The sequence below is a fragment of the Lithobates pipiens genome, unplaced genomic scaffold, assembly GCF_037356315.1.
Source record: "Lithobates pipiens isolate NorthernLeopardFrog02 unplaced genomic scaffold, aLitPip1_a1.2 Scaffold_51, whole genome shotgun sequence".
NCBI classification, from domain to species: domain Eukaryota; kingdom Metazoa; phylum Chordata; class Amphibia; order Anura; family Ranidae; genus Lithobates; species Lithobates pipiens.
The window spans coordinates 200,171-321,210 of NW_027507874.1; the positions used below are offsets into that span (position 1 = coordinate 200,171).

General features: G+C 46.4%; 5 protein-coding genes and 1 long non-coding RNA gene across 9 annotated transcripts in view; 5 read left to right on the plus strand and 1 right to left on the minus strand.

The window, feature by feature from the left end:
* Window positions 1-4,072: 4,072 nt before the first annotated feature.
* Window positions 4,073-16,165, plus strand: LOC143957054 (uncharacterized). Of its 3 annotated transcripts, none has more exons than XM_077467189.1 (9): window positions 4,073-4,144; window positions 6,240-6,351; window positions 7,642-7,797; window positions 7,884-7,995; window positions 8,139-8,243; window positions 8,346-8,449; window positions 9,842-9,962; window positions 11,929-12,027; window positions 13,419-16,165. In XM_077467189.1, exons 2-9 carry the CDS (start codon window positions 6,277-6,279, stop codon window positions 14,282-14,284), a joined length of 1,638 nt encoding a protein of 545 aa, XP_077323315.1. In that variant the 5' UTR covers window positions 4,073-4,144; window positions 6,240-6,276; the 3' UTR covers window positions 14,285-16,165. The 3 variants fall into 3 exon arrangements, with proteins under 3 accessions (XP_077323315.1, XP_077323317.1, XP_077323318.1); XM_077467191.1 differs by having other exon boundaries at window positions 9,842-9,914; XM_077467192.1 differs by having other exon boundaries at window positions 4,119-4,144; window positions 7,686-7,797.
* Window positions 14,350-28,925, plus strand: LOC143957060 (diacylglycerol O-acyltransferase 1-like). 2 transcript variants are annotated; one of them, XM_077467198.1, is made up of 7 exons: window positions 14,350-14,491; window positions 21,694-21,735; window positions 22,647-22,759; window positions 22,858-22,923; window positions 23,549-23,636; window positions 24,875-24,937; window positions 28,148-28,925. In XM_077467198.1, exons 2-7 carry the CDS (start codon window positions 21,697-21,699, stop codon window positions 28,292-28,294), a joined length of 516 nt encoding a protein of 171 aa, XP_077323324.1. In that variant the 5' UTR covers window positions 14,350-14,491; window positions 21,694-21,696; the 3' UTR covers window positions 28,295-28,925. The 2 variants fall into 2 exon arrangements, with proteins under 2 accessions (XP_077323324.1, XP_077323325.1); XM_077467199.1 differs by lacking the exon at window positions 14,350-14,491 and having other exon boundaries at window positions 21,563-21,735.
* A 109-nt stretch (window positions 28,926-29,034) lies between these two features.
* Window positions 29,035-33,805, plus strand: LOC143957067 (uncharacterized). The gene is made up of 2 exons (XR_013270051.1): window positions 29,035-29,598; window positions 32,805-33,805. It is a non-coding gene; the product is annotated as an uncharacterized LOC143957067 (long non-coding RNA).
* A 1,403-nt stretch (window positions 33,806-35,208) lies between these two features.
* On the minus strand, window positions 35,209-47,786 carry LOC143957064 (cilia- and flagella-associated protein 20-like). Its single transcript, XM_077467204.1, has 5 exons — window positions 47,748-47,786; window positions 47,277-47,387; window positions 46,547-46,736; window positions 35,874-35,984; window positions 35,209-35,355 (listed from the first exon to the last, which is right to left on the minus strand). The coding sequence occupies exons 2-5, from the start codon at window positions 47,318-47,320 to the stop codon at window positions 35,350-35,352; spliced, it is 351 nt and encodes a 116-aa protein (XP_077323330.1). The 5' UTR covers window positions 47,321-47,387; window positions 47,748-47,786; the 3' UTR covers window positions 35,209-35,349.
* A 5,228-nt stretch (window positions 47,787-53,014) lies between these two features.
* LOC143957186 (uncharacterized) lies at window positions 53,015-103,789 on the plus strand. The gene is made up of 16 exons (XM_077467335.1): window positions 53,015-53,145; window positions 54,631-54,785; window positions 62,977-63,126; window positions 63,213-63,336; window positions 63,459-63,556; window positions 68,955-69,075; window positions 72,820-72,921; window positions 77,274-77,977; window positions 95,699-95,776; window positions 97,566-97,718; window positions 97,805-97,928; window positions 98,082-98,186; window positions 98,287-98,384; window positions 98,657-98,777; window positions 99,143-99,235; window positions 102,550-103,789. The coding sequence occupies exons 2-16, from the start codon at window positions 54,675-54,677 to the stop codon at window positions 103,386-103,388; spliced, it is 3,021 nt and encodes a 1,006-aa protein (XP_077323461.1). The 5' UTR covers window positions 53,015-53,145; window positions 54,631-54,674; the 3' UTR covers window positions 103,389-103,789.
* A 12,117-nt stretch (window positions 103,790-115,906) lies between these two features.
* Window positions 115,907-121,040, plus strand: part of LOC143957055 (uncharacterized) — a 12,566-nt gene continuing 7,432 nt past the window's right edge. Inside the window, 1 exon segment of the mRNA XM_077467193.1 lies at window positions 115,907-116,042. The gene's annotated coding sequence lies outside the window, so the exon portion shown is untranslated.

A 121,040-nucleotide genomic window follows, 5' to 3' on the forward strand; every position in this document is an offset into this window, starting at 1 on the left:
TTGCCCAGATATGTTGAGATGGGTCTATGCATGAGGTGGTGGTGGTAATGCTGATGCATGGGTTTTGATTAGAGTGCCATGTGCAGGCACTAAGTGAGAGTGGGGAGAAGTTACAATTGTGAGAGAGGGGATAGAGGCATAGTGATGAGAGTAGGAGAGTGTAGGCATTGGGGGGGGGGAGAGGCCTGCAGGTGCGGAATTGCAAATGCAGGGTGGGGTGGGTGTTTGGGGTTAGTTGGGGAGAGAGAATATCTGCATACACATTGGTGTTGGGGGTGAAAGTTTGGCGGTAAGAGCAGAGGGAGGGCTGTAGGCATTGGGTGAGAGTGGGGGGCTGATGTATTAGAGAGAAAAGGTGGAGGTGGCATGCAGGTGGACAGGTACAGTGGTGAGAAAGGAGTGTAGTGTGTAGTGCAAGCGTGTAGTTAGGATTGGAGGTAAGTGCGCACAGGTGAGGTGGTTACTGGCAGACCACAGATAAAGTGGTGGAAGGGAGATGGGTAGGGAGAGAAATTGGGCTGCAGGTGTGGTCGGTGGGGGAAAGAAGGTGGTGTGCAGGCTTGGTGAGTGGTGGAAGAAAGTGGTCTTCAGACATAGTGGGTGGTGAGAGAAGGTGGGCTGCATATGTGGTAAGAGAATGTGGCCTGCAGGCATGGTGGCTAAGGAAAGAAGGTGGTGTGCAGGTGTGGTGGGCTGATGGTGAGAGGAGGTGAGAGGAGGTGATCTCCAGACATGGTTGATGAGCAAAGGTGGGCTACAGACGTGGGTGGTGAAAAAAGGTGGGCTGCAGGAAAGGTGGATGGTAAAAGAAGGTGGGCTGAAGGCATGGTGGCTAGGGAAAGAAGGTGGTAAGCAGGTGTGGTGGGTGGTGAGAGAAGGTGGCTGCAGATGTGGTGGGTGGTGAGAGAAGGTGGCTGCAGGCATGATGGCTAGGGAAAGAAGATAGTGTGGTGGGTGGGTAAAAAAGGTGGTGTTCAGGCATTAGGGTCAGGAGAGAAGGTGGTGTGCAGGCATGGTGGGTGGGGAAAGAAAGTGGTGGGTGGGGACAGAGAAGGTGGTGTGCAGGCATGGTGGGTGGGGAAAGAAAGTGGTGGGTGGGGAAAGAGAAGGTGGTGTGCAGGCATGGTTTGTGGGAAAATAAGTTGGTGTGGAGGGTGGTGAGAGAAGATTATTGGTGGGGAAAGAAGGTGTTGTGTAGGCATGGTGGGTTGTGAGAGAATGTGAGAATGTGTTCTGCAGGCATGGTGGGTGGTGAGAGAAGGTGGGCTGCAGGCATGGTGGGTGGGGAAAGAATGTTGTTTGCAGGGGTGGTGAGAAAAGGTGGTGTGCAGGCATAGTGGATGGTGAGAGAGGGTGGGATGCAGGTATGTATGAAGGGTGGTGAGTGGGTACTGAGAGAAGGGGGTGCTGTCAGGGTGGGTGCAGAGGGAAGTGGGGCTGCCTGTGCAGTGAGTGCTGAGAGAAAGGAGGGCTTCAAGCATGGTGGGTGCTGAGAGATGGGGGAAGAGGTTCAGATGTGATAAGTGGAGGAGAGTGCAGAAGCAGTAGGAGATGAGAGAAGGGACAGCGGGCACAGTTGGGTGGTGTGAGAATGGGGAGTGTAAGCAGGTGGGTGGTGAGAATAGTGGGGTTCAGGTGTGGTGGGTGGTGAAAAAAGGGTGGGTGTAGGTGAAGCAAAAGGTGAGAGAAGGTGGGTGCAGAAGCAGTGGTTGGTAAACAAAAAAATGCTGCTGCAAGAGGTGGTGAGAAAGAGGGGACTACAGGTTTGGTTGGTGGTGAGAGAGGGGGAGGGTGTAAGTGGCGAGAGAAAGAGGGTGCAGTGGGAGCTGAGAGAAGGGGATGGCAGGTGCAGTGGTTTCCTAAGACCCCATTCACATGCAAAGCTCAGGGAGAAAAAAAATCAATGCATCACTATAGTGATGGTCCACATCTCCTCTCCTAAACGCCTGAAGCCAAACCCCTGAAGCTCAAAAAAGTCACAAATTAAATTCCAACAATCTTTTCTGGACAAGCTACTTGCGGAATATAGACACTGTATCACAGACATTTACCACCCTCTCAACAGGAAATATACCAAACCCATACACAACACCTCAATCAAATCCTGGATAACAGATTTACCGGGTCAAGCCAACATAGATAACATCATAACCGACTACAGGATCACCAGAAACATTATACCAAACAAATCCTGGAGAGAAACTGAATTCAAGTTGATGCACAGGGCCTACTACCCATTTTCATCAAAGCACCCCTCCACCACAGAAGCTTCCTGCCCATGGTGCTCACTCCACAAACCATCTCTACTCCACCGCCTCTGGCTCTATCCACTGATCGACACCTACTAGTCCACAATCCTTAAGTTCATACAAAAAGTGACTAATTTATTTCCTGAGAAAGACCCTATGCTTCTTTTGTTCGGATACCCATCAACAAAAAACGTATCCCAAGCTCCCTCCAATTTAATACCCCAAGAAAACCTTCAATGGACCCTCCTAACGCTACTCATAGCCTGCAGGAACATCTTCAACCATTGGATCTCTCCCACACCTCTGACCATATCCGAAATGATAAGAACTCTCAAAACCCTGCTATTTTAAGAAAAATTGGATGCCATGCTCCACAAAAAATGGCCCAATATCAAATTTAAAAAAAGATGGTCATCCTTTATCAATTGCTGTCTGACACCTTCAGAAAAAACCTACTTAAATTCACCTCCCTTCTCATTTACCGAAAATGGACTCATTTAAACCACTAAACCACCACATGACCTACAACCAAACCTATCCATCTCTCAAGACCCACCTCACAAAGATATCTCTACCTGATCCTGCTCAGACACCTCCAATGCACATAAGATCACAATTTTGCCAGTACAGCTAACAGGTTTACATGTGTTTTATTAATGTTATTAATTTTGCTACTCTTTTCAGGGTTTGGACTGGGGCCACCGAAGGGGAACAGTCTCCAGCTGTCCCTTTTCGATTTCCCCTCGCTCCACAAATTCCACAAATTATCCGTATCCCTTCTTCTTCTACCTGCTCCTAGGTCCCCCCCTTCTCCTCTAAACTTTTTTTCACCCCCCCCCCCCTTTTTCAGTAGTAAGGGTTGCTAGTAATCATTACCAAGACTGTATACCTTCTTTCACAACAATGTATGTAACCTACTCCTTGTCAAAATCTAATGAACTATATTTGAAGGGAAATAAAGGTCACAAAATTACTTTTGTAGTTCAATTTGGGCAGATTTGTGTGTTCTGGGGCATTTTGAATCTCATAGAATGGCATTGGTGCAAACAAAATGCACAATACATATGTTTTGTTGTGCATTTATAGGAGATGTTAAGGATCTGTTCACACAGCAACAAATTATGTCACAGATGATACTGTTCTCTAATACAAACATATCTGAAGCTCACACACTGAAAAACTAGCAAAACATGCGCAAAAACAGGCATACAAATGTTCAGAAAAACGCACAATAAAGCAGCCTAACTGCAGAGTCAGCGAGTAGTGTGAGGATGTGGTTGTAGGAGTGATGGGATTAAGAGAAGGAGGTGCAGCCATGTTTGCAGGGTGTAATATAATAATATTTAATATTGTAATTAATAATATATAAGATGTAATATAATAACATGAACTAAAGGTTATGATTATTATCTAGGGAGTGTAACTTCCTTCCCTACTTCCGGTGTTTGCGTTCCACGGCTGCAGAACTGCTTCCTGATTACCATGGAAACATCAAGCCAAGTGAGAGGACAAAATACTTGAGGTCGGACAGTGACAGAGAGCCATTCAATCTCGCGTGGACAGTAACCCCTCCCTCTTTTCGTATAGTAAAATAAAAATGTCCTCATTATAGGAGAGCAGCAGCCATTTTGTTGTAGAGCGTCAAGTCTTTCATGTATCTGTCCTGCTCGCTAATAATTTCAGCAAAATAAAACGAATATTGAGTAAATAAGATGTAGAGCTATCTCCTGCTGTTACTCAGTAACTAAAAGTAGAAATAAATTACCTCTAGCAGTTGTTCTCTGGTTGAACCTAGAGGCCATTTTATTGTAGCCCAAAGGAGGGGATTGGAGTGGAGGCCCAGTAAGGGCAAAAGCTTCCAGATGAGGTTGCAGAGTGTGTCTACTAAAGAGGAGGTAATAATGTCTTCTTATTATGGAATGACTGAAATAGACAAGGTGGATCCAGCACTTTCTGAGCACTGGATGAGGGAAGGTGGTCATGTGACTATGTGAGTCAGGTCACATGTCTTGTATGCTGCATACAGGGGGCAACAATGGTGCATTTACATGCTGTCAGATGTAAAAATATGAGATTCTTCTGACAGGGTTAATTCATATTTACCAAAAAACTGCACATGCGGGTAAGAGGAACCTGTAAATAATAACAAACTGCAGCTTTGACTAAAGTTTCTTAAGGCCCTTGCTATAGGTATAGGCCTTTTATTTACCTCCTGAAGCCTGGCTGAAAAACTTCCTGAGGACATGCCATCCTGCCATGTTGCTAATACACTGCCAGCAATTACCGTTCATACCCACCACCACAGGAGCAAGTCTTCAAATCCTTTTACATGTGTGGTCTACTGTTTCCTCCGACTCAAAATCTCTGACCTCAGAGTTACTGCAACAGGGGAGGGAGAGCATATGCGAGGGGGATTGAATCCGTTGGGAGTGTCTTAACATCCTAGCAATAAAGCAGGAAGGGATGATGTCATCTCTGAAATTTTTCACGCCAGGCTTCAGCAAATGGCCTACATCTATAGAGATGGCTATATTTAATTTTGGCCAAAGCTACACAGTTTATTTTTATCTATAGACACCCATTACTTCCAGAGGGCAGTTTTTTTTAAAAGGTGAACTAGCCCTTTAAGAGGTGTGGTTTATAGAGATGGATCCCTTTGTATATGCTGAAATGCAGATTTTTATTTTATTTTTTTATTCTGCCTTTATTTTACTGAACGCTAGAATTTTGTGTGCATATATGTTTCTGCTATTTATTGTTTTTGTGCACAAAGCTCTCTAGAATCTGGTGGTCCATCTCTCTAGAATCTGGTGGTCCATACTTCTCTAGAATCTGGTAGGCCACCTCTCTCTATAATATGGTGGTCCATACTTCTCTAGAATCCGGTGGCCCACCTCTCTCTAGAATCTGGTGGCCCATACCTCTCTAGAATCTGGTGGCCCACCTCTCTCTAGAATCCGGTGGCCCACCTCTCTCTAGAATCCGGTGGCCCACCTCTCTCTAGAATCTGGTGGCCCATACCTCTCTAGAATCCGGTGGCCCATACCTCTCTAGAATCCGGTGGCCCATACCTCTCTAGAATCTGGTGGCCCATACCTCTCTAGAATCTGGTGGCCCATACCTCTCTAGAATCCGGTGGCCCATACCTCTCTAGAATCCGGTGGCCCATACCTCTCTAGAATCCGCTGGCCCATACCTCTCTAGAATCTGGTGGCCCATACCTCTCTAGAATATGGTGGCCTATACCTCTCCAGATACTGGTGGCCCATCCCATACCTCTCCAATATCTGGTGGCCCATACCTCTCTGGAATCTGGTGTCCCATACCGCTCTAGACTCTGGTGACCCATCCCTCTCTAGAATCAGGTGGCCCATTCCTCACTAGAATCTGGTGTTTTTTGTACCCATATTTCTTTTGACTGTGGTGTTTTTGTGCCGCAGTTGAATCTGGTGTTTTTGTGCCCATACCTCTCTGAAAGCTTGTATTCTTGTGCCCATATTTCTCTGGAATCTGGTATTTTGTGGTTTCATATCTCTCTGGAACATGGTGTTTTTTGTGCTAATACCTCTGGAATCTGATAATGTTGTGCCCATACCTCTCTGGAATCTGGTCATTCTCTACTTATGCGTCTTTGGGATCTAGTGTTCTTGTGCCCATGCCTTTCTGGAATCTGGTGTTTTTGTGCCCATGCCTTTCTGGAGTCTGGTGTTTTTGTGCCCATACCTGTCTGGAGTCTGGTGTTCTTGTCCTAATTGCTCTCTGGAATCTGGTATTCTTGTGGCTTTATTTCCCTGGAACCTGGTGCTTTTGTGTTTCTATCTCTTTAGAATCTCGTATTTTTGTGTCCATACCTCTCTGGGATCTAGTGTTTTTTTGTGCCCAAACCTCCCTCCACTATCTCTGTTACCCTTGCATTTCATGAATTCCTCACTACTCCTTGCGCTGTTGCATTTTTTTTTTTATTCACATGTTTTTTCTTTTATATTACAGGTGATTTTTAAAGACCAAATAGATCACCTGACCAAGAATGGAAAAGGAATGTGGCCTGACTGAGAGGGTATTAAAACTCACCTTGGAGATCATCTGCCTGCTTACTGGAGAGGTGAGGAGGATTTTGGGAGGTCACATGACATCACTCTTTTCTCTATTAATAAAACACAGACCTGACTGGAGAGGTGAGGAGGATTCTGAGAGGTCACATGACATCATTCTTATCTATATTAATGTAGCGCTGGCTCCTGACGAGCAGGCACTATTGTTTTTGTAAAGTTAAGTTGCCTGAAGCCACAGTTGGGCTTCCGGATTATTTCTCTAAATTTCTGGTTTCAGTACCAGTCCAGCTGGGTTGCACTGGGTTCTCCTTCGCTGTCACCGCCGGCAAGAGTAAGAACACAGTCTAGTTGGACGCATTGAATGCCACTTATTTCTTGGAACCAGCCCAGTGGGAGTGTTTTCCTGCTGTGCATTCTGAGGGGTGGTATTTAAGGTACCGACGCCATGTTGGCGGGAGATTAGTTTCTGCCGTTTGGTTCTGGTGGTCCTCCGGACCCAGCTCCCTGGACCTCCTGGCTTGGGGTGCGGAACAATGCATCCTGTGTCTGGCCCGAGGTGACGCAACTGAAGGGATAGGCCCAAGTGAATTTCAGGGCCTACTGATCCAAGGATGCTCAAGGGAGGTCACATGACATCACTCTTATCTCTATTAATAAAACACAGACCTGATTGAAGAGGGAATTCATTCTTGTAACTTCATGCTACAATACACTATTTTCTTTCTCTTCCTCAGGACCCTATTTTGGTTCTATTTGTGATATAACATTTTTATAGCTTGGTTACTCTAACTGCTTAGTAAGAAAACACACCTTAAAGAGGAAGTAAACCCTGATGGGTTTACTTCTTCTTTGATTCCCTGCAAAGGTAAAGCATAATGGACTACTATGCATCGCATAGTAGCCCATTATGTGTCACTTACCTGACACAGGAGCCAGCGAAGTCACCGCTGTCCCCTTGTGTACAGAGCCTCCAGCTTCTTGGTGGGTCTTGCTGCTCCGGCGCTGTCATTCAACAGAGCCACGATGACGTCACTCCCGCGCATGCGCATGGGAGCTGCCACTAGTGGCATATCGCTGCTGACAGCGGCGCGCTCAGTGCGCCCACGCGCCTGTCTTTTGGCAAATATCTCCTAAACCGTGTAGGTTTAGGAGATATTTCTTGGACCTAGAGGTAAGCCTTAATCTAGGCTTACCTGTAGATCAAAGTGGTTTGTAAGGGTTTACAACCACTTTAATAGAGAGAGGAAACTATTTGTAAAGTTATTCATTTTAATTCACTGAGAATGTTTTATCTAGCCTCGGTTGGTGATATAAATTGATGTCTTTTATTTGAAATGTAGAATTATATAGCATTCAAGTTATCTGATGGCTTGTTCACACCCAGCTTGCTGAATCCCCAAAGCCCCATTATAGAGCCTTTATCACACTTCTTGAAAAAGAAAAAAAAGAGGATTGAAGAAGTCATCAGAGAGATCATTGAGCTGCTGATGGGAGAGGTGAGTGGTGCTGGGAATTCTGGGACATTATCCAGTAACAGACAAGGGATGTGTCTGGATGGTGACGGTATCATTGTGTGTGTCAGGTTCCTATAAGGTGTCAGGAGGACACTGTGCATTTCTCCATGACAGAGTGGGAGTATATAGAAGGACACAGGGATTCTATGATGGAGAACCAACAGCCCCTCCCATCACCGGGTAAGAGGAGACTTTCATTTCTTCTAAAGGTGAAAAGAGTATTGAGGATCCACCTAGATACACACATCCTCTGATATAAAGACATAGAAACAATCAGATCAGTATGGATGCCAATAACCTATTCGCTTGTTTTTGGATTGTAGGAGGAAACCAGACTGCTTGGAGGAAATGTGCACCAAGATGGGAAAAGCATACAAATTTTATGCAGGAAGTGTCCATGGTGGGACTCCAGGCCTCAGCATTTCAAGGCAAGAGTGATTATTACTTGAAACATTGCCCCTCTGCACATCACCTCTGACATAAAGACATAGAAACAATATATTCAGTCAGTGTGTGTGTGTTTCCTACAGATAGATCAAGTAATGGGAACTCACTAGAGAGACGTTCCCGTTCCCATCCTCTGTATTCATGGGACTCCACGCAGGAACATCAGGAGATCCCTAAGGAAGACCAGGTATAAATAAAAAGCAAATAATTCTATTTGAACTACTGTGCTTTTGGCACAGCCATCTTTATTGTGTGAGTTGGTTTCCCCCCAGATCTGACAGATCACCTTTACTCTTTGGGGGTAATTTACTAAGATGAATGCGCTGCGCCGGTTCATACCTTAATTTGTGCGCCAGATAAATTTATTAATTGAGCGTATGAACCGGCGCACGCATAAGCACAACAGATAATATGCTGGCGCACGTGATAATAATATGCCATTGATAATAGCGCACGCAGTATCATTAACAGTCCATTCACACAGAGGCAACAGGACTTCTAGTGTGACTTTGGGAGGCAACTTGAACATGACTTGATATGAATCACAGCGCGATTTTGGAGTGACTTACAACATGACTTGGGGCAACATGTGGCCTGGTACGGTTCAGGAGGGGGGAGGGCGCTCTCTGGCCCCCCCCTCTTTTCCTGCGGCCTACCAGGTTGCGTGCTAGGATAAGGGTCTGGTATGGATTTTGAGGAGGACCCCCACCCCACATTTTTTTTCTTTTTTGACGCAGGGTTCCCCTTAAAATCCATGCTAGACCTGAAGGGTCTGGTATAGATTTTGAGGGGGACTTCGATAGCATTTTTTTTTTTTGGCGTGGGGTTCCCTTTAGTATCCATACCAGACCTGAAGGGCCTGGTATGGAATTCCAGGGGACCCCACGCATTTTTTTTTCCTCTTAATGCCCTGTGTGCAAATAGCCTTAAAAAAACCCATAAAAGTGAACCAGCTCAAAGAAAAAAAAAAGTTAAGTTGAGAGGTGTGCCTGTTCAACTTATGCAAATGCATCTACGTGGCTTGACTCTTACTAAGATTTTGCCGGCGCAGTGAACCAAAGCACTTGAATGTGCGCAAATGCCGCTTGAGCATGCGCAGTGCATAAATTGACCTTGCGCAGTTCCAAGTGTATTTGCAGTCGCAGTGGGCTTGTTCAGAGAAAGTTACTTTTCCATTCTATTTTGGGCATATATGTTACTTGGACAGTTATAACTATACTTCCTCACATCACCCCCATAATATTGGCACTTCCACCTTTTAATTCTGAGTTGAATAATGCATGCGCCAGGTCTATAGTGCACAGATCGCCGCTTCCCGTGCATCGGAATGTTAATAGTAAATGGGGAATTGCGCTTGTTACAGGACAAAATGATTTGTGAATACGAAAACAGCCATTGGGCATCAGCGTGCGCCGTAACTCATGGCGCAAACAGTTTGTAAATCAGCCCCTTTATCTCGCAGAACAGGGATGATGATAAGCAATGCACTATCTGCAGAATTTGATGATTTTGTGATCACTATAGAATCAAAATTGCTATTAGGATAAGACTTTAACGTATTATTCTTACTCTTGTTTAGGTGATGCTGAATGCAGACCAGACAGATTATATAACAGATGGTACAGAGGAAGAGGATGAGACATATGTGAGAGGTGATGAGCCATGTAAGGAGGAGGAAATTCCTCCAGAGATCAGCACAGGTGTGTGAGAAACACTAAAGCCTAGTACACATCATTAGAAAATCAGACAAACGATAGTCCAATTTTTACTTGAACCATGCTGAAAGCGAGAATGCTATTATTAGTATGAAAATTCCTGCGTAGAATCAGAAGTGATGTAATCTGCATGTGACCCTTTATTTGCAAATAAATTACCGTATTTATCGGCGTATAACACGCACCTTTTCCCCCTAAAAATAGGGGGCAAATCACAGGTGCGTGTTATACGCCGATAGTGTACCTCGAAGAGGGAAGGAGGGGGACAAGCACCTGATTTCCTGCACTGCATTGATGAGAGATGGTGAGGCTTCAGATGGGCATTGATCAGGATGCAGATGGGCACCGATCAGGCTGCATTGAATCAGGCTGCATTGAGGCTGCAGATGGGCACTAATCAGGCTGCATTGAGGCTGCAGATGGGCACTAATCAGGCTGCATTGGGGCTGCAGATGGGCACTAATCAGGCTGCATTGAAGCTGCAGATGGGCACTAATCAGGCTGCATTGAAGCTGCAGATGGGCACTAATCAGGCTGCATTGAGGCTGCAGATTGGCACTAATCAGGCTGCATTGAGGCTGCAGATTGGCACTAATCAGGCTGCATTGAGGCTGCAGATTGGCACTAATCAGGCTGCATTGAGGCTGTAGATGGGCACTGGCCATTATTTTGCTTCAAAGTGTTTTTTCTTAAACTTCTCTCTTAAATTGAAGGTGCGTGTTATATGCCTGTGCGTGTTATACACCGATAAATACAGTAAAATCAAATTATATAGCCATTTGTATCCCATAAAAAAGAAGGAGATTTATCATGGTAACGATAATAATATTAATAATAATATTTCGTTATTTTAAAAATACTAAAACAATACCGAAAACTATTTATTTTTGTTGTCATCTTCTTCCAGGTCGTAAATTATTTTCAAACATGCGCAGTCTTTCTCATTTGATTCTGTACTGTACTAATTTAAACAAAACTCATTGCAGTGCATACTAGCCCATTATTAGAAATAGCTCTCTACAGAGCTTCCTGTTCATTTATAAACTATAACATTACAAAGTTTACTATGCTTCAGTTATGAATGAACACAGTGAGTGATTTTGCCGATTACTCACTGTGTTCATTCGGAAAAGGAAGCATCAGATAAATGACATATTTACTGGCCTCTACCCTGCTCTCCATCCTGAAAAGATCCCCCACAGCAGCCAGCAGAAGAGGAGAACACACAGGGTGGATCGGGCAGCAAAAGGAAGAGTAATCTGGATAGGAGGGGTTGCAGAATTTACTGGAACTGATCCCCTTTCCTTCTGCAGCTGCGTAAAGATGACGAGAGGGAGGGGAGGAGAGGTGACTTTGGGCGGCTACAGTAGGAAAGGGGATTGGCACCAGTAAATGCCACCACTGCTCCTGTCCAGGTTCTGGGGATTGGCAAGGAAGGGACATGATCTACCCATCACCTGCCCTTGATTGACGGGTTGCTGACCCCTAATGTAAACAGTCGACATTGGCTCTCAAAAGCAGTACACTAATGAACAGAACATCAAACAATTGCTCCGCATATGGATATTTTCATCCGATTTTCTGATAATGTGTACTAGGCTTTAATCCAGGGAAGAGTCTCCTTGTTCAGTCGCTACAACAATCTCTTCTTCTCCTCCCTCCTCTGTTAGTAGACAGTAATGGGGAGACAGTATGTGCCCAGTGGGGGAGTCAGGAGCCATCAGCCTCTATTCGACTCTCCAATATAATTAAAAAAAGGGAAAAACTTCACTTAAGTATAGAAAGCATACATAGCTGACCCATACCAGATAGATCAGAAAACCAGAGAATCAGCAGAGCTGAGGGTCACTACTGACTGGGGCCTGAGCTGAGCTGGGGGTTACCACACACACGATCTGGGGTCTCTCATACATCTCAGTATAGGGAGCTTCACTCTCATTTCTATTCACAGACACCGCATGTCCTCAGACAGAAGTCAAAGATGAAGAAGATGTGGAAGTAATACAGATTAAGATTGAAGAACAGGAAGTCCTTCCCGAGATCAGCAAAGGTGAGTAACTAATAAACAATAAATGCAGATAACGTTCTCAAGTTTTTGAACTGTGTAACATGATGGTCAGTAAGTCCCTCTTCATCCTTAAAGCAGTTATTTACCAGTTCCCACCTGGCCTATAGATAAATGATGGTCAGGCAGGAGATTCAATGTCCCGGGTGGAGGTCATATGGTATCCTCTCGTGAACGTGCCTTGTGTGCGCCCCACGGGCCATCTACATACAGTCTACCTAGAATCTCCCACTCCTCCAGACTGGTATCTGCCTATCAAGGCATTTTGAAATGTACATAACTCCTCCCAAGAGTCAGCCCACTTCTTGCATTGGGGGTGAAGGCTTACAAAAAGAGTATAGAAGCAGGGTGATGTGATGTTTTTAGGACGCTATGCACAGCACCCTATCAGCCCCTCCCAGCAGCCATGACATACTTGTATTGCATAGAGAGCTATAGAGATCCAGTGATTTTTTTTTTTTTTTCATTAGATGTATTTATATAGCACTGATGATTTTACATAAATATTGAACATTTACATTAGTCCCTGTCCTCAAGGAGCTTACAATCTAAGGTCCCTAATTTACATTCATACATACACATGCTAGGGCCAATTTAGACAGGAGCCAATTAACCTACCAGCAAGCCTTTGGAGTGTGGGAGGAAACTGGAGTACCCAGAGGAAACCCACCCAGGCACAAAGAGAACATGCAAACTCCAGGCAGGTAGTGCCATGATTGGGATTCAAATCGATGATCCTAGTGCTGTCAGGCAGAAGTGCTTCCTTCCACTGTGACCTTCATAACCTTGTATGCTCCAAGCCCGAGGTGTGTGTTTCCCCATTGGAACTCAGGAAAAGGGGTGCTGGCATCAGATTTCACTCATCCAGAAGTGTAGGTATTGAAGGTGTAAGATGCTGCTCCCCCAGCCTGATACATGTAGGTGTATGTGACGGCTTCAGCTAATGCAACTCCACAGGCCATGCCCTCTGATGCATTTTGCCCCACCCACCTCCTTATGTTAATCACGTACGTGTGTTTATCTTTCTTCTGCCACGGCTGATGATGCATAAATGCTCTAGTCCTGCAATTGTCTCCCACCAATATGACGGTGGGACGAAACGTGTCAGTGAGCGTGGGCTGTGGTGCAGCGTTAACTGAGGCCGTCATATACACCTACATGTATCGGGCTGGGTGAGCGGCATCCTACACTTTCTATACCGACACTTAGCCACTGTGATGTCATCGCTGGATCAAAAATAAGGTATGCAATGAAAACAGGTTCTGTATGACCAATATTTAGTGACCATATACTTGTTACTGGCCAGTTTACTTCTTACATTGCAGAAGGCCAACACAATGAGAATAAGCTATAAAAATGTTCCATTGTTTCCACAGATGGAGAAATGGAAGAAAAAGATATCACATCAGATTCTTCAGAAAACATTACTCCAGATCTTAATTCGGTGCTTCCAAGTGCCAACTGTTCCTTGAATCCATCTCCCCAAATAGGGAATTTGCTCGGTCTCTCCCCTCCTGCCACCGATCATACAGCTTGTAGAGTGGGTAAAAGGTTCCTATGCACAATGTGTGGGAAATCTTTTACCCGGAGAGCCAGTGTTATTCAACATCAGAAGAAGCATACAGGGGAAAAGCCATATTCATGTTCCGAATGTGGGAAATGCTTTGACAGGAAAAGGAATCTCATGACACATCATCGAATCCACTCCGGGGAGAAGCCGTTTTCATGTTCCGAATGCGGGAGGCTTTTTGCCTGGAGAGCCAGCCTCGTTGAACACCAGAGAACTCACACGGGTGAGAAGCCGTATCCATGTCTAGAGTGCGGGAAATGTTTTACTCAGAAAACCCATCTTACCAAACATCAAAGGACTCACACCGGGGAGAAGCCGTATTCTTGTTCGGAGTGTGGGAAACGTTTTACAGAGAAGGCCTATGTTATCGTACATGAGAGAACTCATACGGGCGTCAAGCCGTATTCCTGTACAGAGTGCGGAAAATGTTTCAACCAGAGAAGCCACTTTTTCACGCATCAGAGGGCACATACGGGGGAGAAGCCGTATTCATGTGCGGAGTGCGGGGAATGTTTTAGTGAAAGAGCCCAGCTAGCCACACATCGAATTATTCACACTGATGTCCACCCGTATTCTTGTCCCGTTTGTGAAAAATGCTACAGCAGTAAATCAAATCTGGTTCGGCATCAGCAGGTCCATACGAACATGGAAACTTCTGCATGTTCTGAATAAGGGAATCATTTCTTCAGAGAGACATAATGATGTCACATGTCTGGGTTGAACTAGATGGACTTGTGTGTTTTTCAGCCATATAAACTATGTCCTGTTACTTTAGGTTGTTAGTATTGTTGTCGCTGTGTCAGTATTCTTCCCCTTCTTCTTTCTAGATCCATTTTTTTCTCTGTTTGAATTTGGATCCATGCAGGAAAAAGCAAAAGGGTTAGTTCAAAGCTGAACTTCAGGCACCAAAGCTTTTTATTAAATATACTGTATAACTCAATAGTTACAAAGGATATAAATCCACTTTGTGTGCACTAAATATCTGAAAACCCAGATATTACCTTGTAAAAGTAGCAGTAACATTGTTATTGTGCTCCACATAGCCTGAGCAGAGCGGAGCCCAGCAGATTCACCCACTACACTGCTACCCTGACCAAGGAAAGAGAGCATCAGTAATTGGTCTATATTAGACCCCATTAATATGGGGCGAGTACTTGCGTGCCCCATGCAGGACCTTGTTTTGCCAGCAGGGGGAAGCACAAGTGTTCCGTGCATCCCCATGCTGGCAGTCCCATCAATGTCTTTTGGGACACTTGACTGCACAGACACTAGAGATGTGCACGACGGAAACATTTATTTTGTTTAGGATTCATTCATTGTTAATAATTTCATTTTGTCATATTCATTTAGAATGATTAATTTTCAGAATTAGTTTGATCTATTTGAATTCATTTTATATATTTGTTATTTTCAAATCTATTTGAATTTCGGAAGACAGCTAAATTCGTTTTATTTTATTCTGTTCTTTTTCTATTCTATTCTTTTTATTTTCTGTTCTATTCTTTTCCTTTATATTCTATTTTGATCCATTATTTTATTTTCTATTCTGTTCTATTCCTTTATCTTCTATTCTACTACTATTTTTTTCAGTTTTATTCTGTTCTCTTCTATCAAGCAGTCTAAGGCCACACACACACACACACACACACACACACACACACACACACACACACACACACACACTTACACACACTTTTTGTCTTCAGATTTACCAAAACCATATAATATGAGGTCAAACCTTAAGAGTTTCAATTTGTATGCAATCAGGCAGGCCCTTCCACGACATGGTTTTGGTAAATTTGAAGACAAAAATCTGCAGAAAATCTAATAGTGTGTATGGGGTCTAAGAAATCTAAAGGCACAAATCTACAGAAAATTGTATAGTGTTTATCCAGCTTTAGTAGGATTCATAATCTCAGTTCACCTTTATACCTTACTGTATTTATTGCAATATGTTTCAAATTCATTTTCAAATTCAGATAATTCATTTTGTTAGATTTATTTTGGATTTGTTTAAATTTTTTTACAATTGTAATTCAGAAATTCGGATACATCCGAATCTCCAAATAGCAAAAATGTTGTCCAAATTTCGGTTCGTAGCAAAACGAGTCACACATGTCTAAGCCCTTGTACACACGGTCGGTAGGGATGAGCTGAACACCCCCCGGTTCGGTTCGCACCAGAACTTTCGAACGGACCCCAAATTCGAACGAACTTTAGAACCCCATTGAAGTCTATGGGACTCGAACGTTCGAAATTAAAAGTGCTAATTTTAACGGCTAATATGCAAGATACTGTCCTAAAAAGGGTTTGGGGACCTGGCTCCTGCCCCAGGGGACATGGGTCAATGCCTAAAATGTTTTTAAAAATGGCCGTTTTGGCGGGAGCACTGATTTTAATGATGATTAAAGTGAAAAAAAAAGTGAAATATTCCTTTAAATATGGTGCCTGGGGGGTGTCTGTAGTATGCTTGTGAAGTGCCACGTGTTTCCCGTGTTTAGAACAGTCCCTGCACAAAATGACATTAAACGGAAATAACACCATTTAAAACTGCTTGCGGTTTTAATGTTATATCTGGTTCCTGCAATATGGTTGAAAATCATTGAGAAAAATGGCATGGGTAGCCCTCCCTGCCCATTACCAGCCTATTTGGGTCTTGTACGCATATTAAGGGGAACCCTGTACCCATATTAAAAAAAGGAAATGCGTGTGGCCCCCAGGCCCTATATACTCAGAACAGCAGTATACAGGCGGTGCAAACAAGACAGGGACTGTGTAGGTTTGTTGTGTTAAGTTGAATCTGTTTGTAATTTTCAACTGGTACATTTTTAAAGTGTAGCTCCAGTCAAAAAAACGATTTTTAAGCTTTTTGGAAAACATAGGGAAGGGTTATCACCCCTGTATAATTTGTTTTGTCGTCCATCTTTTTTCATCTCACTTGCTGTTGTCTCCCTCCGTTTGCAAGTAGGAGATGTTTGTAAATTGGATGTTTGAAAGTAGGGGCCTACCCTATATGCGCTGCAGAAATGGCGGAACAAGGTGTTGGTTTTGCCACAACATTGTAAGCCCTCAAAGTGACTCTTGGTGGGCGCTGGAGCGCCCTGCTGTGAACGATTATATCAAGAATTGTAATTACATGACATTGTTGAACAGTGGTAGAAAAATTGACCTTTGGTGGTTGTGGTGCTGGTGCCACAACACTATAAGTCCTCACCGTTACTCTGGGTGGGCACAGGAAGGGGCCCTCCTGTGAAATATTATATCAAGAATTGTAATTACATGTCCCTGTTAAACAGGGGCAGAAAAATTTGGCCTTAGGCACTGGTGCTGGTGCCACCACACTGGAACCTCTGCCATATACTCTAGTTTTATTGCAGGAATTAGCCCTGCTGCAAAGCATTGCATCAAAAATTGTAATTAAACGCCCCTGTTAAACAGGGGCAGAAAAATTGGGCCTTAGGCACTGGTGCTGGTGCCACCACACTGCAACCTCTCCCATATACTCTACTTTTATTGCAGGAATTAGCCCTGCTGCAAAGCATTGCATCAGAAATTGTACTTAAACGCCCCTGTTAAACAGAGGCAGAAAAATTGGGCCTTAGGCACTGGTGCTGGTGCCACCACACTGCAACCTCTCCCATATACTCTTGTTTGATTGCAGGAATTAGCCCTGCTGCAAAGCATTGCATCAAAAATGTTACTTAAACGCCCCTGTTTAACAGGGGCAGAAAAATTGGGCTGATAGCATCACCCAGAACCAGAAATGTTCTTCCAACATCTCAGCGGAGGAGGAAGAGGATAGACAATCAACATAACAGGACAGTCACTCAGCATCAGCATAGGCAGTCTTGAAGGGATGTGATATTTCAAAAAAAATTATTCTGTTACATCAGCTTCAGGTGCTTGGTAGCTGTGGGTGATCCAAGACTGATTCATCTTGAAGGTCAGTCGATCAACTGATTCGGTGGACAGGCGCACCCTGTGATCGGTAACAAAGCCACCAGCAGCACTGAAGGTGCGTTCCGAAAGAACGCTGGATGCAGGACAGGCCAGTAGCTCAATTGCATACTGTGCAAGCTCTGGCCAGTGATCCATCCTCAAGACCCAGTAAGCCAGAGGATTTTCAGGTGGGAAAGGTATCCAAGTCTGACCTTGCCCCTAGGTATTCCTGCACCATGTAACTCAGATGCTGGCGATGGGTGCTGGAACCGATCATACCTTGGGGCTGCGGACTAAAAAATTGTCTGAAAGCATCAGTCAGACGGCCACCTTCTCCACCGCTCCTTCTGACCGATGCCTCAGCAACATGTTGTCCAGGACCAGGAGTTTGTAACCTCCCAGTCTCTGGGAACGCATTGCACAGACCTTTCTGCAAGGCCTCCCGAAGATGTCTCATCCTCTGCTCCCTCTGCGATTGCAAGATAAGGTCGGCAACCTTACCATTCTACCGTGGATCAAGGAGAGTGGCCAGCCAGTAATGGTCCCTCTCCTTGATCCGAAGAATACGAGGATCCTTCCGCAGGATCAGGGAGGCCATGCAGCGTAGGTTAGCTGAGGCATTCGGTCCGGAGTCCTCTGGGTCACTAAGGACAACATGATCCGCAGCTACCTCCTCCCAGCCACGTACAAGTCCACGTGTTTCTTGGGACTGTAAATCATCCCTACAAGACTGCTGCTGCTGCTGCTGATGCTGAGTGCCAGCCTCCACCTCCATGCTGACACAATCATCCTCTTCCTCCTCCTCATCCTCTTCCTGTGTGATGGGTGGCACAGCAGGAACACTGTCTGGATAAAGGGGGCCTTGAGAGGCAAGGAAGTCCTCCTCTTCCTGCCTCTGTTCTGCCTCAAGTGCCCTGTCCATTATTCCACGCAGCGTATGCTCCAAGAGGTGGACAAGAGGTACAGTGTCACTGATGCATGCACTGTCACTGCTCACCATCCTTGTGGCCTCCTCAAACGGTGACAGGACAGTGCATGCATCCCTGATCATGCCCCACTGGCGTGGTGAGAAAAAACCGAGCTCCCCTGACCCTGTCCTGGTGCCGTAGTCGCACAGGTACTCATTGATGGCCCTCTGCTGCGTGTGCAGCCGCTGCAGCATGGCCAATGTTGAGTTCCATCTGGTGGGCATGTCACATATAAGGCGGTTCTTGGGCAGGTTCAACTCCTTTTGGAGCTCAGCCAGCCGAGCACAGGCATTAAATGATCGGCGGAAATGCACACAGACTTTCCTGGCCTGCTTCAGGACATCCTGTAAGCCCGGGTACCTGCCCAAGAACCGCTGCACCACCAGGTTAAGGACGTGAGCTACACAGGGCACATGGGTCAGTTGTCCCTGTCGGAGGGCGGAGAGGAGGTTGGTGCCATTGTCACAAACCACCATTCCTGGCTTAAGCTGGCGTGGCGTCAACCACCTCTCGGCCTGCCCCTGCAGAGCTGACAAAACATCCGCCCCAGTGTGGCTCCTGTCCCCCAAACAAACCAGCGCAAGCACGGCATGGCATCGTTTTGCCTGCGTACTTGCGTTACCCCTGGAACGCCTACGAAGCACCGCTGGTTCTGAGGACAGAGCACTGGAAGAGGCCATGGAGATAGAAGAAGAGGAGGGGGTGGAGGAGAGAGGTGTGTCACAACCAATAGTAGCATTTTGGAGGCGTGGTGGCGGAACAACCTCCAACACTACTGCACCTTGTCCTGCATCCTTCCCAGCTGCCAGAAGAGTGACCCAATGGGCCGTGAAAGACAGGTAACGTCCCTGTCCATGCCTGCTGGACCATGAGTCAGCGGTAATATGCACCTTACCGCTGACCGCCCTGTCCAGCGAGGCAAGGACATTGCCTTCCACATGCCGGTAGAGAGCCGGAATCGCTTTCCGTGAGAAAAAGTGGCGTTTGGGGACCTGCCACTGAGGAACCGCACTTTGTACAAACTCACGGAAGGGGGCCGAGTCTACCAACTGAAAAGGCAGCAGTTGAAGTGCTAGCAATTTAGCCAAGCTAGCATTCAACCGCTGGGCATGTGGATGGCTGGGAGTGAACTTCTTCCGCCGGTCCAGCAGTTAGGGCAGGGACATTTGCCTGCTATAATCGGACGTGGGTGTACCGCTAGCAGAGTTCCCGGAAGCACTTGGCTGTGACACACCTAATTCTACACCTTTATTCCTCTCAGAGCAGGTTTCAGAGAGGACTGAAGGTCTAGTGGGGTTGGAGATGCCAGCTGATGAGGAGCAAGGAGAGGTCCGCTTTGTTCTTTGGTGTGGGTCTTTGAGGTACGCTTGCCAACGAGCTGCATGGCAGGTCAACATATGTCTGGTCAAGCATGTGGTGCCCAAGCGGCTGATGTTTTGGCCACGTGAGATACGCTTGAGACATATGTTGCAAATAGCAGCGGTGCGATCTGATGCACTCGTCTCAAAAAAGGCCCACACCAAAGAACTTTTAGAATAACGCGCAGAGGCAGCGCTCTGCACAGGCGGAGCTCTGCGGTGTGATTCAGTTGGTGTGCTGCCCCTAAGCTGGCCCCCGGAGGGCATCCTGCCTCGTTGGACATGTGCCTCCTCCTCCTCCTCCTCCCTCCTTCCAGGCACCCACGTGGAGTCAGTGCCCTCATCATCCCCTCCCTCTTCATCGCTGTAGCAAACCTGGCAGTATGCTGCAGCTTGTGGAACATGACTGCCAGATTGCTGTCCTTCTTGAGCATCCCCTCTGTCTGTGCTCACGCTACTGCCTTCCTCTAGCTGAGTGTCATCATCAGAGCCCACAAAACACTGGGCATCCTCCTGGAGCATGTACCCAACACTGTGCTCAAAGAGTTCAGGAGACTCCTCAGGAGGACGTGGTGGGTCTAGGGAAGGAGTCACTGATGATGACATTGAGAGGAGGGAAGACGATGCGTTGGCAGCTGCTTTGCTAGTACCCTGAGACTGGGTGAGAGAGGATGAGGAGGATGAAGAGGGCTTGGTCATCCACTCTACCAAGTCGTTGGCATGTTGCGGTTCAACATGTCCAGCTGCCGAAAAGAAGGACAAGCGTGTCCCATGGCCACGTGCTGATGACAATGCACCGCGTCCACGACCAGCCCTGTTGTCTCTAGACACAGAGCCTGCTTGCCCTCTTTTATCGGCTCGCGCCTGTCTGCCTCTCCTTGCTGGCCTTCCAGACATGGTAATGGCCTGAAGGGAGTTGGGTAAAAAAGCAGTTGGGTAGTGTATATTGTGCTAGAGGCACACAACACCCACTAACTCCTGCAGATGCCTTTATTATAGAACACCAGAGATAAAGGGGTATATACAGATGTATACTGTGCTGTGCTGGAGGCACACACAACTTCCAATAACTCCTGCAGATGGCAAGTGGTCTCAAATAGAGAAGAGCTATGTAGGTGGATATAGCGGTATGTACTGGGTACAGAGCATGCAGACAGCACGCACTATCTCCTAACACTACTGACTGCAAGCTCTATTATAAAAGATAGATCACTAGCTATATAGGTGAGGTGAATATAGCGGTGTATACTGCGGTCAGGGCACGCAGACAACAACCACTACACAACAGCAAGATCGAAAATTGGCCGAAAACAATCGGTGTGTACTGTGTTGAAGGTACACAGAACACCCACTGCTTCAGACGCCAACACACTACACAAGGCCGCCGCGCTGGCGGCCTTATATAGTGTGGGGCGTGCACTACACAGCCTGAGCTATGATTGGCCACAGGCATCATGCCTGTGGCCAATCATGGCTCTCCTCGCTGCTGGCGCTGCGATTGGCCAAGCATGCGGGGTCACAGTGCATGCTTAGCCAATCATGAGCCAGCAATGCACTGCGCCATCGCAGTGCATTGTGGGCCGTGAGCGCCACACGAATTTGGCGCGAACGGACCAAAATGTTCGGACTTCGCCGAACGGACGAACAGCCAATGTTCGAGTCGAACATACGTCGAACACGAAGCTCATCCCTACTGACCACTATGAAGGTTGGATCGTGCCATTAATCTTCTTGCCCTTCAGATAGGGAGGGTTGTTTAACAGGGTGATGGCTTCTTGTCTTGGATACCAAGATCATTTCTATCTTTGTTTTTCAGTGGATGGTCCCAACAATCCAAAACTCCATGAAGCCGTTCCGGGTGAGTAGTTGTAAATAAGGGGCTCAGTGTGTTCATGTGCCCAGTATCCCTAAAAAGATTGTTCTACAGAGGTAAATTCTGACATCAACCAATATTTATCAATCTTTCTTGGGGGGCGGGCAGATTGAGTAGTAGTTGGTCTCATGATCATGGTAGATCTAGTAGTAGCTAGTCTCATGGTCACGGTAGATCTAGTAGTAGCTGGTCTCATGGTCACGGTATATCTAGTAGTAATTGATCTCATGGTATATCTAGTAGTAGTTGGTCTCATGGTAGCTCTAGTAGTTTTTGGTCTCGTGGTCATGGTAGATCTAGTAGTAGTTGTAGTTGTGGGTCTCATGGTAAATCTAGTAGTAGTTGGTGTCATGGTCTTGGTAGATCTAAAAGTTGTTGGTGTCATGGTAGATCTAGTAGTAGTTGGCTTCATGGTCATTGTAGATCTAGTAGTTGGTCTCATGGTCATTGTAGATCTAGTAGTTGGTTCTGGACTTGTTCTGTGGGCCCAGAATACTCTGGCCCTAATTTTAATGATGTAGGAACTTGGTGTACGATAGGACCAGCAACCAGGGGTCTAAGTCATTTTATTCCGACAAGAGGAACCATGGTTTAGCTATGAGATCTTCAGGAGGACGACCTCCACACTTTGACAAGAACCTGTTTAGCAGCAGTGAACAGAAATGTTAAGAGGCCAAGTTGTGGGTTTTAGGATTTATTGGGGTGCCTGTACCCAGAAGTGTCAAGACCATTTGTTATCTGTTGGTCCAATAATTTTATTGGCTTTCCGCCAAATGTGAACCTGAGCTGGAGGCTCCTGGTCTCTTTTCTCCATAATTTCTGTGCTCAGTTTTGATCTCTTCCTCTGGCAGGATATGGATTACTCGCGGTTCATTCTTCTCCTGATTTCTTTTTAGGTCCCCAATCACCTTATCTGGCTCATCTTCTTCTACTGGTTCTTCCACTCTTCCATGAACTTTGTGGCGGAGTTGATGCGTTTTGGAGACCGGGAATTCTACAGGGATTGGTGGTGAGTTGGGGAGTGAGGTTCAGCTGATTCGCTTACTTATTGGCCATGACATTGTTTGGTAAGTTCACCTCCATTCTATGTGTCTTTCTCCTTCCCAGGAACTCTGAGACGGTGACCTACCTCTGGCAAAACTGGAACATCCCAGTACACAAATGGTGCAGCAGGTAAGAGGGATCTCTGGGGGATTAGTGAAGGAGATGGGATGGGTGGAGCAAAACGGACAGGCGGGTGAAGGAGAAAGGTGGATAATGGAGAGGTATGGGAGAAGAACGGACGAAGGAGAGGGACAAGTGGATGCGAGGGTTATGGGTGAAGGAGTAGGATGGGTGAAGGAGAGTTACAAGTGAATGCGAAGGGACAGTGAAGGAGGAGGGAGGAGAATGACAGGACAAGTAAATGAAGGAGAACGGATGGGTGAAAGAGGGATACAAGTGAAGGAGGATGGGATGGGTCAAGGAGAGGTACAAGTGAATGCAAAGGGGCGGTGAAGGTAAGGTACGGGTGAAGGAGAAGGCAGGTAAGGGGCAGGGGCAGGGAATGGGTAAAATAGATGGGTACATGAAGGACTAGGGACAGGTGAAGGGGGCAGATGAAGAATAAGAGTAAAGAGGGGGGGATTTCAGCTGCCTCTTAGCTGTTGAACACTCGCTCATTGGGTTGTGTGGAGATGGAGGTGGTGCAGCTGGGATTATTGTGAAAGATATGGGAATATAAAGCAGGCTGTTGAGGGCGGGGGTGGTGATAACTGAACCGGGAGTCACTGGAACAATGACTGTTTTTGTGTCTCAGGCATTTCTACAAGCCAATGATGAGGCGCGGGGTCTCCAAGTGGGCCGCTCAGACTGCTGTCTTCTTCGGCTCTGCTTTCTTCCATGAGGTGAGTGTGAGAAGTACTGACCCTATATCAGGAGTTGTGGCCCCTCCCAGGAAAGTAGGATTGTGGGGGATGTTCCGGCTGTACATCGGACAGGTTTGTGGAATTCAGTGGATTTTCAACCACGGTCATTTCCATTGGTGGATGTGGGGAGGAAATCATTTAAAACCATTCCATCCAAAATGGAATTTTTCAAACATTTCCAACCCAATTTTTATCATTTACGAAAAGGAACCCAAGAAATATCTGTGGTTGACCATATTAGTTTGTGGCCAATATGATTGTATGTGCTGCTGCCAGCAGTTAAATATTGGAGGTGGGAGATGGGGCTCTAAAGAAAGGAATATGACAATCTGTATCCTAAAGTGGACCTTTCAGCCATTTTAAATACTTGAAGCTAAAAGCCCTCGCTTCTAGAAGGCACCATAAGATGTCTGTAACCTCCTAACATGTAAGGTCTCTGCTCAAGCTCCGGGAAGTCCATCCGATGCTTCCTGCGATGGGTACTGGCTGGGCAGGAGTCCGTCTAACTTCTCACATACTGTGGATATGCATAGAGAAAGTTCACCACACACCTAGCAAAGCTATTAGTAAACAGGTGAAAGTAACCTCAGCCAGCTTCATCTAAAGCCACGCTTCAATGCGTTTCACCCCCATGATTAAGCTCCATGGGCGGGGTGAAATGCGTTGGCTGCTTGCCGTTTGATGAAGCTGGCTAAGTCTGCATTCACCGGTTTACTAATGGCTTTGCTGGGTGTGCAGTGACCTATCTCTATGCATATCTACAATAAAATGTCTGCTGTTACCTGTATTAGGCAGCAAAACCTCCTTCTATGCACCTCCTGATTTGTTTGTTTACTGCTAGGAACTTGCCTTCTGGGCTAAACCTGGCCAACCCACATGCCCCCGGAGAGTACACTTAGTGAACACAGAATAGGGAGCACAGAGGTGGGTGAGCACAATGTTCAGGGACGTGAAGCCTAGTAACAGTGAAATGAAATCAGGGGAATAGCAGCATCTAGGACCAAGTCTGACGTGTTTACAGGGATTTTAGGTTCTGACAAAAAAAATCTTTCAGAAATCCTAATTTCTCCGTTTTCATTGAACATTGTTGACGCAGTGGCAGAAAAACTTTCCAAAAATGTGGCATTGGCACAGTGGCCATGTTTAGTAATGTCCGGGGCCCTTGTAAATGTGAAAGGAGATGATAAGGGTGACATCACTGTGTCTTCTCTCTGCAGTATCTGGTCAGCGTTCCTCTGAAGATGTTTCGGCTCTGGGCCTTCATGGGGATGATGTCACAGGTATGTATGATTCTTATTGGTGGGTTTTTCTCCTCCTCAGGGGTTGTGATTTCACAGGTTTGTATAATTCTTTTTCAGGCAGATTGTGATGTCACAGATTTGTATAGTTGTTGGTGGGTTTTCTTCCTCCTCCGAGGTTGTGATTTTACAGTTTGAATGTTTATTTGTGTGGTTTGTTTTGATTGGTCCTTTTTGGTGGGTTCTGATATCAGAGGTTTGTTGTATTGATGTTTGTTTGGTTCTTATCGGTAGGTTTTCTCTTCCTCGGGGGTTGTGATGCTAAAGATTAGATGATTCTTATTTGGGAGGTTTGTGTAGATGGGTTTTTTCCTCCTCGGGGGTTGTGATGTGCCAAGTTTTGTATTCTTGTTGGTTTTTTTCCTCCTCGGGGGTTGTGATGTGCCAAGTTTTGTATTCTTGTTGGATTTTCTCCTCGGGGGTTGTGATGTGCCAAGTTTTGTATTCTTGTTGGGTTTTTTTTCCTCCTCGGGGGTTGTGATGTGCCAAGTTTTGTATTCTTGTTGGGTTTTCTCCTTGGGGGTTGTGATGTGCCAAGTTTTGTATTCTTGTTGGGTTTTTTCCTCCTCGGGGGTTGTGATGTGCCAAGTTTTGTATTCTTGTTGGGTTTTTTCCTCCTCGGGGGTTGTGATGTGCCAAGTTTTGTATTCTTGTTGGGGTTTTTTTCCTCCTCGGGGGTTGTGATGTGCCAAGTTTTGTATTCTTGTTGGGTTTTTTCCTCCTCGGGGGTTGTGATGTGCCAAGTTTTGTATTCTTGTTGGGTTTTTTCCTCCTCGGGGGTTGTGATGTGCCAAGTTTTGTATTCTTGTTGGGTTTTTTTTCCTCCTCTGGGGTTGTGATGTGCCAAGTTTTGTATTCTTGTTGGATTTTCTCCTCGGGGGTTGTGGTGTGCCAAGTTTTGTATTCTTGTTGGGGTTTTTTTCCTCCTCGGGGGTTGTGATGTGCCAAGTTTTGTATTCTTGTTGGGTTTTCTCCTCGGGGGTGTGCTTCACAGGTTTGTATGATTCTTACCGATGGGTTTTCTACGCCTCTGGGGTTGTGATGTTACAGTTTGGATGGTTCTTGTGTGGTTTGTATTGGTGGGTTTCCTCTACCTTTAGGGGTTGTGATGTCACAAGTTTGTATAATTCTTTTGTTGGATTTTTCTCTTCCCCAAAGATTGTGATGTCACAGAATTGTATATTTATTTTTGTTGGGTATTTCTATGCCTCTGGGGTTATGATGTTGCAGTTTGGATGGTTCTTATTTGTGGGTTTTCTCCTCCTTGGGGGTTGTGATATTGGAGGATTGTATGATTCTGATTGATGGGTTGTTTCTCCTCATGAGGGGTTGTTATATCACATGTTTATATGATTCTTATTGGTAGTTTTTGTTTTCTCCTCCTAAGAGCCGGTTCACACAGGGGCAACAAACGTAACTTCCAGCGTGACTTTGGGAGACAACTTGGACACGACTTGAGTATGAACTTGAATTACAGCGCGACTTGGGGCAACTTACAACGCGACTTGAAGTTGCCTCCAGGACAGGGGACTTTGCCAGTGGCCAATCACATAATAATCAGCTCTGTGGGGGGGGGGGGGGGGGGGGGGAGGGGTTTGCCTATAAAACGATTTTTACTTCCCGGAAAGTTGCTTGTTAAGACAGGGAATTCGACTTGGAGGCGTCTTCCATTGAAATCAATGGGTACCAGTTGGATTGAAGTCGTACAGGAATCTTTTCTGAAGTCGGAGCGACTTCAGTGGTGTGCATGAAGGCGGCTCCATTCACTTCCATTGATTTTCTCAACCATGCGACTTGAAGTCGGATCCCAGGTGGCCCCTGTGTGAACCGGCTCTCAGTGGTTATGATGAAGTTAGTAGTATTTTTATTGGTGAGTTTTCACCTCAGGGTTTTGTGTTTGATTCTTATTGGTGGGTTTTTGTTTTCCTCAGGTGTTGTGATGTCCCAAGTTTGTTGTATTTTAATTGATGAGTTTTCTCCTTGGCTGTTGTGCTTCATGGGCTTCCATGATTCTTATTGGTAGGTTTTCTCCTCAGGGGCCGTGATGCTCCAGGTTTGTATAATTTGTGTTGGGTTTTCACTTCTTCAGAGGTTGTGTTGCCACGTGTTTGTATGCTTATTGGTGGGTTTTCTCCTCCTCAGGGGTTGTGATGCTAAAGTTTAGATTTGAGAGGTTTTTATTGTGGGTTTTCTCCTCCTCAGTTGTTGTGATGTCCCAAGTTTGTAAGATTATTTTTGGTGGATTTTTCACTTTCTCAAAGATTGTGATGTCAGATTTGTATAGTTGTTGTTGGTAGGTTTTGTCCTCCTCAGGGGTTGTGATGTCACAGGTTTGAATGCGTCTTTTTATTCGATTTTTCTCCTCCGCAAAGACTGTGATGTCACAGATTTCATAGCTTTTATTGGTGGGTTTTCTCCTCCTGGGTTTGTGATGTCCCAAGTTTGTAGTATTCTTGTCGAGTTTTCGCCTTGTGGGTTGTGCTTCACATGTTTATATGATTCTTTTTAGTTTTTTTTTTTTTGTTTTTCTGTTTTGTTTTTCTCTCCTCCTCAGTGGTTATGATGTTAGTCTAGATCAGGAATGTGCAATTAGCGGACCTCCTGCAAAACTACAAGTCCCATCAGGCCTCTGCCTCTGGGTATCATGCTTGTGGCTGTCAGTCTTGCTATGCCTCATGGGACTTGTAGTTCTGCAACAGCTGGAGGTTTCCGCTAATTGCATATCCCTGATCTAGATGGTTCTCATTTCAGAGGTTTGTAGAGATGGATTTTGTCTTCCTTGGGGGTTGTGATGTCCCAAGTTTGTAGTATTCCTATTGGTGTCTTCTCCTCAGGGGTTGTTTTTTTTTTTTTTTTTTATTGGTTTGTATGATTCTTATTGGTGGGTTTTCTCCTTCTCAGGGGTTGTGTCACAGGATTGTATGATTCTTTTTGGATTGTTCTCTTCAACGATTGTGATGTCACATATTTGTATAGTTATTATTGGTAGGTTTTCTCCTCCCTCAGCAGTTGTGATGTCACAGGTTTGTATGATTCTTATTGGGGTTTTCGCCTCTTCTTCAGGGGTTGTGATGTCACATGTCTGTTGGATTATTATTGGTGGCTTTTCTCCTTCTCGGGGATTGCGTTGTCAAAGGTTTGTACAATTCTTATTTGTGTAATTATTTTATATATTTTTTTTGCTTCCTGCAGATTCCTCTGGCCTGGTTTGTGGGACGATTTCTCAGAGGGAATTATGGGAATGCGGCCGTATGGATCTCCCTGATTATTGGGCAGCCGATCGCAATTCTCATGTATGTACATGATTACTACATCCTGAACCATGAGAAGGGTCCGTGATTCCATTACTGCCCCCCTGCAGATATGTTCTCATTTTTAACCTTGGTGGAGGAGCAAATCTCTGAGCCACGTGCCTTTCCCGAAGCCTCGAATTCCCAACCAATCAAGTCATACTTCTGATTACCAGCACTATGGTGGGAATGTTATGAAGGATAGACACTTGTATGAACTCCACTCTGGTCTCTACAACCAGGAGGACACCATCTGTCCAGACTTGCTCTGCGGCAGCCTGAAATCAAGGCCTAACCTGTACTTTTCCAGATCCATCTCCTGCTTGATGCTCCGCTCCTCCAACACTAGTTCTAATTCTGTCGAGATGTGCCTTCCGTCCAAGACTTGGTCCCACCTCCGTCCAGGAGCCAGTTGGTTCCCCAGAGACTTCCTACATCCGTCCAAGTTTCAGTCTACTCCTCCTCTAGGCTGAGAGATCATCATTTAAAGACCTTGGGGCTTTCATAACGAAATATTCATTGGAGGGCCCCGCCAACTTCTGCACTCTCTGCTTTTTTTTTTTTTTTGATTGTTTTTTTTTTTTTAAAGATTTTCTGCTTGTTTAATTTCACCAAAGATGTCAATCACCTATTAAATCTGAATCTGTCCGCTCTGTTCACACCGGGCCTCCCACACTCCATCACCAGCCTCGTTCGGTCCGACCTTTTATCTGATCAACACTTGACGGGTCTCGCACGCGGTGCTGTCCACAATGCAATAATTATTTGCCCTGTAGTGCTGATTTTTAAACCTGTGTGAGCGGGTGTGCAGTGACCTATCTCTATGCATATCTACAATAAAATGTCTGCTGTTACCTGTATTAGGCAGCAAAACCTCCTTCTATGCACCTCCTGATTTGTTTGTTTACTGCTAGGAACTTGCCTTCTGGGCTAAACCTGGCCAACCCACATGCCCCCGGAGAGTACACTTAGTGAACACAGAATAGGGAGCACAGAGGTGGGTGAGCACAATGTTCAGGGACGTGAAGCCTAGTAACAGTGAAATGAAATCAGGGGAATAGCAGCATCTAGGACCAAGTCTGACGTGTTTACAGGGATTTTAGGTTCTGACAAAAAAAATCTTTCAGAAATCCTAATTTCTCCGTTTTCATTGAACATTGTTGACGCAGTGGCAGAAAAACTTTCCAAAAATGTGGCATTGGCACAGTGGCCATGTTTAGTAATGTCCGGGGCCCTTGTAAATGTGAAAGGAGATGATAAGGGTGACATCACTGTGTCTTCTCTCTGCAGTATCTGGTCAGCGTTCCTCTGAAGATGTTTCGGCTCTGGGCCTTCATGGGGATGATGTCACAGGTATGTATGATTCTTATTGGTGGGTTTTTCTCCTCCTCAGGGGTTGTGATTTCACAGGTTTGTATAATTCTTTTTCAGGCAGATTGTGATGTCACAGATTTGTATAGTTGTTGGTGGGTTTTCTTCCTCCTCCGAGGTTGTGATTTTACAGTTTGAATGTTTATTTGTGTGGTTTGTTTTGATTGGTCCTTTTTGGTGGGTTCTGATATCAGAGGTTTGTTGTATTGATGTTTGTTTGGTTCTTATCGGTAGGTTTTCTCTTCCTCGGGGGTTGTGATGCTAAAGATTAGATGATTCTTATTTGGGAGGTTTGTGTAGATGGGTTTTTTCCTCCTCGGGGGTTGTGATGTGCCAAGTTTTGTATTCTTGTTGGTTTTTTTCCTCCTCGGGGGTTGTGATGTGCCAAGTTTTGTATTCTTGTTGGATTTTCTCCTCGGGGGTTGTGATGTGCCAAGTTTTGTATTCTTGTTGGGTTTTTTTTCCTCCTCGGGGGTTGTGATGTGCCAAGTTTTGTATTCTTGTTGGGTTTTCTCCTTGGGGGTTGTGATGTGCCAAGTTTTGTATTCTTGTTGGGTTTTTTCCTCCTCGGGGGTTGTGATGTGCCAAGTTTTGTATTCTTGTTGGGTTTTTTCCTCCTCGGGGGTTGTGATGTGCCAAGTTTTGTATTCTTGTTGGGGTTTTTTTCCTCCTCGGGGGTTGTGATGTGCCAAGTTTTGTATTCTTGTTGGGTTTTTTCCTCCTCGGGGGTTGTGATGTGCCAAGTTTTGTATTCTTGTTGGGTTTTTTCCTCCTCGGGGGTTGTGATGTGCCAAGTTTTGTATTCTTGTTGGGTTTTTTTTCCTCCTCTGGGGTTGTGATGTGCCAAGTTTTGTATTCTTGTTGGATTTTCTCCTCGGGGGTTGTGGTGTGCCAAGTTTTGTATTCTTGTTGGGGTTTTTTTCCTCCTCGGGGGTTGTGATGTGCCAAGTTTTGTATTCTTGTTGGGTTTTCTCCTCGGGGGTGTGCTTCACAGGTTTGTATGATTCTTACCGATGGGTTTTCTACGCCTCTGGGGTTGTGATGTTACAGTTTGGATGGTTCTTGTGTGGTTTGTATTGGTGGGTTTCCTCTACCTTTAGGGGTTGTGATGTCACAAGTTTGTATAATTCTTTTGTTGGATTTTTCTCTTCCCCAAAGATTGTGATGTCACAGAATTGTATATTTATTTTTGTTGGGTATTTCTATGCCTCTGGGGTTATGATGTTGCAGTTTGGATGGTTCTTATTTGTGGGTTTTCTCCTCCTTGGGGGTTGTGATATTGGAGGATTGTATGATTCTGATTGATGGGTTGTTTCTCCTCATGAGGGGTTGTTATATCACATGTTTATATGATTCTTATTGGTAGTTTTTGTTTTCTCCTCCTAAGAGCCGGTTCACACAGGGGCAACAAACGTAACTTCCAGCGTGACTTTGGGAGACAACTTGGACACGACTTGAGTATGAACTTGAATTACAGCGCGACTTGGGGCAACTTACAACGCGACTTGAAGTTGCCTCCAGGACAGGGGACTTTGCCAGTGGCCAATCACATAATAATCAGCTCTGTGGGGGGGGGGGGGGGGGGAGGGGTTTGCCTATAAAACGATTTTTACTTCCCGGAAAGTTGCTTGTTAAGACAGGGAATTCGACTTGGAGGCGTCTTCCATTGAAATCAATGGGTACCAGTTGGATTGAAGTCGTACAGGAATCTTTTCTGAAGTCGGAGCGACTTCAGTGGTGTGCATGAAGGCGGCTCCATTCACTTCCATTGATTTTCTCAACCATGCGACTTGAAGTCGGATCCCAGGTGGCCCCTGTGTGAACCGGCTCTCAGTGGTTATGATGAAGTTAGTAGTATTTTTATTGGTGAGTTTTCACCTCAGGGTTTTGTGTTTGATTCTTATTGGTGGGTTTTTGTTTTCCTCAGGTGTTGTGATGTCCCAAGTTTGTTGTATTTTAATTGATGAGTTTTCTCCTTGGCTGTTGTGCTTCATGGGCTTCCATGATTCTTATTGGTAGGTTTTCTCCTCAGGGGCCGTGATGCTCCAGGTTTGTATAATTTGTGTTGGGTTTTCACTTCTTCAGAGGTTGTGTTGCCACGTGTTTGTATGCTTATTGGTGGGTTTTCTCCTCCTCAGGGGTTGTGATGCTAAAGTTTAGATTTGAGAGGTTTTTATTGTGGGTTTTCTCCTCCTCAGTTGTTGTGATGTCCCAAGTTTGTAAGATTATTTTTGGTGGATTTTTCACTTTCTCAAAGATTGTGATGTCAGATTTGTATAGTTGTTGTTGGTAGGTTTTGTCCTCCTCAGGGGTTGTGATGTCACAGGTTTGAATGCGTCTTTTTATTCGATTTTTCTCCTCCGCAAAGACTGTGATGTCACAGATTTCATAGCTTTTATTGGTGGGTTTTCTCCTCCTGGGTTTGTGATGTCCCAAGTTTGTAGTATTCTTGTCGAGTTTTCGCCTTGTGGGTTGTGCTTCACATGTTTATATGATTCTTTTTAGTTTTTTTTTTTTTGTTTTTCTGTTTTGTTTTTCTCTCCTCCTCAGTGGTTATGATGTTAGTCTAGATCAGGAATGTGCAATTAGCGGACCTCCTGCAAAACTACAAGTCCCATCAGGCCTCTGCCTCTGGGTATCATGCTTGTGGCTGTCAGTCTTGCTATGCCTCATGGGACTTGTAGTTCTGCAACAGCTGGAGGTTTCCGCTAATTGCATATCCCTGATCTAGATGGTTCTCATTTCAGAGGTTTGTAGAGATGGATTTTGTCTTCCTTGGGGGTTGTGATGTCCCAAGTTTGTAGTATTCCTATTGGTGTCTTCTCCTCAGGGGTTGTTTTTTTTTTTTTTTTTTATTGGTTTGTATGATTCTTATTGGTGGGTTTTCTCCTTCTCAGGGGTTGTGTCACAGGATTGTATGATTCTTTTTGGATTGTTCTCTTCAACGATTGTGATGTCACATATTTGTATAGTTATTATTGGTAGGTTTTCTCCTCCCTCAGCAGTTGTGATGTCACAGGTTTGTATGATTCTTATTGGGGTTTTCGCCTCTTCTTCAGGGGTTGTGATGTCACATGTCTGTTGGATTATTATTGGTGGCTTTTCTCCTTCTCGGGGATTGCGTTGTCAAAGGTTTGTACAATTCTTATTTGTGTAATTATTTTATATATTTTTTTTGCTTCCTGCAGATTCCTCTGGCCTGGTTTGTGGGACGATTTCTCAGAGGGAATTATGGGAATGCGGCCGTATGGATCTCCCTGATTATTGGGCAGCCGATCGCAATTCTCATGTATGTACATGATTACTACATCCTGAACCATGAGAAGGGTCCGTGATTCCATTACTGCCCCCCTGCAGATATGTTCTCATTTTTAACCTTGGTGGAGGAGCAAATCTCTGAGCCACGTGCCTTTCCCGAAGCCTCGAATTCCCAACCAATCAAGTCATACTTCTGATTACCAGCACTATGGTGGGAATGTTATGAAGGATAGACACTTGTATGAACTCCACTCTGGTCTCTACAACCAGGAGGACACCATCTGTCCAGACTTGCTCTGCGGCAGCCTGAAATCAAGGCCTAACCTGTACTTTTCCAGATCCATCTCCTGCTTGATGCTCCGCTCCTCCAACACTAGTTCTAATTCTGTCGAGATGTGCCTTCCGTCCAAGACTTGGTCCCACCTCCGTCCAGGAGCCAGTTGGTTCCCCAGAGACTTCCTACATCCGTCCAAGTTTCAGTCTACTCCTCCTCTAGGCTGAGAGATCATCATTTAAAGACCTTGGGGCTTTCATAACGAAATATTCATTGGAGGGCCCCGCCAACTTCTGCACTCTCTGCTTTTTTTTTTTTTTTGATTGTTTTTTTTTTTTTAAAGATTTTCTGCTTGTTTAATTTCACCAAAGATGTCAATCACCTATTAAATCTGAATCTGTCCGCTCTGTTCACACCGGGCCTCCCACACTCCATCACCAGCCTCGTTCGGTCCGACCTTTTATCTGATCAACACTTGACGGGTCTCGCACGCGGTGCTGTCCACAATGCAATAATTATTTGCCCTGTAGTGCTGATTTTTAAACCTGTGTGAGCGTTTGTCTTGTTTCGTGTGTGTGGAGCCACGTCTGATTTGTCGGCTCCAGGTTGGTACACATTTTTGGAAAATAATGATTAAAGTTGTTTTTTTGTTTTGAATGTCTGGTGTGTACGAGTTCCTGTATGAAGAAGGCGAGCTCCTGCTAAAGGTTCCGCCTAGAGCGGTGCTCGCACCCTCCATGCCTTGTCTCCTCAGCGATTGTGTTATAATACATGGGACGTTGGAGGACACCAACCTTAATTTATGGGTGTTAGGGCCTTGCCAGTTCTGTACAAAAAAAATCCACCAGAAACATTGGAGGAGATTTACTAAAATACGAGAGTGCAAAATCTGCATAGTAACCAATCGGCTTCCAGGTTTTATAGTCAAAGCTTTATTGAACAAACTGAAGTTAGAAGCCGATTGGCTGAACCAGATTTCGCACTCTCCGGGTTTGTAAATCTCCCCCTTAGTGTGGAGTAGATGCAGCATTTACTATGGCAGAAACTAGAGTGCGGATCACCAGCTGCCAGTTGGTGGAGACGGTAAACGTTCCTGCCGGTCAGTCATTAAACTTTCTATAATCTGTTTATGAAATTGGAGGTTATTCTGAGCTGCGGCACCGCTGCCAATTTACCTATCTGAATATTTAGCATAAGAATCGCTGTCACATATCACATGGCACCAGAATAAATCCTTACCTATGTGCACCAAAACACCCGCCCCAGATATGACTTACCACTGAACACCTCAAGTAGTTTATGTCCCTGCCCCTCCCACCATGGGGAGATTTTCCCTGCAGTAGTTTATGTCTCTGCCCCTCCCACCATGGGGAGATTTTCCCTGCAGTAGTTTATGTCTCTGCCCCTCCCACCATGGGGAGATTTTTCCTGCAGTAGTTTGTGTCTCTGCCCCTCCCACAGCCTCACTCTCACAGCAACATGGGGAGGTAATGCAGTGTGTGTGTGTGTGTGTGTGTGTGTGTGTGTGTGTGTGTGTTTACAACTCTTCTTATTGCCCTGAACAGTCCTCACCCCTCTGATGGGTAATACTGGAGAACACTTCCCACCAGACACACACGGGAAGGGGGACGCCTACCACACAGAAAGCCAGGAGCTGGACCTTAACTCTTATCAGGACCTGAGTCCAGCAGGATATATTCTACATCCCGGGACTAGCGCCCCCATATGGTGGGAGGGACTGTGGCAATGTTGCAGTATATGGACCCCCTGGTGAGTGCACAATGAGAAGGATGTTGGCTCCTCCTTTAGGAAGTGATAGATCAGGAGAAACATTCTGTAGGAGTCAGATACTCAGTGTGGTCAGCCAAAGCTTCAGCATGACAGCCAGGGAACCGGCGTTCTCAGGAGAAGAGACCACCAATGGCAGCCTCTCCTCCCTGGACTGAGTCCCTTTACACCTGGAAATACATCAGCCATCACTGGAGGTCCTTCGAGGCCACACAGACCTCCGCCCATCATACACATCCAATCAGTGCAGAGACAGAAAAAACGGACACACACAGAGGCAAGAGAATATTTATTGCAAAAACAAAGAGAACCTGTCAGTGACTGCGGCCAGAATTCTTAATAACATAACAGTAGCTGCAGAAAGGTAACTTCACCGTATAAAACTATCCCAGGAAGAGAGGCTGCCGGAGCGATCATTGCTGGAAAACACACAACACATTTTGTCAGAGAGCGAGACAGGACACAGGTTGTCAGAAACGGGGAAGAGAGGGAGACACAGGTTGTCAGGGAGCAATCCTGCAGATGAATGAGACAGAAGCATAGGGAGATGGGTAATGAATACAGGAAGTGGTGGGTTCTGGGGACAGAGGGAATGATGGGTAACAATACAGGAAGTGGGGGGGGGGACACAGAGGGAATAAGTAACAATGCAGGAAGTGGGGGACAGAGGGAATGACGGGTAACAATACAGGAAGTGGGAGGGGGGACACAGAGGGAATAAGTAACAATGCAGGAAGTGGGGGACAGAGGGAATGATGGGTAACAATACAGGAAGTGGGGGGGGGGGACACAGAGGGAATAAGTAACAATGCAGGAAGTGGGGGACAGAGGGAATGATGGGTAACAATACAGGAAGTGGAGGGGACACAGAAGGAATGATGGGTAGTAACACAGGAAGTGGGGGGAGGAGGGCACAGGGAAAGGTCAGGACACTCACCTTGTTCTTGGTCTGTACTGGGAGGTAAAGTTTGAACTCTGCTGGGAGCTCGTCCTCGGAATACAGGCGATCGGAGAAGTATACTCTTCTAATCCGGCAATTGGCATGTATCTGAGGAGGGAAACATTTGATCCTTTAAATCCTTTTCCTTGAGGGACACAAATGTAATGACTATTGGGTTATATTGTGGTCTATGGGAAGATTGACCATCGGGCACCATGTACAGCAGGGATATGCAATTAGCGGACCTCCAGCTGTTGCAGAACTACAAGTCCCATGGGGCATAGCAAGACTGACAGCCAGAGGTATGATGGGACTTGTAGTTTTGCAACAGCTGGAGGTCCGCTAGATGCAGACCCCTGATGTACAGGCTTCTCCTCATACATTGAGGGACACAGGAATCCAGATACTGTTGGGAAGTCAAGAAACAGTCCAACTGAGGGGCAGACAACAAAGCAACAACCGATATCAGACCGAAGAAACAGAGCCGGGGGATTATCTGCAGCTGAACAACCACCTTAAAGGACAAACACCAGAATCAGACACCTACCTGAGGATCAATCTGATGCTGAAGACAAAGATAGAAAGAGTCATCCCCACCTTGGGGGCTCCATGTAGAAGGGAAGCACCAAATCCTGGACCAAGCGTTGAGCTAACCAGAACCCACCAGAACCAGATGGAACAACCAATCACAGGTAGGGAAGAAAAGGCTCACAACCTGATGAGAACAATGAGTGGGGTCATGGCCTGTGAGGTAACAGGTCCTGAGAAGGAACCGCAGGAAAAACAGGTCCTGACTAGTAGGAACCGGCAGTCTAAGTAGGAAGGGGACTCCTGGGATCGAGAGACAAGATCTGTGTGTCTATAGAGCTTGTCTGGCCAGACAACTGACCTCACTAAGCGAGACTTACCAAGGAAAGTCCAAGCTACAACGCAACAGTCTACAAGTATTGTGAAGGGACAGCAGAGAACTTAGGATTCAATACCACAAAGTCCTCGAGACTGAAGGGGTAGGAGGCAGGGAAGCACTGCTGGGGGGCATGGGAGCACCACCACACGGCTGAACAGGAGATGGACGTTAGACCCCTAACCCAAGAACGAGGAGATGGGAACAACCAGAAAGAGCTGAGGATGCAGCCTATACATCGGGGGTGCCCAACCTTCTGAGGAGAGAGGGCCACTTTATCGACTTAGTAACCGGTCGTGGGCCACAAGGAGCGTAAAGTGGGGGATGGCAGGTCTCTGCATACGTAGAGCAGACACGGATGCAACCCGCTCTACCCCAAGGGCCCTCCGATCCCCCCAGACAGAAGGGGACAGATTGCCTTCTATTTTTTTTTTTTTTTTTTTAAAGGAGATCTGGTTTGGGCAGCACAGTGGTGTAGTGGTTAGCACTCTCGCCCAGCAGTAAGAAGGGTCGCTGGTTCAAATCCCGACCACAACACTACCTGCCTGGAGTTTGCATGTTCTCCCTGTTCCTGTGTGGGTTTCCTCTGGCTACTCCGGTTTCCTCCCACACTCCAAAGACATGCAGGTAGGTTAATTGGCTTCCGTCCAAAATTGTCCCTAGTATATCACTGGGGGCCTTGGATTGTGGCTCCTTTAGGGTAGGGACCAATGTGAGTGTGCAATGTACAGCGATAGGGACAATTGTAGACACTCAGGATGAACAGGATGGACTGGTGTCTTTATTCAACCTTACTATGTAACTATGGTTGCAGATAGGCGGGTGTAGCAGACAACTCCGTTTACATCTGCCGCTCTATAGAGGTGAATGGAGAGTCCGTCTGAGTCCACCTGAAAAAACAGACAGGCGGACCCGATCGGACCGATCGTGTGAAAGGGGTCTGAGGCTGCTTCACACTGATGCACAGCGGTTTACCTGACCTCAATCTTCACTTCTTCCTCAGGATTCCTGGTACTGCTGGTGGGTACTGGTACTGCTGGCTGGTAAGGATGGTGGGTACTGGTACTTCTGGCTGGTACTGACACTGGTGGTTGCTGTCCCAGATTGCGGGTTGCTTTGTCCCGACCCGCCATCCCCAAGCATAATTGTGAGAGAAGCATGCAGCTAGAGTAGAGAGCAGAGCCTCAGGAGAAGTACTGACGGTATCACTCCGCCTGTGAAGGAGGCGGCACTATACAGGAAGCATCGGCTCCGCTTCCTCTAGCGGCCGTTCTGTTCTTCGCACTAATGCTTGGAGATGGCGGGTCGGGAACCCGCAATCTGGGCATGCTGACCCGCCATCTTACAGCAAGACATGGCAGACCAGCGGTTGGGCACCCCTGCTATACATCCTCACCGATACACAAGAGGCGCCTATGACGGAAACTGTAGCACAAACCTTCCTATCCCTGACTTCAAGCCATCGGTCTACAAACGTTCCCGATCACTCAAGATCCAGTGAAGCTTCAGCACCCATCGGGCATAGAACAGAAATGTTACATTCATCTGAAGAAAAAACAAGGCAAAGCACCCCCAGGGGACTGCAAATCAGCCCAGGAAAGAGAACCCCATCTCCTGGAGGACAGGTCCCCCAAAGTCCTTGAGGCCTTCCCTGTACCTTGTAAAAGAAATCCAGACTCAAGCGTTCTGCCCATGGACAATCCAGACACACGGGGCCCTCCAACGAACACCCAGATGTGTGACCCTCCTCCGTGACCAGAAGTTACCAGCTGGGAGGAACCAGCTCCCTGGGAATGTCCCTTAAAGGGATGAGTGTGGTGAGACAGAAGTCGGGATACTTCTACTGACATAGAATGAGCTCCCATTACTTCTTGGCAGTACCTAGATGGTGTTCAGTGTGAGCCACGATCACTACAGATCAGCATTCGATCATGGAGAAGAAGCGTTCTGGGGGAGCAGAAAGCAACCTGAGATAATGGATTCCCCAACCACAAAGACCATCTGGATATGAGAAGAATCCTTACCATCCCCCGATTGAGAGGCTGAATAATCACAGCAGGAAATACTCAGTCCATAGAGGCAGACATGTTGGACCACTTAGGAAGTAGACCTGAAGTGGGCCGATAGATGGGGAAAAAAAAGGGAGAGGTCTCTGGAGGTAAGGGATACCCCGGCCGAGGAGAGAGGCCGTTTCTTGTCCTATGATGAGGGACCCCGGGAGGTAGACAGGCTGTGGACTTGCCCCACGAGGGAGGGTGTTTGTTACCATCTACAGAAACCTGACAGAGCAGATCTGGGCATTGCCAGGTGGGTTCCAGGACCCTCAAAGTTGTGTTCAGTCCTCACAGTGGAATAGAGAATGCAGTGACAGCAGGCCGGTGATCCTCTGGAGGCCGGTGATCCTCTGGAGGCCGGGCAGTAACCATTGTATTAGTAAGAGGCAGAAGTCTCTTGTAATTGTGAGGTAATGAGGCTGTAGGGACCAGAGTCAGAAGCAGCGCCTGCAGCCGGTGGTCTGATGAAGGACTGACTATGCAGAAGGCGAGGAAGGGAATTTAGAGCCTCTGTGGTCGGAATCTGCAGGGAATTGGGGGAATTTGTCCTGAAGGTCTGGTCTGTGTGAGTGCAGAAGAAGCCCCAATGATAGAGGAGACATGGCCCCCTTCCATGAGGTAGACCTAATAATCGGTCCTCAGAGGGTACAGAGTGACCCCCCCCCCCCCCCCCGGAAACCATTAGTGAGTTGGTGTCCCCATAGAGCAGGACTGTCCCCTGGATGGAGGCGAAGTGACAAGGCTCTCAGCCAATCACAAACCAAGGTATCTGAGGGTGAGCAGGCCCCTGTAGGTGGCAGTATGATGGACAGAAAATTGAAGCTCCACGTGGTGCGTTTGCAGTACGGGATGACGTGTCCTCTACACACTAGTGGGAAGGAGCTCAGAGTGCACACGGCACTCCGCCCAGCAGGTGGCACAAGCGCTCAGTCTTTCAGGGTCATCCCTTTTAGCGGGTAATCTGAGTGATGGAAAACGCTCACTCCCGATGTTCAGCCCCGACCTCCTCATCAGAGACAAGCGGTGAGGCAATGCCACGGCTCTGGACCCAGAGAGCCCTCCATGGGCAACCTTTCCCCGTACACCAAGGTGTGGAAAGCATCAGAAATGCAGAGCCCGGGGCCCGCAGGTCACTCAGACTATCCCCGCACATCCAGTCCTGGGGGGGCAGGTATGACACTCCAGAGTCTGAGAAGAGGAATCCCGACTGAAGACAAAGAATCCAAACATTTCATGGAAGTAAAAGAGCAGGAAAAGCTGGAGAGATTCTCCTCCTCAGACTTCCATCCTCCTGGGACACCAGCAAAACACTGAGGCATGCTGGGTGGAGGAGGGGATTTCAGCGTCTAATCCTCCTGTAGAGAGCAGAATAACCCGACCGTATCTGAATCCCTGTGTCCCCAAATGGATAAGAGACAGAAATGAATGACCGTGTTCCACGGGCATGAGAGTGGTCCGCGTGCATGGGCCGCCACCCAGAGTGTGCGCGCGTGCATGGGCCGCCACCCAGAGTGTGCGCGCGTGCATGGGCCGCCACCGAAACGGTGCACGTGGGCCGCCACCCAGAGTGTGCGCGCGTGCATGGGCCGCCACCCAGAGTGTGCGCGCGTGCATGGGCCGCCACCCAGAGTGTGCGCGCGTGCATGGGCCGCCACCGAAACGGTGCACGTGGGCCGCCACCCAGAGTGTGCGTGTCTGGTGAATTATGTGGGTGTAAATGTGAGATGTACAGGAGGGGGGGGACATTCCATGTTAGTGTGCAAAGATTTCCCAGTGCTGAATACACAAACTACTTCATGCAGGGACAGTATTCTGGATGCACACACACACCCGGGAGGACAGTATTCCGGACGCACATACACAACCGGGGAGGACAGTAATCCGGACGCACATACACAACCGGGGAGGACAGTATTCTGGACGCACACACACACCCGGGGAGGACAGTATTCCGGACGCACACACACACCCGGGGAGGACAGTATTCCGGACGCGCGCGCACGCGCACACACACACACACACACACACACACACACACACACACACACACACACACCCGGGGAGGACTGTATTCCGGACGCACACACACACCCGGGGAGGACTGTATTCCGGGCGCACATACACAACCGGGGAGGACAGTACTCTGGACGCACACACCCGGGAGGACAGTATTCCGGACGCGCACACCCCCCCCCCCCCCCGGGAGGACAGTATTCCGGACACACACACCCCCCCGGGAGGACAGTATTCCGGACACACCACACACCCGGGGAGGACTGTATTCCGGGCGCGCGCGCGCGCACACACACACACACACACACACACACACACACACACACACACACAACCAGGGAGGACAGTACTCTGGACGCACGCACACACACACACCCGGGAGAGGACAGTATCCGGACGCGTACACACACACACACACACACACACACACACACACACACACACACACACCCGGGGAGGACAGTATTCCGGACGCACACACACACCCGGGGAGGACAGTATTCCAGACGCACACACACACCCGGGGGAGGACAGTATTCCGGACGCACACACACACCCGGGGAAGGACAGTATTCCGAACGCACATACACACCAAGGGGGGGGGCGACAATATTGTGGACGCACATACACACCTAGGAGGACAGTGTTCCAGACGCACATACACACACCCGGGGAGGACAGTATTCCGGACGCACATACACACACCCGGGGAGGACAGTATTCCGGACGCACATACACAACCGGGAGGACAGTATTCCGGACGCACACACTCAGGAGGACAGTATTCCAGACGCACATACACAACCGGGGAGGACAGTACTCTGGACGCACACACCCGGGACGCGCGCGCGCGCGCGCGCACACACACACACACACACACACACACACACCCCCGATGAGGACAGTATTCCAGACGCACACACACACCCGGGAGAGGACAGTATTCCGGACACACACACACCCGGGGGAGGACAGTACTCCGGACGCGCACACACACCCGGGGGAGGACAGTATTCCGGACGCGCACACACACCCGGGGGAGGACAGTATTCCGGACGCACACACACACCCGGGGGAGGACAGTATTCCGGACGCACACACACACCCGGGGGAGGACAGTATTCTGGACGCACACACACACCCGGGGGAGGACAGTATTCTGGACGCGCACACACACACACACACACACACACACACACACACACACACACACACCCGGGAGAGGACAGTATTCCGGACACACACACACCCGGGGGAGGACAGTACTCCGGACGCACACACACACCCGGGGGAGGACAGTATTCTGGACGCACACACACCCCCGGGGGGAGGACAGTATTCCGGACACACACACACACACCCGGGGGAGGACAGAATTCTGGACACACACACACACACCCCCCGGGGAGGACAGTATTCCGGACGCACACACACCTGGGGAGGCCTGTATTCCGGACACACATACACAACCAGGGAGGACAGTACTCTGGACGCACGCACACACACACACCCGGGAGAGGACAGTATTCCGGACGCGTACACACACACACACACACACCCGGGGGAGGACAGTATTCCGGACGCACACACACACCCGGGGGAGGACAGTATTCCGGACGCACACACACACCCGGGGGAGGACAGTATTCCGGACGCACACACACACCCGGGGAAGGACAGTATTCCGAACGCACATACACACCAGGGGGGGGGGGGGGGGGGGAACGACAGTATTGTGGACGCACATACACACCTAGGAGGACAGTGTTCCAGACGCACATACACACACCCGGGGAGGACAGTATTCCGGACGCACATACACACACCCGGGGAGGACAGTATTCCGGACGCACATACACAACCCGGGGAGGACAGTATTCCGGACGCACACACTCAGGAGGACAGTATTCCAGACGCACATACACAACCGGGGAGGACAGTACTCTGGACGCACACCCGGGACGCGCGCACGCGCGCACGCACACACACACACACACACACACACACACACACACACACACACACACACACCCGGTGAGGACAGTATTCCAGACGCACACACACCCGGGGAGGACAGTATTCCGGACGCACGCACACACACACACACACACACCCGGGAGAGGACAGTATTCCGGACACACACACACCCGGGGGAGGACAGTACTCCGGACGCACACACACACCCGGGGGAGGACAGTACTCCGGACGCACACACACACCCGGGGGAGGACAGTACTCCGGACGCACACACACACCCGGGGGAGGACAGTATTCCGGACGCACACACACACCCGGGGGAGGACAGTATTCCGGACGCACACACACACCCGGGGGAGGACAGTATTCCGGACGCACACACACCCCCGGGGGAGGACAGTATTCCGGACACACACACACCCCCGGGGGGAGGACAGTATTCCGGACACACACACACACCCCCGGGGGAGGACAGTATTTCTGGACACACACACACACACACACACCCCGGGGAGGACAGTATTCCGGACGCACACACACCTGGGGAGGACTGTATTCCGGACGCACACACACACCCGGGGAGGACTGTATTCCGGACGCACACACACACACCCGGGGAGGACTGTATTCCGGACGCACACACACACACCCGGGGAGGACTGTATTCCGGACGCACACACACACACCCGGGGAGGACTGTATTCCGGACGCACATACACACCCGGGGAGGACTGTATTCCGGACGCACATACACAACCAGGGGAGGACAGTATTCCAGACGCACACACACACCCGGGGGAGGACAGTATTCTGGACACACACACACACACCCGGGGGAGGACAGTATTCCGGACGCACACACACACCCGGGGGAGGACAGTATTCCGGACGCACACACACACCCGGGGGAGGACAGTATTCCGGACGCACACACACCCCCGGGGGGAGGACAGTATTCCGGACGCACACACACCCCCGGGGGGAGGACAGTATTCCGGACACACACACACACACACACACACCCCCGGGGGAGGACAGTATTCTGGACACACACACACACACACACACACACACCCCGGGGAGGACAGTATTCCGGACGCACACACACCTGGGGAGGACTGTATTCCGGACGCACACACACACCCGGGGAGGACTGTATTCCGGACGCACACACACACCCGGGGAGGACTGTATTCCGGACGCACACACACACCCGGGGAGGACTGTATTCCGGACGCACACACACACACCCGGGGAGGACTGTATTCCGGACGCACATACACACCCGGGGAGGACTGTATTCCGGACGCACATACACACCCGGGGAGGACTGTATTCCGGACGCACATACACAACCAGGGGAGGACAGTATTCCAGACGCACACACACACCCGGGGGGAGGACAGTATTCCGGACGCACACACACACACACCCGGGGAGGACAGTATTCTGGACACACACACACACACACACACACACACACACACACACCCCCGGGGAGGACAGTATTCCGGACGCACACACACACCCGGGGAGGACTGTATTCCGGACGCACACACACACCCGGGGAGGACTGTATTCCGGACGCACACACACACCCGGGGAGGACTGTATTCCGGACACACACACACACACACACCCGGGGGAGGACAGTATTCTGGACGCACACACACACACACACACCTGGGGGAGGACAGTATTCCGGACGTGCGCACACACACACACCCGGGGAGGACAGTATTCCGGACGTGCGCACACACCTAGGAGGACAGTGTTCCAGACGCACATACACACACCCGGGAGGACTGTATTCCGGACGCACACACACACCCGGGGAGGACTGTATTCCGGACGCACACACACACCCGGGGAGGACTGTATTCCGGACACACACACACACACACACACACACACACACACGGGAGGACAGTATTCTGGACGCACACACACACACACACCTGGGGGAGGACAGTAATTCCGGACGTGCGCACACACACACACCCGGGGAGGACAGTATTCCGGACGTGCGCACACACCTAGGAGGACAGTGTTCCAGACGCACATACACACACCCGGGGAGGACTGTATTCGGATGCACACACACACACACACACACACACCCGGGGAGGACAGTATTCCGGACGCACACACACACCCGGGGAGGACAGTATTCCGGACGCACACACACACCCGGGGAGGACAGTATTCCGGACGCACACACACACACCCGGGGAGGACAGTATTCCAGATGCACACACACACCCGGGGAGGACAGTATTCCGGACGCACATACACACACCTGGGAGGACAGTATTCCAGACGCACATACACACACCTGGGAGGACAGTATTCCGGACGCACATACACACACCCCGGGGAGGACAGTATTCCGGACGCACACACACCTGGGGAGGCTGTATTCCGGACGCACACACCTGGGGAGGACTGTATTCCGGACGCACACACACACCCGGGGAGGACTGTATTCCGGACGCACACACACACCCGGGGAGGACTGTATTCCGGATGCACACACACACCCGGGGAGGACTGTATTCCGGACACACATACACAACCCAGGGGAGGACAGTATTTGGACGCGCGCGCGCACACACACACACACACACACACACACACACACACACACACACACCCCGGTGAGGACAGTATTCCAGACGCACACACACACCCGGGGGAGGACAGTATTCTGGACACACACACACACACCCCCGGGGAGGACAGTATTCCGGACGCACACACACACCCGGGGAGGACTGTATTCCGGACGCACACACACACCCGGGGAGGACTGTATTCCGGACGCACACACACACCCGGGGAGGACTGTATTCCGGACACACACACACACACACACACACACCCGGGGGAGGACAGTATTCTGGACACACACACACACACACCCTGGGGGAGGACAGTATTCCGGACGTGCGCACACACACACACCCGGGGAGGACAGTATTCCGGACGTGCGCACACACACACACCGGGGAGGACAGTGTTCCAGACGCACATACACACACCCGGGGAGGACTGTATTCCGGACGCACACACACACCCGGGGAGGACTGTATTCCGGACGCACACACACACCCGGGGAGGACTGTATTCCGACACACACCCGGGGAGGACTGTATTCCGGACACACACACACACACACACACACCCGGGGGAGGACAGTATTCTGGACGCACACACACACACCTGGGGGAGGACAGTATTCCGGACGTGCGCACACACACACACCCGGGGAGGACAGTATTCCGGACGTGCGCACACACCTAGGAGGACAGTGTTCCAGACGCACATACACACACCCGGGGAGGACAGTATTCCGGATGCACACACACACCCGGGGAGGACAGTATTCCGGACGCGCACACACACCCGGGGAGGACAGTATTCCGGACGCACACACACACCCGGGGAGGACAGTATTCCGGACGCACATACACACCCGGGGAGGACAGTATTCCGGACGCACATACACACACCCGGGGAGGACAGTATTCCGGACGCACATACACACACCTGGGGAGGACAGTATTCCGGACGCACACACACACCCGGGGAGGACAGTATTCCGGATGCACACACACACCCGGGGAGGACAGTATTCCAGATGCACACACACACCTGGGGAGGACAGTATTCCGGACGCACATACACACACCCAGGGAGGACAGTATTGCGGACGCACATACCTGTACACGCAGGGTCTCGATATAATTGGTGCCGTACGCCCGGCGGGTGAAGTCGGAGAGGTTGAATTGGATTTGGTTCCAGCCATCATCCAGTCTCATTGGCATCGTACAGATGAACGGCTTCACCCGCGTTGTGCTCTGATAATTACTCGCCCGGAACCTTCTCCGCACGTTCTTATCATCCAAAACCTGGAGGGGAGAGACACCCAACACGGGTCACCAGGTCTGCTTCACCCCTCAGGGGGAGGGGCATACTCCGGGTCTTACAGTTCTCTCCCGTCACCCTGCAGTAGGAGGGGCATACTCCAGGTCTTATAGTTCTCTCCCGTGTCACCCCTCAATGGGAGGGGCATACTCCGGGTCTTATAGTTCTCTCCCGTGTCACCCCTCAGTGGGAGGGGCATACTCCGGGTCTTATAGTTCTCTCCTGTCACCCTGCAGTAGGAGGGGCATACTCCGGGTCTTATAGTTTCTCTCCTGTCACCCTGCAGTAGGAGGGGCATACTCCGGGTCTTATAGTTCTCTCCTGTCACCCTGCAGTAGGAGGGGCATACTCCGGGTCTTATAGTTCTCTCCTGTCACCCTGCAGTAGGAGGGGCATACTCCGGGTCTTATAGTCATCTCCCGTGTCACCCTGCAGTGGGAGGGGCATACTCCGGGTCTTATAGTTTTCTCCTGTCACCCCGCAGTGGGAGGGGCATAAATGATTGTAAAGGTGGGAATCTCACCTTGCACCTCGAATGAAAAATATTTTTTCACATTTTTGATTATCATGACCAGGAAGGGGAGTTTGATCCCGAGTGTCTTCTTGGGGTCAGCCGGACACGTAATGTACGTAGTACTGAAAGAAGACAGAGGAGACACGGTGTCAGTCCAATATCACCCGCCAGCTACCGCCCGCCCGCAATACCCGCCAGCTACAGCCCGCCCGCAATACCCGCCAGCTACCGCCCCCCACCAACTAACGCCCCCCCCCCACCATCACCAGCTAGCCACCATTCCGCAGGCTACCGCCTCCCCCTTCATCAGCCAGCTACCACCACCCCCCCCCCCCCCGCCAGCTACCGCCCCCCCACCTGTTACCAGCCAGATACTGCAGCCCCCCCCCCCTCCTTCACCATCACCAGCCAGCTACCGGCCCCACCCTCCTGCCATGGTGTGTGCGGCTCCACCTACAGACATGTTGTGGTATGACACTCACGCGACGTTTGTTCCCTCCACATCCAGGACCAGGACTGGATGTCATGTCTGTAATCCTCTTTATGTGGCCATCCGTACCTGTACAGAGAAAGGTGGCAGATAAAGGTGGGGGGTCTGATAACAGAAGGGGGCCCTCACCCACACCCGGAGGACAAATGTTCCCACCAATACCTCTTTGCTCGGGTGAGATAATCTGATATTTATGAAATATTCTAATAGAATAATGTGTACATATATAAGGGGGGAGGGCTAGAAAAGACTAAGAGACACGGCTCAGTCCACGCCTCACCGTGACCGAGGATCCGCGTTCCACAAGGTGTGTGCCGGGGGGGGGGGGGGGGGGGGGGGGGGAGGAGCTGCCGTGTGACCACAAGGTGTGTGCAAGATTGAGAGATCATCATCAGCATTCAGACTTTATAAAGAATGCAACAAAAAGTGTAAGGGTGAGATAAGGACAGCTAAGATAGAACATGAAAGACACATAGCGGTGGAGAGCAAAAAAATCCCAAGAAATTCTTTAAATATATAAACAGTAAAAAGGAGGACAGTCCATATTGGAATGGAACGGTTCCCCAGATGATGTCATTCTTGTGACGAAACGTGCATTGGAAGGAGTTTGACATGCTGACGTCACCGCGTACGGGAGTCATAGCGCACGGGCGTCCACACATAGCAATCGATGCTCCTGTGATCTTGCAAGTTATATATAAATCGGGAGTTTCCTGGTATATGAGAGTCTGCTACACATTTCCTCCATACATGTTGGAGTCTGGATTCCCGGAAATATCTGGTTTGGGATGGAGCCCCCGTGGTTGACATCTATTGGCTGCCTACTGTGATGTGCTTTTTGGGGTTATAAGCAGGTAAGGCTTCAATCCCTCCTCAGGGGTGGCACGTGGTGGTGGACTTCACGTGGTGGACGGTGTGCGTTCCTCCTGAGAAGAGAATTCCGTACCACATTCGGTGGACACGGATCTTCCACCAAACACTTTGCTCTCAGTTATTTTTTGCACTTCACAGATTTGTTTATTTAATATTCATTATTTGTCACATTTATCAGTTTATGGTGCGAAGAATATTTATTTCTACCGCAATCAGTTTTATACATTGTCATTTATTATCAATCTATCTATTTGTACTTTCCATGTATTTATTACCAGCGCAGCCACCTTCTTCTCTCTGTTCTTTGGATAACATTTCTAGAAGCTGCTTTTTACTAACATTTTGCACTTTTTTGTATATTCCATTTACTGCTTTATGCTGATATGTCTATACAATGTAACACCGACATATAATCACACACGACAACTACTATATTCCCCCCACTGACACCAATGATGGGGCACCATTCCTCCCACTGACACCAATGATGGGGCACCATTCCTCCCACTGACACCAATGATGGGGCACCATTCCTCCCACTGACATCAATGATGGGGGCACTATTCCTCCCACTGACATCAATGATGGAGCACTATTCCCCCCCCCCCCACTGACACTAATGATGGAGCACTATTCCCCCCCCCCCCACTGACACTAATGATGGAGCACTATTCCCCCCCCCACTGACACCAATGATGGGGCACTATTCCCCCCCCCCACTGACACCAATGATGGGGCACTATTCCCCCCCCCCACTGACACCAATGATGGGGCACTATTCCCCCCTCCCACTGACACCAATGATGGGGCACTATTCCTCCCACTGACACCAATGATGGGTCACCATTCCTCCCACTGACACCAATGACGGGGCACTATTCCTCCCACTGACACCAATGACGGAGCACTATTCCTTCCACTGACACCAATGACGGGGCACTATTCCTCCCACTGACACCAATGACGGGGCACTATTCCTCCCACTGACACCAATGACGGGGCACTATTCCTCCCACTGACACCAATGACGGGGCATTATTCCTCCCACTGACACCAATGACGGGGCACTATTCCTCCCACTGACACCAATGACGGGGCACTATTCCCCCACTGACACCAATGACGGGGCACTATTCCCCCCACTGACACCAATGACGGGGCACTATTCCTCCCACTGACACCAATGACGGGGCACCATTCCTCCCACTGACACCAATGATGGGGCACCATTCCCCCCCACTGACACCAATGATGGGGCACTATTCCCCCCCCCCCACTGACACCAATGATGGGGCACTATCCCCCCCCCCCACTGACACCAATGATGGGGCACTATTCCTCCCACTGACACCAATGATGGGGCACTATTCCTCCCACTGACATCAATGATGGGGCACTATTCCTCCCACTGACATCAATGATGGGGCACTATTCCCCCCCCACTGACATCAATGATGGGGCACTATTCCCCCCCCCCCACTGACACCAATGATGGGGCACTATTCCTCCCACTGACACCAATGGGGCACTATTCCTCCCACTGACACTAATGATGGAGCACTATTCCCCCCCCCACTGACACCAATGATGGGGCACTATCCCCCCCCCCCACTGACACCAATGATGGGGCACTATTCCCCCCCCCCCCACTGACACCAATGATGGGGCACTATTCCCCCCCCCCCCCCCACTGACACCAATGATGGGGCACTATTCCCCCCCCCCCCCACTGACACCAATGATGGGGCACTATTCCCCCCCCCACTGACACCAATGATGGGGCACTATTCCCCCCCCCACTGACACCAATGATGGGGCACTATTCCCCCCCCACTGACACCAATGATGGGGCACTATTCCTCCCACTGACACCAATGATGGGGCACCATTCCTCCCACTGACACCAATGATGGGGCACCATTCCTCCTACTGACACCAATGATGGGTCACCATTCCTCCCACTGACACCAATGACGGGGCACTATTCCTCCCACTGACACCAATGATGGGTCACCATTCCTCCCACTGACACCAATGACGGGGCACTATTCCTCCCACTGACACCAATGACGGGGCACTATTCCTCCCACTGACACCAATGACGGGGCACTATTCCTCCCACTGACACCAATGACGGGGCACTATTCCTCCCACTGACACCAATGACGGGGCACTATTCCTCCCACTGACACCAATGACACCAATGACGGGGCACTATTCCTCCCACTGACACCAATGACGGGGCACTATTCCTCCCACTGACACCAATGACGGGGCACTATTCCTCCCACTGACACCAATGACGGGGCACTATTCCTCCCACTGACACCAATGACGGGGCACTATTCCTCCCACTGACACCAATGACGGGGCACTATTCCTCCCACTGACACCAATGACGGGGCACTATTCCTCCCACTGACACCAATGATGGGGCACTATTCCCCCCACTGACACCAATGACGGGGCACTATTCCCCCCACTGACACCAATGACGGGGCACTATTCCCCCCACTGACACCAATGACGGGGCACTATTCCCCCCACTGACACCAATGACGGGGCACTATTCCCCCCACTGACACCAATGACGGGGCACTATTCCCCCCCACTGACACCAATGATGGGGCACTAGTCCTCCCACTGACACCAATGATGGGGCATTATAAAGAATGTTGCGGGGGGGATATTTAGCTGGAGGGCCCCTTGTTTGAGACCTCTGGTCTATGGGAACGTTTGAACATTCTTCCAGAAGCACATTTGTGAGGTCAGGCACTGATGTTGGATGAGAAGGCCTGGCTCACAGTCTCCACTCCAATTCATCCCATCGGGTTGAGGTCAGGACTCTGTGCAGACCAGTCAAGTTCCTCCACCCCAAACTCTCTCATCCATGTTTTTATGGACCTTGTTTTGTGCTCTGGTCCAAATCATTTAGTGGAGTGGGGGATTATGGTGTGGGGGGGGGGGGGAGGGGGGATTATGGTGTGGGGTTGTTTTTCAGAGGTTGGGCTTGGCCCCTTAGTTCCAGTGAAGGGAACTCTTAAGGCGTCAGCATACCAAGACATTTTGGACAATTTCATGCTCCCAAGTTTGTGGGAACAGTTTGGGGACGGCCTCTTCCTGTTCCAACATGACTGCCCACCAGAGTACAAAGCAAGGTCCATAAAGACATGGATGAGCGAGTTTGGAGTGGAGGTACTTGACTGTCCTGCACAGAGTCCTGACCTCAACCCCATAGAACACCTTTGGGATGAATTAGAGCAGAGACTGTGAGCCAGGCCTTCTTGTCCAACATCAGTGCCTGAAATTCGGACAACAGATCGTATTTTTCTGCGCACTATTTGTATATCCGACCTGAAGAGTTACTGAAGTTGTGAAAATTCTCATACAACAGAATAAAATTGAAGGTCATGTGAGGTCATTTCGGGTGACAACTCTACTGAGAGGAGTATACAGGTGGTGTATATAGATAGGAGTATACAGGAGGTGTATATAGAGAGGAGTATACAAGAGGAGTATACAGGTGGTGTATATAGAGAGGAGTATACAGGAGGTGTATATAGAGAGGAGTATACAAGAGGAGTATACAGGTGGTGTATATAGAGAGGAGTATACAGGTGGTGTATATAGAGAGGAGTATACAGGTGGTGTATATAGAGAGGAGTATACAGGTGGTGTATATAGAGAGGAGTATACAGGTGGTGTATATAGAGAGGAGTATACAGGTGGTGTATATAGAGAGGAGTATACAGGAGGTGTATATAGAGCAGAGTATACAGGAGGTATATATAGAGAGGAGTATATATAGAGAAGAGTATATAGATGCGGTATATAGATGTATACAATCACCTTCTTGTCCCATATCTGTAGAGGTTTGCTCCCTATACTGTACAGTATGGACAGGAAGCCGGACTGGAAGGTGTTCTTGAACATGGCTCTCCTCTCTCAGGCTCTCCTCTCCGCTCGCCTCTCTTCTCTCCCTGTTGTCACCACAAGTCCCTAGGCCGCGGTTGCCGGGGTGACGCCTCTTCGCGCCTCGTGCGTCGTCTTGGCAGCAAGCCCCGCCCCTTTCAAGCTTGTGTTTACAGGTTCACAGCTCTGTCTCCTGAAGACATGCGCAGTACGCAATTTCTGGCGGCAACGTCACTTCCGCACCATTCTGTGATAGGCAGCAAAATATGACACTACACCGCTTCCTGGTTTCCTTAGCAACGCGTTTGTGCGCACAGGTCGGCGTGAAATGATACTGGCGGCGGCCATTTTCTCGTAGCTCAGAGACAGCCTTCTTGGATCAGGCAGCTGACTGCGTGAACATTTTAGTTTGCAGCGCACCAGATATTTATTATTCGATAAAATAAATGTATAAATCCGATACAAATGTACATATTGGGAGTTTATACTGACGTGCTTAGCACAGGAGGAGTCATTTTGCTGTACCCCGGAAGAGGAGGGGGGAGGGATTTCTGTAATCAAAGCAGCTTCCTGATATGAGGCTGGAGAGACCCATTGAGAAGGAGGTGATAATATCTTGTTATTATGGGAAGAAATGGGGACTAGTGGATGGGTCATGTGATGTTGGGGTTCAGGTCACGTGTCCTCTATAATCAGGTGTCAGCAGGGTGTACACCTGTGGGGGGATTAGGCTCCTCTGCTGTATTGGGGTCTCTATAGAGATAAATATTGTTGTAGAAGGGATTTATAGGCGTTCTTCCCCTGCTGATAAATAGCGGATTATTGTACACACGCTGCGTATAGCGCAGAAGCACGCAGAGCTCAGTCACTCAGTACAGATCTTCTCGGTAAAAGCCTCCCAGCCTCATCACCATTTTAGAGTCATGGACCCCTTTACATGAAAGCATCACTCTGAATTTTAATGGTCGTTCGCTTATTGTTTGCGATTTGCTGAGTTTTTGTCACACTGGCCTATCGTCTCCTGTCTCGGGACACACTCCCTCCCTCCTTAGAAGTCTAAGGGGCTGTAAAGTTCAGGCGTGGCCAGGACAGTGAAGACTTGCTGAGCTGGATGAAAACAAACAGCAGAACCGTGTCCAGCAGATGGAGGTGTGTGTTAGGGCAGGGGTAAGCATGATTAAAGCTTTTGCGGCCATACTTCTCTTCTGGGTCACAGGAGTACATTTACATTTGTACTTCTGTAACCCAAAGTCTGCTTATAGCAGCTATTGCCTGCTGTCAGCTGACATCACAGAGGTGCTCCAGGCTCTGGAAGGATCCCGACCATAGTGTCAGAATCCACTAAGATGCCTGATTGACAGCGTGCTCTGCCTCTCAGCCTGCAGCCGATTGCTGAAGCCAGTTATGCCCACCCCTCACCAGCCTCTCTCCAGTGAGCGTTGCAGGAGCAGAGTGGTGACCAGGGACTGACAGTCACCGCTCTCTACTCAGAGCTGTCTAAGAACTGAGCAATCAGTGGTCATGTGATCACTCAGTTCTCAGGCTTAGAGCTGACGGGGGACCAATGCAGCATTACACCCATGCTGCATCATAGAGGTGAGTATGTATTTGATTTTTGGAAAACCCCAAACTTCTCCTTTGCTACTTCTCTCTCCCACTGCCTGTACTGTTGAATTCTGCTACGTTGAAGATCTAAGCCTGGTAAAAGTGCTTTAGCATCCATCTCACTTCCAAGAGGGTAGGCTCCCTCACTCTTTGCTGTGTTCTGTGGTTCTATCTGCTAGCCCTTACCTTTAGTGACATAAAGCAGTGGTTCCCGGCCACCAGGCTATGGCAGGTACTGGGCCACAACCTTCCTCCTGCCAGGCTTTGGCTTCCTGTCTGCTCTGACAGCTGCAATCTAGCTGTTGGAGTAGACAGGGGCTGTGGCTTGACAGAAGGGTGTTGTCCTGCCTTTCAGCAGCTCCTGGAGTGGCGGTGGAATCTGTGGGGTATTTCTGGCCATGAGGTACATCTTCTACAATGAAGACCTGTCAAATTACTTATAAAACAAATGCCTTCTTGTATTTGTTCTAATTTCTGATTTGTAGTGCTTGGGGGAGCGAACGAGCCTTAACTGAAGGCAAAACCGTCCATGAGGAAACATCTGAAAATAGATCACCTAAGTATGGAGAAGGAGTGGAGTCACATGACTGAGAGGATATTAAATCTCACCCTGGAGATCATCTATCTGCTGACTGGAGAGGTGAGGAGGATTCTGGGAGGTCACATGACATCACTCATCTCTAATAATAAGACACAGACCTGATCAGAGAGGTGAAGAGGATTCTGGGAAGTCAGATGACATCTCTCTTATCTATTAATAAAACAGCTGACCAGGGAGGTGAGGGTTCTGTGAGGTCACATGACATCACTCTTATCTCTAAAAATAAAATACAGACCTGACGGGAGAGATGAGGAGGAAATTACATCACTTTTCTATATTATTAAAACACAAAACTGACCTTAGAGGTGAGGAGGATTCTGGGAGTTTACATGACATCGCTCTTATATCTAAAAATAAAACACGGACCCGACCAGAGAGGTGAGGAGGATTATGGGATTCCATGTGACATCACTCTTATCTCTATTAATAAAACAGACCATACCAGAGAGGGGAGGAGGATTCTGGGATTCCACGTGACATCACTCTTATCTCTATTAATAAAACAGACCTGACCAGAGAGGTGAGGAGGATTCTGGGATTCCACATGACATCATTCTTATCTCTATTAATAAAACAGACCTGAACAGGAGAAGTGAGGAGGATTCTGAGAGTCACATAACGTCACTCTTTTCTCTATTAACCACTTAAATACAGGGCATTTTCACCCCCTTCCTGTCCAGGCCAATTTTCAGTTTTCAGCGCTGTAACATTTTGAATCACAATTGCACGGTCATACAACACTTTACACATTTTCTTATCGTACATCCCGAGACACAGAGCTATAGTAGTTACTATGTGGGTTATAGTGAAAGTGCAAGTGTCCCTCGCGCTACTGTGAGTATAGTAAATGACAAACTATGCTAGAAACAATTGAGGTAAAAAAAAATCCAACATATAAAACCCATATATGTTGGATTTTTTTTTTACCTCAATTGTTTCTAGCATAGTTTGTTGCACAAGATCACTTTATATACTATGTGGGTTATAGGCCACCTTCAGGTGATGAACACTGGCACACCCTAAGACAAGAAGTCCACTGCCTATATAACTCCTCCCATTACTGGGAGTACCTCAGGTTTTTCGCCAGTGTCTAAGGTGTTGGTGACGAGTGAAGATGTGCTGTGCTGAGCTCCACTGGAGCAATCCTTGCTGGGGCTAGCTATGCATCCGGATCCATTCAAAGTGTCTTTTAGGTCGAATTGAATGGTACCATTCAGAAGAAACAAGGTTTTGCCTGTAAACACTTCTCTTTTTATAGAGCTGGACCCTGGGATCCAGTTTTACTGACAGAGGTGCTACTACAGGTCCAGGATTGTGGGTCCCCAGAGGGGCCCTGCCTCAGGAAGTTTTGTTAACGGAACCCACCTTGAAGGGTAAAGATTGGGTCTGTTGGTTTTACCACAGAAAACCCTGCGGCGGGAATGGTAAGTGGAATTTTCTAAGACATTTTTTTCATTTTCTTATGAATGTCTCCTTTATATTTGTAAATGTTGTCATGCCTAGGTGTCACCACTGGGGGCTGTATGGAGCACATACATTGTGATCTTTCTCAAAAGATCACAATGTGTCTGGAGCAGCAGGCTTCCTTTCTCTCCAGCCAGCAGCAGACCTCCAGCAAGTCGGGGGGTGGGGGGTTTCCTCCTCACCAGACATCCATCGTATGCTCCATCTGACAAACTTTTTCGGTTTTCATCGGACAAATGTTGGCTGTGCGAACAAACTTTTTGACAACATAAGTCCGATGGAGCAAAGTCTAATCGTGTGTACAGAAAACCGTCAGACGTTACAAACACGCATGATCAAAACCAATGCAAAAGATCAGACAATACAGAAGTTGACAAAAGGTGGCAGTAAAGAGCAGAACACCACGTAATTTGGTGAAAGTTGGCTGAAAAAGTCAGATCGTGTGTATGCACAATAAATTCAGGGCCAACGCCCTTTGTACAAAAGTCCACGAGAAAGTTTGTATAAAATCCGATCGTGTGTATGAGGCTTTAGAGTGATCCCGGAGGATCAGAGGCTCGCGCGGGAAAGCTCTTTTTTTAAAAAGAGAGGGGGGGTGAAGTTGACGGAGGGGGCAGGGCTTAGCATGGCATTGGCATCCTCCAACGTCCAGCGCGGGAATGTGTGTTTTAAAATCAACATTATTGCTGCTGCAAGCTGACGGAGGGACACGAGCAAGAGGGGCATGAAAGTGGTTTGGTGACGGGCATTCTTTTTGACACATTTACTATTGCATCAGGCTGAGCATTAATAGCGGCAGGGCTGGACTATTGCTCAAGCAGTGGATGTGTTCCTTCTGGTTAGTACCTCTGCTTGTGCATCAGGCTATGGTTGGAAAGGGGGGTAAAAACACCTTAAAAAGGCTCTAGAAATACTTCTACAGCCACTAGGAAGCCTAGAACCATCTCAAAAAAGATGGCATCCTCCCCTGAGAGTAATATGGCTAGTCAGAGTGAGCCATCAGTGACATCGGGTGTTGCAGCTGCTCTTAACACTGCAGCCCCTGTATATATTACTGAAGAGGTTTTCTTCCTCAACCATTTTAGGCTTGGAACAAAAAATGTATGCCTTAATCGCATCCCAGAGTGGGACTAAGCGTGACATTTCCCCGTCCATTACCCAGGACCCTCAAACTGAGAAACGGGGCGAGAGATGACGCTTTTCTCTAAGGGGACCAGAAAGAGGCTGATGACTCCTCTTCTGAATTGTCTAATATGGAAGGATTGGGTTCACAAGAAAGGTTGTTGGTACAACCTCTCACTGAATTGTTCCGCTCCACATTTTTGCTGCCAGTAGCGGAGTCAGTCGATGAGCCCACTTCTTCTTTGGGTTCGCTAAAGCCTCCCCAACCTATTCATGCTTTTCCTATCCATTCATTACTAAAAAAGCTTATGTATTCTGAGTGGGAGCACCCAGATAAATAGTTTTTTCCTCCAAAAAAGTTTTCAACACTTTATCCTATGGAGGAAGAGTTTAATAAGAAATGGGGGATTCCAGCATTTGACGCTGCTATATCCTCTGTGAACAAAAACTTGACTTGTCCGGTAGACAATGCTAAAATGCTGAAGGATCCAATAGATAAGAAGTTGGAATTCCTATTTAAAAACAATATTTCTCTGGCAGGTTCAGTGGTTCAGCCTTCGCTGGCAGCGATCGGGGGTATGTCAGTCCTTAAAAGACCAGTTTAAAGAGGTGATCAATATTATTCCTGATCAGCAGGCCCAAGATTTGACCGGGATATCAGAGGCGTTATGTTTTACAGTAGACATTCCAGGCCTCATGGGTCATGCTCGGGCTGGTACATGTGCGTAGAGTTCTATGGTTGAAAAATTGGTCAGCCGAAGCACCATGCAAAAAGCTCTTCGCTAGTTTTCCATTTCATGGTAAACGGTTGTTTGGAGACTATCTGGATGAATACATCCAAAAAATTTCTAATGGAAAAGTTCCCTTTTACCAGTTAAGAAGTTTAAGCGTTTTTCTTTTAAACAAGCTTCTTCTCCAGTGCCAGGAGCATCTGCCTCCAGGCAGTCACGACGGCTTCCACCGTCAAATTCAAGAGGTAAACCTCAGGGTCAACCCCAGGGTCAAGAGGTCCTAGGGGAGGAAACCCACTAAACAAAATACTAAAACCTCCTTATGAAGGGGCGCCCCCGCTCGCTCGAGTGGGGGAAGACTTCTGCAGGAACAGTGTCGAGACAAATGGGTGGCTTCCTCAATATCTCTAGGTTACAGACTAGTTTCCCGTCTCCTTGTTTTCTCAGAAAAAAAGAAGTCTCTCTTTCTGGGTTTCGATCAGCTCTTGTCTCAAAAAGTGATATTGGTGGTCCTCATGGAAGAGCGAGTGTTAGGGTTTTATTCAAACCTTTTTAGGGTACCAAAATCAAACGGGGATGTCAGACCCATTTTAGATCTCAAAGATCTAAATTGGTTTTTGAATATCCGCTCTTTTTGCATGGAGTCAATCCGATCAGTGGTCTCCATTCTACAAGGTGGAGAACTGCTAGCGTCAATCGACATCAAGGATGCTTATCTACATGTACCTATTTTCCCCGCTCACCAGAAATATCTATGCTTCGAGATAGAAAATCTTCATTTTCAGTTTGTAGCTTTGCCTTTCGGCCTAGCTACTGCACCTCAAGTGTTTACAAAGGTTCTGGCTCCCCCTTTAGCCAGATTAAGGGCTCAGGGTATAATGATTCTAGCTTATTTAGATGACCTACTTTTGATCGATCAGTCGGTAGCCCGCTTAAACCAGAGTTTGGTCACCACAGTCAGCTACCTGGAATAACTAGGTTGGATTCTCAACCTAGAGAAATCCTCCTTAAAACCATCAAGGAAATTGCAGTACTTGAGCCTAATCATAGTTACAGCTCAGAAGAGGATGTTCTTGGCCCAGGCAAAGATCAGTTCCATAAGGGAACTAATTCACGTGGTAAAAGCAAAGAAGAATCCTTCTGTTCAATGCATGGGAAAGATGGTAGCTTCATTCGAGGCTGTTCCTTATGTGCAGTTTTATTCAAGACTGCTGCAAAACAGTATCCTGTCAACTTGTAACAAGAAGGTCCAACCTCTAGACTTCCCAATGCGTTTATCCCCCAAAGTGCGTCAAAGCCTCGGTTGATATCCAAGAATCTTCAGAAAGGAAAGTCCTTCCTACCAGTTACCTGGAAGGTGGTGATAACAGGTGCCAGCCTTCTGGGCTGGGGAGCAGTCCTGGAAGAAGCATCTGTCCAAGAAAAATGGTCCAAAACAGAAATGACCTTGCCCATCAATATTCTAGAGATTCTGGCAGCACGCCTGGCCTTGAAGGCCTGGACGCTCAGATTATAGAATTGTCCTGTCAGGATCCAATCCAACAATGCCACAACAGTGGCCTATATCAATCACCAAGGGGGCACGATAAATCGTGCGGATCAGACAGAGGTGAATCATATTCTATCCTGGGCAGAAGACAACATTCCTTGCCTATCGGCAGTCTTCATTCCAGGAATAGAGAATTGTCAGGCATACTACTTGAGTCGCCAACAGTTGTTCCAAGGAGAATGGTCTCTTCACTCCAACAACTTTCTGTCAATATTTTAAAGATGGGGAATTTCGGACATGAATCTGTTTGCGTCCAGGTTCAACAAGAAGATCAACAACTTTCTGTCAAGGACAAAGGATCCGCTGGCATGCAGAACAGATGCCTTGGTTTTTCTGTGGGATCAGTTTTCACTGATCTATGCGTTCCCTCCTGTTCTGCTGCTTCTGCGCCTTCTTCGCAGGATCAAGCAGAAAGGGAAGGAGGTGATTCTTGTGGCCCAGTCGATCTTGGTATGCGGAGATCATAAAGATGGTGGTAGGGGACCCATGGATCCTACCACCGTGGCCAGACCTTCTCTTATAAGGTCTGGTATTCCATCCTACCTTACAAACGCAAAATTTTATGGTTTGGCTATTGAGACCCACATTCTGAAAGTTTCTACTTTGGTTAATGCTAGGAAGCCAGCCTCCAGAGTCATATATATAGAGTCTGGAAGGCATATGTCTCCTGGTGTGAATCCAGGAATTGGCACCCCAGAAAATGTGTCATAGGTAGGATCCTTGAATTTTAAACATGGAATTAGAAATGAAGCTGGCCTTGAGTACTATCAAATGCCAGGTATCGGCCTTATCAGTGTTTTTTCAATGACCACTTGCTTCACACTCTGGTTTGTAGCTTTATTCAGGTGGTAACGCGGATTAATCCTCCGGTTAGGTCCCCCCTGAACCCCTGGGACTTGAATTTAGTCCTGTCGGCATTATAGAAACAGACTTTTGAGCCGATACGAGATATTCCCTTGGACCCTTTGACAAGGAAATTCATTTTTTGGTTCCCATATCTTCTGCAAGAAGGGTATCGGAGTTGGCTGCTCTTTCTTGTAACGAGCCATATTTGATTATTCATAAGGATAAGGTTGTATTGCATCCTCATCCTAATTTTATTACCGAAGGTAGTGTCAGGTTTTCATTTAAACCAGGATATTATTCTGCCTTCATTTTTTCCAGAACCTCGTTTTGCGGAAGAAAGGTCACTACATTCTCTTGATGTGGTGAGAGCAGTCAAGGTCTATTTGAAGGTGACCGTTCAGATTGGTAAAACTGATGTTTTGTTTCTGTTGCCAGAAGGTCTTTAAAGAGGACAGGCAGTGTCAAAATCGACTATTTCTAAATTGATTTGTAAAGTGATTGTTCAAGCTTATGGTTTACAGAGGAAAATTCCACCTTTCATATTAATGTGCACTCCACCAGGGCTGTTAGAACTTCCTGGGCAGTGCATCACCAGGCTTCCATGGCTCAAATCTGTAAGGCCGCAACTTGGTCTCCAGTCCATACATTTACCAGGTTCTATGAAATAGATGTAAAAGGTCATGGGGATATTGCCTTTGGGCACACTGTACTGCAGGCAGCAGTACAAGTCCTCTAGTCTCTTGGTGCCCTACTTTTGTTGTGTGTCTCTCTCCCTTCAGTTGGCATTGCTATGGGACATCCCACATAGTAACTACTATGGCTCTGTGTCCCATGATGTACAATAAGAAAATAGGATTTTTAAAACCACTTACCTGTAAAATCCTTTTCTTTGAAGTACATCACAGGACACAGAGGTCTTGGTATACACATTTATTGCTTTGCTACAAAACTGAGGTACTCCCAGTAGTGGGAGGGGTTATATAAGGAGTGGACTTCTTGTCTTAGGGTGTGTCAGTGTCCATCACCTGAAGGTGGCCTATAACCACTATGGCTCTGTGTTCCGTGATGTACTTAAAAAAAAAAAAAAAAAAAAGGATTTTACAGGTAAGCTGTTGTAAAACTCCTATTTTTTCCCCCACAAATAGAGCTTTCTTTTGGTGGTATTTGATCATCTGTACGGTTTTTATTTTTTGCGCTATAAACAAAAGAAGAGCGTCAAGTAAAAAAAAAAAAAACACAATATTTTATACTTTTTGCTATAATAAATATCCCAAATAAAAAAAAATGTTTTCCTCAGTTTAGGCCGATATGTAGTCTTCTACTTATTGTTGGTAAAAAAATAAAAATAAAAATTGCAATAAGCGTATTTTGATTGGTTTGCGCAAAAGTTATAGCGCGTACAAAATAGAGGATAGATTTATGGCATTTTTATTGTTATTTTTTTTCTACTACTAATGGCGGCGATCAGCGATTGTTATCGTGACTGTGACATTGTTATTGCTATGAATATGCACTGATTACTGTATAAATGTCTCTGGCAGGGAAGGAGTTAACACTAGGGGGTGATCATGGGGATAAAAGTGTTACCTAGGGAGTGATTCTAACTGTAGTGGGAGGGTCTGACTAGGGGAGGAGACCGATCTGTGTTAGTATGAACACACGATCGGTCTCCTCTCTCCTGACAGGACGTGGATCTGTGTGTTTACACACAGATCCACAGTCCTGCTCTGTAATGAGCGATCACAAGTGCCCGGCAAACATCGCGGCCGCCGGGCATGAGCATTGGCTCCTCAGTGAAGCAGCGGGCATGCGCCCCCCTATACCGCCAGGAAGCCGAGGACATCATATGATGCCCGCCCAGGATGGGAGATCCCATCTACGGACATCATATGACAATATGCGGGTAAGGAAGTGGTTAATAAAACAGACCTGACCGGAGAGGTGAGGAGGATTCAGGGAGGTCACATGACATCACTCCTATCTCTATTAATAAAACACAGACCTGACCGGAGAGGTGTGGAGGATTCTGGGAGGTCACATAACATCAGCCATTTCTAAGAATAAGACACTAAGATGGGAGAGGAAAGTGGGATTCTGGGAGGTCACATGACAATACTCTTATTGCTATTCATAAATCAGAGCTGACCGGAGAGGTGAGGAGGATTCTGGGAGGTCACATAATATCAGCCATTTCTAATAATAAGACACTAAGATGGGAGAGGTGAGTGGGATTCTGGGAGGTCACATGACAATACTCTTATCGCTATTCATGAATCAGAGCTGACCGGAGAGGTGAGGAGGATTCTGGGAGTTTACATAAAATCCCTCTTATCTCTAAAAATAAAACAGACTTGAGAGGGGAGGTCACATGACATCACTTTTATCTCAGTTAAAATAAAACAGACTAGTCTAAAGCACTGATATATATATATATGGTAATGGCATATATTATAATGAATGACTATTTAAAACACTGCTTGGGTGGTGCCATAACTTTGTATTTTGGTCTTAAATTTAGAATTATATAGCTTTCAAGTTATGTAAAGGGTTGGTGGCATCCAACATGATGAAGACCCAAAACCTTGTAGATCCTCCATTTAACTCCCTAAAAATGAGCAAGAAGGTTCAAGAAGTCACCAGTGAGATCATTGAGCTGCTGACAGGAGAGGTGAGCGGTGCCGGGAATTCTGGGACATTATCCAGTAACAGACAAGGGATGTGTCTGGATGGTGACGGTATCATTGTGTGTGTCAGGTTCCTATAAGGTGTCAGGATGTCACAGGTTGTATCTCCATGGAGGAGTGGGAGTATATAGAAGGACACAAGGATCTCTACAAGGACGCCGTGATGGAGAACCAGCCACCCCTCACATCACCGGGTAAGAGGAGACTTTAATTTCTTGTAAATGAGAAAAGTATTGAGGATCAACCTAGATACACACATCCTCTGATATAAAGACATATAAACAATGTATTCAGTCAGTGTGTGTGTTTCCTACAGATGGATCCAGTAACAGAAATACCCCAGAGAGATGTCCCCGTCCTCTGTATTCCCGAGATTCAATACAGGAACATCACAAGAACCTCCAGAAATATCAGGTAGATGGAATCGAAAAACAAAATTTTCAGGCACACCTAAAGTGACAAGTAAACATAGGCATGCATGGGTGTGCTGGATGTGCCTGGACACACCCTAATCACTAAATGCGCCAGTGCCATCCAGTGTTTTCCTTCAGAGTACAAAAGTGTGCGGGCCACATGGGCACCACTGGAAGGAGGACCTACTGTGACTGTACCCTGTCATGCAGTACATACCATGACTAATCCATTGTATTTTACCAGCAGTTCTGGATCATCATCATTTCCTCATCTGCTTTGCTGGCCGGGGGGTTGCCTGTGAGCCTGGGGTGGGGGCATTGTACTGTCGATTCAGTGCCCAGTATAGTGTTCTGTATAAACAGGACGGAGGAGGCTGAATCTGCTCCACCTCCCATCCTATCCCAGCTATGTCTGCCCTGCCCCACGCTTCCCTCCCCCTTCCCACTTGCACACACTGCTGTGAAAAGGGCTTGTAATGAAGGTGGCCGATATGAATATAGAGGACACAGCAACTGTAGATCCTGGCTGCCTGAGCCCAGGGGAGACCAATCTGGGGCCATGATTGTGAGTAGCAGGCATATTGAACACCTCTTCTTTTTCTCTCAACCTCCCCCCCCTTCACACCCCTGTCTCACTTCTCTCTCACTTTCTCTCTCTCTCCCCTCTGTCTCTCTCACCTGCCCTGTTTCTCTTGCCCCCTCTCTCTCGCCCCCCCCCCCTCTCTCCTACACCCTCACCTTCTCTCTCACTCAACCCCCTTGTGTCTTTTTCTCACTCCCGTCTCTCTCTCTCTCTCACACCCATCTCTCTCACCCACTCTCTCCTACAAATTCTCTCCCTAACCCCACCCTTCCTCTCTCTCATCCCCATCTCTCTCCTACCCCCTCTCTCACCCTCAACCCCTCTCTCTCCCAATCTCCCTCTCTCCCCCTCTCTCACCCCCTCTCTCTCCCTCCCACCTCCTCTCTCCCACCCTCACCCCCTCTCTCTCTCTCAACTCCCCTCTGTGTCTTTTTATTTCGCCCCTCTCTTTCTCACCCCGTGTCTCTCTCATATCCCCTCTCAATCACTCTCTCTCTCTCTCACACTCTCACTCTACTCTCTCTCATATCCCAACTCTCTCACCCCCCTCTCTCATATTCCCTCTCACCCCCTCCCCTCTTTCATCGCCCTTTTTCTCTCTCCACCTGACCGACTCTACCATAAGATGTAAAACATAAAAAAAGTGTTGATACTTTTCAAAATGTTTGTTTACATTTATTTGACCACTTCGTGCCGGGTGGACGTCCTGGAACGGCCTCGAATTTCCGGGGTTATATCTGAATGATGCCTGAGGCTACAGACATCATTCAGATATCGGCATTTTCAGCCAGTGATTTCCTGCACCATAAGAACAATCATAGCGGCTGTTCCGCCGCTTGATCTTTCTTACAGGTGGCGAGAGGGAACATCCCCCCTCCCGCCGCCCTCCGGTGCTTCTACCGACTCACCACTTCCATCGGTGAGTCGGACACAGGATCCACCGGCCCCCGGATTATGATCATAGAGATTTCCGGCGGACCAGATGGTCGCCGGAGTCTCTATGATCGTTTGGAGGCCGGGCGCAATGTTATGACGTCACGCCCGGCCTCTGCATTCAAATAACGTCACCGCCTCGGCTGGGAAGCCATGATCGTTTTTTTTTTATTTATTTTTTTTTGATTTTAGGCTTCCCAGCCTAGAGGTGAGATGTGAGGTCTTATTGACCCCATATCTCACTGTAAATAGGTCTGATCGTGCCATATTCCTATTAAAAGGGATGTTTACATTCCTTGTAATAGGAATAAAAGTAATCAAATTATTATTATTTTATTTTTAAAGTGTCAAACTAAAAAAATAAAAGTAAAATTAACAATAAAAAAAAATAAAAATTAAAGCGCCCCTGTCCCCATGAGCTCGTACGCAGAAGCGAGCGCATACGTAAGTCCCGCCCACTTATGACAACGGTGTGCAAATCACACATGTGAGGTATCGCCACAAACGTTAGAGCGAGAGCAATAATTCTAGCCCTAGACCTCCTCTGTAACTCAAAATATGTAACCAGTAAAATCTTTTTAAAGCGTTGCCTATGGGGATTTTTAAATACTAAAGTTTGGCGCCATTCCACAAGCGCGTGCAATTTTGAAGCATGACATGTTGGGTATCTATTTACTCTGCGTATCTTCATCTTTCACATTATGTAAAGAAATTGGGCTAGCTTTACTGTTCTTTTGTTTGTTTTTTTAAAGCATGAAAAAAACATTTCTGAAAAAAACATGTTCGAAAAATTGCTGCGCAAATACCGTGCGAGATAAAAAGTTGCAACAACCACCATTGTATTCTCTAGGGCAGTGATGGCGAACCTTGGCACCCCAGATGTTTTGAAACTACATTTCCCATGATGCTCATGCACCCTGCAGTGTAGTTGAGCATCATGGGAAATGTAGTTCCAAAACATCTGGGGTGCCAAGGTTCGCCATCACTGCTCTAGGGTCTTTGCTAAAAAAACATATATAATGTTTGGGGGTTCTATGTAATTTTCTACCAAAAACGTATGAATTTTACATGTAGGAGAGAAATGTCAGAATTGCCCTGGGCGCGAAGTGGTTAAAAGCGTTTGTGTGTGTGTGTCTGTATGTATGTGCACATAAGTTTACATACCCTGGAAGAATTTATGATTTCTTGGCCATTTTCTCAGAGAATATGAATGATAACACAAAAACTTTTCTTTCACACGTGGTTAGTGTTTGGCTGAAGCCATTTGTTATCAATCAACTGCGTTTCCTCTTTTTAAATCATAATCACAACAGAAACTACCCAAATCGCCCTAATCAAAAGTTTACATACCCTGGTGAGTTTGGCTTGATAACATGCACACAGGTTGACACAAAGGGGTTTGAATGGCTATTAAAGGTAACCATCCTCACCTGTGATCTGTTTGCTTGTAATTAGTGTGTGTGTGTATAAAAGGTCAATGAGTTTCTGGACTCCTGACAGACCCTTGCATCTTTCATCCAGCGCTTCAGTGAAGTTTCTGGATTCTGAGTCATGGGGAAAGCAAAATAATTGTCAAAGGATCTGCGGGAAAGGGTAGTTGAACTGTATGAAACAGGAAAGGGATAAAAAAAGATATCAAAAGGAATTGAGAATGCCAATCAGCAGTGTTCAAACTCTAATCAAGAAGTGGAAAATGAGGGGTTCTGTTGAAACCAAACCACGGTCAGGTAGACCAACTAAAATTTCAGCCACAACTGGCAGGACAATTGTTCAGGATGCAAATAAAAACCCACAAATAACTTCAAGTGAAATACAGTGTTCTCTGAACATGTGGTGTGGCTGTTTCAAGATGCACAAGAAAGATGCACTTGAAGAAAGATGGGCTGCATGGTCGAGTTGCTAGAAGAAAGCCATTACTACGCAAATGCCACAAAGTATCCTGCTAACAATATGCTGAACAGCAGAGAGACAAGAATCAAACCTTCGGGGCACAAAGTTATTTGTAGTGATGAGACCAAAAATCAAGCTTTTTGGCCACAACCATAAACACTACATTTGGAGAGACGTGAACAAGACCTATGATGAAAAGTACACCATTCCTACTGTGAAACACGGAGGTGGATCGCTGATGTTTTGGGAATATGTGAGCTACAAAGGCACAAGAAATTTGGTCAAAATTGATGACAAGATGAATGCAGTATGTTATCAAAAAATACTGGAGGAATATTTGCATTCATCAGCCAGGAAGCTGCGCATGGGACGTACTTGGACATTCCAACATAGCAATGATCCAAAACACATGGCCAAGTCCACCTGTCATTGGCTACAGCAGAATAAAGTGAAGGTTCTGAAGTGGTCATCTCAGTCTCCTGACCTCAATATCATTGAGCCACTCTGGGGAGATCTCAAAACGTGCAGCTCATGCAAGACGGCCCAAGAATTTACAGGAACTGGATGCTTTATGCCAGGAGGAATGGGCAGCTTTACCATCTGAGAAGATGAAAAGTTTCATCCACAAATACCACAAAAGAATTTAAGCTGTCATTGATGTTAAAGAAGGCTATGCACGGTATTAAGAACTGGGGTATGTAAACTTTTGATCAAGGTCATTTGGGTAGTATCTGTTGTGATTTATGATTTAAAAAGAGTAAAAACTTGATTGAAAATAAATGGCTTTAGCCAAACACTAACCATGAGTGAAAGAAAAGTTTTTACGTTATCATTCAAATTCTCTGAAAAATGAAAAATTCTGCCAGGGTATGTGTAAACTTATGAGCCCAATTGTGTGTGTGTGTGTGTGTGTGTGTATGTATATATATATATATATATATATATATATATATATATATATATATATATATATATATATATATATATACACATACACATACACACACACACACACACACACACACACACACACACACACACACACACACACACACACACACACACATGCAAGTGAACATCACCCAACAGTGATCTGTAATAATTAGACTTCCCATCTGTGTAGGGAGTAACTTGATTGTTGATTAATTACTTGTATTCACTCCCTAAAAGAAGAGAAGTGTCAGGCTGATTATCGGGCTTCCCATAGGCTATCCTGTCTCTTGCCTGAATTCTGTACTAATAGACTGCAAAACTGACTGCAAAATTCCCAGCGGATCAAAGCAGAGCTAAATCATTAGGTCAGATCCTTACAGTATAGGAGAAAGCAATATTAAAGTACAGTTATCTTGGTACTGTGTTAACAAACCAGCTCATTGCTCTGGTCTGAAGCGGCCCCTTAACCGTATATTGCATATATTTGGTTTATGGACATGCATACTATAAGCAAAATTTGCTATACTTTTTCATTGCACTCTAGTGGAGGTGGAGGGTTTCCTGTGTTTTCTATAAAGTTTGTTTAAAGTGGTTCTAAACTAGCTCCTCCCTCCCCCGCTCCACCTGAACCTGTTCTCAATCCAGAGCTGTGCCAGAGAGCAGCAGCTCCCTCTGTTCTCTCTCTCCTCACTGGACATTTAGGCAGAAGCAGGAGCCATTGACTCCTTCTGCTGTCAATAGCAGCCGGTGAGAAGAGAGCAGGGTTATGTGGCTGAGCCGTGCTCTGTGTGTGAATGGACACACAGAGCGTGGCTCAGAAGTTAGTCTGCATGTCCTCCCCCCTAGCAAGTGGCTTGCTATGGGGGCACTCAGAAGGGAGGCAGAGCCAGGAGCCCCAGGGGGAACCCCAGAGGAGGAGGAGGATTGGGGCTGCTATTTGCAAAACCATTACACAGAGCAGGTAGGTTTAGTATTGTAAAAGAAAATCCTTTAGAATTACTTTAACTTTGTCTAATTTAAAGCAAAATATCCTCAGAGAATTGTTCTTGTTCTCACTCAGGAAATGCTTGAGGTAAACCAGACTGATTGTAGAGCTGAAGTTAGAGAGGAAGCAGAAGAGCTATATGTGATGGCTGATGAGACATGTAAGGTGGAGAGAATCCCTCCAGAGATCAGCACAGGTGAGTAATAAACACTAAATCCAGAGAAGAGCCCCAGATTCTCCTTGTTCAGGAAAGGAAAAATTGAACTTCTGCTTTAAATAAAGGTGACCCTCTGACATGCCACATTTGGCATGTCATTTTTTTTTGGGGGGGGAGCAGATACCCTCTTTTTAGAGGCATCCAGCTCCAACTTCCTCCCGGGGCTCTGCGGCATCGGAAGGAAGTTCACCTCTCCCCCCTCCCTCCCTGCAATCTTCTGGGACATGTCACAGGTCCCAGAAGATTGCCTGGCCAATCACAGTGAACAGCGTGGCTCGTGCATGCGCCCACAGTCAGAATGCCGGCGCCGCGGAGAGGGGTGGGGCTTTGTTCGCCCGCATCGCTGGACCGTGGGTCGATTATTAAAAGTCAGCAGTTACACTTTTTGTAGCTTTGACTTTTATATGGGTGGAACTCCGCTTTAAAGGTGTAAACCAGACTATGCCTATATATTGAAGTTTGCCACATGAGGTTCCTACATTATGTGTCTGTGCAGGGAGCCATAGTTGTTACCCACGCTGGACACACCCATTAAACATAGGGAGTGGAGAAAAGAGGGCTGCTTATTGATGGACTTCACTACCTGCTCCTTAAGCCGGCCCTAGATGGTTCGAATCTTGGCTGGTTCTGCAGGGACTGGCCGAGATTCAAATTATGTATCGGCAAGGCTGATTGTACCCAAGTTGATAGATCAGTCATCTTGGGTACAACCAGTCTGTCTAACTGTGATTATTACCAGCGGCTGAGGCTTCTAGCAATATTCACTGTGTTTTCTCCCGGCCGGGATGGCTCCCCCCTGCCCCTTTCCTGCTGGGAGAACACAATAGATCAACAGGAGGGATTACCCCATCAATACTGACTGTGTTGATGAAGGAACCGAGTAATTTTTCAGTCCAGCGATGCGGGCGAACAAAGCCCCACCCCTCTCCGCGGCGCCGGCATTCTGACTGTGGGCGCATGCACGAGCCACGCTGTTCACTGTGATTGGCCAGGCAATCTTCTGGGACCTGTGACATGTCCCAGAAGATTACAGGGACCCGTGGTTGCAGGAAAGAACATCGCTCCATCTATGGCCAGCTTTAGCCTTCTCCTGATGGGAAAGATGGGTGCTCTGTCTTCCAATAGCGTCCTGGATTTAATTATCAAGATGAAATGCTTCTTGCAAAAAAGGTTTTGTAATCCAGCACTTAAAGCGGTACTTCAACCCCACTTTTTTTCATCCTCCCCCCTCTCCTCTTTAAAGGATAAGGTCACCTTTCATAACATGTTACATGTTACACCCATATTCAGGGTGTAACATGTTATGACTGCACCAGCCCTTGCACCTCCCTGATTCCTGCAGTGCCAGTTAGCGGGGGTTCTTCTCCTCCCGCTAGCTGTCAACATTATTTAAAATAACGTGGCCATGCTCGGCCCGCCTGGCTGCGTCGCTCATTCACAGTACTCTGTAAATGAAAAACTACAAGGTCTAGCAGCCTTTGCGGCTGTCAGCTTGTAGTTTTCTATGAACCACTACGTTGCAGTGAACACTGTTGGTAGTTCATTTATTCTTCCTGTCAGCATGTATTGGCTTCCTCGTATGAGGTACAAGCAAGCCTATACACTGACAGATCTGTAGGAGAGCTGCATAGCATCAGTGATCTGCTGATTGCAGGTGCAATGCTTTCCAGGCTCCTGCAACAAAATATAATAAATGCACATTTTTTTCCAGGTAAAAAAAATTGAATTTTTTCTGAAAAGGTGAACTTATCCTTTTACCATTTATACACTTTTCTGTTTTGGGGGGAGGCCGAACACTGAAGTAGTACCTTCAGGCGTTCTAGGAGCATAAATGACACATCTCATTTCATTCCTACCCATCACGCTTTTGAAGGTCCTGGAGCACCAGGACAATGGAATTACCCCCAAAATGACCCCATTTTGGATAGCAAACACCCCAACGTATATTCTATGAGGCATGGGCTGCAAATAGGTGCTTGGGTACTCTGATGGGCTGCAGATAGGTACTCTGATGGGATGGTGACAGGTACTTGAGTACTCTGATGGCCTGGTGACAGGTACTCGGGTACTCTGATGGCCTGGTGACAGGTACTCGGGTACTCTGATGGCCTGGTGACAGGTACTCGGGTACTCTGATGGCCTGGTGACAGGTACTCGGGTACTCTAATGGCCTGATGACAGGTACTCGGGTACTCTGATGGCCTGGTGACAGGTACTCGGGTACTCTGATGGCCTGGTGACAGGTACTCTGATGGCATGGTGACTGGTATTTGGGTACTCTGAAGGGCGGTGATAGGTACTCAGGTATGGACTGTGACAGGTACTCGGGTACTCAGATGGACTGTGACAGGTACTCGGGTACTCTGATGGGCTGTGACAGGTACTCGGGTACTCTGATTGGCTGTGACAGGTACTCGGGTACTCTGATGGGCTGTGACAGGTACTCTGATGGACTGTGAGTGACAGATACTATAATGGGTGGTGATAGGTCCTCTTTATTGGGGGGGAGGGGGAATCAGTGTGCTTGATGTGTACTGTAAGCGGTAACGAGATGTTACCGCAATCTCCTCCTCACACGATCGGTGTGTGAGGAGGAGAACCCGGTAACATCTTGTTACCGCTGTTTGTTTACATTTAGTGATCGGCTGTGAAAGGATCACAGCCGATCAGATGGGTAAACCAGCGTCGGTGACGAGCAGTGTTCCCGGGAACACGCCGCCACCGACCTGCACGCGCAGCTCGCTCGCGATCACGCAACGTGCTCATTGGGGGTGGAACCATCTGTGATCGGCCGTGACTTCATCACGGCCGATCACGTGGTAAACAGCCATGCCCAATGGCTGTTCACCCCCCTCTGTGGCGAGTGGTGTCTCCGTGACACGCCGCCACCACCAAAGGGACAGGCATGCACAATCGCGCGCATTCCCTGTTCAAACGGGAGGACGTCATATGACGGCCTCCCGCCACAATAGGTGCGCCGCCTGGCCGTCATTTGACGGCCGGCGGTCAGCATCTAGTTAAAGTGGTTGTAAACCTCAGACCTGAAATATGAACAAAACATATCCCTCTATAGTGTCTCATTCCAGAGCACTACGTGTAATTTCTGTCTGCTGCTTCGTTCCTCTGCAATCGGCATAAATCAATTATGACAAGTTTTCCTGACACCAAGAGAAAAAAGGTTACAGGAGGGAGATCTCTAGCTGATTTACAGCATTAGCTCTGTTCCTGTGAGCTGTGTAGAGGGGGGGGGGTTGTCCCGTCTCTCCAATTAGTTCTCAGAGCTCTACTCAATAAGCTCTGCAAAGTGTAACTTCAGCTCTCTGCCCCCCTTTTTCCTGAACTCTCAGGCAAGCTTTAAAAATGCTGGACTTTGGATGAATGTAGAGAAGATAAGACTGCAGATAAACAGGTACAAGTTATGTAGGAGGATTTGTTTTGTCTCTGTGTATCACCTGAGGCCATTCACTTCAATGAATACTGGATTACAACCACTTTAAGCCAATGCCCATATATAGAAATATATTGAAGCTGGATGATTTCTGAATGAATGGGTATGTGCGTCTATACAATTCAGACAGTCTGTCTGTTACTAATACTTCAGCTACCAGGCTTAAAAACTGACCCTTGCAATGCCTACGCTACAGCAGTCTCCCCCCACACACGCTCTCTGGGGTCTCTCATACACCTCAGTACAGGGGGCTTCACTCTCATCTTTATTCACAGATGCTGATGACACCAAAAAGGCTCACACAAATGTCAAAACTGAGGATGAAGATGTACGTGTGAAGGTTAAAGAGGAGGAAATTCCTGTAGCGATCAACACAGGTAAGTGATAAACACTAGATATTAAAAAATATTCCCAGATTTTCTCTATACAGCATTGACAGAGAGAGGAACCCAACCAAAAGAGAAATGGAATTTTTATATAGTACTTACAGTGGGGGGAAAATAATTATTTGACCCCCCTGCAGATTTTGTAAGTTTTCTCACTTACAAAGAAATGAAGGGTCTATAATTGTTATCATAGGTGAATTTTAAATGATAGAGACAGAATATCAACCAAAAATCCAGAAAACACAAATGCTATAAATGAAGTTGCGGTTCAGTGATTAAAATAAGTATTTGATTCCCAAGCAAAACATGACTTAGTACTTGGTGGAGACCTTGAACAGATAAACAGTCAGCATTTTTCTTCCTCCAAACAAGGCGAGTTGAGTTAATGCCAAAGAGCTCGATTTTGGTCTCATCTGACCACGGCACTTTCTCCCAATCCTTCTCTGAATCATTTAGATGTTCATTGGAAAATTTCAGACTGGCCTTATTGAGGAGGGGGACTCGCCATGACCCTATGTCCCTAGGAACACCATCCTTGCAATCAAGCACGGAGGTGGAAACATGATGTAATGGGGCTGTTTCTCTGCTAAAGGTACAGACCGACTTTGCCACATTGAGGGGCCCATGGACTGGGCCATGTATTGTAAAATCTTGGATGAGAGCCTTCTTCCCTCAGCCAGAACACGGAAGATGGGTCATGGATGGGTCTTTCAGCATGACAATGACCCAAAACATACCGCCAAGGCAACAAAGGAGTGGCCTAAACTGTCTGCAGACCATAATCCTATAGAAAATTTATGGGAGGAGCTGAAACTTTGAGTTGTCAAGAGAGAGACAAGAAACCTTAAAGGTTTAGAGATCTGTAAAGAAGAGTGGACCAAAATCCCTCCTGAGATGTGTGCAAATCTTGTCGCTGACTACAAGAAACAACGTACCTCTTTGCTTGTCAACAAGGGTTTCTCCACCAAGTCCTAAGTCATGTTTTGCTTGGGGGACAAAAACTTATTTTACTCACTGAACTGCAACTCAATTTATAAATTTTTATAATGTGCTTTTTTTTTTTTCTGGATTTTTGATTGATATTCTGTCTCTATCATTTATACACCTATGATAAAAATGATAGGCCCTTCGTTTCTTTGTAAGTGGACACATTTACAAAATCTGCAAGGGTTCAAATAATTAATTTCCTCACTGTATGTTTATTTTGTATAGAAACTTTTTGGTTCTGGCTTGTCGCTATGAGCCTAATGAAATGTGTCATTACATATGGTAGCAGTGTGTTGTTGTGTTTTTTTTTTTTTTTTAGAAATAGAATCTTGCAAAAATTATATTTTCGAAGTATTCAAAAAACTCTATATTTTGTGTGTAGCAAGTTTTAAAATAACTAATGTTACTGTCGATCAAAAGTGCAAAATATATTCTGCAATTTATTACATTTTATATTGACAGAAAAAAATATATTTCAGGTAGAAAGTCTGGCAAAGTTTTTATTTTAAAAATGAAATAAGTTTTTTTTATTTTTTTAAATGCAATGCTAAAGAAAAAATACAGTAATAAAAAGTTCTAAAAATAAATGGTAACAAAGAATAAAATCAGTGTAATATTTAAAAGAGAAATATGGGATTTTTTAAATGTATTTTTTATTATACTTACCTAGCTGGATGCAGCATCTGTCCCTCACCGCCTCTAACACTGAGAACCGAGTGATCAAACACTGCCAATCGCTCGTTTCTCACAGCTCCGAGAGTAAAGAGCCGATGACTGTCAGTTCTCTGCTCCCCCACACTCACTGGAGTACTGGGCTGTGGCGGGGGCAGAGCGGCCGGCTCAGGCTCTCAGCAGCTCCCTGAGAAGCTGATCCGGTTGCCGATCCAGGCAAGTGAGTGCATCCTGACCATATTGTCGCAATCTTTCCTGAGCCTGGACCGGCTCTGTGACGTCAGCCGACAGCGGGCTTCAATGCTCTGTCTGCTAAAACGGGTCACAGAAGTGCAAGACGAACTGCACTCCTGTGATCCACAGGAGAAATACAGCCAAACGAGCTTTGGCTGTACTTCCATTTTTAGGGGAAGACGGAATTAATACTGAGGTTAATTATAGCTAATAATGGGTTTAAAAATGGTACAATTTTATGATTTTTTTTTTTTTTTTTGGCAGAACTGACATTATGTAAAGATCAAAGGACACGTATTTCATTTTCATGAAACATTTTGGAACAGTAATATTGTTACATTGCATTTATGAATGAAGCCTGTGGCCCCCATTCATACAGGAGTCAGTGTCAGCTCCTAAGACATGTACTGTACCTCAGTTTGACAGCCTGCCCAGGCAATTTTTATTAAGCAGAGTGGTTTCAGTGAGGAGGAAACCCTAGGCATATGAGGAGCAGTGACATTATGCTAAGATCAAAGGACAATAGTTTTGTCTTCATGAAACATTTTGGAATAATAATATTGCTTCAGTGTATTTATGAAGGAAGCCTGCAACCCCTGTTTGCAGGGTTCATTGATATGGGACTGGCTCTGTCTGCTTTCAACATACATAGCTCAGTTTGACAGCTGATCCAGGCAATTTTTATCAAGCAGAGTGACTTCAGTAAGGGAAAAATCTTATTATGCTGCGTACACACGACCGGACTTTCCTGCAGTCTAGGTCCGACGGAATCAGTCCGTCAGACAATCCGATCGTTTGTGGGCTAATCCGATCATTTTTCATAAAAAAATCAATAAAATCGGAGGGACCTAGAAATAGAACATGTTTCAAATCTGTCTGACGGACTCAATTCCTATCGGGAAAACCGTTCGTCTGTATGCTGGTATGACGGACCAATTATGACGCAAGGGAAGCTATTGGCTACTGGCTATTGAACTTCCTTTTTTAGTCCCGTCTTAGGTCATCACATTCAAAATGAATGGACTTTCAAACGGACTTAGTGCGTTCGTGTGTCGCCAAGTCCGTTAGTTCGGAAGTCCGTCGGAACTCTGCCGAAAAGTCAGTTGGGAAGACCGTCTGTCCTAGTCTGCTGCAAAGTCCGGTCATGTGTATGCGGCATAAGGCATATGAGAAGCACCCAAGAAACTTAGATGAGTATCCAAGATTGTTTTCTGACCTTCTAATGTTCAGTCAGTGAAACCTGTACACCAATAAGGGGTTTAGCTTGTCATGTCAAGGGGCTGTGGAAATATTCATCAATTTTCTTAAATGAAGGTTCACACAAAAGCGGAAGTTACGATTGTCTACCCCCCCTCCCTTTCTAAGTTTTGGCATTTAATTTTTTTTGGAGGGCAGTGAGTACCTGGATTTGACAAGTACCCGCTCCCACTTTAGGTCGGAACACCACAGCGATTCGAGCAGAAGCTTGATCCCACCCTTCCGCCCAGCCTTCTGGGACAGGTCACATGTCCCAGAAGGCAAGATTATATGTTGTGCTTCCCGTGTGTCAATGCTCCACCACCATTCACTCACCAGAACGCTAATGGGTTTTAGCATTATAATATCACATCAACCCCACAGAACCTCCATGCTTTGATCCACAATCCAGGCCAAATTTATCCAGAGTAGAGACCTGTGTAGAGAATTCTCCCCACACGGAGCTAAGATGGCTGTCAAAACATGTTGGGAGGAACCATACACGCTGACGTCAGGCCGCCGTTTACAGGCCCTGATCAGCGGTCATTTTAGCTCTGTGTGGTTAGCATTCTTTACAAAGGACTCCGCTCTGGATACATTTAGTCTGTATTGAGGATCAAAGCATGGAGGTTCTGTGAGGTTGATGTCTTACGGTATAATAATACCCATTAATGTTTTGGTGAGTGCATGGTGGTGAAGGATTGACACACAGGATGCACAACATATAATCTTGCTGAACTGAGAATCACTTTTATAAGTGGGTGCCATTTGATTTCTTAGGACATTCATTGGACTTTCTGTATGCATTGGCACTTTATAGTCACTATAGCAGCATTTCTAAAAAGGTCTTTCATATCTAGTTATAATTTGATGCATATTGTTTTATACATACTTATAGACTCTTTACATTATATGTATTTTGATGCAATTAATGGCTATTATTTTGATACACTTTATTTAAGTGCTGCACTTTTTTTGGTTTATTTTGATCTTTAGGTTGGCCACTTTTTTGTGCACGCTGCTTTTGATCTCTGCGCACTCACTGTATTTTAGATTTGAGATTAATTTAAAAATACTTCAACATTTTTTACTGTGCTTATTAAAGTTAATCTTTAATGTACATTTCCAGTTTTTTAAAAAGAACAGTCTCTTTTTTTTATTATTTGTATGTATTTAGAGAATGTGTTTGTAATTTATGTTCATTGGCCTTTTAGGTTGTTCTATCCCTTTCCATCTCTTACTACCTCCAGATAGTCAAGACCGCAGGCATAATCCTATTGTATCTCCAGACGGTCTAATAGAAGATGATGTCACAGCAGATACTTCAAGAGAAAATCCCATTGCTCCAATTTGCATTGCTGAACCCTACACCACAGACCTGTCCTATGACCCCCCTACACACGAACTAAGCTTTACTGATCGCTCACCTCCTGTGACCCATCACATAGATCACAGAGGGGGTGAAATGTTCCCGTGTTCCATATGTGGTATATGTTTTACAAGGAGGACAGAACTTTTGTCACACCAGCGGTCCCACACAGTTGAGAAGCCATATTCCTGCTCCGAATGCGGGAAGTGTTTTACCCAGATAGGAAACCTAACGGTACATATGAAGGCTCATACAGGGGGGAAGCCATATTCCTGTATGGAATGTGGGAAAAGTTTTTGTTTTATTTCAGCTCTTACTAAACACCAGAGGATTCACACAGGAGAGAAGCCATATTCGTGTACAGAGTGCGGGAGATGTTTTAGCCAGCGAGCCAATCTTATAGCACATCAGAGGACTCACACCGGGGAAAAGCCATATTCTTGTTTAGAATGTGGGAAACGGTTTACCCGTAGAGGCTACGTCATCGAGCATCAGAGAACTCATGTGGGAAACATTTTACTAAAAGACCACAAATTGTCGCACATCAAATAATTCACAATGGACATAGATGAATTTGTGTTGTGCATGTGGGAGATGTTTAAAGTGGAACTTTAACCCAAGTGCATATTTCCCTCAGATCCTTTCTCTTGATGTGCTATCTAAATCCCATACCTTTTATCTCTTCGTAGTAGAGACTCCTCCAACATCAGAACATTTTTCCGGCTAGCACACCTGATGCATTTTATCATCCAGGATACTAAATACACACTGTTCAATTTACATTGTTCCTTCTCTTTCTATATATGGATGATGGCATTGTAATTATTTTAATTAAACAAATCTACCGTATATACTCGAGTATAGGTCGATCTGAATATAAGCCGAGGCCCCCAATTTACCACAAAAAAAATGGGAAAACGTATTGACTCGTGTATAAGCCGAGGGTGAGACATGCCTGTCCATCCCTGTGTGTCCGTCCATCCCTGTGTGTCCGTCCATCCCTGTGTGTCCGTCCATCCCTGTGTGTCCGTCCATCCCTGTGTGTCCGTCCATCCCTGTGTGTCCGTCCATCCCTGTGTGTCTGTCCAGCCGCCCTGTGTGTCCAGCCTACCTGTGTCCTGAGCCTGTGTCCTTCTGCACATACGGCGGCCATGCCAGGATCGCCGCACCTCTTCTCGTCTGTGACAGACGGCGGCCATTCCACTGTTCAAAAGCAGCGCCTCCGTCTGTGATAGGCAGGACACTCAATTTCCCAGCAGTCTGTGTTCCGCCTATCACGGACATCCGCTCATCCTCGTCCGTAGTATGAGGATGAGCGGATGTCCGTGATAGGCGGACCACTGACTGCTGGGAAATTGAGTGTTCCGCCTATCACAGACAGGGAGGCGCGGCTTTTGAATAGTGGAATGGCCGCCGTCTGTCTGCACGACACGCTGATCGGGTAGACAGACGGCGGTGACTCGAGTATAAGCCGAGGGGGGCACTTTCAGCCTAAAAAAAGGGGCTGAAAATCTCGGCTTATACTCGAGTATATACGGTAATCAAAATACAGCCGCTGCGTCCCAGCTCTTTCCCAGCCTGTCTGCAGGGAAACATAAGCAAGAGCAGCTTTTAGTCCTCTGCTGCCGGTCACATGTAAAAATAAAAAAAACAGTCTTTGGAATATAGAGTAAAAATAAATAGTTAATATCAATAAACTGTTTTAACTTGTCATACAAATATACAGTAAAACCTTGGATTGTGAGCATAATACTTTCTGGAAACATGCTTGTTATCCAAAGCACTCGTATATCAAAGCAAATTTTCCCATAAGAAATAATGGAAACTTAGATGATTTCTTCCACGACCCTTTATTCATAAGTCCTTCAGTTTATAGCCCATATAAAAAGATTATAGCAATGTGATAGGTTGTGTAACAATAAAATGTCCATCCATAAATGGCAGCCTCCACAAGGGGATAAGAGCAAAATCCAACAGGAGCTACAGAGTATAAAAGAGAAGAGAGGCACCTCTAAGTGTAGCAATATGGTTACATTTAATGAAGGTACAACATTTAGCATCTCACATGGTTGATGATTAACCACTTGCTTACTGGGCACTTAAACCCCCCTCAGTCCCAGACCAATTTTCAGCTTTCAGCGCTGATGCACTTTGAATGACAATTGCGCGGGCATACAACACTGTACCCAAATGAAATTTTTATCATTTTTTTCCCACAAATAGAGCTTTCTTTTGGTGGTATTTAGTTACAGCTCGGAGTTTTATTTTTTGCTAAACAAACAAAAAAAATGCAAAAAAAAAAAATCATGTTTTAATAGTTTGTTATAAAATTTTGCAAACAGGTAATTTTTCTCCTTCATTGAAGTGCGCTGATTAGGCGGCACTGATAGGCTGCATTGGTGGGCACTGATGGTCTGCATTGGTGGGCACTGATAGGCTGCATTGGTGGGCACTGATAGGCTGCACTGGTGGGCACTGATAGGCATAGTTAAGGCGGCACTAATAGGCACAGATAAGGCGGCACCGATGGGCACAGATAAGATGGCACGGATGGGTGGCACGGATAAGTGGCACGGATGGGCACTGATAGGTACCACAGATAGATGGGACTGATGGGCACTGATAGGTGGCACTGATAGGTGGCTCTGATAGGTGGCACTGATAGGTGGCACTGATAGGTGGCTCTGATAGGTGGCACTGATGGGCGGCACTGCTGGGCACTGATGGGCGGCACTGGGGTGCAGCACCTTTGAGGCAGATTGTGGGCACTGTGGGGTGGCACTGTGGGCACTGACGGGGGGCACTTACTTTTACTTCAGGATGGCACTGCGGGAGGCAGGTGGGCACTGGCAGGTGGTCCCTTGTATTGATGGCCGTGATCGGGACTGATGTCCCGATCACGGCCGCCGTTGATTGGCTTTTTTTTTTTTCTCCTCGCGCTGTCAGCGCGAGGAGGAATAATAGCCGATTACCGGCTCCGTTCTATCACATGATCAGCTGTCATTGGCCGATCACAGGGCGCGCAGGCCGCTCGTACACGGGACGACATCAATAGACGTAGTCCCGGAAATGTAGGTCCGCGCTAATGCCGTCATTTGGCAATAGCGCGGATCCCAAGTGGTTAAAAGAGGCACATCTAAGTATGCAGCCATCCAGGGTAAAGCTGTCCACATAGAGCATCCTCGGACCGCTGCCTCTCAATGCTGTCAGTCTGCAATTGTGACCGGGAAGACTACCCTGCAGTAGAGCGTTCCGAAAGTGAGGCTTGGAGCACAGCGTGGATGGGATGACGTTGATGGCGGTGCGGAGGATGGTCTATGTGGACAGCTTTCCCCCGGATGCCTGCATACTTAGATGTGCCAGTTTTAATCATCAACCATGTGATTTGCTGAACGTTGTACCTTCATTAAATGTTACCATATTGCTACACTGATGCCGTGTACACACGATCGGACTCTGGTCCACCGGACAATCAGCCCGTGTGTGGGCTCTCGCGGACTTTTTCTACCCAAAAGTCCGGCGGACTTAGAAAGAAGTTTTGACTCAAAATCGAGTCCGGCGGACAATCCGCCCATCTGTGTGCTAGTCCTCCGGGCTTTTGAAATGAACGGACTTGCCCACACATGGAGAAAAGTTCGTTCATTTTGAATGTGGTTCCAGATAGATGGAATTAGCGAAGGAAGTGAATGTTGCCGCCTCCATCGGCGAGATTGACACCTCGCTAGCCCCGTCACCTGGGATGGATTTAAACGGGAAGCTCTATGCTGAAAAAATGGCGTGGAGGTCCCCCCAAAGTCTGGCCGGTCAGGAAAGGGGGTGGGGACAAGCGACCGCCCCCAGAGCCGAACCAGGCTGTGTGCCCTCAACATGGGGGGTGCTTTGGGGAAGGAGGGCTACTGCGGCCGCCCCCCCCCCCCACCCCAAAGCACCTTGTCTCCTTATTAAAGGGGGCTCCCAGATTCTGATAAGCCCCCCGCCCACAGGCCCCGTCAACCAACGGCCAGGGGACAAAGTGCTTTGGGGTGGGGGGGCTGCAGTGCCTAGTACCTAGGTCAGCCTAGTACCTTGCTGCAAAGTCTGGCGGGTTGGTCCGCCGGACAGTCCGATCGTGTGTATGCGGCATTAGAGGCACCTCTTTTCTCTTTTATACTCAGTTGTGACATGACACTACTTGTATATGAGGACATCGCTCGTTTATCAAGTCAAAATTTATAAAACAAATTTGCTTGTCTTGCAAAATACTCTCAGACCGAGTATTTACTGTACACTTTATTACCAAAAGTATTGGGACACCTGCCTTTACACACACATGAACTTTAATGATGTCCTAGTCTAAAGCCTCGTACACACGATCAGATTTTCGGACGACCGTTCATCCGTTTTTTTTTTTTTTTTGTTGAATGCTAGTCTCATGCCGAAGGGGAGAAGAGGTTACTCACCATACAAAAATTGTTGTACGACATAATACAACTTCATAAGTGACGTAATGTGTTGATTAGTTTTGTATGTATTCTTTCGTTTATGATCATGCGTAGTCTTGCTCTTACGATTTTTTTGGGGGCGCAAACCGCACTAATTAAATGAAAATCGGTCGTTGAGTTCATCTACAAATTTTTTTTTATGACATCCAGCTTTTGTCTGATGATCCGAAAATCAGCAGATCGTTCATTGGACGAAATTTTACTGCCAATTTTCATATTGTATGTACGGGGCCTTTAGTCTGTAGAGTTTAATATTGAGTTGGCTCACCCTTTGCAACTATAACAGCTTCAACTCTGGGAAGGCTGTTCACAAAGTTTAGGAGTTTGTCTATGGGAACGTTTGACCATTCTTCCAGGAGCGCATATGTGAAGTCAGGCACTGATGTGGACAAGAAGGCCTGGCTCGCAGTCTCCACTCTAATTCATCCCAAAGGTGTTCTTTCGGGTTGAGGTCAGGACTCTGTGCAGGCCAGTCAAGTTCCTCCACCCCAAACTCACTCATCCATGTCTTTATGAACCTTGCTTTGTGCACTGATGCGCAGTCATGTTGGAACAGGAAGAGGCCACCCCCAAACTGTTCCCACAAAGTTGGGAGCATGACATTATCCAAAATGTCTTGGTATTATGACACCTTGAAGGGGTTGTAAAGGTAAAAGTTTTTTCACCTTAATGCATTCTATGCATTAAGGTGAAAAAACATCCAACAATACTGAGCCCCCCTGTTTTACTTACCGACCCCTCGAAAGTCCTGCACTCGCCCCCGACATGCTCTTCGCCGCTCAGCCTGGCCGTTGATTGGTTACAGTGGATGGATTGAAAGCAGCGCAGCCATTGGCTCACCCTGCTGTCAATCACATCCAATGATGTGGCATGCCGGGGGCGGGGCCGAGTGATATAGTGAGGAGCTATGGCTTCCGTCTGTATCAGGGGAGCGCACCCGCAAGCACTCTACACCATGTGAGGGAGCTCACATGAACGTGTTGAGTCCTTGGGGGGGGGGGGGGGGGGGAGCCTCCCAGGGACCACAGAAGAGCAGGTTCGAGGCCACTCTGCAAAACGAGCTGCACAGTGGAGGTAAGTATAACATGTTTGTTATTTAAAAAAAAAAATATATATATATATATATATATATATATCTTTAGTGATCCTTCAAGAGTTCCCTGCACTGGAACTAAGGGGCCAAGCCCACCCCCTGAAAAACAACCTCACGCCATAAACCAACCCCCCCCCCATCAATGGATTTGGACTAATGCACAAAGCAAGGTCCATAAAGAGCAGCAGTTTCTAAAAGGAAATTTTACATACTAACACATAAATACATTTTATTGAATTTTAACGATACCCAAGTTTTTGGTAAAATATCAAATATGGTGTTGCGCCAGATAAATAGATACCAAACATGTCATGCTATCAAATTGGGCAAGTTTTTTGAAATGGCGCCAAACTTCAGTATTTAAAAATCTCCATAGAAGACGCTTTATAAGCCTTTATTGGTTACCATTTTAGAGTTACACAAGAGGTCTGGTGCTAGAATTATTGCTTTCGCTTTAACATTTGTGGCGATACCGCACATGTGTAGTGGGATCGCCGGTTATAGTTACATAGTAGGGTTGTATAAAGACACCAGTCCATCCAGTTCAACCTGAGTGAGTGTGTGTGACACAGTACACCACGTACCACTGTCCCTGCCCCGTAAACATCTGTACCAGTGTAGAAAACTTCTGTAATAGTACAATGGTGTTTCATGGCAATATTAACATCTGTCAGTGTTCGTATGGGGATAATCAACATCTGCCATAGTGTACAAGTGCACAAAAACATCTGTCAGTGTACCAGTGTTCCACTAATCAATAAAAAGTTGGCTGCAGTCTGCGTGATCTGTGACAGCTTTCTGTTTAAAAGCATCACTTACACAGAGAGCTGTCAGCGCAGGTTGCTGCATCCCCCACTCCCCCCTCCTGCACTGAGCTCAGTGGGGATTGCTGAGACAGATACATCATGTGATTGGGAGGGCCAATCACATCGCCCATATCCCAATTTGTAATGGGCTGTGTCGGAAGATCGCAGCCATCACACAATCGTGCCACATCAACTCAGAACGATGAAGCTTCCACCTGGCCGTTTATGTACATTGGCTGTGTGGGAAGCAGGTAAAATATATTGGTGAAATTAAAAATAATAATTGGCTCCTGCTGCTATCAATCACAGCCAGTGAGGAGTGGGTGGGGCCAAGCCTTTTTTGGCTATAGACACATAGAGCTGGCTTGGGAGCAAACCTGCACGAGTGACTCCAGAGAAAGCGGCTTGCCAAGGGGGCACTTGGCAGGAGGCAGGAGCCAGAAGGGCCAGGTGGGGGACCCGAGAAGAGGAGTATCGGAACTGCTCTGTGTAAAACCACTGCACAAAGCAGGTAAATATAACATGTTTGTTATTAAAATAAAATACGGGCTTACAATCACGTTAATCTTCAAGTTACACTACTGCCTACAGGAGGACTGAACACTGATAATATATATATACATATATATATATATATATAATTTTTTTTTTTAACTATAGGCCAGCCTATGATAACCCCTTCTACTACCAGATGCCTAATTTTTATAGCAAAGAAGGACCAATAGTGTGTTTGTAAGCACCTCTTCTGTGTGTACCCCCATAGCAAGCCGCTTTTAATGGGGACTGTACTGTAAGTCGATCCTGAGGCAGGGAATGACTCAAATGGGAACACTGATGTAAGGGAATACACTGATAAAAGGGGGGGGGGGGGACTCTTATGGGGACATTGTCTGGATGTGGTACAGTATGGGTTTCGAGAGTCTCTCAGACACTGCTTTTTTGGGAAGACTGATTCCCTTTTTCCCATAAGGGTGCTCCGGCTTCTCATTTCACCATCTATCAGTGACTCAGGCAGACCATCACCAAAGGTCTCAAGGATCTGGTTACACCCTTTCCAGTCAAGGCACACTCCACTAGATCTGTGAGTGCTTCTTATGCAAATTATTCAAATTGTCCGGCGTACTTAGTCCGCCGAAATGCATTTCAGCAGACAATTCGATCGTATGTGGGCTTCAGCGGACTTTTCCAGCGTAAAGTCCGGCGGACTTAGAAAGTCGGACTTGGGTTTCAGCGGACAATACGTTCGTCAGTATGCTAGTCCGGCGGACTAAGAATGAAGCATGCTCAGAAGCAAGTACGAAAAAGGAAGCTATTGGCTACTGGCTATTGAACTTCCTTTTTCTAGCCCCGTCGTAAGTCCTGTACGTCATCGCACTAGCAAACGCCGGACTTTCTATGTGTCCGTGTGTGGCCAAGTCCGTTCGGTAGAAAGTCAGTCGGATTGTTTGCCGGACTAAGTACGCTGGAACATTCGCTCGTGTGTACGCGGCATTAGGCCGCGTACACACCACCAGACTTTCCGTCAGACTAGACTTATAAAAAAAAATCTGAACCTAGAAATAGAACATGTTTCAAATCTATCCGATGGACTAAAAATTGGGAAAACGGTTAGTCTGTGTGCTAGTCCAAAGGACCAAATATGACGCAAGGGCAGCTATAAGCTACTGGCTATTGAACTTCCTTGTTTAGTCCCGTTTACGTCATTATGTTCAAAATGAACGGACTTAGTCTGGTCGCATGTGGCCGAGTCTGCTCGTTCAGAAAGTCTGTTGGACCTCCGCCAAAAGACCGTCAGGAAATAGTCCGTCGAAAAGTCCAGTCGTGTGTACGCGGCATTAGACTTTTTTGGCACATATGATCAAATTTTTTGGGCCTGTTAGCAATTGTTTGTTGTGCTGCTCACCCTCAGTTCGACCATTTTTTTTTACATCTCAAAAGGTTGAAGACTTCTGTGTCCCTCAATGGATGAGAAAAAAAATAGAATTTTTCTCAGGTACACACTGCACCTGTTGCTAGCTATACTGCTTTTATCATTCCCATTGCTTCTATCGCAATAGCATTAGAGCAGGGAGTTACCAAAAGAATCCCTGATCTCTCTTTTTGTTCTTCAGCTTCTATATTTCTGGAAAGAACATGTACCATTGACAATTCAAGATGAACCCCTCTTTGGTGGCTTCCTTTCCTATGGAAAGGCTCTAAGCTCCTTTAGTCTAGGGCAGTAGGCTCCAAACTGTGGCCCATGGCCCAGATGCGGCCCTTTGTTTGTTTTTATCTGGCCCTTGGAGCTCTATTTTTCCCATCGATACAAGACGCTACTTTTCCCACTGACACCAACAATGAGGTACCATTCCTTTCACTGACTCCAATATCTGGGCATAATTTCTCTCGCTGACACCAAGGATGAGAACTATTCCTTCCACTGACACCAACAATGGGACATACTGTATTTACCCCCACTGACAACAATGATGGCGTACTATTCCTTCCACTGACATCAACAACAGGGCAAAATTTTCTCCTACTGATATAAATTATGGAACGCTATTCCTCCTGCTGATAACAATGATGGGACACTCTTCCTTTCACTGGCACAAGCGTGGCTCTTTGGTTCTCTTACTATTACCAATTATGGGACACTATTCCTCCTGCTGACCAAAGGCACTAGGTAAATTTTCACTTCCACTGACCACCAAGCTTGAGGAATTGTTTACTCCTACCAACAGTGGTACACTGGCCATAGTGTGGCCCCCATAATAGTCTGTACGGCATTAAACTGGCTCTTTGTTTAGAAAGTTTGGAGACTCCTGGTCTAGGGGTGTAATACAGAGCAATGCTTAACTTAAATTTTGCCCCCAGCAGCCAAAGCTTAGCTTTCCTATGTTCCCACTCGAGCCCCAAAATGATGGACCCACAACATATAACAGGTGAAGATGACAAGGTTTGTCAGACTGGTTGTCAGGCAGGGAGGAAGCCTACAGGGCCATACAATAAGGTAATTCTGCCTACTCTAATTTTCCTTAAACTGAAAGGAGTTAGAGCCTTACTATACAGCTGGGTGAGGACCTATAAAAGACATTTTACTTATATGTATACTCGAGATATTGCGCCTTTTACACTACCATTTAGAATGTTATGCTGACCCCTTCAGGATTATACTTTTCATATGTGTATTCGCCAGCCACTTTATTAGGTACAACTGGCCAGCACCGGGTTGGGCCATCTTTTTGCCTTCAGAACTGCCTTATTTCTTCGTGGCATAGATTCAACAAGGCATTGGAAACATTCCTGAGAGATTTTTATCCATATTGACATGATAGCATTGTGCAGTTGTGCCAGCACTAAGGGTGCCAACCTTCAAGAATGCCTGCTTGTTATTTTTGGCCCTTCAGCCAAGGACTTTTTCCTTAGAGACTGTGGGTTCATTATCTCTCTGTTGTCTGATGAATCTCAGGCTTGGGCCCACAATTACATTTGCTGGAACAGAAGAGTCCTGTTGTTAACTCTGTCAACAACACATTCTTTGAATCCATGGCACAACTTTATGACAACCTGCAATATATGGCCACCACTGAAGCCCCCCAGCAAACCTTACAGCAAGGACAGTGCTCGGTGGAAGCTCTCAAGATTGTGCTGGCTCGAGTAGAGACCTCCTCTTCAGTAGAAGGACTCATTTAGCTGGAAATTCAGGTCGACAGATGCCTGCAAAAGCTGCGGTCAGAATGGAACTAAGCTTTCAGGCCTACATGGATATTGCCCAAAGTTCCATCTGCTCCTACATCTGCCTCTGCACCTTCCACCACTGCTGCTTTTGAAGTAGAATTTATGCAGATTGGCCTGGTTTGCTCTGCTCTAAACCCTGATGAGAGACTACACCATCAGCAAGCCAATCTTTGTGTTGTGGAGGAGCCAAACATTTTCTGCGTAACTCTCCTGTGAGACCCAGTAAGTCTTCTCCAAGTAGTCTTGCATACTTCCAGGTCTCTAGATCTTCTCCACCTTACCAATACATTTAGCTGATAGTTCCATGCCTAGTTCAGGACCCGTCACACAAGAAACTGCACCAGTTTTCACTTTGACAGAGTCTGTCCACCGGAAATTCATCTGTTTTGATGTCTTGTGTTCTCCAACGTTCCCAGTCATGCTGGGAATTTGGTGGCTGTGAAAAAAAAAAAGAAGTGTCCTTTACACCCACTTACTGCATGCAGCACTGCTTCACCTCTGAATTCAGAGACTGTCTAACCATCCAGCCAGTACCCAGCACAAGCCAGAGTGCTCCGCCAGCTTACCACAACTTTCAGGACGTTTGACTAAAAGAAGGCTGATATCCTTCCACCTCATCAATCATATGACTGCCCAATTGAGTTACTCCCTAATGCTGAAATCCCTTTTGGGCGCATATTCCCTCTATTCGAAATTAAGCTTGAAGCATTAAGGCAATATGTCGACGAGAACTTGGAAAAGGAATTTATTCATCTATCCTCTTCTGCTGCTGGTGCTGGTATATTCTTTATTGAGACAAAAGACCACACACTGAGGCCATGTGTGGACTAGAGGGAGCTTAACAAAATCACTATAAAAAAATTGTTATCCACACCCTCTCATCCCGAAACTTTTCCAACAGTTTCGAGCTGCCCAGATCTTTACAAAATTGGATCGGCGGGGGACCTACAACCTTGTTTGCATCTGTGAGGGGGGGGGGGGGCAGTAGAAAATGGCTTTCCAAACTTGATTCAGACACTTTGAGTACCTTGTTATGCCGTTCAGACTATGCAATGATTCCAATGGACTCAGGAAGCCCAGGGAGCCTTTGATAAATTAAAGACTTTGTTCTTTTATGCACAAGTACTGCAACATCCAGATCCTGCCTTGCCTTACGCTCTGGAGGTCAATGTCTCAGAAGTAGCCATGGGAGCAGTCTTACCTCAGCGTCAGGGGCTCAAGGCTTTACTTCATCCAGGTGGCCTTCTTCTTATGAAAGATGTTCCAGCCAGAAAGAAATTATGATGTAAGTGATCAAGAGCTGTTGGCCATAAAGTCTGCATTGGAATAATGGAGACACCTGCTGGAAGGTGCCGCCCATCCCATTATGATATTTATGGGCCACAAGGACCTGGAGTATCTTAGAACTGACAAATGGTTAAGACCTCGGTAAACTTAGTGGGCCTAAACTTTCATATCACTTACTGTCAAGGGGCCAAGAATAGAAAAGCTCACACTCTTTGCCCAATGTTTCCAGAAGCTCCTGAAATTGCAGCACCCAGTACTATTCTGTCCATGCAGAACTTTTTTCTACTTCTGCCAGATCTGAGGGCATTAATCAGGCAAGCCTCCATCCAGTGTACCGAACCAGAGGCATCTTTCTTGAGGAGTCAGGAGGGGTTTCTTTGGCATTAGGATGAGATCTTTGTTCTGCAGCAAATTCTACTTCAAGCTCTGAAGACTTTTCATGACCATCAACTTGCTGGGCACTTTGAGGTGTGGAAAAATATGGAGCTTATTCAGGTATCTTTCTGGTGGCTTAGTTTAAGACAAGACAACAAAACTATGTGGTGTCCTGTATAACTTGTTAACGTAACAAGGGGTCTAACCCTAAGACTTGGGGTTTGTTGAGACTGCTGTCAGTTTCAGAACAACCGTGGAAGATGATATCCACTGTTTTTTTTAGTGGACTTGCCCCCTTTAGAAGGGTTTACTACCATCTTGATGGTAGTGGACCGCCTCTCTAAAATGGCACACTTCTTGGCTATAATAGGCATTCCCTCTGCTTTGGATACAGCAAATATATTTGTGAAAGAGATAGTCAGGTTGCATGGATTACCGAACAATATACTTTCTGATAGAGGGGTGCAGTTCACCTCTAAATTTTGGAGAACTCTTTGCTGGGTCTTGAAGATCGAAGTTTGTCCATCTTCCGCTTACCATCCACTGGGCAATGGCCAGAAGGAATGACCTAACCAGACATAAGTCTGGTGTTTTTGTACCTTATCTCAAGATAACTGGGTGTCCTTGCTTCCTTGTGCTGAATTTGCATAACATCTTTGTGCATACTGCCACCAACCAGTCCCCTTGCTGGGCAGACTATGGGTTCCATTCCTCTTTCTTGCCACACACCATTCCAGAAGCATTAGGTCCTGCAGTCCAAGACAGAGTAAACTGTATTCAAACAAATAAAGGCTATGGCTAAGGCTATGCAGAAGGCTCAAGATGACTACATGAATCACTATTACAAAAGGAGGAAGTGAAATCCTGTTCTTAAAGCTGGGGACAAGGTGTGGCTCTCATCAGCAAACCTTAACCTTTTTTGTCCTTTGCAGAAGTTGGGGCCAAAATGTATTGGTCCATCTGAAATCAAGAGGGAATTTAGTCCAGTGGCATTCGAGCTTGCACTGCCAAATTCCTATAAGATTCATCAGATATTCCATGTTTCTCTGCTCAAGCCAGCTGTACCCAGTCCATTTCCCAGATGAGAAGAGCTGCCTCCATCTCCAATCTCGGTAGGGTGCAAACCAGAATTTGAAGTTGAAGCTATTCTGGATTGTCGGAAAAGAGGTAGGCAAATTTAATATCTCATTAAGTGGAAGCGTTATTTTCAGAAGAAAATTCCTGGGAACCTGCAAGCAATGTGCACGCTCTAGGCTCTTGCAAAGATTCTTTAACAGATACCCTGAAAAGGGTCTTGTTTAGGCATCCAGAGGCTGCTCCTTGGGGGGAGGCACTGTCTGGTGAATAGCCAGAGAAGAACTGGCAATATCGCCAATACCTGGCATGGCCACATCCTGCATGCTCCTGTGTGCATTGGTGCATGCATGTGCGCAGCGGCAAGAAATGCCAGGTGCGCGTGCACGGTAGTGCGTGCAGGGCGCAATAGATTATGGCACCCGCTGGCCTTTAAAAGAACAGCGGGTGCTCCCCTCGGTGCCTGTGCTTATGTCTATTCTGCTATTGGATTCCCAGTTACCTACCCGGCTTCTCTTTAACCTGTCTTGTCTCCGTCTCTGGCTCTGACCCCTCACTTTTGTAACTGACTCCACTGCTGCCTGATTATCTGTGGATGACTCCGGCTTGTTCCTGATTCTGTTAATGCCTCCGCTCCTGACTGATCATCCGCGTATGACCCCTGGCCTGGCTCCTGATCCTGTTTTCTGTCTCGCCTTGCTGTCAAGTATGCCTGGATCTTCTGAGGGACACCTGCCCTGTAGTGCATCCTGTCTTTCCCTGCCATTATCTGGTGATCATCTTCTCAGCTCTTCAGCTTATCACAGCTGGCAACCTATGCTTCTTTGAGCATATCATTTCCTGTTATCACCTTCAGCCCAGGTTCAAACTAGCACGATCTTAGACATCATATGTGATTTAGACCCGCACTGCAGGTGCCGATTACATCTGATGTTTGCGAGATGATCAGGCATCATACGGTTGTATGGCTGAACTTGCATAAAATTTGCAGGAAAAAAAGTGCAGGGACTTTTTTACCCGCACTTAAATTGGATCGCGTGGGTGTTCTCACTTATGAGATCAGATTCCTATCTGAGTTCAGAGTTTGCCCTGCGATCTGTTAACCGATCTGGGGGTGTCACTGAAGCGGTCAGCAAATGCTGTAGCTGCTGACTTTTAAAATATGGACACTTACCCATCCAGCAAGCCCACGATTTCGGCACCCGAAGCTGATCTGTCGCTCGGCTCTTGGGTGCTGCCTCCACCATCTTGAGTATGGGAATCAGGAAGTGAAACCTTGCGGCTTCACTTCCCGTTTCCCTACTGCGCATGTGCAAGACGCACTGTGCAATAAGGACGGTCCCTGCTGTCTTTAAGATCAGTGTGTTTTCCAGCAGACAGCAGGGCCCCGCAGGAAGGGGCGTAAATATTCTGCAGATAACTATGCCCAGAAGTGGGTGCAGATACCTGTATTATACAAGTATCTGTGTCATGGTTATGCAATAGAGTTGGTCTGCTTACCTGTTTCTATGTGTTCATCTCTAGAGACCAGCCGACCCTCACCTGACTGCTTTTGTAATCCATCCTCTGGCATGACTCCACCCTAGCTCCTATCAGAGAACTCTATATTAACTTGTGCACTGCAGGCCATCCCTGCTGATCAACCATTGTGTATTCCTTTGTGTGTTAGCGGCCTGTTACCTGCCGTGTGCTCTTCTGTTGTTCTGTTACCGACTTTGGCGTGTCTTTGACTATCCCTGTTTGCCTGTGATCCTGACCTTTTGGCGTGTCCCTGACTATTCCTGTCTGCTTGTGACCCCGACCTTGGCTTTGTCCCTCACCATCCCTATCCTCCTGTTGCCTACTGTGGGTGTGAGCTGGGGGACCCTGGGAGTCGCGACCTGGAGCCAGTTGCAGCCAAGTCCATCCTCACTACTCGAGGCTCTGGTGAACACCTGCTGACTCTTAGACTCCGCGTCCCAGGGAATCTTACGCTCGAACCCCAGTGGGACCTGTCTCCTGTTCGCAGCAGTCAGCCGTAGGGTCCACAACCTTGCGGTGCACTCCTGATCCCTACGGTGTGCATCTGTCACCTCGCCTCAAGGTGACCTGACAATCTGTACCCCCCTCCCCCCTGAAAGGTGCCATTTGTGGCACCGGAAGGGGGGGGGGTTCCGATGAGTGGAAGTTCCACCTTATGGTGGAACTCTGCTTTAACAATGTAATGACACCCGCAGCGGTTCTCAGAAGGCAGTGTGAACCACATGCGGGAGAGGAGCGATGCTGGAACCAGAGCTGTAATCACGCTGGTTCCCGCATCGCATCAGTGTGAACCTAGGCTCAGGGGTGTTCTGCACTCAGCCACAAGGGGAACCCTCTCGGCAACTTCATCCTCCAACCAGACACGTGACAATTATCTTGCTGGAAGGAGCCATTAGAAGATGGGGACACTGTAGTCATAAAGGGATGGACATGGTCACTAACAATACTCAGGTAGGCCATGGCGTTTAAAGGAGTTGTAAACTGCTGGTTGTTTTTTTTGTTGTTTGGACCTGCAAGGTAAAGGCATAATGTGCTAGCATGCATCATATACTAGCACATTATGTGAAACTTAACTGAAAACGAAGCCCTCCAGTGATGCGATGCGATCGCTGGAGGCAGCTTCCATCTTCTTCCAGTCTTCCTTTCTGGATTCCGCAGACTCTGGCTCTGTGACAGGCCGAAACCACAATGAGGTCACTTCCGCACATGGGCAGGAGAACCGTCATTCACGGCACACCTACCTGAAGGAACGGCATGGGTGGCCGTTCCTTCAGAGTGCATGCCCTGATTACGTAATCAGCTGCATGCAATGTAAATATTGCTTAAACGGTGTACATTTAGGAGATATTTACCTTATTATAGGCTTACCTATAGGTACAAATTATGCACAGGAGTTTACTTCCTCTTCAAACAATGCTCAGTTGGTACTAAGGAGACCAAAGTGTGCCAATAAAATATCCCCCACACCATTACATCACTACCAGCCTGAACTGTTGATATAAGGCAGGATGGATCCATGCTTTCATGTTGTTTATGCCAAATTCTGACCCTACCATCTCATGTCACAGCTGAAATCAAGACTCAAGACAACGTTTTTCCAACTTTCTATTGTCCAATATTGGTGAGCCTGTGCGAATTGTAGCCTGTTTCCTGTTCTTAGCTGACAGGAGTTTCACCCAGTGTGATCTTCTACTGCTGTAGCCCATCTGCTTTAAGGTTCGATGTGTTGTGCGTTTAGAGATGATATTCTGCATACTTTGGGTGTAACGAGTAAGTAAGTTACTGTTGCCTTTCTAGCATCTCCAAGCAGTCTGCCCATTCACCTCTGACCTCTTGCATCAACAAGGTATTTTCCTTCATCTAACTCCTTTAGCAGGGCAGAAATAGTAGCCACTAAGGCTACTTACACACTGTGGTGGGAGGGCGTTATCGGTAAAGTGCTGCTAGTTTTAGCAGCGCTTTACCACTTTTATAGCTGCGTTTTTCAGCTGCTAGCGGGGGGGGGGGGGCTTTTAACCCCCGCTAGCGGCTGAGAGAAGGGTTAAAAGCACCCGAAAAGCATAGCTCCCAACTGTCCCTGATTTTCTATTAAAAAGTGTTTCCCATTGCTAAATAGGGTTGCCACCTGTCCAGGATTCACCCGGACAGTTCGGGTTTGGAATCTTGTGTTCGGGTTTGGAATCTTGTGCCTGGGTTTGAATCTGCCTGAAACCCGGACACATTATTTAGACTGAGCTGTGCTCCCCCAAGTAACTGAGATAGTCACACAAAGAATCTGTTGCTATCCGGGAGCTGCGGGACTCTGTCTGGGGGCAGGTTTGGCATCACTGGGGGGGGGGGGGGGGGGGCATGATGTCAGCAAAAGCAGTTTGGCCGCACCCACTGTTTGCCACTGCGAGCTGCATTACCACTCTCCTTGGGGCACCCAAAGGTGTCCCAGGTCTTTTATAATCCTATAGTATATACTACGAATACAAATGTGCCCTGTGTCGCTAAAATGTTCGGGTTTGGCTTGAAGAAAAGGTGGCAACCCTATTGCTAAACCTTTCATCTGATTTCTAAATTGCTGCATTTGTAAATTCCAAAAGCCAATATAAAGGAATAGTAGTGGTTAAAAAGCACTTGTGGGTTTAACCCCAATCTTGTTTTTTTTTGTACAATTCTCCTTTAAGGGGGCGTGACAGGGGGTGTGCCCTATGCCTGCATACTTTTGCTGATAGGTGTCCCTCATTCCAATCTCAAAAAGTGGGGAGGTATGCGGAAAGCGCCGCTGCCGAATTCGTTTCGGCATCAATTCCCATTGATTTCAATGGCAGGGGAGGTGGAGGAGCTCCCGATCCACCCCAAAGATGTTGCTTGCAGGACTTTTCTTTCATGTCCGGCAAGTGAACCACTCCAGTGTGAAAGCACTCGGCTGTCACACTGGGGCTGCAAAAGAGGAGCATTACAGGTGATATTTTTAGCGCAAAAAAGTCAGTAAAGCGCCTTAGCGTGAAAGTGGCCTTAAATAAAAATTAGATATAGCTAAAGAAAAATGAATAAAATTGATAGATAGCTATAGATACATAAATATATATTATAAAGTATATATATATATATATATATATATATATATATATACACACACACACACATATCTATACACACACACACACATATACATATATATATATACACACACACACACATACACACACACATATACATATATATATATATATATATATATATATATATACACACACACACACACAAAAACTGAATACAGCAAAAAAAAAAAAAAACGATTATTTAAAAAAAAATCTCCTTTAGCAAGGCAGAAATAGTGGCCAGTACAGTAAATATATATATTTATATACATTCAGGAGCACATCTGCCATGTGGGGGCAGGAAGTGTCTCCGTGCAGAAAGGCTGTCGGCCATTTTGTTGTAGCCCAGAGCCAGAGGAATTGTTAGCTGAAATATTTTCAGTTCAAAGCACTTCCTGAAGAGGTTGTAACACTGGAGGATGCGTGAGGAGGAGGTAATGATGTCTTCTTATTATGTGAGAAGGGGTTCCCAGTACTCTGTGTGGACTGGATAGAGAAGGAGGATCAGTACTATTGTGGGTCAGGTTAGGTGTCCCCTATAGTCAGGGGTCAGCAGGCTCTGCACTGGAGGAGGGATTGGTTTCCTCTGCTGTATTGGGATCTCTGTAGAGACAATGATTATTGCAGAGTGTATTTATAGCCATACAGCTGAAGCCTCCTTTGAGAAATAAATGAAAAAGATCTGCAATGCTTGCTTTTATATTTGGGTCCATATTTATTTTTTAGTATTGCCCCTTTCTATTTCATAGAACAGAAAACACAACTCGATTCAAGGTAAAATAATAATACTAGGGAAAACTTCTGCATAAATCACCTGACTAAAGATGGAGATGGAGAGGAAACATACCACAGAGAGGATACTAAACCTCACCATGGAGATCATCTATCTGCTGACCGGAGAGGTGAGGAGGATTCTGGGAGGTCACATGACATCACTCTTATCTCTATTAATAAAAAACAGACCTGACTGGAGAGGTGAGGAGGATTGTGGGAGGTCATATGACATCCCTCTTATCTCTAATAATAAAACAGACCTGACCGGAGAGGTAAGGATGAGCTCAGACGTATTCACATGGAACACGTGCTGAGCCCGCCAAGAAGTCAGCGCTAATCACAGGCAGTGAGACATTGGCCCGATGTGCGGCTGCAGAGGTCAGGCAATGTCTCACTGCCTGTGATTAGCGCAGCGCTGTGCCGACTTCCTGGCAGGCTCTGCACATGTTCCATTTGAACACACCTGAGCTCATCCCTAGTGATGAGGATTCTAGAAAGTCGCATGACATCGCTCTTATCTCCATTAATAAAATGCTGACCTGACTGGAGAGGTGAGGAGGATTCTGGGAGGTCACATGACATCACTCTTTATCTCTAATAATAAAACAGACTTGACCAGAGAGGTGAGGAGGATTGTGGGAGGTCACATGACATCACTCTTATCTTTATTAATAAAACACAGACCTGATTGGGGAGCTGATGAGGATTCTGGGAGGTCACATGACAGCACTCTTATCTGTAGTAATAAAACACAGACATGGCCAATGAGGTGAAATGAATGGTAAGTGTATTAAATTGAATGCATTGAAAATGTTTATGTGATAACAAAAAACTTGCCACCAACCTCATCTATATCACAGTAAGCAGCATTGGAGGGCTAAAACAGGTGACAACAAAAGCCTGGAGAATGCTCAGGAAAAAAACAAAACCTAGTTACCACCAGCTCGCAGACAACCGAATAAACCTGTCTAAAGCCTTGTACACACGGTCGGAGAATCCGTCGGAATGTGCCCTATCGGACCGTGTCGTCGGATAATCCGACTGTGTGTGGTATGCATCGGACTGATTCCGTCCGAATCTCCATCGTACCCAATTTTCCAACATGTTGGAAATATTTCCCGACCAACTGGGCCGGTCGGACCTAATCAGATCATGTGTAGAGCATTTTGATCGGACCAAGTGCCACGCATGCTCAGATCAAATTCCTACATCAAAGCTATTGGCTACTAGCCTGAATGTAGTCCCATCGTAACAAAATTACGTCATCACATTCTGAAAGATCGGATCTTTCGACAACTTAGTCCGACCGTGTGTATGCAACAGTTTCGGACACAATGCGTCGGACTAAATCTGACGGACAAAATCCGACGGATTTGGTTGTGGAAATCTCCGACCGTGTGTACAGGGGCTTACAGTATGCGTTAAAAACGAGTTTAGTTCGCACGCATTTGCAAACGCAAGCGAGAGCCACGACACAGCACCCTGGTATCTGTGGTCCTAACAGTAAAATATGAGTGTCCCCACAGTGGAGGTACATGCATTCTGATGGATAGATGAGGGCATGTGGACTGAAGGGGGGGCCACCCCTTTTTAAAGGTACAGGAGCACACCAAACACCCAGCAAATAGCATAATGGCTGCAAAGGCCAATGCGTGCATGCGCCTCCACTGTGGGGACACTCATATTTTAGTGTTAGGACTACAGATACCAGGGTGCCGTGACGTGGCTCACACATGCATTTGCAAATGCTTGTGGACTAAACCCCTGTTTTTAATGCATACTGTTAGACAGGTTTATTCGGTTGTCTGTGAGCTGGTGGTAAGTAGGCTTTGCTTTTTTTCCTGGGCATTCCCGAGGCTTTTGTTGTTAATTGAAAATGTTTCCTTTGAATGCTGTTATATTTTGCTTTCAATGTAGAATTATATAGCTTTCAAGTTATCTGAAGGCTTGGTTGCTTCCAATATGGCGAAGATTCGAAGCCCCGTTATGGAGCCTCCATCTAACTCGCTGAGAAAGAACAAGAAGGTCCAGGAAGTCACCAGTGAGATCATTGAACTGCTGACAGGAGAGGTGAGCGGTGCCGGGAATTCTGGGACATTCTCCATTAACAGACAAGGGATGTGTCTGGATGGTGACTGTATCATTGTGTGTGTCAGGTTCTTATAAGGTGTCAGGATGCAGCTGGTTGTTTCTCCACGGAGGAGTGGGATTATTTAGGAGGACACATGGATCTGTTCAAGGACATCACAATGGTGAACCGGCCACCCCTCACATCACCAGGTAAGTGGAGACTTTCATTTCTTGTAAGGATCCAATTAGATTTTTATTTCTCAATGGTACCAACATTTTCCAACTAAAGTTACTCCCATCGTCATACACACAATCAGATCAGTATGGGTTCCAATAACCTATTCACTTGTGTTTGGATTGTAGGAGAAAACCAGTCTGCTTGGAGGAAATGTGCACCAAGGTGGGGAGAGCCTACAAATTTTATGCAGGATGTGTCCATGGTGGGACTCCAGGCCTCAGCATTTCAAGGCAAGAGTGATTATTACTTGAAACATTGCCCCTCTGCACATCACCTCTGACATAAAGACATAGAAACAATATATTCAGTCAGTGTGTGTGTTTCCTGCAGATGGATCCAGTAACAGAAATCCCCCAGACAGATGCCCGCGTCCTCAGTATTCCTGGAATTCCACTCGGGAACAACACAAGATCCCTCATCATTATCAGGTAGGGTTTAAAAGGTGATAATAAAGTTTAGCTAAAATGACATGCACCTCTTAATCCTGAATTTCCTGGATTGAGTTCATGGATGCACATCATGCTCATAGCATAACCAGCCATAAAATATCTTCACTATCCAGTCTAGTCAAGCTTGGTTACTTTCTGTATTCAGAGTAAAGTATCTATTTACCTCTGATTATGACAGAAGCATTTTTTGCTTTTTATGTTTCATGGTTAATAGGACAACAATTGAAGGAATGTTTCTCATTCTTGTGTAGGTTTCACTGGATGCACGCCAGATTGACAGTAGAACAGAAGCTAGAAAGGAAGTAGAAGAGGTATATGTGAGGGATCATGAGCCATGTAAGGTGGTGGAAATCCCTCCAGAGATCAGCACAGGTGAGTAATAAGCTCAAAGTTCAGAAAAGAGTCTCAGATTCTCCTTGTTCAGCCACTACAACAATCTCTTCTTCTCCCCCCTCCTCTAACAGTTGACAGTAATGAGGAGACAGTATATGCTCAGTGTCGGGAGTTAGGAGCCATCAACCTCTATTAGACTCGTATAGCTCTCCTCCTCATATCATGTCATTGTGTGTTACCAGCCAAGAGACATGACCAAGAGGACCAGAAAACCAGAGGATCGGCAGAGCTGGGGGTTACTACTGAGTGGGGGATTAGCTGAACTGGGGGTTACCACACACACACTCTCTGGGGACTCTCATACATCTCTGTACAGGGGGCTTCACTCTCATCTTTATTCACAGAGACCAGAGCAAGTGCTATAGTCAGTGCAGAGGACGATGAAGTAATATGTGTGAAAATTGAGGAGGATGAAATGCCTATAAATATCAGCACAGGTGAGCTATACACAGGTGATACTGAATGAAAAATTAAAAATATTGTACAGCATCTATGAAAGCTATTTAACTAGTTGTAAAACAACACCATTTACAGTGGTGTGAAAAAGTGTTTGCCCCCTTCCTCATTTCCTGTTCCTTTGAATGTTTGTCACACTTAAGTGTTTCGGAACATCAAACCAATTTAAACAATAGTCAAGGACAACACAAGTAAACACAAAATGCAATTTGTAAATGAAGGTGTTTATTATTAAAGGTGAAAAAAAATCCAAACCATCATGGCCCTGTGTGAAAAAGTGATTGCCCCCTAAACCTAATAACTGGTTGGGCCACCCTTAGCAGCAACAACTGCAACCAAGCGTTTGCGATAACGTGCAATGAGGCTTTTACAGCGTCCTGGAGGAATTTTGGCCCACTCATCTTTGCAGAATTGTCCTAATTCAGTTACATTAGAGGGTTTTCGAGCATGAACGGCCTTTTTAAGGTCATACCACAGCATCTCAATAGGATTCAGGTCAGGACTTTGGCTAGGCCACTCCAAAGTCTTCATTTTGTTTTTCTTCAGCCATTCGGTGGTGGACTTGCTGGTGTGTTTAGGATCATTGTCCTGCTGCAGAACCCAAGTTCGTTTCAGCTTGAGTACACGAACAGATGGTCGGACATTCTCCTTCAGGATCTCTTGGTAGACAGCAGAATTCATAGTTCCTTTTATCACGGCAAGTCTTCCAGGTCCTGAAGCAGCAAAACAGCCCCAGACCATCACACTACCACCACCATATTTTACTGTTGGTATAATGTTCTTTTTATGAAATGCAGTGTTCCTTCTACGCCAGATATACTTGGACACACACCTTCCAAAGAGTTCCACTTTTGTCTCATCGGTCCACAGAATGTTGTCCCAAAAGTCTTGGGGATCATCAAGATGTGTTGTGGAGAAATTGAGACGAGCTTTGATGTTCTTTTTGCTCAGCAGTGGTTTTCTCCTTGGAACTCTGCCATGCAGGCCATTTTTGCCCAGTCTTTTCCTGATGGTGGAGGCATGAACGCTGACCTTAACTGAGGCAAGTGAGGCCTGCAGTTCCTTGGACATTGTTGTGGGGTCTTTTGTGACCTCTTGGATGAGTCGTCGCTGCGCTCTTGGGGTAATTTTGGGCGGCCGGCCACTCCTGGGAAGGTTCACCACTGTTCCATGTCTTCACCATTTGTGGATAATGGCTCTCACTGTGGTTCGCTGGATTCCCAAAGCTTTGGAAATGGCTTTATAACCCTTTCCAGACTGATAGATCTCAATTACTTTCTTTCTCAATTGTTCCTGAATTTCTTTGGGTCTCGGCATGATGTGTAGCTTTTAAGGATCTTCTGGTGGACCTTACTGTGTCAAGCAGCTCCTATTTAAGTGATGCCTTGATTGTGAACAGGTGTGGCAATAATCATACCTGGGTGTGGCTAGAGAAATTGAACTCAGGTGTATACAACCACAGTTATAGTATGTTTTAACAAGGGGGGCAATCACTTTTTCACACAGGGCCATGATGGTTTGGATTTTTTTTCACCTTTAATAATAAACACCTTCATTTACAAATTGCATTTTGTGTTTACTTGTGTTGTCCTTGACTATTGTTTAAATTGGTTTGATGTTCCAAAACACTTAAGTGTGACAAACATGCAAAGGAACAGGAAATGAGGAAGGGGGCAAACACTTTTTCACACCACTGTATGCCTTGAATGGATGGTGTTGTCAGTTAAGATCTGTAACATGATGGTAAGCCCTTGCTTCAAAAGAGTGCACCAGTTGGTGCCTTCATGTACCTACACAGAGAGGTCATGTGGCTTCAAGAGGGTGCACCATGAGATGCCTTTGTGTCCCTACACAGAGAGGTCCCATGGCTTCAAGAGAGCTCACAAGAAAGTGCTTTCATGCCCCTATAGAGATTGGTCCTATGAGGTGCCTTCATTTCCCTACATAGAAAGGTCCCATGGCTTCAGGAAAGTGCATTTGTGTCCCTACACAGATAGAGCCAATGAGGTGCCTTTATTTCCCTACAGAAAGAGGTCCATAGCTTCAAGAGTGTACACCAGGTAGTGCTTTTATGTCCCTACATAGAGCGGTCACATGGCTTCAAAAGAGTGCACCAGGAGGTGAATCCATGTCCCTACACAGAGAGGTCCCATGGCTTCCAGAGAGTTCACTAGGAGATGCCTCCATGTCCCTACACAAAGATGCCCAATGGCTTCAAGAGAGTTCACCATGAGGTACCTCATGTCACTACACTCCAATGAGGTGCCTTTTTTCCTAGACAGAGAGGTCCATAGCTACAAGAGAGTGCACTAGGTGGTGCCTTCATGTCCCTATAGAGAGGTCCAATAAGGTGCCTTCATGTCCCTACACAGAAAGGTCCTATGGCTTCAAGAGAGTGCACTAGGAGGTGCCTTTGTGTCCCTACATTGAGATGGCCAATGAGGTGCCTTCATGCCCATACACAAAGAGGTCAAATGTCTTCACAGTGCACTAGGAGGTGCCTAAATGTCCCTACACAAAGAGGTCCCATGGCTTCAAGAGACTGCACTAAAAGGTGCCTTTGTGTCCCTACATAGAGAGGGCCAATGAGGTGCCTTCATGTCCTTACACAGAGAGGTCCCATGGCTTCAAGAGAGTACGCTAGAAGGCACATTTGTGTCCCTAAACAGAGAAGTACCATGGCTTCAAAAGGTGCCTTCATGTCCCTATAGAGAGAGGTCCAATGAGGTGCCTTCATGTCCCTACACAGAGAGGTCCCATGGCTTCCAGACAGTGTGCTAGGAGGTGCCTTCATGTCCCCACACTGAGAGGTCCCATGGGTTCAAGAGAGTGCACTAGGAGGCGCCTTCATCTCCCTACACAAAGAGATCTCATGGCTTCAAGAGTGCACCAGGAGGTGAATTCATGTCCCTACACAGAGAGGGTCAATTGGGTGCCTTCATGTCCCTACACAAAGAGGTCCCATGGCTTCAAGAGAGTGCACCAGTAGATGCTTTCTTGTCTTTACACAGAGAGGTCCAATGAGGTGCCTTTTTTCCCTACACAGAGAGGTCCATAGCTTCAAGAGTGTACACCAGGAGGTGCTTTCATGACCCTACACAGAGCGGCCCAATGAGGTGCCTACATGTCCTTACACAGAGTGGTCCCATGGCTTCAAGAGAGTGCACTAGGAGGTGCCTTCATGTCCCTACACAGAGGTCCCTAAGAAATAGTATATTTTAAAACACTTTTCATGTAAATAAGCTTGTGTTCAACAGTACTTCAACCCTACCTCTCCCGCCCCTCTTTACTGCAGATGTTCAAGGCAGTGGTTATAACCCAAAGAAACACCATATCCTCTTTCCAGAAAATGAAATAGATGGTAATGACATCACAACAGTGGCTCTGGAGAAAAACACTGTTACCTCAAATCGCCATCCAATACTTCTCAGTACAGATCTATTTACTCATCCTTCCACACATGGAATGAGTTTAACCAATCAGCCACCTCCTCTAACCCATCTTCCAAATCACAGAGCGGGTCCAGTGTTCCCGTGTTCCATTTGTGGCAAATGTTTTAGCTGGAAAGGAAGTCTCGTTGAACATCAGAGGATTCATACCGGAGAGAAGCCGTACTCGTGCTCGGAATGCGGGAAATGTTTTTCCAAAAAGACCAAACTTACTTTACATCAGAGAACCCACACAGGAGAGAGGCCATATGCATGCACAGAATGTGGGAAACGTTTCGCCAGGAGGGACCATCTTACTATACACCAGAGGACCCACACAGGCGTGAAGCCGTATTCATGTACGGAGTGCGGAAAGTGTTTTAGCCAGAGAGCCTTTTTGATCGTACACCAGAGGGCACACACAGGGGTAAAGCCATACTCGTGTACGGAGTGTGGGAAGTGTTTTACCGGAAAAGCCCATCTTATTGCACACCAGCGAACTCATACCGGGGAAAAGCCGCATTTGTGCTCAGAATGTGGGAAATGTTTTACTGAAAGGTCTCAACTTCTCAGGCATCGAATGAGTCACTCGGGTGCCCGTCAATATTCATGTCCTGTGTGCGAGAGAAATTTTACCAGCAAACCAAGTTTGGATAGACATTTGCCCCTCCACACAAGCAGTAACCTGCACGCGTTTCCCGAGTGAGTAAAACGGTTCTGGCTCCTCTTGATCGGAGACTCCTGTGTCAAAAAACGCCAGGCGAGCAACTTGCGCGTGCACACAGGTGTTTTCTACATTTGTGCTAAATCTTTATATTTCTTGAGGTAGAAAGAAAACTCTTCTTTTTTGCCTATTTGTGGACATGAATGATAGCATATGGCTATTACTTTTATTTTTATTTCCTGACTACAGTTTATATTTACTGGTTCAGTTTTTGGCATTGTAGCCAACTGAAAGGAGGTGTCTTTTTTTTTTTTTTTTTTTGTTCTAGTTTAAGCATTCCTTTAATTGGTTGCATAATGTTCTTTTAGATAAATTCAATGAAAATGAAACTGACAGAGCATGTAGTGACAGTAGTATAAAAATACAATATTTAGAGGCTGACAGTGCTGTCTCTTATTTGTCTTTGTTCTCTTTAGACAAGTGTAGCTGCTCAGAGGGGACTGGTCAGTCTGGTACAATCCAACCACCATCAACAACCCATAGCCCTCATGTATAATGTTATTTATTTATTTATTATAGGTATTTAAATAGCACCATCAATTTACACAGCACTCCATGTATATGTTGTACATTCAAATCAGTCCCTGCCCTCAAAGAGCTTCCAATCTAAAGTCCCTAAAGCCCGGTACACACGGGCAGAATGTCGGGAAACATTTGGCAGTTAAAAAAAAAATGGCTGACATTCGGCCTGTGTGTATGTCGGTCTGTCAGACGTGCATGCTGGAAAACCAGCAGCCGACCGGCTCCTGATTAGTGCTCTCAGCCAGTGGCAGAGAGCGCTAATTGGAGTGTTCTGGCTGGGGGCTGTCTAACCCCACATGGTTAGTGCAGTGGCTCCGACCGGAGCTGACAGTTTTTTTCGTACAACCCAAAAAAAAACTATAGTCTGTACCCAGCTTAACTCACATTCATGCACATACTAGAGCCAATTTTGACAGGAGCCAATTAACCTACCAGCATGTCTTTGCAGTGTGGGAGGAAACTGGAGTATCCAGAGGAAACCCACGCAGGCACAGGGAGAACATGCAATCTCCAGACAAGTAGTGTCATGGTTGGGATTCAAACCGGCGACCCCAGTACTGCCAGGGAGAAGTGGCTCTCATCTGAGCAATTCTGTTTATGACATGGCTTGGGATAGATATTGACTAGATAAGATTGTCCACGTGGAATTATGTTTAGAAAATATACCTGGGGCTTAGTACATTTGACTACAACTACAGTTGGATGGATTCTGTCCGGTAATGTCTACCAACTAATAAACATAAAGTTTAATTCTCTTTCCTTTGATGGTTCCACTGGTTACCAAAGTATCACTTTTATCTGGACTGACCCATTATTAATGATGCCAAGAAAGCTATACAAATGTCATGCAGATAATATTCCAGCTAGGAACTAAAGCCAGGACCCCCGGAACTGCCATGGAACAATGTTAAAGAACAAAGTTCCTTAGTCCTACCATATAGATCTGGACTTAGGCCCCTTTCACACAGGTGGACCAATTAGTTCCACCTGTCAGTTATTTAGGCGGACCCTATTGGACCATGCATTGTCCTCTATGGAGCAGCCAGTGTAAATGGACATGGGTCCATTGCACTAGCCGACATCTGATCTGGTCCTATCTGCTAAAAACAGACAGATGGGGATGCATCCGTCTATCAGATCAGATGACAGTCAGATGTAAATGGACAGGCAGTCTGTTTACATCTCACTGCCCATAGAGGAGAGCGGGCTTTGTCCGTGTCCTTCCTGCATAAGCAGAGCAGACACGGACCTGTCATTCGCCTGCTTAGCGAGGATCAGCAGACAGGTTCCACGCTAATTAGGTGGATCCGTTGCCGGAGTCTGCCCATGTGAAAGGGCCCTTGCAGTTTGTAGAAAATGATCAAGATGTGAATACACAAACACCATTGGTGATATCACACATAAAGTAGTCCCAGAAAGTCCATCCAAGTGGATGATCTACTTAAAATGCCCCCAATGAAATCCACCACCTTGCCACTAGTAGCAACTTGCCAGACAGGGAGACCTCAAATTACAGGTGGTTTAAAAACGCCTTAGAATGCGTAGACAATGCTGCCATCAATGAATTCAGCAATAGGGTAACCACAGGGCACACCAACAGGGAGACCAGTCAGATCACCTCAGTCGCTTCACAGATGTTAGTCTGGCAAAGAAAACACATAACAGCTTTCCATAGTGTAAAACCGCTTGCTTTATAGATAAAAATAACTGTGTATCTACTTACAATATCTCCATTTAATCGCAAGTGTCAAACGGAAAACAGTGCCGCTGGCTCCAGCTCCAGCGTGCGCAATGAGGTCAGCACAGGATCAGACCCGATGTGCTTCCTCCAAACAGACATTTCCAAGGGGCCAATCCCATCTTAATGGGATGATCAATAATCATTGATGGTGATTATATATTTACTGCACATCTTGATCTATACACTTCTATATATTTGGATGTTTGCTTTCATGTTTTGGTTTCAGTCTTAAAGGCACAGCAGAACAATATTGCACAATAGATTTATTTTGGTGTCACCGAGTGCAGCTGTGAAACTTAATATTATTATAGTTTTTAGCACTAAGGGCATTTAAAAGTTTAGAAAATCCGCCAATAAATTTAGAGAGCCTCTGATGTGCCCAGTTCTCAGAGGTATTCAAAATTGCTCTGCACAGTCCAAGATCTGATGGTTTAGATAACCCATTGCAGTGATGTTGTCTGCCTAGACCACAACTTTTTTCTATCTGATCTGGCTCTGAAGGGCCTTAAGCACTTTGCCTACTGCTAAAAGCTTCTATAAATTTGAGGACAACCTGATATCTAAATGCAAATCACTCTAAACCTGAAAGAGCACAAGTAAACTCCCCAGCCCCATGCACTTGCATCAGTGGTTGTTGTGAGGATTGCCCTGAGCTCATTGTCTTCCTGTCTGGATGTTCCTGTGGTCCCCCAAGCAGGTAAGGCTTTGTATTACTTAGGGCTGAAACAACTAATTGATTAATCGACAACTAATCGATTATGAAATTAATCGATTACTATTTTCATAATCGATTAATCGGCCAGTAACATAATGGGGTTAAAAAAAAAAATGAGCCATTTATAGTACAAAAAGAGCAAATAGCTACTGTAAATATTACTTTCACTGTTCTACAGTAAAAAAATGAACCCCTTCCAGTAGTGATTATCTGCTCTTTTTGTACTATAAAGGGCTAATTTTAGTTTTTTTAACCCCATTATGTTACTAAACTTAGTCTTAGACCTGGTTCACCTATATGTGTTTATTGGTGCTTTTTGCAGAAATGCACTACAGTTCATTTACATGGTTTCCTATGGGACACGTTCACATCTGAAAGGGTCAGGGACTTTTAATGCAAAATTATGCTTTATTGGTTCAATATACTTCAATGGAGAAGCTGCAGAAAATCATGTAATGCGTTTTTGCAGCAATTTGTGTTTTTTAATCTGCCCAAAAAAAATGCAAAAATGCAAATTGCAGTAAAATCGCGTGCGCAAAAATTCAAACGTACAGCAAAAAGCACTGCAGAAACAGATCAAAAGCAAACTGAATAGGTGTGTACCGAGCCTTATGCTGGCCACACAGATCAATTTTCAGATGAGAATATTCAGATGAAAAATCTTTGTACATTTGCTGAAGGAAAGAATTTTGTTTGAAAGTTTCACTTGTTTTTAACATTCTGTTTTTAAAATGAATAATTTCTGAATGAAAACCACATACACTGTCTGAAAATTCCTTTGAGTAAGAAGTCTTCTATTTCCAAATTGTCCAGTCACTGTGGTTGGAAATGAACGTCAATTTGGCCCACTTTTTTTTTTTAATGTTATTAACCGATTAATCGATTAATTGAAACAATAATCGGCCAACTAATCGATTATGAAAATAATCGTTAGTTGCAGCCCTAGTATTACTACAAGAAGTGAGGTAGTAAGGTTGTCAAGGGAATTCTTTCTGTACCACAGTGCCAGAAGAAGGGCCTTCAACTTCCTGCAGTGAAGTTGGGCCCACAGAATCACTGGAATAGCTGACGTCATCAACACTAACATCTTACAGAATTACAGAATGTTTTGATGATTTTCTAGTTTCTCTAGTTAGAACAACTAATTTTAAGATGAGAGAATTTTTTTTTGAGCCTACTTGATTCCCCAGAAAGATGATCGATTCATTGAGAGAAGACTTTTGCAGCTTCACCAGCCAACCCACAGCTTAAAAAGGTTTGCAGATCTAACTGGAGGTCCAAAAAGTAACTTTTCTTTTGTTTTTTGTGAAAATTGGGAGAGCGTCTAGGTAGAAAATCACTGAAATTTGATGGTGTATCACATACACAGTGACCTTGGCCATGATCCTGGTAAAAGGAGAGCTCAAAACTGTCCATGAGTCAGGCTGATCACAAACATCAAGAACTTTTGGTGTCAAGGGTGAATGGGTAAATAAAGATAAGCTCACCAGGGAACAAGGGGCAGCCAACCTAGTGGAGTATGAGCCCATCGAAGTTGTCCCTGAACCTCACCAGGGGACAAGATCATGGCAGTTAAAAGGACAGAATGCAAAAAACATCGAGAGAATTATACATATATCAACACACCCTGTGGTAAGGTGGATACAACATCAAAAAGCGTGCCACGTCCTAGATTTAAATTTGGACATAGAAGAAAAATTGGGCGATTGACTTTTTAGGCACCATACATTACTAGATTAAAATTTATTTTTTTATTTACAAAATATAAACAACACAAAATTGTTACAAGACATTTAAAAAAAAAAAAACAAGATAGATCAGAAAAACATCCCTATAATGTTCCTACTATTTTGGGACAGTACTATATTGAGATAGTTCATCAACAAAACATTCTGTACAATGTAATAAATAAACCAAAATATAGTGGAGCATCAAGAGGGGTTCTGAGGTGATGTTATACTCTTGCTCGACATGTTTTGCGTGTACCACACGCTTCTTCCGGAGCTTATAATTCTGATCAGCTAGTGCAAAACAAAATATACATACTATAATCGATCACAATACAAAACATACTATATATAAAGTAAATATAGTAAAGCTAAAGGATGGTTCAGCACAGCTGAATCCAAAACACCAGTGCAGAAATAAGGCAGTGGAATAGAGACACCATGGGGGGCGTGTGTAATATAATACAAAGAATAAATACGGTAGTACTGGGGGGGACCAAAAAGGGTATATCAATTAATAAGGAGACTTACTGAATAAATATGGAAAAAATGGTAATAATGATTCCCTGGGGGTAGAAAGGGGAAGAAATTTCCAATACGTAAGGATGCCAAAATCTAGGCAAGAATATTCTTACGGCAATGACCGCCCACAATCAAAACCCTTAATCCATAAGATAGACCATCTAGGTGAACTGCAAGTAACAAATAACAATAAAAATTAATAAACCATTAAAAAAATAAAAAAAAAACCCAAGCAAGGCACACATAAAGAGATCCATAGATTACTCACCAGTGTAATAGAGGTGAAGTAAACATGGATATTAGCCACGATAGTGTAAAATGAAATGGCCAAATTCATCTATTGGTAAGGGATGGCTAGGATTGAATTTGCCAGAAAGAGCGGTAGCCACCATAAATATCTGCAATCTGCAGTGGTAATTATAAAAATAGACCAATGGATGTAGGGCATGACAGCCAGAAATCCATTGCAGCCAAGAAGCAATAAACACACTACCAAGGAGGCAGAGGCAGCATATCAAAAAAGAAATGTACCTGTAATGATAATCCTAAATCCTCCCCGAGTAAAGCGTCCTACACCGCCGACGCTGATAAGGGATACAGTCATCCACAGGCAGCACAATGCGGGGGGGGGGGGGGGGGGCGTGTCTAAATACACACGTCCCACCCGTAGTCATCCAATCGGCGTGAACCGCCGATGTGACATCATCCAGGCTGGCCAGAAAGTGTTTCTGCACATGCGCTCGACAGAAGAACCCCGCGCCTGCGCAGCACTCGTTATAGTGCGAACAGTACGCAGGGAACTGTCGGACGAGGCAGCCAACACACAGCTGATCGGGAGGATGGCAGGGGGAACATACCTAATCCATCCAGAACAGCCTACAGCGTCAATAGGGCAATAAAGCCCCTGACGCTGGGTGGCCACACAGTGTCACCCACTACCAAAAAGCACCGGTATAAAAGGGCCATCCAAGTCTGCACTGAAACCTCCTAAATACATCAACTGAAGATAAATGAACAATATTATTACTATTAAAAAACGTTATTTAATTAACTTTGAAAGAACCGCAAAAAAAAAAGGGAAGCACAAGATCCTTTACAAAAAAGATCTGTATGACTGAGCCTCATTGATGCCAGGAGAGGAGGTGGCACCAAGATGCTCAAGCTACAACAACAATTTTGATTGTGGGCGGTCATTGCCGTAAGAATATTCTTGCCTAGATTTTGGCGTCCTTATGTATTGGAAATTTCTACCCCCAGGGAATCATTATTACCATTTTTTCCATATTTATTCAGTAAGTCTCCTTATTAATTGATATACCCTTTTTAGTCCCCCCAGTACTACCGTATATATTCTTTGTATTATATTACACACGCCCCCATGGTGTCTTTATTCCACTGCCTTATTACTGCACTGGTGTTTTGGGTCCATCTACCAGGCTGTGCTGAACCATCCTTTAGCTTTACTATATTTACTTTATATATGGTATGTTTTGTATTGTGATCGATTATAGTATGTATATTTTGTTTTTCACTAGCTGATCAGAATTATAAGCTCCGGAAGAAGCGTGTGGTACACATGAAACATGTCGAGCAAGAGTATAACATCACATCAGAACCCCTCTTGATGCTCCACTATATTTTGGTTTATTTATTACATTGTAGAGAATGTTTTGTCGATGATCTATCTCAATATAGTACTGTCCCAAAATAGTAGGAACATTATAGGGATGTTTTTCTGATCTATCTTGTTTTTTTTTTAAATGTCTTGTAACAATTTTGCGTTGTTTATATTTTGTAAATAAAAAAATTTAATTTTAATCTATTAATGTATGGTGCCTAAAAAGTCAATCGTCCAATTTTTCTTCTATGTTCAGAATGGGAAAAACTGCAAAGAAGATAGTGATCTCATGCCAGATGGAATTCCAACTCCGGGATGAGGGAACCCTCCCTGCTGGAAGACTTTATATCCATTCAGGAGACAAAAATAACAAATGTGTTGTGCCCTGGAGGTAAATACAAGTGAAGGGTGGGCGGGAGATAAACTTAAGTGAACACTCTTAGCAAGGGCTTCATGGTTAATCCAAAAACACTGATGCCTCCAGCCAAGCTGGAAGTGTGGGACATTTTACCCACTAGTGCATTATGACTCAACTCACCAGCCCCAGTTTTGAAAACCAAGCATCTCCTGCAGTGGACAATGAGTGTGTGGTAGTGGAATCTCGGCCAGACAAACCACAAAGCCTAATTCAGTCATGGCTGCAAGTATATATATGATTCAGCCAGGAATCTTACACTAAAAGGTACTGTAAAATAGTTTAGCATGTGCAAAGGCTATGGTTTCATCACCAAAACTAATAATAAAGAGGATGTCCTCATTCATTGGACAGTCAGTCATTAGAGGAGCTTCAACACTGGGAATTCCCAGATAAAGGGACAGGCCTGTTAAAGATGGTTGGTTTGTTCTCAAGTTGTACAGAAGCTTCCATTTCTTTGTTCATGGCATTGGCAGCATTATCCCCAACGTTGTACAGAGGCTCCCATATCTTTGCTTACTGGTGTTGGCTGGGTTATCCCCAACGTTGTAAAGAAGCTGCCATTCTTTTCTTTACTGACATCAGCAGAGTTTAAGAGATGCAATTAACGAAGATTATGTAGCTTTAGCATCACTTCCCAGCAGAAATGGGCAATGGACTTTTACTTCAAGGCACATCTGGAATTAATATGGTTGGCCCTATTCAGCAATCTACAAGAGGTCTAAATTTTTAGCTGAGGATCTGATGGGACAAAAACAAGAGAGGTGATTAATCCACCCTAACATGATTTATTGTTTAATTTAAAAAGGTCCTTATTTATACACGTAATACATTATTTCATGCTACATTAATATTGATGATGGAGTGGTGCTCCCTCTGAGAGCAGAAGACTTGCAGTTTTGGTTGCTGAGTGTCGGGAGCCTACAAAGTTGTCAAACATACAGGAGGGTACAAAATCCTAGTGCATTACTTATTTTATTGTATCAAAAAGCCAGAAACATACTCACAAACAGGATGGAACAGGCTGAAACGTTTTAAGGGGCAGGTCCCCTTCTTCAGAGCTAAGTTAGCTCTGAAGAAGGGGGCGTGCCCTCCGAAACATGTCAACCTGAAAACTTTGGCATATATGTTAGATGAAATCGTCCCATGGCTAGAGTTGTTATTTGATATGCCTGTTTTGCTTTATGTTTGTGAATATGTTTCCGGCTTTTTGATTTAATAAAAAGTGGTGTTGGTAATGCACCAAGTGTTTGCTCCCTTCTCTGTGTTTTACAGTCACTTTCAAGATTTCCCTGCCTGAGAAGGGCTGTATCATGTGAAGCATTACAAGTTTTGACACCTTCAGATGTATCACTGCCTGATTGGTGGAGTGTTTGAGTATTTGTGAAGAGGCTACAAGGTTGTCAGTCTAGTTCAATTTTGGCCACTCCTAATGTCTTATGAAAAGTCACAATTTGACAGCTGATGCAGCCAAGGAAGAAGCTACGTGAGGCAGTGATGGAAGGTTTTAGACAGATATTAGAGGACTGCATGAGGATATGGACAGTGAAGAGAAGAGCTGGAGTCCTTCTCACACAAGGAGGTCTCTGTCGGTTGAGGAAGCGGTGGAAAGATGCCATTTAAGAGGTCACCTATGAAGAATTGGGTGACTCAAGCTTAGTTTTGGGTGGGCTCCATCTGTATGTACATGGAGCAATGTTTGTTTTTAACATTAAATTTAAGAGTGAAAGAACTTTGTCAAGTGAAAACCACATACACTGTCAGAATTTTGTTCCAAATTCTTTTTCCATCCTGCTCCACTAAATTTTCTTAATGCTGGGGACACAATATTTTTCTTCTGCAATAATCAAACTTATTGCCTGCTCACAATTTTGTATCAACTGTGCATTCCCGACACACTTCAACTGTAACAAAATGACTCCTGTGCACATGTGCAGGCGTGACGTTATCCTCTACTGGCCAATCAAGAGGCTAAAAAATCAACACTGGAGAAAATAACAGCGGCCAGCGAAGGATGTAATAGCCACACTGCTGAGAGGTGGAGGTGAGAATACAGGGAGGCTTAGTTCCACTTTAAGCAGGCTTTATTTTCTGGGGGGCCACATGGCTTCTCTGTCTGTGGAGGTGAGAATACTGGGAGGCTTAGTTCCACTTTAAGCAGGCTTTATTTCCCGGAGGGCTACATGGCTTCTCTGTCATGTGTGGAGGTGAGAATACTGGGAGACTTAGTTCCACTTTAAGCAGGCTTTATTTCCCGGAGGGCTACATGGCTTCTCTGTCATATGTGGAGGTGAGAATACAGGGAGGCTTAGTTCCACTTTAAGCAGGCTTTATTTCCCGGAGGGCTACATGGCTTCTCTGTCATGTGTGGAGGTGAGAATACTGGGAGGCTTAGTTCCACTTTAAGCAGGCTTTATTTCCCGGAGGGCTACATGGCTTCTCTGTGATGTGTGGAGGTGAGAATACTGGGAGGCTTAGTTCCACTTTAAGCAGGCTTTATTTTCCGGGGGGCCACATGGCTTCTCTGTCATGTGTGGAGGTGAGAATACTGGGAGGCTTAGTTCCACTTTAAGTAGGCTTTATTTCCCGGGAGGGCCACATGGCTTCTCTGTCATGTGAATGCTGTGATTGGCTCCTACAGTAGTCACATGATCAGGAGCCTGTCCCACTGGGTCACAATCGGAAGCCATGACCAAGAGCTGTTGGTGACAGCTTAGTTGGTGTGCTAGGAGTACTGTCAGCACATAATCTTAGGCCGTGTGGAGAACACGTGTGGTGGCTTGGTGTTAAAGCCAACTTTTCCTGCAACCAAATGCGTTACGGAGTCAGCAAGAAGTTAACATATGACATACCCCTCTTTAATACCAGTCGTACCCACTATTGTACACGTCTAGACATCCAAACTCCTGTGAATTTTCAGAAGACGGTGTTAAAATGTAACCATAAGAAGTCCACTTGGTGATGACTGGATTACAGCATTGGTGTTCCTAATCCCTCTACAGAGGGGAAGAGAGCTGCACCACGGTTCAGTGGCTATCACTTCTGCCTTCCAGCACTGGAGTGCTCAGCTTAAATCTAGGGATGAGCTAAGCTTCAGGTCAAACCCATGAGAAGAGCTATGACTAAGCACCGTGTTCGGTGTGAAACATGTCAGTGGTTGTGCAGTTAGTCTGTTTACCAGCCTAGATGCTATGATTTTAATTACATTTTTGAAATAAAGTTGAATAATTCGGAGTGCGGCTATACAGCTACATCTTTTCTACTTCGGTCAAACCCATGAGAAACTGTCACGTGATAGCAGGCCGCCGGCCCACCCAGCTACAGCTGTGGAATTCCCCAAAAATGTAATTGACCAAAAATGTCCACATAGCCATATTGGTTCAATGATGTTACCAACTCCCCTGCTATCATGTGTATCCATTTCCCAGGAGTTGGGGGTGAACTTAGGTCATCCTTAATCAAGAGTCGGACGCTATCTGCATGGAGTTTGCGTGTTTTTCCTCTGGTAATGGGGAGTTCCTCCACTAGTAGGCTTATTCACTCCTGTCTAAACTGGCCCTAGTATGTGTATGTATTAGGATTGCCACCTGTCCAGGATTCACCCGGACAGTTCGGGTTTGGAGTCATGCGTCTGGGTTTCAGACTGCCTGAAACCCGGACACATTATTTAGACTGTACTATGGCTTCCCTGCGGGGTTGCTGGCTGCAGTTGTCTAAGCTGAAAGTGTATGTTACACTCTTTCACACTGCTCAAAGCCAGCACGAACCCCCCCCCCCCCCCCCGAAACACACACACAGATGGGAGAAGAGAGAGGGCTTGATCAGCACCTCTTCCCCCCCACCCCTACCCCTCTGGGTCTGCCCACACTCCAATCCCCGGTGCTGTGCCTCAGAAAAGGAAAGTTGGGGCTGGAAAAATTTTAATTCAGCAGCCTCAGATACATCTGGATGAGAGATGCTGACTGCCAAGGGGTGAGTGAGCTCACCATCCATCCCTGTCTGTGACTGAAGTCTCCCCCCTTCTCTCTCTTGCCTCTGCGTGAGTACACTAAGGGAAATCAGGGTTCTCAGAGAACCCCTTACATCAGATTTCCCCTTTAAACCAGAGGCCACAGTGTTCCCCCTTACATCAGAGTCCTCTCCGTACATCAAAGTTCTCAGTGTTCCCCCTTACATGAGGGTTCCCAGAGCATCCCTTATGTTAGAGTCCCCAGAGTTCTCCCTTACATCAGAGTCTGCAGAGTCCCCCCTTACAGTGAAAGGGAACTCAGCGAGTTCAGATGTAAAAATGGGAACTCTGTGGGCTCTGATGTAAAGGGGGACTCTTGTTATTAACTTCCTATGATTAGAAATGTAATTTAATAGCAAAATATATCTATAGTTTATACTATAAAAAAAAAAAATTGGTGTGCTCCGCTAAAGTGTTTGGGTTTGACTTGAACAAAAGGTGGCAACCCTAGTATGTATGTGAGTTCAAGTGGAACTAAACCCTCCTCTTCTTTACATGAAGCTGCCATCTTAGCCTCTGTGCAGCTACACATGTGATTAGTTATGACACCAGCAATTGGATGGCTTGACAGCTCGGTTGAGAGCACAAGCAACTGTGACAGTTATCAACCACAGCATGCCTTGAACGTACCTGTTTGTGGAAACTGTGAAATCTGTGGTTTTAGTTCTGATTTAAGGGCCTTATATTGTTAGTTCCTTGAGAGCAGGGATTGGTGTATAGTATGTAAATTGATGTCACTATATAAATGTCTGTAATAAATAAAATAAAGTTTGTTGTCATAGATGGGGATAAACCAACGTGGCATGTTCCCAAGGGCTTTTACTTGGATATTTATAGGGGTATCCTGTCAAAATAAACTCCTTCAGCCCATAAAAACATTCTAATCTATAAAATGTTCTAGGCTGGATGTAGAGTTGCAGACCTCCCTCAGCCCGAACAACTTCCTGTCTCCTCTCTATCATCACTTCCGCCCGGTGGCTCCCACAATTCAGCTGTATGCGTTCCAGGCTTCCTGGTTGCCACAGTGACGCCCCGTCGCGAGTCCAATCTTCCAGAGGGCCAACCACTAGAGGGCGACCGTCTGACGTAAGCGAGGAGGAAGTATCCTCAATTCAAGAGGGACGGCGGCCATTTTGTTATAGAGCGTGCAGTGCCTCCGTTAGCCTATTTATCAATTGTTTTTAGTATACCAGGGTTATTGCTGTGTAAATAGGATGAACTCATAAATACTACGGGAAACTAGGTAGAATTAGCTTGTATGGGAATCAAGGTATTGGCCATTGTGAACTCCAGCGGCCATTTTGTTGTAGCCCGGGGAGGAGCTTCACTCCTGTTGGAATCCTGGTATCTATGGAGTGTGTATCCAGGTAAGGAGGAGGTAATAATAGCTTCTTATTATGGGAGAAGGGGGGTCCTAGCACTGTCTGTGGGCTCATGTGCCCTCTATAGTCAGGGGTCAGCTGGTTTTGAAGTGGGGGATTAGTCTCCTCTGATGTTTTTGGGGTTTCTGTAGTCAAGGAACCCCAAACTACGGCCCTTCAGCTGTTGCAAAACTACAGGTCCCATGAGGCATTGTAAAACTCTGACGTTTACAGACATGACCAGGGATGATGGGAATTGTAGTTCTTGAACAACTGGAGGGCCGTAGTTTAACCACTTCCCGCCCACCATATAGCAGAATGATGGCCGGAAAGTGGTTCCATTATCCTGACTGGACGTCATATGACATCCAGCAGGATAAGCCGCTCCCGCAGCGATCGGTGCTGTGTCGATCTGACGTGCCGCATCTCCAATCTAGGTAAAGAGCGTCTGAGGTAGGCTCTTTATCATGTGATCAGCTGTGTCCAATCACAGCTGATCACAGTGGTAACTGAGAAGTGATGTTTATCGTCTTTCCTCCATTCGCGCTGAAAAGGCGGCTGCTGTCCTGACAGGGGGGTCTGCACTGATAATCAGCGCATTGATTATCAGTGCAGATCCATCAAAAATGCCCATCAGTGTCCTATCAGTGATGCCCACCTATATGCCAATCAGTGCCCACCTGTACCCACATTATATGCCAGTCAATTCCCATAAAAGATGCCAATTAGTACCCATTAGTAATGCCAGTCAGTGTCCATCAGTAATGCCTGTCATTGACTCCTCATCAGTGCCACCTATCAGTGCCCGTCAGTGCTGCCTCATCAGTGAAGGAGAAAACAACAACATTTTATAACAGAAACAAAGAAAAACTTTTTTTTGTTTTTTTTTTTTTATTTTTATTTGTAGTGCAAAAAAATAAACAAGCCAATGATGATCAAATACCACCAAAAGCAAGCTCTATTTGTGGGGGAAAAATATGAAAAAATGTCATATATGTACAGTGTTGCATGACCGCGTAATTGTCATTCAAAGTGTGACAGGGCTGAAAGCTGAAAATTGGCCTGGGCAGGAAGGGTGTATTGAAGTGGTTAAAGACCCCTATGGTAGATAACTATAATTACAGAGGAGATTTATGGCTGATAAGTGGCTTAGGAGTGACACAGTGGGTAGGTGCACGCCGTTACAGGAGGTGGTCTGAGCTGAAATGAAATTGAGAAACATTCTGGACAGCCACACTCCAAAAAGTAGCCTTTATTTGTCAAGAAAAATCAAAAATACAAGCCACAGCAGAACAGATAGAAGATCTGACGCTTTTCACACTATCTAACAGCGCTTAATCAGAGCTATAGTATGTATTGCCTCACTTAATATTATATAAGGGGTAGGGGTAGGTACCATCATCCTAAAATTAGTCAATGGAAAGAGAACGGGTTAACAAGGACTACTCCAAAAAATCAGAGCTATGATTAAGCACTGTTTGATAGTGTGAAACGCGTCAGCCCTTCTGTCCGTTCTGCTGTGGCTTGTATTTTTGATTTTTCTTGATGAATAAAGGCTACTTTTTGGAGTGCGGCTGTCCAGAATTTTTCTCAATTTCATTGCTACATGCATTGCCAGCACCTGTGGCTTCTAAACTAGAGGAGAGGTTCATTCCAATTTCATCTACCTGGAGCGGTGATATCCCTTTCCCTGGTCTGAGCTGAAACCTCCCATGGTCGTGACAGGCCATGGCCTCATGGCCCCAATGTGTCATCACTCTGCAGAGATATTTTGGCTGCGTCTCTGCTGGCTGAGGGGCACTGGAAAACAAGGGAGCTGCTCATCAGTATCATTTTATCTGGGGGTGGGGGGCTATAGAAGGTGAGTGAGAATCGAGCCACTGAACACTGCCGATGACTCGGTTCACATTCCTCCCCTAGTGGAGAGCTGCTGACTGTCAATCAGCATCTCTCCTGCTCTGTTTTTCTACGCTCACTGAAGCGCTAAGCTGTGGAGGGGCGGGGAGCAGCCATCTCAGCGACTCGCTGAGACAGCCATCAGTCATGGCAGCTGGCAAATCCAGACTTCTGAAGTCGCGATGACGTGCTGCCTTGACTGATTGCAGCGGAGAGGGGACTTCGGACCGATCTCCACTGAAAATGGGTCACAGGAGTGCTCAGGCTGGACTTCTCCTTTAACTAGTTGTCAATTGACGGTGGGGCGCTGCGGGTCTTGTTTTGGGACACTGTCATATGATGGCATTTTAAAACGGCCGCTTCCGCGCCGTGTTGCTAGAACCATGTGATCGGCTGTGTCCAATCACAGCTGATCACATGTAAACGCAGAGATGCCAGTAACAGAGTGTGAGGAGAGGAGAGTCGATTGGCGGCATTTCCTCACAGGGGACAGCTAGGTATGTAATCAGGGCACTGATCATCAGTGCCCACCAGTGTCACCGATCAGTGCCCGCCAGTGGCAGCAATCAGTACCCACATTGCCAACAAGTGCCACCATTCAGTGCCCATTAGTGATGCCAGTCATTGCTGGCTATCGGTGCTGCCTATCTGTTCTGCCCATCACTGCTGTTGATCAATGCCCATCAGTGCCACCCATCAGTACAGCTTATCTGTGCCACCTATCAGTGCCCACCAGTGTCACATATTAGTGCCCATCAGGGCCACCTAACAGTGCCCATCAGTGGCACCTATCAGTGCCCATAAGTGCAGCATATTAATGGCTCCTCATAAGTGCCACCTCACCAGTGCACATAAGTGCCACCTCATCAATGTCCACCAGTTTAGCCTATTAGTGCCCATCAGCGCACATCAGTGAAGGAGAAACGTTACAAAAGGTATTGACAGAAACTAAGTAAAAAAACTTTTTTTTTCAAAAATGTTGGTCTTTTTTTTTTAAATAAAAAACCCAGCAGTGATTAAATACCACCAAGAGAAAGCTCTATTTGTGTGAAGAAAATGATAAATATTGTTTGGGTACAGTGTAGCATGACCACGCAATTGTCATTCAAAGTGTGACAGTGCTGAAATCAGAAAAATGGCCTGGGCAGCAAGGGGGTGTGAGTGCCCTGTAGGCAAGTGGTTAATGTCTAAACCACTGGCAAAAGAAGTGAGTACACCCCTAAGTGAAAATGTCCAAATTGGGCCCAATTTTCTCCCCCCGGTGTCATGTGTTACAAGGTCTCAGGTGTGAATGGGGAGAAGGTGTGTTCAATTTTGTGTTATCGCTCTCACTCTCTCATACTGGTCACTGGAAGTTTAACATGGCAACTCATGGCAAAGAATTCTCTAAGCATCTGAAAAAAAATGTTGCTCTACATAAAGATGGCCTAGACTAAAAGAAGATTGCCAAGACCATGAAACTGAGCTGCAGCATGGTGGGCAAGACCGTACAGAGGTTTAACAAGAACAGGTTCCACTCGCAACAGACTTCGCCATGGTCGACCAAAGAAGTTGAGTGCATGTGCTCAGCGTCATATCCAGGGGTTGTCTTTGGGAAATAGACGTATGAGTGCTGTCAGCATTGCTGCAGGGTTTGAAGGGGTGGGGGGTCAGCCTGTCAGTGCTCAGACCATACACCGCACACTGCATCAAATTGGTCTGCATGGCTGTCGTCCCAGAAGGAAGCCTCTTCTAAAGATGATGCAAAAGAAAGCCCGCAAACAATTTGCTGAAGACAAGCAGGACATGGATTACTGGAACCATGTCCTGTGGTCTGATGAGACTCAGTGTTCAGACCATATGCTGCACACTGCATCAAATTGTTGTCTCATTTTTCTAGATACGCACAGCTGGCATCCTTTGTTTGTGTTGTGCCCCCCCCCCCCCCCCCCCCAGCACAGTGACTGTGTTGTCACTGTTGATATCATAAGCCGATCCCACTGCATACTTGGAGTTGAGAGATCTTAAGAGGAGTACTGAGGCAGGGTGCTGGGATGTTATCAGTAAGCTATGAACAGCGCCATGCTGGCCCCTCCCTACCAGCCATGATCTGCCTGCATTATATAGAGCAGTGGTCTCCAAACTGTGGCCTTTTGCTTGCTTTTATGTGGCCCTTGGGGTACTATTTCATCCACTGACCCCAACAATGGGGCATAATTGCCCCCCACTGACACCAATGAAGGGGCACTATTCCTCCCAATGACACCAATAATGGGGCTCAATGCAATCAATGATCGGGCACAATTTCTCCCACTGACACCAACAATGGGGCACAATCCCACCCACTGACACCAATGGTAAGGCACAAATACTCCCACAGAAAGAAACAATGGGGTATTTTGTTTCCCACTGACATTGGGATCTTTGCTCCCAATGACCCCCCCCCCCCCCCCCACCCCAAAGTGAAGGACAATAAACTGGCTCTTTGTTTAAAATGTTTGGAGATCCCTGGTCTAGAAAAATACAGAGGCCCAGTCATGACATGTTGATGGGGGGGGGGGGGGGGGGGACAAGGTATGGCAAAATATGGTCAGACCAACCCCTTGCAGATGTGTGTACTTGGCTTTCGGGGGTTATACCGCGATGATCGGCTTTCCAGTGATAACAACTGATGCGGCTAAAAGCCACTCGGCTGTTATACCGGAGGAGCGGGAGGGGACGCCGCCGCCTCCCGCCGCTCTTACCTGGGCTCCTGTTCCATCGGGAGCCCCGATCAACAAACCGCTGCTTCTGGTGGCTAGGGTCAGACTGAAATGAAGCCGTAGGCGGCTTCATTCCAGTCTCCTACTTGTAAACACGGAAGCAACGTCATGACGTCACTTCCCGTTTACTTGGCTGCCAATGGCGCCGGTTAAAAAAAATATATATAGTATTCAGAATCACCGAAAAAGGCGATCTGAATACTTTGAAGTGCAAAGGAGGGATTTGAGGTCTTTTAGACCCTTGATCCCTCCATAAAGAGTACCTATTACCACCACCTATTACTGTCACAAGGGATGTTTACATTGCAATCCTCTGTAACTCTAATCTGGTAACCGTAAAAAAATTTAAAGTGTCACCTATGGAGAT

What these genes read in the sequence shown, in the direction of transcription:
- LOC143957054 (XM_077467189.1), top strand. Translation starts at nt 6,277, where the DNA reads ATGGAAAAGGAATGTGGCCTGACTGAGAGGGTATTAAAACTCACCTTG. An exon ending in ACAGCCCCTCCCATCACCGG is followed by an intron (nt 7,996 to 8,138) that starts GTAAGAGGAGAC and finishes TTTGGATTGTAG; the next exon opens with GAGGAAACCAGACTGCTTGG. An exon ending in AGATCCCTAAGGAAGACCAG is followed by an intron (nt 8,450 to 9,841) that starts GTATAAATAAAA and finishes ACTCTTGTTTAG; the next exon opens with GTGATGCTGAATGCAGACCA.
- LOC143957060 (XM_077467198.1), top strand. Translation starts at nt 21,697, where the DNA reads ATGGTCCCAACAATCCAAAACTCCATGAAGCCGTTCCGG. An exon ending in GAATTCTACAGGGATTGGTG is followed by an intron (nt 22,760 to 22,857) that starts GTGAGTTGGGGA and finishes TCTCCTTCCCAG; the next exon opens with GAACTCTGAGACGGTGACCT. An exon ending in GCTCTGCTTTCTTCCATGAG is followed by an intron (nt 23,637 to 24,874) that starts GTGAGTGTGAGA and finishes TTCTCTCTGCAG; the next exon opens with TATCTGGTCAGCGTTCCTCT.
- LOC143957064 (XM_077467204.1), bottom strand. Translation starts at nt 47,320, where the DNA reads ATGATAATCAAAAATGTGAAAAAATATTTTTCATTCGAGGTGCA. An exon ending in TATTTTTCATTCGAGGTGCA is followed by an intron (nt 46,737 to 47,276) that starts AGGTGAGATTCC and finishes CTCTCCCCTCCA; the next exon opens with GGTTTTGGATGATAAGAACG. An exon ending in TCGAGACCCTGCGTGTACAG is followed by an intron (nt 35,985 to 46,546) that starts GTATGTGCGTCC and finishes TTCCCTCCTCAG; the next exon opens with ATACATGCCAATTGCCGGAT.
- LOC143957186 (XM_077467335.1), top strand. Translation starts at nt 54,675, where the DNA reads ATGAGGAAACATCTGAAAATAGATCACCTAAGTATGGAGAAGGAGTGG. An exon ending in TCTATCTGCTGACCGGAGAG is followed by an intron (nt 95,777 to 97,565) that starts GTGAGGAGGATT and finishes CTTTCAATGTAG; the next exon opens with AATTATATAGCTTTCAAGTT. An exon ending in CCCTCCAGAGATCAGCACAG is followed by an intron (nt 98,778 to 99,142) that starts GTGAGTAATAAG and finishes CTTTATTCACAG; the next exon opens with AGACCAGAGCAAGTGCTATA.